This window comes from Camarhynchus parvulus, chromosome 6 (assembly GCF_901933205.1).
Source record: "Camarhynchus parvulus chromosome 6, STF_HiC, whole genome shotgun sequence".
NCBI classification, from domain to species: Eukaryota; Metazoa; Chordata; class Aves; order Passeriformes; family Thraupidae; genus Camarhynchus; species Camarhynchus parvulus.
In genome coordinates, this window is record NC_044576.1 from 32371154 (window position 1) to 32493049 (window position 121896).

Sequence of the window (121896 nt, forward strand, 5' to 3'; positions counted from 1 at the left end):
AAAACTAATCTGCACAATGATAACAGCTGCTGAAGAACACCTCCACCTCCTAATTCCCCAGAATTCACGGACAGATCAGTCCATGTGCTGCTGCTAATGAGGTTTGGAGAGGCTATTTGATAATCTACTGGCTCACAAAGGGACTTTGCCAAGTGGCCAAGCCCTTTCCCATAGGATGTGCACTAGCCCTGGGCCAGCAGAGAGCCAAACACATCATCTACCCAATCACACAAGCTCTGGAAAGAATAAACTGAACCTGAACCTGCTTTTCATCCCTTCCTGCACATCAGGACAGGTCCCTCACAGGTAGCATCTCCAAGATGAAGTCCTGGTGGGATGACCCTGGTCTCAGGGGACCAGATGCTCCATCCAGGACATTCTCCATGGTGCAGACCCCCCACACAGCACACTCCTTTTCCAGACCCTATCCTCTGCTATTCCAAAGGAATGATGAGGAATTTCACCTTAAAACACTTGGCAGGGAGTTGCTGGGTTGTTCTGAGCATCTGAATTAGTCACCCCAGACACCAGCAGGAACCAGAATCTTCTATGGTTCACTGCCATCATCATGGGGTCAGCATGGGAGAAGAAAAATGGACCAGAGCTGCTTTGTAAATATAGAATGAAACATCATTTTTATGTGAAATTTGGTAGATCTTACAGAAACTGAACAGTTTTATTTTTATGACTAATTTGTTCCTGAAGAAATGGTCATTTCTACTTGAGAACCAGTGAGGTGTCTGTCTGCTGCATGCACAAATTCACCTGCTTCCAGATAAACCTGGGAAAAGGTTCTTCCCAACTGGGTGCCCTTTATCTCATAGTGGGTTTCCTTTAAAGTGTAAACTAAAACTTTCTGAGACAAAAAGACCAAGAAGTTTTAGGTAATTCTTCTAAAATGGTCTGTGGACTCTCTCATGTCTCCAGCTGCTCCACTGAAACACGGAGAAGGAAACCTATCAGTCTCACCATGGAACTGCTTTAATGGTGCATAATGAAATGGAATTTGTTACAGGATTTGGGAAAAGAAATTAGAGCTTACCAGGACAGCTGATTTCCTCCTGTGCTAATATAACTCTGCTGACTCCCACGGGACTCCTGCCTGTCATGGACCTTAATTTAAGCCAACTCTTCAGCAATGTCTGTGAGTAAAGACAGAAATTTAATAACTTTGCTGGAGTCTCATGAGTTGATGAGATTTCAGAATTATCTTTGGGCACAATAAATACTAAAATGGAAGCTGAATTGGTTTTCACTTGCTATCATTTGAAAGTGTTCTTGTTATTTTTTTCTATGTGGATTGCTTAATTAGAAATACAGGTGCATTCACTGAGCTGTATTTCACTGCTCAACTTAAAAAGCCATCTTTAAACTACTGATACAAAGCAAAACTAGTATTTGCTGTTTAACTGGTTTTACTAAAAGCCATTTTAAATGAGTAATTTTTAAAATTAATTAATTTTAATTATACAGTGCAAATATTTATCTGTTAAGTGAGGACCAATAAAATGAATATGAGAAAGGAATAAAGGTCTCACTACAAGGGATGAAATGGGCAGCTTCTGTGTCAGTTAGGAATGATTGGCCATTATAAATAAGATTTTCCCTTCCGTTGAATGACATTATTTTTGATATTTTTTGTACAGACTAACCATTAAAGCACTTCATGTATGACTCAGAAAGTAATTTTATTCTATCAAAACTCAGGACTACAATGTACTTTTCCAGGATCAACACCCACACAGCCTCCAGTGCCCTGTGCAGTGGAGGTGAGCAGCGCTGACAGAGCCGTGTCCCAGACATTTCGTGCTGCACTTGGCAGAGCACAACTAGCCCCAAGAGAGGCTGCTCATCAGTGCTGCTGTGCAACACTGGGCAGGGGATGCTCCAGCAGCTTTCCTCGAGCTCTTATGGGTGATGCTGGAGACCAAAAACCATTTTTATCACCCACTTTCTGCACCTGACAATCACATATTATCTGCAGATGTCGTGGCATTACTCCTCTCCAGTGCAGGACTCATGGAAAATGCTGTTGAGTCAATCCTTCAGCTCTCCCAGGTAAAACAGCCACATCTAAACCCTGATTCCGTGCACGTTGGTTACTTAAGCAGATTCCCTGGAGTTTACTGCAGGAGAAAAGCAACCCAGATTTGGTCATTAAATTTAGATTCTTTTCGCTCATCTTATTCACACAGTCAAGAAAGGTATTTGTATCATTTTGCTTTTCAATGGATGGAATAAAATTAGCTGCATAACAAGTGTCCTTGATCATGAATTATATAAAGCAATGCACTTATTTGGAATTCCAAAGATAGAAAAGAATTAAAGACGGTGAATGAGAAAATACACCTGCCAAAAGAAGAAAGGAACCAATTTTCCATGCATAGTACAGATCATATTCCTAAAATGGCTGGAGCAGTCTGAAAATATTATCCTAAGGGACATATCCTGACAGTCCCTCTGACAGATGCACCTTAATTGTGGACTGACTGAGATTTTAGGTACCTGCACTGCGGTCAGTGGGCAAGGCCAGGTGGGTTCATCCAATGGAACTGCTTAACCTTTAATGTAATTAATGGAAACCCTGCAGCACCACAGAGAGAACCCACTCTGCCCCATGTCTGCATTCCCACCTTCCCAACAGCTATATCCAAAATGTAACTGTGCCTCGAGACAGAAATCCAATCCATGGAAATTCAACATAAGGATGGTGATGCTTAAGGTGAGACTAGAGGCTCATCTCAGGGAGACAGCTCTGTTCTGCAGTGGCCAGACCACTGGAAATATTTATTTCCAGTAAATATTTGGAGACAGAGGATTTCTTTGAGCACAGGCTTGGTTTTATGGATTTATGAATCCTTCATTGGATTTCCTTTCCACGAGAAAATGCATTTCTGTCTCTTTGAGGTTATAGGAAGCAATATGAACTTTCAGGTGCCATTCTCCACCTTAGATCCAGATCTCAGAATGAGAATCGTTCATGTTGGAAAAGACCTTTAGGATCATCAAGTCCAACAGTCAACCCAGCACCACCACCATGGTCACCACTAAACCATGTCCTTAAGAGCCATATCCACATGTTTTTTAAATACTTCCATGGATGGTGACTCCACCACTTCCTCTTCCAGGTTTTCTAGGTCTCTTCATCTTCAGCAGTGCTCATCCATCGGATTAGCAACAGCAATTCTCTGCTTTTGGAAACAAGTCTAGGGACAAAAGAGAGGTAGGCATTGAGGGCAGTCAAACTGACCTCACAAGAAAAAGTCCTCTCGAGGAGATGCTCAGCTTGAGAGGTCTCTGTCTTTGGCCCCAGCACTGTGGGTAGGCATCCACAGTCCTCAAGCTGAGAGAAAATCTCCTTCTTACTGAACACCACACACCAGCCAGACAGGTGGAAACCCTCACATTTTGGTGCCCGTGCCCTGTGATCTGTGACCATTTTAAATGTCACCATCAATGGCTGCCAAAAAAACCCAAATTCCAAACAAAGGACCCAGTCCTGGCTCTGTGGTTAAGGATCCGGAGCAATTCCAAATCATGTAAGGAATTATCAAATTAATTTAAGTTCCAGGTCAGACAGTCCTGGGCAGCCAACTGGACTGGGTTCAATCTGAGACCCTGGGCAGAATGGATTCCAGCCAATATTAATAATTGCTTTACTAATTGAGGTTCTTTGTTTAGAATCTACAAATTATAGTTCAGGGTTCGAGGCATCTGTCATTCCCTATCACAAAAAATTAAAGCACCTGGATGACAGTATTACTATTTTACAGCTCTTGTAGAGTGTAACAGTTCTGAGATCTTGAAGTTGGTAACATGCTTATTTCACATAGTTGGTGTTTTCCTTACTTTCTTTGATATTTTGGAAATTATTGGAACAACGAATATCCTCTGGGTGACCACCTTTGACCAAAGGGAATCATTGCTCAGTGATATAACTGATTTTATCTGCATTAAAAAGAAGAAAGAGAACTCCACGCCACCATTTTCCCACTTTATTTGTGCAATAATGTGAAAGCCCAGACCAACTCAGAATTATGCAAAATGCCAGGACATGAAGTGTCTAATTACATTCTGACTTTACTGCTTCCTAACACCCTAAGTCAAAGTAGGTGAACTATGAAGAATATGGAATAATTGCAATCATTATCACATAAAATGCACTGAATATGATTCTATAGTGGTTTTGGGCTAAATCTATCTTTAGCTTAGCCTCATGGTATAAAGTCCCTTTTGTGCTAATAATTCCAAACCCCAGTTCAGGGGAGTGCAACAGAGCTTGATGAAAGCCAAATTTGGGGGTTAGTGGAGTATTTAATTCCTCTGGAGCATGAGAAATTCTTCTGACGAAGAAATCTTGGATATTATTCCACTGATGTTACCTCTGGCAGAGTCTCATGGAAGTGGTGAAACTGGAATCAACCTCTCAAGATCTGGGCCTTGCACAGCTGAATTTCCATGATTATATGTCAAGATAGAGAACTTTAATTGCTTATATCTATGCAACATTTTATGAGATCTGCTACAAGCCTGTAGCTATGAGAGCTGCTACGAGCCTGCAGTTCAATCCATTTGCTCTTAGAATCATCTTCTTAAATAAATTTTTAAGAAAACCCTCAGATCAGCTCAGCTCTTTTATCCTTTATTTATGCTTTGTTTAAAATCACCAGAGTTGATAAGACTGAGCGAGGTTGCTTTGCACCTCTCAGAAGATGTGTGCACATTAAACATATTGGCAATATTTATTTATTCTGCCATCTGTCCCACCAGCCCCGCGTTCTCAACAGTTTGGCCTAGAGAGGGCCAAAAATCACCTGAGCATCATAAACCGAGTCCCCGGCTGTCAGCCTAACACATTGAGCCCACAGCTGCTGTCCTGCTGCCTGATTTAATGAGGTTCCTAAAGTATGTGGACAAGTATTCGGGCTCTTGGTTGCCATGGCGATGGAGCGGGCGCTCGGAGCGGGTGTCAGCAGCATCCCGATCAATGGCAATCAGCTCAAGGCCCATCAGCCCTGCAGATGCGCCCGGCCGGCCCTGCCCTCACGGACACGGCGGAGCTGAGCCCCGATACCCGGCTCTGCCCTCACGGACACGGCGGAGCTCTGACCTGCCCGGCTGGACACGGTGGAGCTGAGCCCCGATAGCCCGGCTGTGCCCTCACGGACACGGCGGAGCTGAGCCCAGCGCAGTCCGGCTCTGCCCTCACGGACAGTAGGAGCTGAGCCCGAGCCGGCGGCGTGTACGGCGGCGGACGACCGATACCGCTCACGGCACGGGGACTCCCGCTCGGCTGTGCCCTCACGGACACGGACACGAGGGAGCTCAGCCCGGCCGGCGGTGCCCTCACGGACACGGCGGAGCTGAGCCCAGCCCGGCCCGGCTGTGCCCTCACGGACACAGCGGAGCTCTGCCCAGCCCGGCCGGGCTCAGGGCACGGACCTGTCCGAGGGGCAGCACTCTGCACGGAGATAAACATGTTTCTGTTTGCTCTGTCTGTTCTCTCACTGTTTTGCAAACACGGTGTTTCGCATCCTCTGAACTTGATCACTTCCCTCAGGTTCCACGAGAAACCTAGAGTCATGAAACCACAGATTATGCTGAGTTGAAAGGAACTCATCAGGACCAGCAAATCCAACTCCTGGCCCTGTGCAGGACACCCCAGCAATCCCCCATGTGCCTGAGAGCATTGTCCAAACTTGGTCAATACTACATTCCCCAGAGGAAAAGGATTCATCCATGGTTGACTCAAACATCTCTGAATTTCCCATCGCTTTTCACAGCATTTGCTACAACAGAGCAGCACCTACATTTCTGAGGCCAAGTGCTTTTTTACTGAGTCAATTCACCTGTTTTTGGAAGACAAACATTGATGCGCAATCTGTGATTCATGTCGAAGTTTCCTTACCCAGAAGGAACTGAAAACCAGAGTAGCAATCCAGTGACAGGGAGAAAACACGTCATGCCAGATAACTCAGGTTGGACTCCCACACATTTCCACCACAGCAGAAAGGGACAGAATTTTCTCCCACATACCTTCAAAGCTAAAATGTTTTAAGTGTATTCTTTTTTCTGTCCAAAAGCATGAAAGGAGTAATTTAGCTATTTAAGCATATCTGGAACACTCAAACCTGAATGAGTGGTTGTCTCAGACACTCATCCTGCCCCAAAACCCCCAACAATTAAACATATTTTAATGATCCAAATCTCAATTTACCACCTTACAGCCTTGTGAGATTATTCTTCACATCCAAAGGAAGCTGGTTTTTGCCCCTTTCCCAGCCCTTCTGACAGGAGCATTCAGACATTATCTTTCAGCCTGGAATATTAAAGCCCAAACAGCACCAGATCAGAGGGATTAGTTGCACATGTTTACATTGCCTTGGCCATTCAACCTCGCTTGTCCTCAGATGGATTTTAACAATAAAGCAAACAACTACACTGTGTAACAACCAAAGTGGGTAATCAAGGCCTCTGAACAAAGGCAGGGAATTAGAGAGTTTGGAGTTTCTGTGAAAGCAGCAAAAGATGTCATCAAAGTTGGTACAAACTGACATTTAAGAAAGTATCACATCAAGTTTCCAAAAAATGCTGTATTTTGTATGGGTAGGTGGAAAAGCACAAGGTCATAACGACAAAAATTCAGTCCCTCTGGGATCATCTTGGAAAACAGGCTACACATTTCAAGCAAAGAAATTCCCCAACAAACCCACTCCTCTCCATATGAAAAAGCATCAACAATCAGACCTATTCTTGACATGGCATTCTGTCACTCATCAAATCCTCTGTGTCCAGAGGGAGAAACAAATTCCAAAGGAATTCACCTGGGGAGCAGGAATTTCCTTCTGTAAGAACTGGTACCATCATTTTTGCTACAGTTGTGAGCAGATGTTTCACAGCTCACGCTGCTTACCGAAACCGAGCTGAGTCCTCAGGAGCTGAGCTGCACCAGCGCTGCAGTGGGGACAGCACGGTCCGTGTCACTCCATGGTTTGTCACTCATCAAGGTCAGCCCCAGTGCCAACACAGCAAACACAGCCCACACCATTTTATTTACAGTTGAGATTTACTTTATGCCATTTACCACAGCTGCAGGTTTCATCAGAGATGTCTTACAGACTGAGTTTCCTCATCAAAATGGTGCCATCTTCAAAGAGATGTTGCTTTCTAAACTTCCATGTCCGATTTTCCTGTGGCAGCTACAGTGGCCAAGGGATGTCTACAACTTGTAGTATTGCCTCAGCTCAAGGAATCTGTGACTTGGTCACAATCCAAGACATGCTGATCTTCAGAACAAAATCCACTGCTCTGCTGGTGCTCGCTGCCAGTCCTCATCAGTCTTACCAGTCGTGGGAAGAGGAGATTAAAGGCAAAGGCACATCCAAAGCCTCTCCAGTGAGGAGTGAAGCATTTCAGCACTGCACCACAATGGCACGTTTCATCTTGGCAAACCTGTCCTTGGCAAGAAGCTACTTCTGCCATGGACATTCCATCTTGTTCTTTTCAGTCAAATTGGGTCTTATGGCCTCTTTGTGATATTTTTGGCTTCCTTTGAGTAACTGGAATGGATAAAGTAAGAAAAGAGAATCTACAGGTCACTTGGAAATGGTGCTGAGGGCTGGTAACATGCAGCCCTGTGACCATGCAGGCTTCAGTAGTCAATCATGAAATCTACATTGCACAGGACCTGGCCCCATCACACAAAGCCAAGACTTTGAAGGTCAATACTAACCTCTCCACCTAACCAGATATCCAGACTATTCTGAATGCCAAACCTATCAAAACTGTGTTTGCTTTACCTGACCCCTTGCGTGGTATTTTCATGATGGTCAATCCTCATTTAAACAAGCAATAAAACTAATGGCACTGACCATTTCCAGTCACTGCAAAGGCAAAACATTTGTTTTACAGAACTCAGAGGAACTTGGCTTGTGGGTCAGAACACACCTGAAGGAAAAGGTAGCACATTCCTGACAAAAACCGAGTCAGCTGCCCAAGGGCAGAAAAACAAACTATTGCTATGTTATCTGAGACATTCACTTTACTACAGGAGCAGACAGACAGATGGAAAAGCACTACGGACTGATCTGCTCATTGATTTCCATACTGCACTATGAGTCTTTCCTTCCACAAGGAACTATCATCAGGCTTCAACTTCTCAGACTGACCAGCCCAGAGCATCCACTGGCAGGAGCTTCCTCTAACAGAGCACTGGGAGGAATGAGTTAATCAAATCCATTCCTGAAAACCTAAAGCTGGTGTCTCCACTAAGGCAGAAAACTGCCTTAAAACTTGATCATGTAATCCTACTCACTTATTTCTGCAGTGATGATTTACACACAAAGCATTTCTCTAAAGCTGAGTGGTCCAGAAAACTATGGTTTGAGATTTTTTTATTGGGTCTTTCTATTTTATGGGATATACAGAAACTTTAAAAAAAAAGTTTTTAAATGTTTGAGATGCAGTTTGTTCTTACCATATACAGACTCCAGATTTGTAGTAGTAAATGAGAGCTCTGTTCCATCTTCTGCACAAAGACACAATACTGACTTCTCTCCCAACTTGGATATTAAAAGTTAACTTCAAATCCCTTCATGAAATGGATGTTTATTCTGGGGGTTTTTATTTGCAGTTTTTGGCATAGTGTGATTTGGTTTATATTTACTTTTCCCCACCATAGCTATAATTTCCCCTTTCAGGATAGTGAAGTGTTCTCTAATTGGCTTTTATTTTGTTTCATATACTCTTTGCACCTCGTAACAGAGCTTTGAAGAGCTCCCACTCTGGTGAGAGAGTTCCTACAGAGGCTGTACTTGCTGTAAAATATGATGACATTAGTTAAGTGGTACGATCCTCCAAGCACATATCCCTGCCATCAGCCTCCAGGAGCCTGCATTACAGGGAAGCAGCGGTCCATAATAAGTCCATATACAACAGGGAGTGATGTGATCAGAGAATGTCCTACTGAAATGCTTGTTCTTATGAAGTCCATGAATATTGCTTTTAAGTGTAAAAAAAAAAGTAATCTGTTCTGGAAAGACACTTATGAACAGAAAGGGGGAAAGAATACTCTCTGATCTCTTGAGCCGAGCTCTCAAGACATCAATGACTATGCACTCATTTATAATCTCCACTAATTTACTGGCTGCCCTAGAGACACACTTTGATCTTTGGGAAGATCTACTGTATCTCTCTGCTTTGCAACAGGCAATAAAAACTGTAACCCTTATAATAAAGTGGTCTAAATAATGTAGTCATAGCATCTAGCCCCCAATTCATCAAGGAAGATGCCACCTTGCACTCCACATTCTTGGCATAAATATTCATCACCAGCATGGGAAGGCTTGGCTGTGCACAAGTTTTGTAGTAGATGTCCTTTCTCTGCAAGTACATGTGCTGTGTGAAAGTCTGTATAATTAATGTCAAGGATCACTGCTACACTTTGAGCTGAGAATGGGAAGTAAATGCAGTTTGCTTCCCAAATCTGGCTGGTTGGTTGGTCAGGCTGCTGGCATTAGAGGCTGTGCTTATTCAGGTTTATTAATCTACAGCGTTGGGTACACATGGCAGCACCTCACATCCCAGCAGCACAGGGAGATGTTCTGCAGGAGGTTCTACAGGGGAAGGAAAGCACATGGAAACCTCAGCCCAGGGGCTGCAGGTGCAGAGCTGTGCTGGCAAAAAGAACCAGGTACCATGGGAGAGGTGAGGAGCAGCACTGCTGCATGTCCAGCACTGAAACGCTCCTGCTCCTCCATGTGCAGCTCTAGAGCTCCAGCAGCAGCACCCTCTCCTTGCCACAGCACTCTGAGACAGGCAAGAGGGCTCTTACTGCTCTCTGTGATTCACTTCAAACATCCTCCTGCAGACCCAGGCTCAGCTCTCTCCTTCCCTCACTTGTCCTCTGCTCTCTCCCCTTTCGTTGGTGTTCAGCCCCGCTCCTGCTTAGAGCACCTCACAGCCATGGAGTGACGCAGTGTTTGGTGCCACAGTGCCACTCACCCTTCCTGTGTGTCACCCCCTTCCCTCCACATCCCTACAGCTTAATTTTTTCATTAAAGTCCAGCAATCACCAGAAACCACTCCTCCTACAGAAAAGCCCCACCATGCACCTGCTCCTCAGTGCAGCATGGAGATATTCCTGTGAAGGAAGCAGAAATATTCCTCTGAAACTTCTGCTCTCACCAGTGGAATGGGGGGTGCTCTGCACTGCTGCAAAAAACAAGTTCAGAAAACCCAACTAAAACTCAGAAAAAGAGCAAGGCCTCAGAGTCAACAGACATTTTTGAATATTTTGGCCTAAATAATGAATAAGGCTCCCAAGCAAACACTTTTAGGATTAGCCAAGATTATGAATGTTTCAAGACTGTAAAACAATAAAAATCACAGTCAAATTTAACAGCATTATTTAGCATATGGTACAGATAGAAGAAGAATAATTAAATAATTCAAAGAGCTGAAAGTTACGCATTATAGCTTCTGAATCTGTAGATCCTTTGTACAATTTCTTCATAATGGCAGAAAGCAAATCCCATGGAGGCATTTTTCTTAATTGTGTATCTAAATTTCATTTTGCTGGAATAAAATGGATTAAATGTTTTCTGCAGTTAGAGGAGCAAGGCATAAAGCAGCACCAAGAATCCCAGATCTCCTGTGCATTCACTTTCTGTCACCCAGGACAACTCTGGAAGAGAGATCCAACACAGAGCAGGATTAATGACAGCTTGGGTTTGTCATGGCAGGATCAGCTTCCCATCCTGGAGTACCTGTCTGGGAATTGTGCTCCTAAATAGCACAGTACATCCAAACAACCTCTTTGGTGGGATGCTTCCAACTATATCTGAGGCTGAAATGGAGAATAAATTGCCCACTTGCAAGCCAGCCAAAATTGAAGGGAAAAGCAGATTTGCTGCTGACTTTGCTGAGGTCCCTTTGTAACAACACAGGTGTCACACAGGAGTGGGTTTGTTTCTTGTGAGGAAGCACCTCCTCAGTGTCAGCAATGAAATAACAGCACCAGAAATAGAGAGAGCAGAAATAACAGCACCAGATGCCTCCAGGCCTGTCCACACTTGTTGATCCATGGATGCAAGAGACAGCACACGCACGGCATGGGAAATGACAGAATACACATCTGGATGCCAAAAAGCATTTACTGCAGCAGTTGCTCTGGGAGCTGTCTTCCCCACTGACTAGCCAGATACACAAAGCTGGAAATATTACCATGGGATAGGCAGATCCAACAGCAGGTTAAAAGTTAGCAAAAGGAGAAGAAACACAGCGGTATTTGGATAAAGAGAATGAAATACACCTCCTGTCCCCAAACAGACACAAGTCCCTGAGGGAGTAAGCCAGAGAGAGCTGAATTTTCACATGCAACCAAAGCCAAGACGAGACAACACAGAGAGAGAGGTCCCAGCACGGAGCCCACTGCTCCCCTGGAGCTTGGCTCCAGGGAATGGGGAGACTGGCACAAGTGAGGTGCACAGGATAACCCCCGTGGTCACACAGGAGAGGAAACAGGAATGCTTTTTCTGGTGGAAAGGGCAGATGCAAAGGCCTGGTGTGCCTTCTCCGTGGGCTTTCTGCTTTCTTTAAAGTGCCTGTAGCCAAAATTAATGACCAAACAGGCAAAGCTAATCACTCATGGTGGTTTCAATATGTGAGCTATTCAAACCCAGTATAATTTTACCTCACATTTATTCTGAACCTTTCATCCCAAGAATGCAAATGTTCTTTGTAAAACTTTAACACAAAAATGGGACCCAAACCTTGAAGTTTATAAGAATTAATGATTAATACTACCCAGAAGCCAGTCCCAACCCAAACACCAACACAGAGTCATTTTCTCAAACAGGAACAGAGATGCCCTGTAGCAGACTGAGGAGAAGGAGGAACCCAGTGGGATCAGTTAACAAGGAGGGAATATGCAGGTGGGCAAGGTGCAGGTGGGCAATATTTAGTGTTCACTGCAAGAGGAATGTGTGTAAGCTCCAGGAGAGGCACTGGAGGTATTTACTATTCCTGCACATCGGTTCAGTGAGATATTGCTGTCACAAAGTGGCACCCACGGCCATTGAGCAGACATCCTGGCCATCACAGGTGGGTCAGTTTTCCCAGCAGCATGGCAATATGGAATGTTTGTATCCTGGAAATAGGAGCACAGGGTTTGGCCAGTGCTCAGCTGGGCCATGGCTGAGAGGAGCAAGACAGAAGGAAAGGGCAGAGGGTGTATTTGAAACAGACAACTGGGGTAGGAAGGGGAGCAAGCACCCTGCAGAGTGTGTGTGGCTCTCTGCTGTCCATGGGATGCAAAAGGAAGAGATTTCCTGCTGCTGTTGGGCAGACTCCCTCTCCCTGTTCCTGGTGGCTGTACCTGCCATGTTTTCCCTCCAGGATGATGGTCTGCCCAGCAGCAGGAGCTGCTCTGGCCATGCAGGGGTTTTGCTGTAGCACTGGGAAAGGGCCACGACCATTTCACTTCATCTGCTCCAGGCAACTGTCTCATTTGCCTGAGCCTGGAGGGGAACAGAACTCAGTGCTATTGTCAAGATGCCATAAAAAAAAAAAAATATTCAATAGCAAAGGCCTCCTCAGTCTGATCAGTCTGACAGACATTAGATGCTCCATGGCTTTTGTTGCCCTCGTAGAAAGCCAGACAAATGATGGTCAAGTAAGTGAAGTACTATGGATTGCACTAATGAAACATGGGAGAACTTTGTCCTGTAATTTGCCGTGGATAAATGAGCTATTTTTCCCATTCATACCACATCTTTGCTAACAGCTCTTTTTGGAAAGGCTAAATCTCTATGACTAAGGGTGAAAGAGCTGAAATTAACTCATGGTATGTAAGATTTATAGAAGTATGTATATAACAATGTGACTTTCCAGTAAGATGCTCAGACTCAAGCATATACTAATACTTTTATTTTTCTAAATAGCCTGATTTGTTAGGGGGAAAACATAGAAGTGTAGAGCAAAGCAAATCCTGTTCATGTTCTGGAGTGAGCACACACATGGAGAGCACAGCTCACTTCTCTTTCCACAGCTCCAGGGCCACTCTGGCCTTACTGTTCTGCCCAAGGCCATTCCTTCCCCCAAAGTATTTCAATGCTGTTGGGATCTCTTTCTCAGCTTTGCAAAAACTACTCAAACACTGTTCAGAGGGGTATTTTAAGAGTTTCAGTTTTTTGGTTTTCACTGTAATAAATTTGTATTTTGCCTGTTAAAAGTTTTCTATTTCTGCCTTGCTGCACTATGTCCCTATTCTGGAATTTCAGACACCTCTGGTGTGAAAATGAAAACTCCACTTTAACTGGGAGAGAAGAATCAAATGCCATTTGCTGGAACAGGTTTCACACCAAAAAGGGAGCATGGAACATGCTTCTTCTTCATAATTACCAAGGAATTTGTGCAGAAGGAATTTGACACGATCAACAAAAATATGAACAAGAAGAAATGTGTGTTAATGAAATATCATGTATTTGGAATTCATACAGAGATCATGAGAGCTTCACAGGAAGAACACACAGCAAACTCCAGCTGCAATCATGCCATAATTTTAGCAGAAATGGCCCCATCACTGAGCAAAATGTCATGGTATAAAGTAATAATGTATTGAATTAAGAAAACTTTTTGGAAAATGATACTAGAGGGTCTTTTCCTAAATGGATGGTCATGTTTAATTAGGTTTAAGAGCAAATATGGCAAGGGATCCTCACACAGCAGAGCAGACTGCTGTTAACTTTGGCTGCTTCCTGAATTTTCAATGAGATCTCTACTATAAAAATCATTTTTCCATTGCAAACATTAAGGAAAAACTGCCTTCCTGATCAAAGAATGCCCCCTTTTGGAACATCCCACTCCCACAGAACACAGGTACTGCATCAGGGTGGTTCTGAACACCACATTCATGGATCAAGTCTTTTTTTCCTGATGGAGGAGCATGCAGTGCAGGTTAAAACCAGAGTTCACTTTATGACCCTCACTCCTGAACTGTTATAAAGGCAGACTAGTGTTAACACTCCTGTGCAGCCTCTGCCAGCCCATGGCTGCACCAAGGCATTCATTTGTGCCATTTGCTTTTCCTGGCCAATTTCACAATTCCTATCTAGCTATATTGACTTTTCAGCATGGCACTGAGCTTCATTTCCAGAGCAGCAGCCAGGAAAAGTTAATGATCCAAAAATGACACTATTTTAAGCACATGGTGGGCCAACCAATCCCTTCCACCCTTGGAGTGAAGGGTTTTGCCTCTCAGCCCTCCAGGGACACGAAGTTTGAAGGCTGCAGCACTAGTAGCAGCTCTGCCCCATTGTGGATCCTTGAATACAGGTGGCAGCCCAAATTTTCCCTTCTCTCTCTCCACTTTCCATTACAGAAGACATGGCAGCTTCCTTCAAGTCCAGGACAAGATATTTCCCTGTGGATCAAGTGCTCAAGAAGAGGGGAGCACAGCAAGGGAAGCGCTGGCAATTGCCTCTGGCCTTTACAGGGGGGAAAGTGACTGACAGATAAGCCAGGACTAAATCTCTGAAGACAAATCTTGGGGCTCTGACCTTTAAACAATACCAAATCCCTCAGAAAAAGAAAATAAAAATCAAGGCTAAACTTCTGAGGAGCTCTTTGAACCATTTCAGATCCAGTAGTCCAGTTTTAGAGCAATTCTTTTCAGCACTATTTTGTTTCTTTTGGGAAAAAAACCACAAACCAAACAGGCACTTCTTTTAGACAGACAGGAATAGGAAAGCAATATGGGCATATTCTAGCAGCTGGAAAAATTATGCCTAGAATTAACCAATATAAGTGGACAGCATAAACCAGGGCTGTTCTTTCTGATTTGGTTTTTTTGGTTTTTTTTTGAAATGCCACAAATAGGGCTTTTATTATAGCCCCACATTCCACCTCAAGCAATGGATGTCCAACTGCATCCTTTAAAAAGCATTGCATTTTAAGAAACACAAGAACACATTAACAATGGAATTAAGTAACTGGCACTATTTGTTACTCCTGATTTTTGAATTCCCATTGGCTTTTCTTATTTTCTCTCCCTCCCCTCCACAGAACAAGATAATTAGACAGAAGCAAATAAGATGTACAGAGCTAGAAAACAGAAGAGCCTGACATGTGTAGTGCATGCTGTCAGCCATATGGCATTCTATATATATTGTTACAGATGAAAATCGTACCACACACTGCGCTGTACATTAACACTGGAACGGTATACAGTAATTCACGGGCAGAAACCGATACTATCTGCTGTGTTGGCTAATAGATTTTTGAAGTTTTCTCCATAGCATTTTATTTTAAATGACAGTGTTTTCTATTAATGGGTGGGCACTGTCAGTTTGTTGACCCCGGTTGGGAAGGACGTCTTTTTGTTCCGATGGCAGCCATCATTTCTGTGAAGTGATGCATGTAAAAAAGCCAGGAAATGCAATTCACCTCACACGCGGCTGTCACTCAATCTGACATCTACATGTTGGAGTATTTTCTCAAAGTTTTCTCCATGTGACCTGCAAGTTAAAGATCAGGGAGGTTACCTTCATCCAGCCCATCCATGTGTCAATCATCCCCACCTAAAAATGAAAGTTACAAATAAACTGCAGCTCTATTTATACTCTGCTGCCTGTCCCATCTTTTCCACGTCAATCTTACCGTCTCTCATTACAGCTACATCATGCTGCCCCCCTTCCTGCTTTGTGTATCCCAGATTAAGTGCCTTTGTTTTTCTGTTGCTGTCCTTCTGAGCATGTAAAGCCCTTAATGCCTTAGCTCTCTTTTTTACCCTGTAAAACGCTGAAAGGAAACTTAGAAACATATTAGTGGTCTTTTAAATCACTGCATCGCTAGAAATCAAACAAAAACTCCCTTTTCCATGCAGAAACACAAGGGAAGTAAATACAACCCTGAAGCTGAAATGTCTCAAAGAGAGTGGGGTTGGATGGGATTTTGGGAAGGAATTGTTCCCTGTGAGGGGGTGAGGCCCTGGCACAGGGTGCCCAGAGCAGCTGTGGCTGTCCCACCCCCGGAAGTGTCCAAAGTTGGTTGGGATTTGGAACAACCTGGGACAGTGGAAGGTGTCCCTGCCATGGCAGGAGGTGGAATGAGAGGAGTTTTAAGGTTCCTTCCCACCCAAACCATTTTGTGATTCTATGATTTCATTCTTTCCATGCCAGCTGTTGGAGCATGCTGAGGGAACTGCCAAAGGCAGAGCCAGGCACCTGGCAATGTTTCCCAAGTCCTTGGTGTATCACTGGCACTGCCCAGTAGAGATGAAGGGTTTTATATGCGCTGAAAGTTGACCTGAACAGAATAACACCAAGGAAAAGAAAATATTACCAAAACTAAAAAATATTACTGCAAATCACCTCTCCCAGTATCCAAGCTCCTTCCTGTATTTAGAAAAATGCTCAATAAAATCCTGACCTCTTCCTTATTAACAGAGGCAACTCTGCTCCCCAGCCCCTGAACACTGAACTGAAGAGTAAGCTGGAAACTGCCCAAGAAATCTTGAATTACTTCAGCTAGAATAAAACTTCATGGGAAGACAAGAGGGCTGTCCTTCAAATCCAATGCCTTGGGATCAAGGTCCTTGTGCTACCCAAGGAGATAAACTTATCTGAAATATCCAGAAAAACACAGAGGGAAGATTTGGGAACAGCTTCCTCTCAATTACCAAGCAGGATCATACAATTTCTTATTTTACTTAGGTTTTGTTGCCAAAAATCTAGTCTGGGTTTTAAGCATTTTATTTGTTTTGCTCTTAAATCCCAGTTCCCATTGGGAGATAAGGTGAATCAGGGCAAGGTAGACAAATTCAGAGCCTCATCTCCATGCAGGCAGCAAATTTCCTCACAACAGGCTTCAAACGTGGTACATGGGGGTTTCAAACCTTGGCCATATGCAGGGAATCCAGAGGTGAAAGAATATTTTCTGCCTGTCTTCAAAGGAGCACATTTCCAAGCACCATCCTTTGGGAAGTGCCTTATCTGGCAGGCAAAAATAGCTATTGCAGTGCAAAGAGCAGAAAATGAAGCAAATTACCTCTATATTTTTGGCTAGAAATGTTATATCAGATAGTCCCTCTCACAGTCCTCCTCTTCTGCTCCATCAGTATTTGAGTACTGCCTACAAAGAGGAACTGGCTTCACAGAAAACATGCATGGCAAAAACCACAGACATGTCTCCATATATCCAAATACATCTCTCCATATCTCAACAGCTGGGTTATTTTTCTTAGTGGTGGGGAATGCAAGTTCCAGACTTCCCAGGCAGAAGAGGGGGTCGAACCCAGGTCTGCTTCATGCTTTCATGCTAGACAAGCATCTGACTCCTGAACATAGGCAGGTTGGGATCACCTCTTCCCTGGTTTCCTCTTTGCTTTCAAAGGTTCCATTTGAAAAGTGGAAGTAAAGCAAAAAAACAAAGGAAAAAAAAAGAAAAAGACTGGTTTGATCAAATGTATTTTCCTGCACAGTTTTAGTCTGGCTGCCAAATTTGGGCTGGGGGAGGAGGTCACCCAGCCAGAAGCACAATATGTTCAGTCTGCTGTGGCTTCCAGTGGATCTGCTCCCTTGGGCCTGCCAGATGGAGCTGCACACCCTCCACTGAAGCCCCTCAGCCATGTGCCAGGACTCATCCGTGGCTGTGCTCGCCTCCAGTTCTGCTCTGAACAACAACCAATGGAAATATTTGGATCCTTTGTCTCAGAGCACCCATAGGGACGTTCTAACCTGCCCTGAACTCCAGAGCAAGAAGTAGTGCCCAGACTTCTCCCTCTCCCTCTAGCTGGGTTTTGGATGAAGCTGAAATCTCTGTGTTCCTGTAGGAGTTCACCAGGATTTCATCCCATCAGTGATGTGGCACAGTTACCTCACAGGTTCCCACTTCTCCAGCTGTGCCAGAATCCTTCCTGCATCCCAGGGACATGGCCACACTGTGCAGCAACAAACACCCAGAGCAGGGCCTGGACATCCTCTGCTCATCCCCACCTGATCCAGGGGCTGATGGCTGGTGGAACATCCCAGGAACCAGCCGTCCTGAGGAGCTTCCAGGATCATGAGAAACTTTCTGGACTAAGGAGGTAAAATGTCCTCTGTGCTTCAGCTTGTCTCTCTGGAGAGCAAATCTCCTTCTCTGGGCTACAAAATGTGAGGAATTCCTTCTGTTTTCTGACACAGCTAAGCAGTGAGGATGGTGTTTTCATAAGATGGTTTGTAGGAACTGGGATTGTATTAAATGACATTTTACAGCTATTTTGACTGCATGGCTGTTTACATTTCAGACTCTCAAACCTACAAGGAACAGACTATATTTACCATTTAATCAAAGAATGGCCTCTGAATATTTTGATTTAGGAGATCCAGCATGCCCCAGCATCATGTTTGCTGCCCACACTCACTGACCACAGCTTGTGCTCCCCTCTGTTCACAGGAGGACTTGGGCACAAATCCCCCTAAGACAGCGAATACCTTCATCATTTTCTTGTGTCTCAGCTGGAGCACAGAGGAATGGACTGGAAACAGGAGGAGTGAAATATTGCAGTGAACTTTTAAACTAAAATAGCAATAGAGAGTTAGATAATTAAATGGGAAACCAGATCCAAATGTCAAATAAGGAGGGGGACATCAAAGAGAAACAGCAATCTCTGATAAAGATCAAGAGAGAAAACTAAAATTTTTATGGTATATGCTGACAAATGGCTGAAGTAAAATATAACAAAGTAACTTGGTTTAGCAATATTTCTACAGATTGTCTGAACTACACGGCTGCAGAGATCAAAGGATAGAGCTGGAAACAAAATACCAAAAGAAATGACACACTACCCTTCTACCTCTTCCCTCTCCCACCGACCTCCCTCCCTTTTAAATTCATATTTCAAACCCAGGACTCAGAGGCTGGAAATTTGTAAGAGTTTCTGGAAAGGTCACTCCATCAACTGGGTGAGTGGGAACTTTTTATTTGAAATTTCTTTGCATTGTGCTGTTATTTTCTGTTCCCAACAGAAAGGTGTTCCGAAGGCAGGTCCGGCCAGCTCCAGCTCGGATCTCCTCTCAGCTGAGCACCAGATTTTCCTGGGATGCTCAGCTCTGCTCTGCCTTTCTGTGTGGGACTCTGTCACATGGCTCCAGCAGATGGGTTTGCTGCAGTTTTTTTCCAACAATACTCCCATTGTTGTTATTGAAACTTCTCCTCCTGCTTGAGCCCAGTCCTTGTTATGTGCAGATTAATCCCCTGGTTCTGATGACTGTGCTTCTCTATCAACACTCGCCATTTGTGGGCATCCTCGAAAAAGAGAATAATTTCTTATTTTTGGTTTGCTTTGTTGACTTGCTTATCACTTCATCATACACTCCAGCTAAATATATTTGTCAATTGAGGCTTTTCGAGCATTTTGTAAATAAAAGAGCCATCTGTAATTTATTTAAAGTTTATTTGCAGTAATCTCAAATGCAGGGACCGTGCCAATTATTTTTTTGTTCCTGTTTTTCAATTACTTAAAATTAAAAATGAAATTTCACAAGGAAAAAAACCCTGTTTTTTCCATTCTACTTGAAAGCCAGCTCTCAAGATAGCTGCTTTTCTGTATTATCAGGAGACTGGGCGATAAAGATTATCTCTGACTACATTCTCCTCCTACAAGAGAACAAAGACTCTTTTAATAAATGAAACTCAGATTCTTCCTGCTCAATGAAAAAGGATTGCACTCAAAAATAAAATGGCCAGGTGAAATCTTGGAGTAGCTGTTACCTGCAGGACTAAACTAGATTGAATGACCCTTTCTGGCTTAAATCTAGGAAAAGATTTGGCAGATGTAGCAGATGGAGCCTGTACCTGCTGCAAAGGTGTGATAGCTAACAGGAAATTGTAAGTCCATTGGAGGGCAAGGCTGGACAGGAGGCACAAATGTTCAGATAAAGTGGTTTAGCTGGTTTAAAGTATCTACTTAGTTTAAACAAAAAATTACTTTTCAGGCACTTCTTGAAAGCTGGAAAAGAAAAAAAACCACCCTCCTGCACCACCAAAAGTGTGCAAAATGCTGCAGAGTAAAATGCAGCTCTCGTTTTCTGTTGGGTCCTGGAGCTTCCCTGGGAGCTGGCAAATACCAATTCCCATCTCCATCCCCACGAGGGCACAGCAGCTACAGGGCAAAGACAGATCACAGGGCCCTGACAGCAGGAAAAGGATGTTTATTGCTCTCCAAAGCACCTCCCCTTCCACAAAAGATGGACTCTATATAACCCTGGCTAGTATTTAAAAATTCAGGAGGAAGGGATTGCTCAGGATTACAAGAATGAATTGCTACACTTTAGATATGTGGGAAAGGACAAGCAATGAGTTGGACTGGTGGAGACTCACCCTAATGTTCACCAAGTCAATCTTTATTAGCAGAGACCACCAGAAATGAAGTGCATCCTGACTCCTTTTGATCCTCCAGCTTGCATGTTTGCCATGAGGAAAGTTCAGCAAAATAAACTGTTGATTTTAGGAAGCTATTTGTCCCCTCTGTGTAATATATGCTGACATTTCCTCCCTTTGAACCATCTTTTGCCATTTATTACACTCATCCACTGAGTCTTTCCTCTGATGTCTTTCTATTTATAACTCTGTGTCTTCTATTTGTTTTTTTTTTTTCATTGCCCCTTAGGATTGTGGAGTCAAAAAACAAATGTGGTGCCAGAAGAGACAACTGCCATTGGATTCTTCCAGGGCTTCCTAATCTGCTTCTGAAACTTCCTGGAATAAATCTCATTGGAGTGGAATGAGCCTGGGTTAATACAAGATAAATGTGAGAGCAAACTTTGGAAACTTCCTGCTTAATCACAAAATAACAGAATTTTGAGGGACTTTTGAGGTCTTGTGGTTCAACCCAAGGCACAAACAGGATCATGACACTCAATGACTTCTGAGGCTGATCCACCTCCTCAGATGGAGACACCACAACCTGTCTGTAAGAGCTATTTCAAAACCTTGCCTACCTTTTGTCCTTTAAAACCCCTCTAGATTTAAGATTATTTAAAACAAAGCTTCAAGTCTTGCATTTAAAAACAGACAAAACTCCTACCAATAAAAAAAAGGAAAAAAAGAACTGGTCTGTGTAAAAACTCTTCATTCATGGCTGTGCACTGGCAGAGATTTCCAAACTCCAAGAGCAAGGAAGAAATTCATTGCTGCTGATGACAAGCAATAAGAATTCTTTGCTAGACAATGAAACTTTTCATTTTAATTCCCTGTGACTTCAAGATGCAAAGGATCAAGTGGTTTTGGTTTCACACTTCACTAGCACAGTTTATTTGGAAACAGAAGAGGTGACAGATAACACTACACAGAGTTCCAGACACTTCTAATGACCAGACAAATCCCAAATAACTGCCTGAGACTCCATGGAAAGTGTCTACCTAGTTCCTACATTGAGCACGGAGTTTAGTACATGCATTGGTGGGAAATTGTTGGGCACTGGTAGTAATTAATGGCAGTAATTAAGTTTCCAGATTATAAAGTGATAATGAAGTGTTGATTGTTGCAGGTGAAGGAATGAGTATGGCACTGTGTCCAATGGGGAGTTTGGTGCCTGAAGCACTAACAGGCACAAGATTTCATAAATAAATGATTTTCTACTCTTCACTTCCATCTAAAACAACTGGAAGAAAAACAACAAACTCAAAACAGATATTGATCTTGGTTCCACCAGCATTACATAAATTTAATACAAAATTACATCATTTCAATACAGTTTAAAGCAGGATGAGTACATTGGAGACTGGTCATAAATCTTGCTTTCTGATTGAATTAATGACCAGTACATGTTCAGCTACAAAATTCCTCATTCAATTCATAATTGATAGCATTGCAATCTCCCCTCAGTTTAAAATATATTTTTATCTTAGGCAGAAGAAAAGATCTTAACACAGCTTTGTTTCCTGTGCTGGCTCTTGTATGGGGATTCCTTTTACCATCCTTCAATCCCCAGGATTATATTTGCAAGAATTACATGAAATTTCAGAGAGGAAAAATACCTGAAAATGAGCAATTCTAAGTAGTTTATGAGGAAAACAGAAGGGAGACAGGCAGGAGAGGAAAACAATAAATTGATTTTTGGTGATTTTAGAAGGGCTGAAGCATTGCCTAGAGCATGATCCATGATCCATAAGTTCTTGCTCAAAGCTCACCTGGGAATTTCCAGGGTGACGGGGTAACCCGAGTGGCACTCGAGTCCTTCTCACAGAACAAGGTACAGCACATGGAACAATGACAACAGCCAATACCTCCAGAGGCAGGAACGTGATCCCTGGGTCCTCTCCAGGGATCTCCCTCCCAGCTGGAAGGGGCTGGAACAGGCTCATCAGAGTGCTTTGGAGCAGAACCTCCAGGGGCTGCTCCGGGGCACGGAGAAGGGATCTGATGGCTGAGTGGGATCAGATGCACCAAAGCTCCAAAGGCACCTCCTGCCTCGGCTGCTGCGTGACCCTGCTGCTGCTGATGTGCTGCCACTTTGGGACTGGTATCTCCTGGTACCTGCACCAGTCAGGGATGCACAGAGAAAGCAAGAAAAAAAATATTTGTGTGGAAAATGTTCAAGTTCAGTTTAGACAAGGCTTTTCCTAATTCTCCCGTTCAGCACTCCCATCTCCCCACGGCAGGTGTCCCCTGCCAGCCGAGTGCAGTGGGACCCACCTGGGCTGGCTGCTCTGCACGGTTTCCTGGGATCCTGTTTCCCAAAGAGGCAGCCTGCCTTTGAGGAGAGCCCTCCTGGCACAGGCCAGGCACACAGGCAGGGAGGGCGGGGGGCTCCCCCACCTCTGACAGAGCCCATTCAAACCCAGATAAAAGGGACTATTCACTCCCATGCTCCAGGTTGTAAGATGATCACCCGCAGGTCTCAGAGCAGAATTTTCCCACAGAGCCAGGCACAGGGCTGGGGAATACCCTGGGAGTTTCCTGCAGTTTGGGAGAATAGCTGTTAGCAAACTGGATGGATCCACAGGCCATGCCAGTACAGACACCAAAGCTGTAGATGAAAGTTGGGAGCAACAACTGATCTAAGTTATTCCGACAAAACAACTCTGTGCAAGAAGCCACAGAGCAGCTGTCACTTGTTAATTACAATAACCCCACTACATCAGGAAATTGGCATATACAGGTACTAGAGTCATAATTAATCTCCAGCAACTGTTTTTAGAAGCAGTTTAGAGCACAGGACTCCAGTGAACTTGTTCAACAGAGGCAAAGAAGCCTTTGCAAACACCTACGAGTGCATGTGCACCATGTCCCTCTTACCCACAATCCAGTGAAAAACAAACATGAAGACATTCAGCTGGAATTACTCAAAACTTCTGAGTCAGGTCTCCAAAAACAGAGGACCAAATCTGAAGATCTTTTGTTTTTCTCTCTGTTACAGGCCTTTGTGATAGACCTTTCTCCACAGCCACAGAGACTTTATTTCCTCTTTTTTATTACATAAAATCTGAGAGTCTCATAAATAAAATAAAAATCTGGAATGTGAGCAATGCAACAGTGCTGTGACTGCCTTTGGAGACATCAAGGCAGGCTGCAGTGCAGTGAAGAGGGCGCCGAGGCAAAATCAATGAACACTTTCCCCATGAAAAGAAAAACCTCAAAAAAAGTAATATAAAATTTAAGTCAAGAATCTAACCCAAAATTACAGAAAACAGTTTTCAAGGAACAAAAAGCAAGAGATATTAAGAGGAAAACTGCAGAGGAATGTGGCCTAGAGTAGGATTATAGGCTTTTGGCTCTGATTCCTACCATGAGTAAGGATTAGCCTTGATTACACAACGGCTCTGCTACTATTAGTGACTTGCTCACTTGCCAGTTGCAATAAAAGCAATGCAAAATATATTTAGTTAATTTTGACACCAGAAAAGCAGCCACAGGGCAGTTATTTAATCATGATTATGGGAGAAAAATCCAATTTTTTGTTATCTTCCAGAAGTAGAGGCAGAGTCTGTTTTTACTCAGATCAATGTCATTATGCACATAGAGTCATTCCCTCCAAAATCTCCTCTGTCTTTACCCCACATAAATAAACCCCACCACCCTCTAACCTCAGTCTCTGAGGTAATGCTTCCTAAGCACATTTGGCCTTAAAAAAGGCACAGTTCAATCTGAACCAAATAATCTTTCAGCAGAATCAACCAAAACCATTTGCACTGTCTTCTCACATGGATTGCCTGAAACTTGAGATTTCCAGAGGTCTACTGGAAGGTGGGAAACTCATCTGCAACATAAACACCCACACAGCAGCAGAGATTTCACCTACAGCAGTCCTTTTGTCCAGGGGCTCACCACATTCTCAGTCAGACAATACGACCACTGAGGGTCATAAAAAGACTGAGCTCCATATTGCACACAGTCTGACAAGCAGATAAATGCCCAAGTTGCTCCCTCAGTAAATTACATTAAGGCCTGATTTTAGGATTAATAGGACTTCATAACTTCCCAGAGATGCTGCAAGTCAATACATAATAAGTTGCAGACTTGCTTTAGAGCATCCCTCCCCTGTATGCCAAAGCAAACAGACACTGGACCTAAGACAGATCCCACTCAGCCCCTTCCCTTTCAAACTGAGTATTCCATGTACTGTTTGTTGACTCCTGCTTCCACTGATGTTCACTGGACCAATGGGGAAAACTAGTAAGGCTCCTGCCCCATCCATCTAGAGCTCAATTCACCTGAGAGATGAGATTTGAATTTCATTATTCAAAGGAGGAGATGGAACATACATCTGTTCATGCAAGAGATTACATTTCCTTGTGTAAGTACAATAGCTGTCTGATCTCAGCTATTCAAAAGGCATTTTAGTGCTCAGCTCACTTCCCTCCTCCTGCTGTCCTCCCATCCCTCCCCAGCTACAGCTCTGACTGTTCTGGAGATCAGCTCTGAGTTCTGCCTGGAGCTCTTGACTTGGTCTTGTCAAAGCTGATGCTCAGCCTGAGGAAAATTCTTGGGCAGTTGGCAAACACGGGTAAGGAACAGGAGTACTTAAGGCTTGGACATCTTCAGGTCCACATAGCCAGGAAGTTAAAATTTTTGGTAACTCCATTTTTGGGTTAGGCAGCAAATTTTACTTAATATTCATGGTACAGTGTGGCAGCCAGCTGAAGGGTGCTTAAGACTATTTGAACTCTTGGAGGGGTGATCCTGACATCTCCATCCTGAGTGCTTCTGTTCTTCTTCAGACTCAGCTTTAGTGGTCCATGCAAGAATCTAAACTAAAGTAAAGCTCCCTTCCCCAATGAGTGTGCTTTCAGCAGCATCACCTTGCTGATCTGAGTGACTCCAAAATCCCTCAAGCACCACTGCAAGTGCTGGGACATCCCAGGTCCATGAGTCCGAGAACGAGGAGAAAGCCTGGACCCTCCCTTTGGCAGCATCTCAGACTTAAACTTAATTCAGTTGCAAAATACATTCTGAACTATTTTATGATATTGTCTTGGTGCCATCAAAGGCAGGTAGGAAGACACACACACACACACACAAAAGTCTCTCTCTGGATCATCCACTCTGCCCATCTCTGTGTATTATTCCAGGTGGAATAAGGTCTTGGTGTCATTCCATACAAAAACTCTCATTCCCAAGGGAACCAATGCAGAACTCTAAATCAGGAAGACAAAGGTGAAAATAATGTTGTGGCTTTTGCTTTTCACTGAATTGCCCTCACTGCAATGGGCATGGCAGACAGAGGGAAAGTCCAGCTCCGTTGCCGACAGGAGGTTTGTTCAAAGAGAGGGATGGTGGGACTTTGGCTGTATCCATTTAAAAGTAGCATATTGTGCTAACTTTATCTGCAGCAACTGCAAAAGTCTGATACAGAGGACGCTTTATCTGCTACTAATCTTTGAACTGATAAATACTTCCATGTTTCAAATCCACATTCTCTGAGGCCTCTTGAAGGAACAGGATCCTGCTGATTAAAGGCAGTGTTAACACCTCCTGTCTCTGGCCTAGATTTTCAGAGGAAGGTTCAGATACTGAATCGAAAGTTCGACTCTTTTAAAAGCTCTTTCCTCCCTCATTACTCGTCTGGCAAAGATGGAAATTTGCTATTTGAATTTTTAGAGAAAACCCATTTGGAAGAGGGTTTGAACTACTGTTGTTAACCTCACTTTTTTGTCTTAGCCTAGAATCCAGAATTTTAAGTAATCACCTTTACGAAAAAGGATTGTAAGTACAGACCCTTCAAGTCCTCTGCTTTACTGAAAAGGATTGTAAGACCCTTCAAGTCCTCTGTTTGTTTTTTTATTTTGTACACTACAAAATACTGATTTCTCAACACCAGAACCAAGCCAAAGAGAGCAGGCAGACTCCTATCTTTTTTCTGATACACTATTACAGATTTATTAATAGTTTATATTGATTTTATTTTTGGGGGTTTTTTTAGTCAGTAAAAAAAATATTTCTTTGACGGTACCAAGACTGATATCTCCCTTGTCTTAAATAATGGAGCTGCTACATGGCTGAACAACTTCTTGCATTGTTTTATTTATGAATTGCCATATGTAGCTATAATTAGGGTGTTTAAAACACATTATGCCACGCTAAGTAAAGTGAGAATTTTTTTTTTTCCTGGATTCTTTTCAGCCGGAAAAGGCTCTTTGGGACATTTGCGATGAACACCCGTGCCCGAAGCCCGCGTGTGGAGGCACAAGCTGCCCTCGCTGCGTGCCCGCGGGCTGAGGGCTGAGGTGAGCGCGGCTCCTCAAGGCTTACAGCAGCACCATCTGCCGGAGAGCCCCTGGCTGCCTGCACACCCAGAGCCCTTCCCGGGACTCGGAAGGGAAGGAGAAGCTCTGACAAGGTCCCAAGCGGTGAAGGAGAAGCTCTGACAAGGTCCCAAGCGGCGACACCGCCCGCGGCCACCCGCGATGCCCGGAGGGACAAAAACCCCCGCGCCTCCATTCCCCGGGGCACCACAATACAATAAAGATACCAAACTATCAGAGAGTCCAGAGGAGGGCAATGAGGATGGAGGCTGGAGAAGATGAAACAGGAAAGCCTTATAAATATGAGTGCCTGGCAAAAGATGTTGAGAATATGGAAACTATAAGCGAGATTGAAATGAAAGCAAGCTTTGAGATACCTGAGTTACTGAACAACTGGAAAACAATGGTGTGGCCAGCTGAAGGTAAAAGGTGTTTCATCACCCTTTTGCTGAAACAACACCCTCTGCCTGCAGACAGGCCCAAGGGTCAGAGCAGACCCTGCTAGCTTGGCAGAGGGGGCCCAAAGAGGAGTTTTTAGGGTTTAAAATGTAACACAGGATGGTAATGTAATGATTCTTATAGGGTGTGTGTAAATGCTATAGGATTTGTATCTTGTACTAGATTGGTTAGTGAGAATTGGAATATTCAGCACAGAAGAAGATTTATTGTATTGTAATGGAAACCTCGGTCTGTTATCTTCTTTTACCCTGTGCCTCTTGTACTCGCTCATCCTCTTTCCCACTCTCTTGCCTTCTCTCTCTTTCCCACTCTCTTTACTTCTCTCGGCCCTGCTCTGAGCTGTGGCTGGCAGCTCCCAGCAGGGCCCTGCACCCAGGCCCTTTGCAATAAATGACAAATTCCACAACCTGGCTTCAGAGATCCCTCATCTCCATCCATCCAAACCATCCTACCCCTGTCTCTCCTACAGGTGGAGAAGGGACTTGGGAGGCCCTGAGGAGCAGCTGAGGGCTGGGGATGTGCTCGGCTGGATCCCTGTGTCCCAGGAGGAAAGGAAAAGCCTGGCTGGTTGTTTCTGTGCAGAGCAGCACCTGAATTGCTTTCCTTCAGTGTGATCAAGCTGTATTAAAAAGTGTTCAGTGGGAATGGAAGAGCTAACACACATGATTGTGGAAACCCAAAGCACTGGGAATATTTCTCTGTCTGCTCTGGGGTGCTCTGACCCCCTGGGCAGCACTGACTTTGACCCTCATCCATGGAAAAAGTTTCCCAGGCTTCAAGATAGAACCACAAAAGTGTGAACTAGATTATAGAGAGCAGTGTAGGTGTATCACTTGGTGAGAAATTTAAGTTTTGGGATTTTTAGTATGTTGTGGATGGAAGCAAGATGGAGGACACAGGGTGTTGTCTTGGGTTTCTTCTTCATGCTTCTTCTTCCTTCTCCTCCATGGGTTTGGGTGGCATTTTGTAATTGGGCAGAAAAGTCTGCACTGTGGGCTCTGTGGGATCAGTTATTGGGTTAAAAGGGAAAATAATCCAGGTATCAGCTCTTAATTGGACATTTTAGTCTTAAAAGCCCTTGTAACCAGAGACTGTTGGCCATTTTGGGCCTTCTAATGAAAAGCTGCCAAACTCACAGCAGTGAGACTGTTTTACTGATAAGAAATAAACACTTAAGTCCCAACATGAACTTCCCTCTCAAGTGCCTTCAATCCAGACCCAAAGAAACCCATAGATGATTACTGAAAGGAGTAGATGGTGTGGAACACCCAGCCCAGCTCAGCATTGGCACCTTGCACATTTGGTTCTTCAGATTCTTGTGCTCTGGTTTTCCTTCTGGTAAACACAGGATCCACTTCTCTCCAAAGTAATACTTGTAAAGCACTACGAGATCACAGATTTGAAACAAAACTCTGGAGAGATCTTGGAAATGTATGACAGGCTTGGGTTCTGCTCTGGCCCCCCTAAACACCCTTTAAAAAAATTTCAGAACAAACACTGAAATTCTGTGCCTGAAATAATGTCTTATTGTGAAGGAGCAAAGGCTATGGGATGTAGATTCCCAAACACTGATCCTTACAGCTTCACTAAATAAAACAATTACTAACAGCCTCTTATTCCAAAAGATCAGTCAAACAATTTAGATGCACTAAGGAATATAGGAGATGTATTAAAAATTCTTACACTATATATGTATAAACATGTGCCAATCTCCTAATTTAAGGGCTTTAGTTCTGTTGAAAATGAACTCGCAATCTTCTAGGACAAACCGTCCTTCACTTCATCTCAAGCCCTGCCATTAAATTCAAAGGCAGGGAGGGTGATCTTTAATGACATTCATCTATTTATATCTCACTTCTTAAATAACTGTAGAAATCTCTTTGCAGTGTGAACAGACTACAGAATATTTGTAAATGCATGCGGGCAATACAATGCACAATTCTGTGCTTTCTAGAAGTGCCATCCTCTCAGGTGGAATTACCAGGATTAATTTAAGGACCATTAAAGGACAAAGCCCTTCTTAAAAATGGAACCAGACCAATTTATCTCTTGGTTGCCAAGAAATGCATTTAGGAAAAAAATCAGCTACTTTGCATTTTGAACATGAGATAATTTAGTAATGTCAACATGCAGCAAAATGGACTCGAGTGTTAAAGTGACTCTGCCAGGGTGTAATTAAGGCTCATGTCTTGAAGGTTATAAAGCAGATATACCTGTGCTCCACTGGGGTTGACTCCACTACACTGGCTAATTATTTTTTTAGGAATAATGGCAAACCATGTCAGACATCTTGCTGCTGATTTAATAACATTAAGCTTCTAGGAGACAACCTCTACCTTTCAGTTAAATCTAAAATAGCAAACAGGGCATTTAAAGAAGGGACAGAAAAATCCTGGCTGCTCCCCTTTCCTCACACAAATACCTCAAAGCACATCACAATCTACAAAACATCAAATAACCAGTTTGAAGAAGTTTAAATGCACATCCAGACAGGAAAACATAATGAAAATTGCACAGATCTTTTACTGAATTTCCCAGGTTTTATTTGAACTATCTTGGAGGCTTTTTGCTTGAGTTTATTATTCATTGTTTAAATTCTTTGGGGAAGTTTTTCCCAATTGCTGTAATCATCTGTGTTAGCTCTTCCATTCCCACTAAACCCTTTCTAATACAGCTTGATCAGACTCAAGGAAAGCAATTCAGCTGCTGCTCTGCACAGAAGCAACACAAGGCAGTAAAAAGTTCCCTTTTATGCATTTCTGAAAATAGTTTTACATTTAACTCCTGAAAGTTATCCATCTGAAAGGTTATCCATTATCTTCTTACAGGAACTTCTGGATTTTTTTCCTGAGGGTCTGGAAAGAATTTAGAAATTATTAGTGTTGCATCCATGTGGGAGTTACAATGATTCTCTCAAATATGCTTTGATGCAACTTTAACACATAATTTCATTTATTTCATGATGTCCAAACATCAACATAAACTGGCTTCCTCATTTCATCCACCCCTCTTCAGCATTAGATTCCTCTGTAAATTTAACATCTTTTTGTTCATGCTGTATCCTCACTGTTAAAAGATTGAATGAGATGCAATAATAATTCTTGGGGTACATTTCTGGAATTGATTGTCACATTAGCAGTTGACTGTTCTAATGTTTCAAGGGTGTTTTTTCAGGTTAAAAAGTAATTACAAAACTGAAGAAAAATTAGCTCTCTCCTGACAATTTGCTTGCTCTACCAGCTTACAATAGACATTTGAAAATCCAAATTTATTATGTGAACTAGTGAACCATAACAAAAAAATTCTACTAGAACAGAAAGGCATGGTTTTCATACTAGCTATAATTTTCCAATAAAAATCTTACAGCACAGTAAAGATTAGATCTGGTTGGAAACAGGAATTTTCCCCATCATCTTCTTTAATTTTTTTTTAAATTAAGATATGAACTCTTCATTCAAACCCCAACCATTCAATTTTCAACAGAGAGGACCTTGATGATGCTGCTGGGAAGGCTGACAAGAGCTGAAATTTTCCATTGGATACAGACAAGATTTTGTCAAAAAGGAAGTGTTATTTAATAGTTCAAAGAATTCCATCTAGTTTAGCTTATCTGTTGTTTTTCAAATTTTTTGGTTTATTTCAGCTCTGTCATTTTTTGACACACCAATACCCAGCCCTGCCTTTGTTCCTTATTCCCTGCCACTCTTGATTTGGGTATATTTGAAATAATTTCTTGTTTATCTTTCCATCTTCAGTTGTTTGCTCTTCAAATTCCCTTCTTAGTCTTGCTTGACTTTTTCCTGTAATGGTTTGTTCTTTCTGTAGGATCCATTTGGGCAGGATTTCCATTTTCTCTGTTTGGCTTGGATAACCCCTTAAACTGCACCAGCAGACCAAAAATCTGTGCTGCTGATTGAGCAATTAAGATTCTTTAGGCACGTTAATGAAAGGACACTGACAAGTGACTGAGCTATATATAATCATGGCCTTTTAGAACACCAGAAAATAAATTCACTAATACCAGGTCTTTTAGACCCCATTAGAGAGCACAGCCTGTGAGGCAGCCTGAGCATTTCATCAGGTCGGCCAGGTCTGTGCTGGCTTTTGATGAGCTCCTCATTGCCATACATGAACTTTCCAGATGAGATTCGCTGCCTGATTATTTCCCTGGGGGATGGGAAGAGAACAGCCCTAATTAGCAATCTACTTTGATATGAAATAAATATTAATTGCCTTTTCTAATCTGAAGGTGTCCACAACCCTTGTCTTTTACTATTAACAAGAACCCCTTTTTAAATTTTTTTTTAAATTCTGAGATGTTTGTTTCCCTTTTACATTTAAACTTAAACTTGCTCAGGCAACATCTTGTAGTTACAGGTTTGGTTTGTGCTATTCTTGCAAAAACACAGGGAGTTTTAATTCAGTTTTCTGATTGCTAGAAAAATCGGTGGGATTATATTTCTGAAATATCAGCCACATATAAACGTTCACTTAAATTCTTTGCACAAACAAGTATAGATAATAACTACAATACCTATTTTTAGAGTATTAAAATACTATTATTATTAAAATATTAAAAGAATACTACATTTATTAAAATATTAAGGGAATATGGACTTACCCCTGTAAAAGTATCTGCTTGGAATTAAGCTAACAAGTGACTCCTGCTAAATGTTTTGGGGATAAAGCACCATATACAAGGAAGTCAAAGAGGTGGCTCTCCACAAAAGCAATTAGAAGTTATCAATGCAGAGAAAAGATTAATAACAAGGTTGGAAAACAAGGCATGGCAGTCCTGAGTGTGAGGAACGGCGGTAGAAGCAGAAAAACAGAGAGAAATGAGAATTCTCCTTTCCAGTCAGTGCTGGATTCTCCTCAAGCAAACCTTCTTTATTCTGCACCACATTTTCCTTTGAAAAAACAGCAAAGCAGTTTTCCTACAAACATCCACAGGAATCATCTTCCTGTAAGAAACCTCAGGAATACAATGTAATTTTTACAGCTTTTCTTCTTCAGTAAGAGAGCAATGGCAACCTGGCAGAAATAAGAGGCAGGCATGAAAGCCTAGCGAGGATTTTTTTCTTATTATCACACCATCGCATCTGAAATAATTCCAGGATTCCAGCCAACATCTTTGACACAAGTATTTGTAATGTTGAGCTGAAATACCAACCCAAAATGCAGCCAAGCACTGTTTGCTAAGACAGAAATCCTCCTGCAGGGTTTCTAGATTTATGTGTCTTCAGGAGATGGTGGGGGCGGGGAAAAGAAATCCTGAAGTTTTTCTGAACTGATACAGCTTCAGGATTAAGGGTGATCTGTAGACAAAACATTTTGCAAGGCTTTTTATCCCTGCCATGGGAGACATTTCACTTGAATGTTCTATTTCTGGAGCAACGGGGGATTTTTAAGTTTGCTAAAACAACTGAACACATTCTTCAAAACAATACACTGGGTCTTTCTTGTGAGAGCAAAGCTAATCAAACACACATCCTGTGCTATTGATGTCAGCCAGCTGCTCGTGGCACTACTGGAGTCTCTGCTTTTAGGCCAACAGGAGTATTATGGACTGTTTCCTCCATCTGTTCTCAAAGCAAATGCCAAGATGGTCAAGGTGTCAGAACATCCCACTGAAAACTACATCAAAGGAGTGACCTGAACTGCTGTGCCAGGACTGGAGTCTTTGCAGAGGCAAAATCTGTAGAAATAAATACGACAGCAAATATAGAAAACATTTATAAGATAATTCAAGAGGAACAGCCCTGGATGGGCTTTGAGGGCTCCAACAGCCCAAAATACCAAAAGGTGTAGTTAAGGAAATATATAATGTGATCCCACATGGCTGCAGCCATCTCTTTGTAACCTGAGACTAAAGATTTCCTTAACACAGAAAGAGAGGAGAAAGCTGGAAGGAAAGGTATTTACAGGATGGGCAAGTGAGGTGACTCAGGCTCTGAGAGGCTGGAAAAAGGGAACAGGAGAGGGATGGGAAAGGAGGGGGTGATTGACATGGACACAGTGCAAGGAACTAAGGAAGGTGTTGGCAAAGAACACACTTCGATGGAAGCAAAACCACTTCCCACAAAACTGAGTGTGGGTTTGGTAAAAATCTCTCTTGGGAGCTGCATCATCTTTCTACAGACTGGAAGGAGTGGGACTTCAATAAGAACAAGTACCTGGCAGACAGAAGCCAGTAAGGGTGCTCAGATATCCTTGGTCTCTGAGCTCCTCTCAGCTGTGGGATCTCAGCTGCCCGGAGGCACCAGAGCAGGAGAGCAGAGGGCTCTGCAGGCAGAGCTCAGCTCAGCTCCCAGTGCTCAGCTTCCACCTCTGGGAAATGGGAGCTGAGCACGTCCTGGCTGAGGTTTGCTCCCTGGGGAGCCCAGCCAGCCCAGGCAAAGCTCTCAGAGCCCATCACACCTTCCTTAAAATCAGATGTTTACTTCAGCTGCCTGCTGAGGCTAAGCCAGCCCTCCCAAGCAGGATTTCACTGCCATGGGAAGAGGCACCTGAAGGACAGGGGGCAGCTAAGGGGAGAAGAGCAGCTGCCTTTGGCAAAAGCAGACACCACCGCATCACCCCCACTCCACCAGAGATGGCAAAACCAGCAAATCCAAATGTGTAGGACTGTCCATCTCTCCCACCTGCCTTCCTTTCCCTCCCTGTGCTATAGGAGCAGGATCCAATCCCTGACACCTCATCAGGGGTAGCAAAATTCAATTTTATCAGTGCTGCCAAAAGACCTGGATGAATTCTGGCCTGCTGTGCCCAAAAAAGAGTTTAAACTCGTTACAAATTCTAGGCAAGCCTCAAAGTTATCAGTGAGATTTCTTTTCTACAGCAACAGTCAGAAAAGCCTGTGGATTCCAAGCTTCCATTTCCATGTAAAGCACCACATCTCCCTGCCTGACCCACCAGGCTATTATGATTTGTGTATTAAAGCCTTGTGTTTTCCACCTATCGAGTGCATAAACAACAGTTTAACCTTTATCCCAAGGCATGTACACCCCTTTACTCCCAGAAAAATGAATTCATGTTTAGCAGTCAAATCAGTATCAACCTGACCTTTAAACACATCAGTGTTTCTTGGAAAAATATTATGGCTGGGATGCCTGCTGTGGTAAACAATATTAGCTGCTCCAACCCATGGCTGAGCCATGCTGTGAGGAGCCTTATCAAAATAAGGGGGTGAAACCCAGCAGGGACTGCAGATCTTCTGACAAACTCCACAGGATATGAAGAACAATGTAAATGTAACAGTACTGGCAGATATATTTCTATATTAACTGTTCCAGAGATAACAGCTAAGGTGAATCATTTCCCACCACCTACAGCACTGAATTATTTCAAATTCTGAAGGGACCATATTTATTTCATTGGTAGGTAGCAATTTACTTAGCTGAAGATCATTATATTTATGTGTCTGTGAAATCCTCACAATAATTATATATGTGAGCTGTCTCAGAAGTGCTATATATATTCTCATTAGTCATGTACTTCCAAGGATATTATCATTTTTTTTTCCTTCAACAACCTTTGCAATCCGAGTGTGAAGTACTGCACTGCACATGAACCTCAATTCTTATAGTTTTCTTAAACTCCAGTTTAATCAAACAGCAGGGTGGCCTATATTCAAATGCAAATGCTAAGCGTGCTATGAAATATCTTCATTCCCTTAAATGACTGCACTGTGGAGCTTATTTAAAACAGACCACACTGTGCAACAAAACAGAGGAGGACATGGGAAAAAAGTCCCCTGTTTGATATTACTTTTGCCAGACTTCTCCAAAAAAGGTCATGAAAATGTTTAGAGCAGGGTAAGGAGATGAAGGCGAGGGGGTTTCTGTCGTTCCAGTCCTGGCTGTGCCAAGCAGTCAATTACACCCCGTGGGTGGAGAGAGCTCCATTTGTTTTCTTCAATGCACTTCACAAGTCTCATGTGAAAAATATTTTGAAAACACAAAACGTTGCAAGGCTCTAAATGCAAATGGCAGCCCATGGAGCCAGAGATTAATAACCCAAGGAGGATCAGTACACACTGACATTAAAACTTGCAGCCCTCAGACCTGCAGGAGAAGATCATGCTGTCCTTCACACCAGCCTGTGACCCTCCTCAGTGTTCCTGCAGGATCACCAGCTCAGTTTTTCCTTCTCCTTTTTAATGCAAAACAGAGATGAGGTGCCAGGCTGGCACCCCTGGAGATGGACGCTGGTGGTTCATGTAAACACTCCACCCTTCTGCAGAAAGCCTGAGCCAAAGAAACCCAAGAGCTTTAAAAATATTAATCCCTCACATCACTACTGGCATTCTGTCCAGGTTCTTATTTATTTGAACACCTTCCACAAGCAATAAGGAAATGGCCTCAGTTGTATTTTCCTTTACCATTCTTGCCAAAATCAGAGAGATTTCAGTTTCTTTCTCCTTTTTGAAAGTAACTGAGTACAAAAAGATTTAGTGTCGAACTTGTTTTGATACACCAGGTGATATCAATTACTCACTAGCCTTAGACCTGCCAAAATGACAAGTTACAGCTACAATCAACAAGCAGCACAGGTAGAAGACTTGCCATTACATCTCATGGATGTAGTGCAGCAACAAATCAGCTGCAGCCACATTAACACTGTGACAGTCCAGCAGCAATGCACTGCAACTACCAAAATCTGCAAAGAAAAGGGCAGAGGCTAAATTCTGTTTCAGGCTGTGCAAGCACAGGTTGAAACAAAGAGAAATAGTTCTCACTCTTTTTGCTGGTTTGGAAAATTGAGCAGTGAGGGACATGCTGAGGAATATCAGTTCCTCCTACCATCAACCCATTTCTGCAGTAAACTTTACTTTTCCCTTTGGCAAGTACCTTTGTGCAAGTGTTTGCCATGAAAATTAAACCACCATACTATTATTAAAAGTTTCAGTTCAGATCACTGAAGAAGTGATTAAAAAAGCAGAAGTACAAAGTTTCCTGGAAAGCACCTGCATAGTAAACAAAAATCAAGCAGTAACTGACTTTGAGGAGCTCACTGCACCTCTCACCCTACATATTTATCTGTATCTATGCTACAAACCCATGACACTCTTGACTTTGCTGAGGCTGTTTCTAAATAGTGCAGTTACACAAAGGATCTACCATTTTTCTTCAGGTGAGCACCTATTTCTACCTATATAAATGCATTTATTTATTTATCTAGACACTCCATGGTTATGGAAGCAAGCATTGAGTAAATGTAAATAAGCATGGCTTGGGAAACAGACTCACTGTGAACCCCCACACAGCAAATTAATCAGCCTAAAAGACTCTCACAGTTTGAAATTGGGCTTCCTAATCTATGATGGCTGCCACATTTAGCTTATGATGATATAAAATAAACATCACACCTTTAAGCTTTTCCCAGGGCTGATAAATCAGCAAGGAGGGGATGACTCTCACGAGAGGATCGTGCCTGTGGTTAGCAGAGTCCCACAGATACACAAGAGATGCAATTATGCTGGAATAGCCAATTCTAGAGCTCTGACACGGCTTATTATTTGACTAGCAAACAAGGAACTTCTTCAACTTAATTGCAGCCTAGCTATTCTAATGCTGATCTTTTTCATCCTTATTTTCCTTTAACTATGGCCTTCATAGAATTTTGTTTTATTTTAATTCTTTGGTTGTTGATGTGCCCATTTCTTGGATCTGTTTCATACCTGCCGCAGATATGCACAGCTTCTGAGTAAGTGTAGTTGCCGATAAGATTCACCCCCATCACAGCTCACTTGTTAGAAATTTGTGATTCAGAGTAAAGGAATTTGCAGTATTAATTTCAGCCATGGACTGTTCGAGGTTCTTAACTGTGGCAGTGCAATGCTTCTGAAATGTATGGAGTTACTGACACTCTTGGTGCAGTGTTTACCTTTGGAAGCATCAGATGATATTGTGCCCTGTACCATAGTGTATGTAAGTGTGATAAGGAATTTATAACTACAGGAGGCAGCTCTAAATATGCATCAGGAATTATCCTCACGATCTGTGCGCGTGAGGGGAGCTGGGCTCTGACAGGGGTGACAATCCGAGGAGCTGCAGGTGCTGACCACCACCTCAGCCACACACCAAGGACACAACCTTGTCCTGCCCGAAGCCATTTCCATCCCCCTGCAAGGTAACCCTTCCGTCACCCTAAACACGAGGAACAAATGATTTTCACTAATTAACAAACCGCCTTGGCACAGGGCCCGGGCCCCGACTGCTCCGGTACCGGCTGCAAGGAGCACGGCAGAGCAACTGCTCTGGCAGGTTTGGGACTTGAAAGGTCAAGTAATTACCAGCCCTTCGGAGGCATAAACTGCCTTTAAAGCCAGCAGAGCAAGCAAAAACTATTAGGAGATTCATCCAACATTTATCTTTTAACTTGTTATCTCTGATACACAAACTCATTCTTATACTGTTTGCATTGCGGTGCATACAATATTAAAATTAAAAGGCTTAGGGACTTCTGAGGGGAAAAAAGAGAGTAAAACTATTTTAGACTCAGAAACATTTCATCAATATGTAGTGTATTTGCATACTGGAATCAGAGAGTCCTGATTATGCATGTTTATTGATTTTGGCTTTGTTTTGATTAATGATAAAACTATGATCCTTCTTGTAAGGTAGTAGGGCTTGAGGGAGCTCAGTGAAATACAAATGTTTTGTATTTTAAGAAATCCTTTTTATGCAAATAAGAGCACATTCACATGCATTTTGCTCAAGCATGGTTGTAACAAAGCTCTCCAAACATTCTCTTTTATACTCTGGATAATTTGGGGAGGCATGTTTAATACAAAAATGCCGCATAACAATTACTTTTTTCTTCATTATGAATGGCTCCCATTATATCACCTTGGACAAAAGAACAAGCTTCAATTCCCACTGAGCCTAATTTATTATCACAGCCAAAGATATTGTTTTGTGTCAGAATGAATGCAATATTTCTAGAAATGGACTGCAAAAATCCTGCTGGGGAAGTTCAGGGGACTAGGGAGAAGTGAAAAACAAAAAACAATCTGGAGCTGGCTGGAAAAGTTTTTGCATTTCTGGAAAAGCAATGTTGGCATGTTTGCCTCCAGTCCAGAAAGGGGGAGAGAGGCTTCCACCAGACAAAGCAGCTGTAGATACTCATTATCAGAATGCAAGGAAAATGTGAGGACAGACTCCCAATGTGTCATGTCCTAAGGACATCAAGAGTTGTGACAGATTCTACTCCTGCCTTAGTTACCAGCATTTAGACCATCCACTAGGCAGTGGACTGAAATGATTCTGAATTTATCCAACCAGACATCTGCACATCAAGATAAATAAAATTATCAGCTGGCCTGTGTTCTGACACATGAATTATCTCACAAATCTCTGTAGAATCTTTGCCTGTATGACAGCTGCCATATTGGCCTCTGATATCTGCTTTGGCAGCAAGGTCAGAATCTGGAGCCTGAACAGAAGAGCAACCTGAGAATAAGCGAGGGAGTGGACGTGAGGAAAATCCTCCTCATTAAGTTATAACTCCCAATCACTCTTTTTTGACAACTTAGTAGTCCAAAGCTGTGTTGTAGGAGAAGGATATGGAACAAAAGTGTCCACATCTGCAAGCAAGGCTGACCCATCTGCTGAGAGACCTTCTGACAGCTTCTTTTTGAAGGACAGTGGGGTTTGTTTGCCCTCTGTGGGCTGTGGGGGCTGGGAACAACAGAACACCAAGAGAACGCCAATGGAACACCAACGGAACACCAATGGAACACCAATGGAACACCAATGGAACACCACCCTTCCCATCATCCTCCACTGGCTCTGAGTATTTGCTTCCACAGCAGTTCAGAGCTGCTCCATGCTGCAGGAAATCTGGTTTAATCCCTCCTCCAGGTGCTCCTGTGTATTTGGAGAGAGAGCCAGTCAAGCTCAGAGGGAAGAGGAGAGGTCAGCTGCCCAGCAAGGAAAGGTCAGGCTGCCTCACCACCATTCCTGCAGCTGAAGGGCTGCATTTCTCATGGAAATTTGGGCTCTTAATGTCTTCACTGGTTAATAACCCCTCTTCTACTTCAAGGACTCTGTTACATGAAACAGATGGAATGTTCACCCTGCTCTTCCAGCTCCAGCTGCTGGGAACTTTTCTCCAGTTTCAGAAGAAATGGCATTGCCCACGGAAAGCCTTTGCTGGCATCACTGACAGAATGCAGCATTCCCAGGCTGCAGGGCTCCACAGGGATCCCCTCTGGAATTGCTCAGGTCAGGAATAAGAGTCAGGACAGACTGGGGAGATCCCTGCTATTTCCTGAACACAGGGCACAGGAACTGCTGCTTCCCTCCCAGGTGCTCTGCCAGAAGGGATCAGCCAAGCCATGAGGGCACACACACATTTCTGCCTCCAAAAAAACGAGTTTCACTTGTTTTTCAACTCACTTGAAAAGGCAAATATGGTTTGAAATTTCAAATTTTATAAGGAATTATTTAACCCAAAGGCTAAAGCTGTTTTATATTTATGACTGAATTTAGCTTGAAGCATAAAGAAAACTCTAGCATAAATTAGCACATATTGAAAACTTGATGCTAGAGAAATAAAAAGTTGCTTTAAATCCAAGTAGTAAACCAAAAAACAAATTTTCTGAATTTGCTGGATACTGCTAGTGATTAAACAAGTAATTGTAATCAGATTATAGGCTCTCTGAGACAAAATAAATTAAATAACTATTGAAAAACCTTTGAACTTTGTAAGCATCAAACCCCACAAGATATCTCTATTTATGCTGGAATCAAGTTGTTGCATTTCTCTGACACAATTTGAGAGCTCACTGATATCAGTATAAATCTGATAATTCAACTCCCAACTGTAGCTCTTCCACTGATATAACACATATTAAAATCAAGCTGTTCAACACATCTGCCCTCCTATGGAACCAAGCTGCATTGCAGGTCACAAAAGAGTCTGAAGATCAAATGTTAATTCTCGTCTCAATGATAGCACATTTAATTCAGAATGAAAATTAACATCCCACATGCACTGAAAATCTTCATAGCAATGATGTAAGGCTGGAAGTGTGGAGATTAACACCAGGAACAAAGATAGGATTAGGCATTTTTGATGGAAAATATTGTACTTCTGCATCAACAGTCTTCCCTTCCAGTCCTCTTTCTTTTTTAAGTCTTTAAACCTGGTGCTTAACTCGACCCATGAAATATTCTGCAATATGTTGGTCAGGCTGGTTTTTAATTTCAACTCAACTGAAGAAGCATTGTTTAAAAGAATCACTGTATCCCAGGGGAATCAGGAAATTACACTTTATTTATTGGGTTTGCCTTTCCCATAAGTAGACAGAGCCATATAGCATCTGATTTCCCTGTGAGGGGAGACACAGCTTGAAAAAGAGCCCTGCCAATGAGGCACTGGGCATTGATTAATTAAGCAATAAGATGAGGAGGGTCACTTAGGGTCATTAATGCATGTGTACAATGCCATTGGAGTGTCTGGTTAATACCATAGGGCTTGAGCCCACAACAGTTTACATCTGGGCACAGGACTTGGCACTTGTGCTGCTCTGTTTGCACATTAACATTGCCATTTGTAGGTGCTGGAATGCACTGGGCAGCCTAAATACAACCTTCTTTTTCGGGGGTGGTGGGGTGAGAGAGGGACAGGAGACCTTCATTTTAAATCTGTTTTCATAAATTGTTTCAGTTACAAAATCTGTCATTCCACAGACTATTGAAAAGGATCACAGACATACATACTCATTGCTATTAGAGTAGTGCTCTGTGAGCACTATTTCTACATATCCCACAGCAAGGAATTAAAAGAAAAGGAACAAAAATTCCTAAGACTCTTCTGATTTTCTGAACTGATTCAGGCAACCTGGAAAACCTCCACCTTCTACCTGGTCTGCCAGAGCTGCTGCATTTTGTTTGCACAGTTAAACACTGGCCTTGTGAGAAAGCACAGGGCTTTCCCTGGTTCAGGGGGCTGGCACTCACCTGTGAGCAGGCACTCCTGAATTCCTGACTTCCAGTCCTTGCAGTCCCAGAGGTCTCCTCTGAGCACTTCTTTCCTTCTGTTTGAATTAAACTTACCTGTTTCAAACTACATTTTTTTTTCTGTACACCACATTTCAAAAATGACAATTTGAAATGCTTCACTTTCAGGTGAATATACTGAAGAATAACAAGCTTGACCAGACAAGAGGTAACATGATCTTCATAAAAGCAGCTGAACAAATCAAAAATTGGGTGTTCTACTGGTTCACTCACACCTACTATGGCTAAACACCCAATTTAAGGTCAGTTGTGATTGCCTCCCTGTTGAATGGACTTCCCTTTAATTAGATATTCCATAGACAATGTTTTAACATCTAGTTATTTTATTACTTTGTTGAGGAAGCAGGAATAAACCAAGAAATTTGGGATGAGGCAGCTCTGTATAGTTCTTTCCCACTCCAGAACGGAATGGGGGTCTGTCCTTGCCATCTACTGCTCCTTAGATAAGGTATCAGCAGCAGGAGAGTATTAAGGAAAATTAATAATAGCAATATAATAATAATAATAATAATAATAATAATAATAATAAAAATGTGTGTACTGTGGCTTGAAAATAGAGATGCCTAAGAAGTTTCTAATTAATTTCAGAAATTTCATTTCTTGCCAACCAGTGTGGCTAGTGTATTAACATAAACACTTCCATTAGATACAGGCCTGTCTGTACTCTTGGTTCAACATCAGCACCACCACAGTAATACCAATATTTTCCTCAGTTATGGAACTGTTATACCTGTAAAAGAGTATTTAAAGACGCTTACATCTGTAAAAGAGTATTTAAAGAAGCTTAATATCGTCCACACATGAACAATATCAGTGTAAATAAATAGGCATCATCTTTGGGTTTAGGCAGAGCTGGGACAGAATTGTCACTGTGCAATTGTGCAGCACGGGGAAGGAAATGGACTCATCTCCAGTGCCACATCCCCATCAAGTTTCTTCTAACCTAACCTTGAGAGTACAAGCTAAGGAAAAACATTTCAGCGACATGGAGTGATTAGATTATGAACACAGTGATTAGATTAGCAGCAGATGACTTGGAAGTCAAACTGCTGCATCCCCACTGAATTACCAGCTCCAGCAGCAGCAGAACTCCCCCTTCCAGCGCTCCCCACAGTCCCAGTTTTAAGAACTTCTTTAAGTCTTTAGATACCAAGTAAACAAAAGACAAAATTTCCATTTTGCCTTCTATTGTACCAAAGCCAGTGCGCTCTCATAGAACACCAGGGTCTCTAACGACTGTAAACAGCATTTCATTGGTCACAACACCTCACAAGTGACACAGCTATAAAAGGGGACATCCAGCTTACCAGGCGCATCACGGGCTGAGCAACAGCAGCTTTGAGGGAGACCACGTCCTCACATTTCCTTATCAGCAAGCAGGATAGAAAGAAAGCAAAGAAAACCAAGCAGAGTTTAAAGCAGTGAACATAACACTGCAGACACAGGCACAAGGCTGTCACCCAGCACAGCTCCAGCGGCCACCTGAGAACCAAGGGGCTTCAGCTGGGCATGGAAACAGCTGCAAAAGCAAAGTGGCAAAGGTGTTACTCTTCAGCTCAGCTCTGTTAATCACAAAATCACAGAATGTCCTGAGCTGGAAGGTCCCACAGGGATCATCAGTCCAGCTCCTAGCCCTGCACAGACACCCCAACAATCCCACCCTGTCCCTGGGAGTGCTGTCCAAACCCTCCTGGAGCTGTGGCAGTCCTGGGGCTGTGCCCATTCCCTGGGGAGCCAGTTCAGCCCTCTGATTTAACTTTTAAAACTGATTATGTTTCAGTTCTGTGAATTTAAGTAACACACCAAAAACACTTAACACAAAAAAGATTTCCTAAAAATGCTGCATAGGCAGTCCCTACATTGATGCAGGCTCAGGAAAAGAGGGCACCAATACTCCTTGGAAAGGACTGGAGGATGAAGGCTGCTGTTCGTGTAAAGAGGGTGTTTGGGTTTAGTTTTTTAAATATAACAATGCACAAAAAAAGTCCATCCTTATCAGCAGCACTTAGAACAGTATTTGGCTGATTTAACCCACAGTATGATCACTCTGCTGAGCCCACCTACACCCATCTGATCCCAAAGAACTCCCAGCCAACAGCACTGTCCTGCACTGACCAGAAAACTTGAGGGGAGTTATCAGCCTTATTTCAATTTCTTCCATTCCCAAAGAAACAAACAAAAGAAAATGCGTGTTCAAAAATTTTTTAACTCAACAGGACCTTCCTCACAGAGACATTACCATCACAAGAGTAAACAATCTGATGGTTTCTATCCAAAGCACACGAATTTATCTGAGGAATTCATTACTCATTTCCAAATTCAGTGCATTGTGTCTCCTGTTATTTACCCAAGAAACACTGGCAGAGCATGAGATGTGTGGGAATCACCTGTTTTACTCAACCCACCACAGTGTATTTCAGTTCATAAGGGATTAACGATCTCTTCAGTTTCTCCTCTGCAATCTTTATTACAATATAGTTGAAAATATGTATTAATCCACACGTACTTTTTTTTTTCTTTTTTTAAAGCCACATTTTAACCAAAAACGGGAAGAAAGAGAAAGAAAAAGAGGGGGAAAAAACGGAATCTGGAGTGTTTCTATTGGTGTCTTAAGGCATAACAAACTCCAGCAATTTATTTCACCACATCCAGTTGTAATGCTAAACCACAGATAAACATTACTAATGGAACAAGAATGTGTTCCTTCCTTCTGATGGAGGTCCAAGATTGCCCTTTGGAGTTTGCCAAACAGCATGGGGCACTTCATTCACCATGTGATTGGCACACACTTCAGTTCTGAATCAGTCTGGGGATGGAACTGTTGGCTAAGGCTCTGGAAATTCTGACTCTGAAGCTGTCAGGCAGGCTGTCTTTACTTTGAGAAAATGCGATTCTTTTTAATAGCACTATGTTACTTGGCTTTTTATTTGGTTTTACATTGTTCATTGATGTTTTGGATTTTGATGTATTGTGTAGCACCCCAAGAACACTAACAGGGGGAACTCCATTAAAAAAATGAGTTTATTATTTCAACATGTGCTAATAAACATGCTACACGTTTGGGGAATCTAATCCCATCCATTTTGATGGCACACAAAAAGGCCTGCAGCCACTGCATGCTGATAGCAAAAAATGCATCTGTTCACTGGAAGGCAGAAATGTCATTTTTTAACTGAGCTCATGTTCAAGGCAGCTCTTACAATGCAGGGAATTCTAGGGGTCAAGGGTTTATTTTTCGATTTATCCTGTAAAAAAAGAAATTATCTCATAACCTTACGATTGATTTTTTTAGTCAACATTATTTTGCATAGCAACAAGCTTATTTGTAGGATATTTTAAGACACATAGCTTAGCTTATTATTTTATTGATATTAATGGAAATGATCCAGAAGAGGAAAACACATCATCTGGAGGTCTGACTCTAGGTGTGATTCAACTGCCTGCCACATCCTAACATCAGTGAACATTCTGGGAGCAGAGTGCTTGGAGGATTGGGTTTGAATTATCTTCCTTGGGGACATGTAACTATAAAATCAATTTTTAAGATCCGGTCCACCCCAAACTCAAACTCCATGCAGCCTTTCACCTCAGCTCAAGTTTTTTTCCCCCTTACAGCAATGAATGAAATTTTTGAGTGCACAAATGTTGTTCACAACACTCCTTCTTTTTTCACTTCTACAACTGCTGTGCTATAACCAAACAGGACACTTATCTTGCACAGCAATCTAATGCACAGCTTCTTTTTTATCTCCTTTCTCTAATGGCTGGTCACTTGCCTTCTCAGCCGTGAAACCTTTCCGAAATGTTTCTCTCTTGCCTGAACACACAGGGGTTTGGCTCCCTGCTGGGTAATCCCTCAAGGATCCAGGTCCATTATGTTCCTGTGTCAGTACAGGTGCGGTCAGCTGCCTGAGGTACAGCCCTGACATTGATTCAAAAGCTGAAGGAGCTTTTGTATCAAGATGAGGGTCAACCAGTATCAGGTAACACAAGCACAATCCCTATCTGTGTTCTCCTAGCAGATGTATGTCTAAAAATATGCACAATCTTGGTTTTCCTTATAATGCTCCTCTTCTTTAAAGGTTTTCTAGGAATGTCTGTTTTCAGGGTAATGTAAGGTAATGAACTCTCAAGGTACTGCCACGTGCACTTCACTCAAATGTTTATTTCTCCACCGTTGTTTTGAGTAGTGAACAGCTCACATTTGCTTGGTGGGTGTTCTAGAGATGTTCTGCTGATTAAGATGTCTTGGATGGCTTCAGGGCTTTCTCATCCTCAGTAGGAGGTTTGCTGGAGCTTTCTTTGTGGTCGCTGTGGCTCTGGCAGTGGTGTTTGGGGTAGCGCCTGTGAGACTGCTCCTCCTCTCCAGGGCTCTGACCCGACACAAACGTGCTCTGGTACACGGTGACGAAGCCCTCGCGGCTGCTCCGGCCCGGCGCGCGAGACCACTCGAAGAAGTTATGGGAGTTCTGTCTCTGCTTCTCTGGATCCAACTTCCTCACGCCCATGCCCTACGGGGAAAAAAAGGAAACTAAAATTCATGCAACCATATGACTTCCAGTCACAGCTTCACAGATGAATCTTGTAACAGTCACTACCCCACTGGGAAGTGAACGAAGCTGTTACCACAGTGATTGCAAAAACTCATGGTCGACCTTTAGCAAGTTAAAAATAATATTGTCAGACTCGCCTGTATGAACATTTTTGGTTGCATATATAATGGGAAATCTGCTGACCTTCCACCTCTCAGAGCTAATAAACCACTTTTACATTGCATTTCTGTAGCACACCAGCTACTCAAGGCTATTTAGCTACACTCAGCTAAATTAATCTTCAGAGGCACCCAAAGAAATAGGTTAATAATTCTAGGTTTGGACTGCAATAAAGAAATTGAGACAGACCATGAAATCTGAATCTTCAGTGCTATCCCTTGTGTGTCCAAACACAGAGAGACAGAGCTTGATTTTCACACTCCACAGCTCACAGGAAATTTAGCTGGAATTACGGTTGATCAGTATCTCTAAAACAATGAGACACTGCCCAAAGTGCACAGAAATTGAGGTTACTCAGTGAATAATGAATTCCAAAAAGTCTAGGCCTGACAGAGCCCAAAATCAGACAAACTCCCTATATCACAATTCACTGCCTCCTCCTTTACTCATTATCCTGTGAACTGCACTATTTCTTTTGGTGCCTGGAATAATACCAACAATGTAAGGGGAATGGAAGTGTTGCCCACAAAGAAAAGCCCCCCAAAAATTTAATTCTAGTCGAAATTGTGGCTTCTGCAGCATACATTTAAACAGGTGTATTGTAAAGAATTCAAAAAATGCATTCTTGAGATATATTGTGGGTATCCTATGGATTTTGTTTAAATTTATGATAAAGATGAGTCTGAACAAAATATTTGGGACCGCAAATTAGAAGTTGCTGAGATATCTAAAAAAATTCTTTGCAAGGCAAATCACTTAGAGCAGACTAATAGGACGTTCAACTGGGTACAAAACCAAAACAGGAATATTAGAAAATGTCAGAGCCCCAAATCACGGCTTTTTGCTTCCCTTTGAATCCTACCATTCTCAATGACTGTATGTGCTGCTGCACATCTGTGACAGTCCCAGAGATGTTCCAGCCCTCTACTAATAAAAAGTAGAGGGCTGCTATTTGCATTTTTCTCTTCTCACAATTTTAGCATCTATTTTCTCTCTTTTTTAGCATCTAGTTTTCCTTTTTTTTTTTTTTTTTTTTTTTTTTGCAGGGGACAGAAAAGATGCTGTGTTTAATCTCTGGCAGACCAATAGATCTGAAGTTGCCTGATTTGCCTCAGTGCTGGGTACTTACCAGGTCAAAATACTCGACTGCATTGCATATGTCATGTCTGTTGTCATGAGAAGAGAATGGGAAATTGTTGTTTCCTGCTTTCTGCAAAAAAAAATTATAGCAAAAAAGAAAAAGAATTTTAAACTCTGTTTGGAGTCTATTAGTCTTTGTTCTTATATTGTGAGATTACAGCTGCCTTTGTTCTAGCACAGAAGTAATATTCTTATGTTAAATATTCACCTGCAGATGATTTTATAGAGGTAATGTGGACTTTTAATTCTTTTTTAATAAAATGACCAGGAGGATTTGCTGAATATATACATGATTAATATAAAAGTGCAAATTTTCAAATAAGAAATTATACATTCTGTCTGCAAAGCAGCAAAATGCTAGATATATGTCAGGATTGCCTTGCTTGATTTAGTAGTAGGCCTAGAGCTAATTAAAATAAACTACAAAAGGGACCTCAAAACTGAATTAGTCTGTGATTTATGAACTGAATGTCAGGGACACTGCTTGTTGCAGGGGAAGCTGAAGAGGTATTAATTGCTTAACTAATTTATAATCTCATTCTTTAACATGATGTTCATCCAGTCTCTAAATGAAACCAGAGTTTCAGAAGAAAAAAAAGACAACTGCATTAAGTGCTATTTTACATATCTGACTTTTTAAATGCTATCAATGCAATATCCCCACTGTGATATTCCACTCCAAACAGAAAAGGAAATTTTAATGTAACACAGTCTGAAAGAAGTGTTTCAAGAATAGGGGAACCTGAATGAGTTCTAAGGATCAATGTGACTTGAGGCCTGATTCAATAAGAAGATTCACCAGACACAAAATTTGTCTGCACGGGGTCAGCTCCATGGTCAGATCTCAGGACAATTGGTTTATTAGGCAGATTCTCTTCCTTTTTTTAGGTATATTTACCAGTTGATAAAACCTACCCTTTTCAGGCAGTGGCTAAGGCCAGATGTTCCATAGAAAGGTGGATGTAATATTAACACAGTGTATACTCATGTTACAGTATAATCTCCTTTTCATAGTCCCAAGCTTCCCTTTTAAATATTCCTTCCAAGCCCTTCATTTCTGCCCTTCACTATAGCAAAACCAGTGAAATGAACCCACTGTAATTGCTGTGCTTATAGAAAATGAAAGTAGAAAATGTTCTGTGCCCAAAGCAGGTGGGGAAAGCAAAGCTCAGTGTGATGATAAAATAAGGACATGAAAAGGTGCTTACAACACTGCAACTTTTTAAATACTTGTGATTTTTAAAAATAGTCTATTTCCTTTCATCACAAAATTCTTCACAAATGCCATTTTTAATCAAGCCTTAAAAATCTTTGAAATGAGGAGCTTCTAACTTTTTAATGATCAAAAAGAACACTCCTTTGTGTGAATATACTGAATTTCCAACATTCACTGCCAAACAGCTGATCAAATTTCCATTAAAACTTCTTACAGGGCTTTACACACAGACTGTGGGCTGAGATTGATCATAATGTATTCGGTGTCTCAATAATAAAAGAGAAAATCAGCAGTAATACAGCAGGACTTGGAGCAACTAAAATTATGAGTGAGTAACAGGGAAATATGTTTCTTCCGCAGCACAGGCAGCAATCACTCCATCCCCCGAGGCACAAAGTCTGCCAGCCCGCTGTGACTGCTCCGCTAACGACCCCGAGTGCTGCTTTTACTCACAACTTAGCGAGTGACAGCTTGCAAAAGAGCTCCGAAAATCGGCTGTGCTGCACAGGAACTCACCTGCACCCGAGCTCTGTATTGCAGCGGCATTCTGTGTTCCTGGCCCACAGCGGCTACGGAGTTCAGGACATGCTTTAGTGAAGCGCTTGTTACTGATTCCAGCTCGCCCAGCTCCAGTCCATCGTGAGTGAACTACAAAATAATGAAGATTATGAGCCTTTAAAATAAAAGCCAACTGAATTTAAAAAAACAAACAAAAAACAAAACCAACAAAACCCAAATAACAAATAAATCTGATCAGAAATGTGGGCAAAATGGTATTTCCCCGTTTATTTTTTATTACTTGGATTGCAGCAGCACCTAGTGGCGCCTGGAAAAATGAGGAGCCTCCCACACAACACAAACCCTACCAAAAAGACGTTCAAACGTACATAAAACAACCAGACAAGAATTTTAGGAACAAGACAAGGATGTCCAGGAACTTTCTGAAAACAGTTTACACAGCAACAACCACCAAGGAAAACAACGACCTTCTAACCCCCCTCCCCCCGTGCTACTCCTGCTGTAGCACAAGTTTGAAAGCACAAAACTTTTGGGAACAGCTCAACCCAACATCAGGCCAAAGGGCTCAGAAAGTGAGGAGCAGCCGCAGCCTGTGCCAGCAGTGTCACAGTGCCCTGGGATGCCAAGATGCCCCAGCCCAGCGTTTCTGATGGGATCACAGTGTTCTCCCTGGAGATGAGAACCGAGGCAAACCTTGGCTGGAGCTCTCCAGAAGAGAAGGAAAATCAACCAGGGCTAACTATCAAATAAGAGACCTCAAGCATTGCTGGAAAACTTTTTCTGTATGTGTGGGGGGGAATGAAAAATCCAGCCAGGGTTGGGTAATAAGCCAGAACTTTAGCGCACTCAATACGTAGGACACTCTCCTCGTAAACCTCAGGAATGGGAAGACTCATTCCTGACTCAAGGACAACGTCACCCTTAGCACGGTGCTTTTTCTGAGAGTTTAAGGATCAAGAAGCCCTGTGGGGGACACGGGGGCCCCTGCTCGGCCCTTACCCAGTCGCTACTGTGCCCCCCGCTGTGCTCTGACCCGTCCTTAGCCATGGCTCGATGTCACTGCCACTGCGGTCACTCTGCCAGCGCCACCGCGGTTCCCTGGAGACGCGCTCAGGGGCGGCCGCGCTGTGGAACGTCCTCCCCTGTGACCTCAGAGCCCTCCCGGAGATCCACACAACCGAGAGCAGCGCTGCTGCTGCTCCTGTGCTGCAGGGGAGAGGGAAATAACAGCTTCTGGGAGGATTGAATGTGGGAAACAAATCAGTTCTGCACAATCGCTTCAGTGACACTTTACAGCCTGAATAGGGATGGGTGGGGAAAGGAGAGCTGGTTTTGAGGAAAACCCAAAGGATGTTAGAGAAAGAATTTTTAAGATGTAACTTCCTGCTCTTTTGAAAATGGCTTTCCACATACACACGTCTTAATTGAACACACGCCCAATATTTACAGAAAACCTGGCTGCGTCCTAAGGATTTTTTTTTTAGTTTAAGCCCTGGCTTGGAAACATCCCAACTATTTAACTGCAGCACACTTGGCCACTGTAGCACAAACCAAGACTTTGCCTCCTCGGCCTTGACAGACTGGAAGGAAGATGACACTTGTGTTCTTTTTGTCTTCAAACTAACAGAGACTAGGTTTAGATTGGATATTAGGAAGGAATTGTTCCCTGGGAGGGTGAGGAGGTCCTGGCACAGGGTGCCCACAGAAGCTGCAGCCCATGGCTGGGGTAGAACTGGATGATTTTTAAGTTCCCTTCCAACCCAAACCATTCTGTGATTCCATGATCTATATCTGTGTGTGTGTGTGTGTGTGTGTGTGTGTGTGTGTGTATTAAAAGATACATGTGGCTATAGATACAGATACAGATGTAATTTATGAGGCAATCGGCATTTGTACTCCCTGACCAGTCATGAAGTGTACTGCCTCTTGCGGTTTAGAGAATGAGGAATACCATCTACACGGAAAATAATAAATATTAAAAATCCCATTGGCACTATTTAGGAATTACTTGCTTACTTAAGCCATCAGAGCTTAGCTTTTGTTGAACTCAGTGTACAGAGGGCAGGACACTGCAATTTTCAATGCTCTCCCATGCTTAGGTACCACACTACCAAGTTTTCGCTTGTTTCATTAAGGTCCCGGTTATCCAGGAAAGTCAAACAAGCCTGGAGAAAGGGAGGTACGGGGGGACCTTCTGGCTCAGCCGTGTATGGCCTCAAACTGTGCCAAGGGAGATCTAGATTGGAGATTCGGGAAAATTTATTCATGGAAAGGGTGGCCAAGAATTGGAGGGGGCTGCCAAGGGCGGTGCTTAAGGAACGACTGGACGTGACACTCCGTACTTCGGTGTAATTGACAAAGTAGGGATCGCTCACAGATTAGCCATGTATTTTTCCGACCTCAGAGCCTCTCTGACCCCGCTGGGAGCACCACACCCGCCCCTCACGGAGCCACCGCCGCCTCCCGCCCCTCACGGCACCGCCCTCAGATCCCGCCCTTCCCGCGCCTTCTCGAAAAGTCTCGCGAGAGGCGGCGGTTCCCGCCCGGACGCCCCCGGGAAGCGGCTCCGCTCCCGCGGCCCCTTCCCGGCTCCATTCCCCTCCATTCCCAGTTCCATCCCCGCTCCATTCCCGGACCATTCCCCGCCCATGGAGGAGCCCTGCGGCGCGGGCGCCGCTGCCCCGCTGAGGGGAGACGCCGAGGAGCCCAAGCAGGTGAGCGGCGCTGGGGGCGGCCGTGCTGGGTGAGGTAGAGGGCTGACGGGGGGGTCGAGCGGTGCCTACAGACACATCCCCTAGTGGTGTTTGAATTGAAGCGGTGTTTTTGATCCTCTTTCCAGTTTGTCAGGGCCGGAGTGCTGTAGGGAACACGCTAATTATGATTGAGCGTTAATTGCGAGCAGTGTTGCTGTTGTTATGCCTAAGTGCATTGTATTTACGTAAGTGGTGTCCTGTGGAGCTGTTTTTCCCGCGACATGTGTTAGTTCAAAGCTCTTCTCACACGGCTGACAGCTGCGTGTTTGAAAAGAAATAGGCAAACGCGAAGCTTATTTAATTTATTATTATTTAATAAAAATAAGGTAGAAGCCTGTTTAGCTTTAATGTTGGTGTTAAGGAACACTTGGTGTTAATAACCACCTAGTTTCACAAACCTCAGTGGGAGGAGTGGTGTTCCTTTTAACCTTTCTGACGAACTGTGTGTTGTGTGGGCTGCTGACCTTAGTGGCACTTTATTCTCGTACCCCCGTGTGCCCAGGTGGGCAAGAAGGCCACTGTCACCTGCTTGGATCAGCCACAGTGTGGCCACAGGACCAGGACAGGGGTTGCCCCCCTGTGTGTCCCACTGCTGAGGTCCAGCCTTACATTCTGGGCTTGGTTCTGGGGCTTTATGTCAGGAAAGGCACTGAGGGGCTGGAGTGTGTGCAGGGAAGGGAATGGAGCTGGGAAGGGGCTGGAGAATCCCTGAGGGAGCCGGGAAGGGGCTGCAGAATCCCTGAGGAGCTGGGAAGGGGCTGGAGAATCCCTGAGGAGCTGGGAAGGGAATGGAGAATCCCTGAGGGAGCTGGGAAGGGAATGGAGAATCCCTGAGGAGCTGGGCAGGGGCTGGAGAATCCCTGAGGAGCTGGGAAGGGAATGGAGAATCCCTGAGGGAGCTGGGAAGGGGCTCACCTGGAGCAAAGGAGGCTCAGGGGCCCTTGTGGCTCTGCACAGCTCCTGCCAGGAGGGCACAGCCGGGGGGGGGGTCGGGCTCTGCTCCAGGGAACAGGGACAGGAGCAGAGGGAACGGCCTCAGGCTGGGCCAGAGGAGCCTCACGTTGGACACCAGGAAGAATTCCTTCATGGAAATGATTGTCAAGCGTTGGAACAGGCTGTCTGAGTCCCCATCCCTGAAGGTGTCCAAGCAAAGACTGGATGCCTTGCTCAGTGCTCTGGTCTGGGTGACAGTGTGGTGATCCATCACAGATTGGACTTGATAATCTTGGAGGTCTTTCCCAACCGAAATGATTCTGTGATAATTCCTAAGTGAAGCTTATGCTTGACATGAATTGGAATTGAGATAACTGGAAAACTGTATGTGCTGGGGAAAGGTGACTATAGGACTGGATTTTGCTCACTTAGCCTTAAAAATAACTTATCACAGTTTTAATAGTTTTAATTGCCAACACTTAAGTAGAAGGCTAATTTCTCTCTGGAAACCAGGGCTCGGTGCTGTTCCTTGGAGGCAATGAGGTGAAGAGCTGTGCTGTGGTGAAATACTCCTCAGCCCCTCCTCAGGCAGCCTTTGCCCGTCTGCAGGAGAAAACAGACCTGAAGCTGCCTCCTGCCAACTGGTTACGGGAAAGTGCCAAGCTTGGACCTGCAGGGACAACCATTCTGGGCAACAGCAAAAAAAGTAAACCCTTCTCAAGGTAAATAACAGCAGCCCCTATTTTTTTCCAGGCCTTTAAGAATAATTCTGATTGTGAATGTGGATCCTGTATCATTTAAAGTAGAAAGTAGAGGTTTTACCATAGCAACTCCATATTGCTTTGTCTTAACCATTCTCCCTCTACTTTTTCATCTTGAGTTGTTGCCTCTATGGTCTGATCTTGTCTCATTAATAAATGATTGATGATGTTGATTATTTACATAACATACAGAGATGGTTTTGTTTATTTGTTCACGTGCATGTTGACACCTTGCCTCAGACAGTCAAACTGACTTTTTGTTCCTCCCTGGTTGGCCCAGATCAAACTGAACTGGTTCAGCCAGCCCTTCTGCCTTTGATAACAGGTGAAATAGAACATGTGGTTGGTTCCCCTTGGAAACAAATTTATAGCTCTTCTGGATCTTTACAAACTGGACCTGACTAATACAAATGAAATTTCGTATTTATATCAGGATTTCATATTTCTGTCACACCATAGGTGAAATGAGGGTCACACCCAAAAAGCAGTGTTACCTTTCAGTGTAGATGTTTGCTGAATTGTTGAATGAGTTGAGTTGAGAGTGTTCATAAACAGGAGGCTCAAATCCTGTGCTGAACAAGCAAATTCACACCAAGTCAGTCAGTCAGTGAAATCTAACAGTTTGTTCAAGGTCTGTGTTTATATCCTCATTATCTCTTTCAGGAGCTGTACTTTTCAGGGCAGAGTAACATATTTTTCAGGGCTTTATGAATTTTTCATGTTTATTTTAGATACTCTGATTGTCAAATAGAGGCTGGCAGTTCAATCTCTTTCTCTAGTGTCAGTATTAAAAAGCTGATAACAAAAGTATAACTTGCACATCATGTATGTTTTGGATTTTAGTGGTACCTGGATTTGTTTTAAAGAATGATCTGTACATTCAAATATTCCAGCTTAAGTACCTTGTAATTTCCTTAACGAGGGTGGAAGAAGAGACAATGTGTCTGTTACAACATGTAGGGCAGTTCTGGAAAATGTGAATAAGAGGTAAAATTCAATTACAGCTACTAAAATTAAAGTATTTAATATGCTTAATGCTTTACAGAGAAACTCCTTGAAGAACTCTTCTTATTTTCAGTGTTAGAAGGAATCCTTAATTTTCCTCTGATTTTGCTTGATTTTCACAAAACTTTAAGTGTTACAGAATGTCCTGGAATTAGATCTAAGCACTTTCAAAGATATATTTGAAAAACTTGAAGAATATGAAGATGAAGTTACTTTGTTAATTTTAGGTCTCATTACCCTAGGGGATGTTTAGCTGGGTAATTTTTTTTTTTTATGAAGCCATTCAAACATGTAATAGATATAAAAGCCAGGTCTGTAATGTCACACTGGAACTGTCTTAACTTGTAATGTTTTTTTTAATAGCTTTGGGATGGCCTATGACTTCATTGACTCAGTTGGAAATGATGTGGATGTTGTATCTGATTCAGAGGTATGGACACATCCTAAATTCTCTCATTCAAATACTTACATTGCATAAACTTTTATATTAAGATACTGTGATGGCTTCTGGCATCTTTGTGTCCTTTGGGAAAAAGGAATGATCCCTTAATGAATCACAGATCGCCAAGTAAGGGAGTTGTGATCACTGAATAAGAAATGTAGAGAGAAAAGTCATATTTCTTCTGGAGTTCTACAGATAATCTGCAGCTAAAGTGTGCAGTTTAGTGAATCAGTCTTGCAAGGTAGTTGTCTTGTGTCTTTGAAATCAGTTATTTTGATGCAAACTGTTACTCTCAAGATGTTGTTTTTTCCTATTCTTATCTAGAAGAGAGAGCTCCCCTCCAACTTCTTCTTTCATTTGATTTTTGTCAGTTTGTCAGCTCTTTTGGTGCTGGTAATATCTATAGAATTCAGATGAGGCTGCTCAGAAGAGGAAACATGCTCATGTTAATATTTGTCAGATTTGTATTCAGATTTAGATCTCTGTCTGGATTGCTTTGGACACCTGGCAAAGAATTGGCATTCGTGCTGTGAAAATAAAGGTTTACAAACCAAATCATGCCCTTGGATATTTTTGTCATTTTTGTTGGTACCTGGTCATGGTGATCCAATCAGACAACGTGTTTAAGCCATGTGTGTTCTTCCTACTGGTGATTTGGGCTCTTTATCATTGTCATTTGTGTTCTCTGCCCTCAGCAAATGCATTTTCTTGTGGGATGGCTTTCAAATCCCTGCCACTGTCAGGTTTAATTTGACCATGTGGGTTGGGGTGGCATTAATTTTCTTCCCAGTGGCTGGTAAGGGCCTGCTTTGGGATTGTCCTGAGCACAGGTTGATAATACAGAGATGTTTTTCCTGTTGCTGAGCAGGGCTTACATAGAGCCAAGACTTTTCCTGCTTCCCATCCAGCTCTGCTTGCAGGGGGTTGGGAGTGCATGGAAAACTGGGAAGGGACACAGCCAGGACAGGGGACCCTGACTGACCAAAGGGGGCTGGGGGAAGAAGAAGGAAGGAAGGGGGGATGTTTGGAGTGGTGGAGTTAAGGCTTGGAGTTTCCCCAAGTCACTGTGACACATGATGGAGCCCTAGTTTCCTGACAGTTGTCTTCCCATGCAGCATAATTATATTAAATACTCTCTCTTTTCACTTTCCTTCTGCAAGAACATCAAAAAACTCCTGAAGATCCCTTACAGCAAGTCCCACGTGAGCATGGCAGTGCACAGGATTGGGAGGACACTCCTGCTGGATGAATTGGATATCCAGGAACTCTTCATGAGATCATCTCAAGTGAGCCATCTCGTTTTTAATAACTGTGGCACGTGGGCAAAATGCATTATTTCAGGAATAGAGTAGCAAGAAAATGTCTGGAAAGCCCTAAGAATCATATGTGGGTGCCAAGGGTGTTCTGTTCTCCACCAGTTTACCCACAAACACTGATGTCCTGTGTTCATGGCATTGTAGGGTTAATATTCTATGTCTCACTTCTGTGTAATTACTTCAGTATTACTATAGCATTTGATTGATTTTATAAGCAATATGTATTTCTTCCTATGTAGCCTCTTATCTATCTGATTTTCTAATTAAGTCAAATTATCAGTAAGAACATAACTTTCCTAGCAGCTGTATTCTCAATAAATGACCAGTTCAGGACTTCAGCTCTGAAGTTATTTTCTTGGTTTCTTCTTGTGGAGGAGTATTTCTAAGTTTATAAGGCACTTGGTTTACTTTGCAGATGCTTCTTCACATTATTTTTATCTTTCTTCTGTTGCTTAGACAGGGGACTGGACATGGCTGAAAGAGTTTTATCAAAGGCTGATTGATCAGAAATGGCAAAGAAAAAAGAAGAGTAAAGAACATTGGTACCAGAAGGCAATACTTTCTAAGTTTTTATATTACAGGTAACCTTTTGTCTTTTTGTCTGCATGAAACTTGAATTCTGCACCACTTCTGCTTGGTTTTTGGTCTTGGAGTAAATGTTAAAATTCCATTATGGTCTGATTTATTTACTGCTTTTTCCTCAAACGAGGGAATTGAGGGGTGAGGTCAGGAAATAACATGAAATGTTTTCACAGAATTTGAAGTATTTTACTTTAAAATTGAAATACTAAAGGATAAAATAAACAGCATGACATAATTAACTGCATATCAGCCAAGTCATTTGTTGGCAAGGGTGCATCAAACATAACAACTCTAAAAATGGATCTGTTTGCATCTTGTCAACTGAACTTGTAAATGTTTCCTTGTCAGCATTAATGGAGATGGAGCTGCTCAGCCTGTTCCTTCCACTTCCAAGCAGCACCAGGAGGGTCCTGTTGCAGGTGAGAGTGATGAAGCAGGAAGGGCCTCCTGGCCAGCTCCTTTTGAAATGCCTTCCTCGCTCTCTGAAGATCCAGGTGCCTCTAACCAGGTTGGTGTGAAGAATGTTTTACATGGCACCACAGATGGGGAAAGGTTCTCAGAAGTGCTGCTGCAGCTCCCTTTGCTGAAAGAGCTGAGCTAAGGCATGAGGAGAACTTGGCAGGAGGTGCAGTTCCAGATTTGCCAGTGATTCAGAGCTCCAAAATTCAGATATTTGTTCTGTCACTGTAATGCGAAATTGCTATTTATCCCAGCATCTTTGAGAAACAAATCCTTTGGCTAAGAGTATTCATCAGTGCCTTTACCTAAGAGTAGGAAAATGCTCAAAATCAGAAGATGTGTTTGGAAGCTTAAAGTTCTGGTCTTTCTTTTTTTAATCTACCATTAAATCCATTTTCTGGTGGCCCTGAATTTGTTAGGGGAAGAGGAAAGTGAAAATTTCTGAAAAGGGAAAACAGTTAAGCAGTACTTAAAAATACTTGCCATGAGATTACACAAGTGAAAGGGGAGATGTTTACAGCAATTATGCAACAAGCTATGATTAGTATCAGGCCCTAATTCAGGGTTTCTATTCTGGCTAAACTTATTTATGAAAACTGTTCATTCCTGTGGTTTTTGCGAGTAATATAAAACAGAACTGATTAAATTTTGGAGAGGTTGAAAGGTCTGCTGTCTTCAGTCTGCATTCATATAATAATGATGCTACAGTTGTGCTTGCACAATGTTACCAACTGATCTGCCAAATTTAGGGGGTGTCTAACCTACATTGGCCATAAAATTGTAACTGCATGTGTTGTGTGAAGTGGAGAAATGCTTCAGTGCTTGAAAGCTTTTAGAAAAAGGATTCCTTCTCTCTTCCACTCTCTTGAGGAACCATTGCCCCATTCAGACTGTTTATGATAAAGAAGCTGTTGTGCATTTGCACAGTGCCAGTTTCTTTAGTTCATAAATAAACCAGCAGGATAGAAGTTTTGCTTCTGGACACTGATAATGTTGTGTTGACCCTGGGTTAATAAGGAGCTCTTGTAAATACTTCCTGGTTTCTTCCCAGAGCCTCTGAGAATATTACAAAACACAACATTTTGGCACTAACTGTAGAAAAGAAGTATTCTAGTCACTGCCTAGAGGCCTTTTGCAGTTTTATGCAGATTTATTTAAAGATGTTGGAGATAAAAGTTTTTCCCTTACGTGCTTTTGTTGTTCATATCTTTTTAAATGGCCGACTTGACCTCAGCAGCAGAATCACTCCTTATCCTTGTGCTCTCCACAGGGAAATGTGCCTCTTGAACCCTCATATCTAGTGGGGCACGTGGCCTCAGCCCCCAGAGAACAAAACCTGTCTCCTTTGTTCAATGATGGGGAGAACAGTCAGGTATGCTTTATGTGAAAGCTGAACCCCCAGGTTAAACCAGCACCTCCAAACCAGGCCTGAACTGGAGCCAAGGCCAAACCTCAGTCCCTGTAGCAGTAGCTTTTGTGGCATCTGCAATTTTAAGTTCCTGTGAACGCGCCGAGTTTGTCATGTGCTGGCTTTTATTTGCTGCTTTGGCTTCTTGCTGTCTCATAATTCCACAGAATGTCATGGAGAACAAGTGTTATGCCACTGATTTACTGGCCAATTCTGTTTTCTCTTAACGAAGGGACTTAAAAATGACTTTGTTCGTAATATCTTGTGGACCTTTGAAGATATCCACATGTTGGTGGGATCAAATATGCCAATATTTGGAGGTGGGAGGTACCCTGCTGTGAGCCTGCGTCTCAGGTGAGCTTAGAAGTTCATAGATATTATTTATACCAGCCTTGACTGATTTGTTACTCTGCTTCCTAGTTAGCTATCTGCACTTTTTTTCTCTTTTTATAAAAGAGAGCAATAATACTTCTCTTCCTGGGAGTCTGAATTTTAGTAGCTGCTTGTTGGTCATAAGCAGTTAAAATGTTACTGAGCAGTGAGACAGAACTATTCCAGTCCCAATTTAATGTCAATCCCTTCATTACCACTCATCCTGTCCCTACCTTTACATAGGCAAAGAATGAGCAAAAACTCTAAGCTGATTTGGTGTATTTGTCATCTTTTAAAGACACATTTAAGAATTAACAGTACCTTGCTCTGCAAGGAATTCTGGAAGGCCTGAGAGTAGGTTTGTGCTATAATTAGTTGCAGCTAAAAATGCTATTCCTTTAGAACTTCTGAGGTACTTATTATCTTGGTAATAGTGTGATATCTGAAGCCTGTTTAAATGTGGGCAAAAACTGCATACTGCTGATGGAATGTGAGCATATTCCATTGGAGAGATCAGCACATCTGTTTCGTTATAACTCATTAATACAGCAATTCAGAAATCATTGTTTTAGTGTCCATCCACTCTCAGGGGACTTAAACCTAGATTCCATTAGTGAACATCCCTAATATTTCCTGAATATGTTCCTAATTTCCTAATGTTTCCTGAAGGATAAACAAAGGTTTAAATAACACTAGAAATATTTTATTTTAGGGATAACAACAAGCCAATAAATGTGCTAACAGGGATTGACTATTGGTTGGACAACTTAATATGCAACGTACCAGAGCTTGTGATGTGCTTTCATGTCAATGGAATTGTTCAGGTAAGTCTGGCTCTTGGCATTATGCCTTAAAATAATAATTAATTCTTCATCTTCTAAAATTGCCTCAGTTATCACAGATCCTTCACAGTGTTCTGAGCAAAGATGACAAAAATACTGTGGTGCAGAATGAGAAGCATCTTAGACAGCTTGCAGCAATCATCTAAAAATAGTGTATTCTTTCTTCCCCTCCCTTTCATGCATGCAAGATTCTTTCTTCCCCTGGTGTTTGAGTGAAGGCAAAAATAAAAAATATAACTGCAGAAATCAGTTTCTTACATCTTGAAATCTGCAGTGTTCCCTTGCCAAGACAGATGCAAGCTTCTGAATGTTTCTGCTGTTTTACTGTGGACCAGCTGTGTTTCTGTTCCACCTGGTAGCCTGGAGTTCTTTCCTAGGCTGACTAGGTTTGGTTGAAGTAGCAGATATTGTACCTTCTCCCCCTTATTTTTCCTCATCTTTTGTTCTCCATTTGCCATGTTTGTGACAGAAATGGATCCTTCTTAAAGCTTTGTTTGAGTAGTATAGTTAAGATGTGCTTGCTTAAAGTAAATCATAGAAATTAATTCAATTTATCATAATAGCAGCCTTTCTTTCAGCTGCTGATGGAGATACTGATATATTAATTTTGGTGTCACAAACCCCTCCAACCTAAGCTCAAGTCTTAATTTCTGTTCTTTGCAGAAATATGAAATGATCAAGACTGAAGATATTCCCAATTTGGAAAACTCCAATTTTTCTACCAAAGTGATAAAAGATATTGCTCAAAATATCTTATCTTTTCTGAAATCAAATTGCACCAAAGAAGGACACACCTATTGGCTGTTTAAAGGTAAGGAGGTTTAGATCAGTTTGAAAAGATTTGATAGTAATGTGATGTTGATTAATGAAAAATTTTCCTTTTCAGCAAGTGGGAGTGACATAGTAAAGCTCTATGACCTCACCACGCTTTGTGAAGAGACTGAAGACAAATACCAAAACCCTTTTACAATGCCAGTGGCAATTCTGCTGTACAAGTGAGTTTTTATCATTTTTATTGCAGTACTTCATTCTTGGTGCAGTTCTAGTCAGAACACAGACCAAAAATCATGATCAAATGACAATCATACACAAACTCACTAAATCTTAATCCCACTAGATCAAAACAGACTTCTTCCTTTTCACCATTTCTCCATGTAAACTTCTTTACTGATAAAGTCTTGTAGACTCATCATACAGTTTGGAAGATCAATAGCTGTAGAATATTGTTTAAAACTTCTTTATTTTTCTAGCACAACCAAATTATCCAGGGACTTCACTGTTTTGTTCAACTTTCTCTTTAGAGTTGCTTGCAATATGATGTTGAAGAAAAACCAGAACAAGAAACACTATGGCACAATCAGAACATTGCTCCTGAATTGTCTGAAGTTGTTGGACAATGGCAGACATCCTCAAGTGAGAATTCAAAGTTTTCTTGCACTTTTGTGTAAATATGCTGTAATCATAATAAACCTGGTAATAAATAGTGTGCTACTTCTTCCTCTCAAAGGAGAGAATTTAAATTTATAAACAAACTTAAAAATTGATTTTATTTTTAAAGAATCCCCATGCTATTTTTTAAAATTAGTATTTTTTGCTGCCCCTCATTACAGCACAAGTCTTCTGTCTGTCCTGCTCTAAAAAGGAACTTCTCATTACATGCAGTCTGTTGTTCTTGCTGCCAGAGAGCCCTCTGGGAGCAGATCCTGGATAAAAAATGTAAAACGTGAATATATGAACATTTTTACTCTGAAAGTGGCTGAAAACTGGGTCAGGCCAACCAGAGAAGTTGTAGTCTTTATATTTTCAGATACTCAAAGTCCAGCTGGACACAGTTCTGAGCAACCTGCCTTGATATGTGGGTTGGGCTAGAGAGTCTCTAAATGATTTAAGCTGTTTTCAACTGAAAATGAATCCCAAAAATGTGATGTGAAAAATCTGAGTCATATTTAGAAGGGAGAGGAGACATGGGACAAGAGGAGACATGGCACACATTAAACTAATAAGAATGTGGATTCCTTCTAGAGTTGTGAAAGGTTTTCAAACTCCCAGTGGAATCTCTTCAGCTAATTTTTTTTTGCTTGCGTAAGACCCTTGTGTTGTCTCCTGTGATCTGCAAGCTGTCAGAACAGGCAGTACTTGTTCTCTACCAATTGGTTTTTAGTCTCTTCTAAACTTGATCAGCTTGGATCCTTTTCCCTTCCAGGGAATTTGCTCAGGCTCTATTTACAGGTTATCAAACACCTCTTTGCATGTCCTCTGTCCTCCTTATTCTAAGATCATTGATATTCTTGCCTCTCAAAAGAAAAATTGAACTTGAGAATGAATAATATTTTTCTCTTCTTTGCAAAGATCATTGCTTCAGCAAACTACATGTTATCAGAGCTTTTTCAGCTGGATGAACCTAAAAAAGAAGACAGTGCAGACTTCCCTATAAATGGCAATTCTGATGAAAGTTACAGTGAGGAAGAGGAAGAGATGCCAGACAGTGATGAAAATGGTTCCTACAGCAACAGTTCTGATCCCCCAGATGACAATAAAGCAGTGGCAATCATCAAATCTGTTGGGGAGTTGTCAGTACCAGAAAAGTACAAGTCTGTGCATCGAATACGTGTAAGTGGCACTGGGGGGTATTTAAGGGATTTCCTGGATGATTCAGTTCATGGGTAGTGAAATTCAGTTCCTTGGTAGTTTTGCCTTCAGGTTAACTGAAGTGGGCAAAGAAACGGTTCATGAACTGCTCATAAAATCTGAGGTGTTTGAATTTTATGGTAAAAGCTTCATGTAGATTTTTTTTCCCTTTCCATATTGCACTTTGTTTTGATGTTACCTCTCATTTGCATCTTCTGGCCAGTCATTTTGTATTTCCTGGGTTGACCATTTCTTCTGTTCCCTCCCTGGTGCCCCACTGAAGCCCAGCTGTGCATTCCCTGTCTGCCACGGCACCGAGGAGCGCTGCAGGCTGGTGCTCAACCACGTCCTGGAGGTGAGTTCACTGCCAGCTTCCTGAGGATGCTTCACCTCCCACCCAATCCTTCATCTACTGTTTGCTAAATATTGCTCTCAAGGTGAATGAAAGGATTTCTCCCTTTTGCAGGGTTTGAAGTCTGTTGACAGCAGTGTTAAAAAAGAAGGTGACCTTCCTGCAGCTGACCCCAGCACTCCAATCCCGTTGAAATATGAGGATGAATCCACCAGTGGTGGTCCCGAGTCTCTGGAAAAACAGATGGCCTTATTTCTAGACAAAAGTAAGTTGTATTGTTGTGCAAATAAGACCTTTCCAGTGCCAACACAAACTGCTGCTACTTTATTTTGATTGTCAAAACAGTGTGCTTAAATCTCTAATTACAGCATTGCCTAAGGAAAAGTGCACTGAAAATTGGAGAACAGTCTGTTCCTTTTTAAATATGAAAAGAGGAGCTCATTTGAGTTATTTGCATAGCAAAGAATCTTTCATTAGTCAACACATGATTTTACTGGACCCTACTTAGATGTGGCTTTCAGATGACTTCCATAAAGGCTTGGTATTTTGAGGTTTGGTATGTGCAGCACCTTAAGTTTTGTGGGTTGATTTAAAAATAGCCTTAATTTCTTTATGTGTGTGTGGCCTGGATGTTTTCTGGAAGAATTTCTCCCTTCTGGCAGGTTTTGTTCCTACATTAGGTACTTGAATTGCATATAAAATGTTAACTAGGTTTTTGGTTTTTTTCCTGTACCTCTACAGTTGTGAAAAGAAGCAGCAAATAAGAGATGTTTTGTTTGCTTAAATGCTCAAACTCCTGAAGTTTCAGAATACAGTCTCTGTTTTATTTTGTTCTGGAGTGACATAAAAAGTTCCAGGAAAGACTTTTTGTTTGAAAGTAGTGGAGTTCTCTGCAGGGCAAGGAGCCCTGTAAGCATAGCCCAGAAAAAAAATTAGCTTGCCTACTTTGGCAGTTCTTTATTCCTTTCTCCTCCTTTCTGCCTTTGAAAAACCTCTGAATAAGAAGCCAGTTCAATTTTTGGTTATTCACACTCACACAGATTCCTGGATCTGTGTTGAGTCCATCCCTGAAGCAGCAGCAGCAGAGCTACTTGCTCATTTCTGTTTCCCAGTTCCTGGGTTTGTTTTCTGTGATGTGAATGATGTGTTTTCTCTGCCACATGTACGTATTTACATACATATGGAAAGGATAAGTGCTGTAAATCCTGGGATTTCTAACTTCAAGAGAACTACCTGTGAACAGTGGATGGATACAGGGTATGTGACCTGTTCTTTCTGACTCCATAACCACTGCAGAATCAAAGAAAAGCTTCATAACTTTATGCAGAGGATATCCTTAAGTAAGTGTGAGAAAGTGCTTGGTTTTCCTTGTGGGAAGGACCAGGTTATCCAGGTTCTTGTGTGCTGGAGGCTAAACCCACACATAGAAGCTTTCTCACTGAGACTGTTCATACAGAAACTGAGCATTTATCTTAAGGATGTGGTAGAGGACATGACAAATTCTGCCTGTGACTTTCTTGTGGTTTTTTCTATTGCTCCCTGAGGGAGTAGTGTTGGCCTCTGCTCCTGTGTTCCACAAGCTGTCTGAGGTCAGAGAGGTCACCTGCCCTGTCACTGTCCCACTGCATTCCAGCATGCTGCTGCCAGGTGCAGTGCATGGAGCAGTGCCACATGTTGGGTGTGTTTTGCAGATGAGCTGGCAGAGCTCTGCCTGTGCAGGCCTGTAATCAGGCAGTTCCCATCCTGCCTGTGCTGATGGAGTCGTGTCCAGCCTCTGGGATATGTCAGAGGGGAGGGTCACTGATGGGGTTCTGTTCCTCTCACAGTGGGCTCCTTCCAGAAGGGGAAGCATTCCAGTCAGTCAGGAATGATTCCTGGATCGTGGCAATATAAAATGAAACTCCAGCTCATCCTGAAATCATCAAGAGCTTACTATGTCCTGTCTGATGCTGCTATGATCCTGCAGAAGTACGGGCGAGCGCTGCGCTACATCAAGCTGGCCTTGCAGTGCCATGGTAAGTTCCTTGAGTGATTTGTCACCTGTGCCAGTGCCTGGAGAGACCTGCCACCACATCAGACACTGCTGTGCATGGTTTTCCCTGTGGTGTGCAGCGACAAGTGTGACAAGCTCGTGTTTAACTGGACTCAGTGTCCCGCTCAGTATTCAGGGCAGAAGTCTCTGAAGTGAGGATAACTTTTGTCACTGATCGATAGAAAGATGATCCCATTTTGACAGGTTGGGAACTTGAGGGCATATTGGAGCTCCAGAGCAGTTGAATTTGGGAGAGTCTGTCTGGTGCCAAGGCCAAGACAGTGTTCTGTGCTCCAAGTGATGCTGTTGCAAGCTGGTGTTTATTCCCTCATGGTTCCCATGTTATTTAAATATATCTTCGAGAAATACTAAACCTCTTCAGCAGAGGAATTGGATGCTAAAATAGAATACATCTTGAAGTATTACTGAGGAAAAGGAAAAAAGTAAAATCAGGCTGTTTAGACTAATACTGCCATAATGAGTGTAACCAACTGGGAAATGCCAGTAGCTTAGTACCAAAGTGCTATTTCCCTGCCATAAGGGAAGGCTCCTGTCTTAGGGCAGGAGGAGGTTTATAAAGAAACCCACTTGATCTTAGCACAAAGCATCAATAGACCTCTCAGTAATTCACAGGACTCTGCAGCTTTCAGTCTTTTATAGTCTTTTATAAACTCTACCTTTTGGAAATTAACTTTTCAGGCTGTATTTCCCTTGAGTCAATCTGCAAAAGTCAGTTTTCCCTTGGTCAAATCTGAGGTTAGCATTTGTAATTACCAGAGTGACTGCTCATCTTGGACAGCATAGGGGCTCTTTTTAAACCATCAGCTGTGTAGAGCAACTGTGACTTTAAAATAGGTTATTTCTTCTGAGGATAACACATTGTCACACTTATTCTCTGTCTGCAGACAGGTAACATAAAACCCAATTATCTTGTCAGTCTGTGTCAAGCCTTTTGATGTGTGATTCTTCTCTTTCCCCCTCCCTTATCCATGTTGTTTTTTTCCCCACCAGATACCTACTGCTGTCTGTGTGGCAGCATGCTGCCCGAGGTGCTGGTGTTCCTGTGTCAGTGCTTAACCCTTTGTGGAGATATCCAGTTAATGCTGGCTCAGAATGCAAACAACAGAGCAGCTTACCTTGAAGAATATAATTACCAGACTAAAGAAGATCAGGAGATATTACACAGCCTTCACAGAGAATCCAGGTGCCAAGGTATGATCCTGACTGACACAGGAGAAGTGCCAGACTTTGGATACGTGATAGACATAAATAATTCCACTGGGTTTCCCCAAAACCATGCACTAGGAGAGCCTGTGGCAGAGGGGTTATTGCACTTCACTTCTGCTTTCTTCAGAGAAGGCTCATCCTGCCTGTCATACAGAAGGGGCTTGTCAAGGTATTGTATGACATGGCCTGAAGCTGTGAAACAACTAGAGGCAGTAACTGCTTCAGTGATAAACAGAATCCACCTGACATGAGTCTTGTTCTTTCCCTGGGCATTTTCCCCTAGACTTAAATTAGAGAAATACTGTTTGACTCAAAGACTTTGCATTTTGTTTTCCAGCGTTTGCCTGGGCTACAGATTTATCCACAGATTTGGAATACCAGCTTTCTGTCAGCTGTAAATGCTATGAAGCAGCTTATGAAATCCTACTCTTCAGTAACTTAAAAAGCCAAAACCCAGAGCAGCACATCCAGGTGCTCAAGAGGATGGGCAATATCAGGAATGAGATTGGAGTGTTCTACATGAACCAGGCAGCTGCAGTGCAGACTGAGAGAGTGGGCAAGTATCCTTCTTCCATTCCTGACCATTTCATGGAGCTACAGCAGTGATCAAGTTCACTAATTGTATGAAAAATCTATTTCTGATTGTAAAGAGGGCATTTAAGTGACTTTGTAGTTTTTTGATGTCCACTGTGATTATTTGTTGACAGTAGGTCACTGTGGCCTGTAAACTGTAGTTAATTGAGCCTAAACTGAATAATGGAATGTACAGTTTGTAGAAATTCCTTTAAAATGTGTAGAATGATCTCAAAAAGCCATCAGGGAAAACTTCAAACTCTGAGGAATTTGAGTCTCTAAGCCTTGTGCTTCACCCTAGTGAGTAAAAACGTCTCGACGACAGAGCAGCAGCTCTGGAAGAAAAGTTTCTCCTGCTTTGAAGAAGGAATTCAGAATTTTGAGTCCATTGATGATGCCACCAATGCTGCCCTTCTGCTGTGCAACACGGGGAGGCTGATGAGGATCTGTGCCCAGGCCCACTGTGCAGCTGAAGGGGACTTCAAGAGGGAGTTTTCCCCAGAAGAGGCCCTTTATTACAATAAGGTAACCCCAGACCCCAAAATTCCACCTACTGTGAGGTATTTGTGAATACTTTGGTAAATATGTTTAAATCTGGGTGGAATAATCTGGGATGGCTGTCCTGCCTCCATACTACCCTAATCCTTCCTGTGGGGCTTTAGTGGTGTTGAACACAAATGCAGTGCCACACACAAGGGAGAAGAACTGCATGGTCAGAATTAAAGTGATCATCAAATGGGAAATACTGAAGAAGGCTCAAGGAGATATTTTGAGTAAAGGGAAGTTGAATTGTAGTTGTTAGAAATGCAGGCAGTAACTGTGTGCATGATTTTGTCATTTGTAGGCTATTGACTACTACCTGAAGGCACTGAGGTCTCTGGGGAAGAGGGATGTGCATCCAGCTGTTTGGGATTCTGTGAACTGGGAGCTGTCTACAACCTATTTCACCATGGCAACTCTGCAGCAGGATTATGCTCCCTTATCCAGAAAGGCTCAGGAGCAGGTAACAGAGGGCATTCATTGTGTCTGAAAAAATGCATTGTTGGCATCCTGGAAAACTGAACAGGGAGCAAAGTTGGTACTGGAATTGTAGAATCATACAATGGTTTGGGTTGGAAAAGACCTTAAAACCCATCTTGTTCCACCCCTGCTGTGGACAGGGACACCTTCCACTATCCCAGGCTGCTCCAAGCCCCATCCAGCCTGACCTTGGATGCTCCCTGGGATCCAGGAGCAGCCACAGCTGCTCTGGGCACCTGTGCCAGGGCCTGCCCACCCTCACAGGGAACAATTCCTTCCCAATATCCCATCTAAGTCTTCTTCCTTCAGCTTAAGGCTGGTTCCCCTTTGTCCTACACTACATTCCCTCTTCAGGGATTTTTATTTTCCTTACATTTGCATTTATTTGTGTTGTAGATAGAGAAGGAAGTCAGTGAAGCCATGATGAAGTCCTTGAAGTACTGTGATATTGATACAGTGTCTGAACGACAGCCCCTGTGCCAGTACCGAGCTGCCACCATCCACCACAGGCTGGCTTCCATGTACCACAGCTGCCTCAGGAACCAGGTATTGCTCCAGGCTCTTTGATTTTCTAAATTCCATCCTTAACATGCTCACTATGTGTGGAGCTGATATTTATCCTTCTACCTGTAGCTGGGATATATTTATTTCAATTACTTAACCAAAGAAACGAGTGCTGTTTCCCAACCCTTTCCAAGTAAAGCCTTGCAGTGGCTCTCATGACCATCCAGAGGGGGATTTACTGTGTGCCCTGCTGTGAGTGCAGGTTGGTGATGAGCACCTGAGGAAGCAGCACCGTGTCCTGGCTGATCTCCACTACAGCAAAGCCGTGCGGCTCTTCCAGCTCCTCAAGGATGCCCCCTGCGAGTTGCTGCGTGTGCAGCTGGAGAGAGTGGCCTTTGCAGAGTTCCAGATGGCCAGTAAGTGCAGCTCTGCCTTTAAACAGCTTTCCAAACCACCACTGCCTACTTAGTTTCATTTTTAGATAACTAAATTTATATGAGAGCAGGAGCAGTCTGCTGCTCAGAATAGAATTTTCCTCAAGAGAGGAGACAAGGCACTTTTATCTTGCTGCTTTTCAGCTGACTAGGGCAGTAAGGGCTTTCTTCCTAACTCTTGAAGTCTTTGGATGGAAGAAAAATACACTCTGTAACATCAGCCTTTTGTACTTCATTTTTTTAGGTCAGAACAGCAGTGCTGGGAAATTAAAGACACTGTCTGGGGCCCTTGATATAATGACCAAAACCAAGGGTGCATTTCAGCTCATCAGGAAGGAGCTTGTGGCAGAAACTGAACAGGTAAAGGAACTTCAAGTGGTGTGTTCCTGCTCCCTTTTGGCTCGTGCCTTCACAAATGAAGGGGCATTTGGCAATTAAAATATTCCATGGTTACTTTTCCATAGAGCCAGTGGCTTAAAGAATGTGGACAGAGTTAGATGTATTGCAGTTCTCCCTTAACCTGGAAGTGGATAAAAAAAAAATTCCTCTAGAAATGATCCAGAGATGGATTCAAACATATTTCTGTACAGAAAAACCTATTTCTGTACAGATGTGGACTGCCTGACTCTGCAAATGAACTTCTTTTTGTTCAACTCTGCCATCCCTTAAGTCTTCTCTAAGAACATCAGAATCTGTGTATAATAAAAAAAAGCTCTCTCTCTCTGGTATATTTAAATATTAAAACGTGCAGGGCTGTCTGTAGCCAGTGTGAATTATGTTCCTGATGCCTCAGACAAGAATTCCTTGCAGGATGTGCTGATGTGTGTGTCCCTTGCTGGCAGTTTGGGTAACACATGTAAAAGTCAGCTCACCTGCAAGAGGGTTTTTTAAACCATTCCCCGTGTATTTAAGAGGTGAAATTCAGTGAAATAGTTTTGGGTTATTTGTCTCCTGTAGATCAGCAAGGATAGAAGTCCTGCTGAGAGCGTGTCAGTGAACGATTCCTCTGCAGGCCTTAACAAAGAGGAAGTCTTGAAACTGCTCGGGATTTTTGAGTCCAGGATGTCTTTCCTTCTCCTCCAATCCATTAAATTGTTAACTTCAAGCAAAAAGAAGATTGGGTGAGTTGAAATTTGGTGTCCTTTATCCTGAGTGTAGTGAGATTGGTGTGTGACTGAGCAGAGTTCCTGGGGGAGCAGCTGCTGGGTGCTGCTGGTCTCTTGATGCATCTTGCTGATAAAATGTCAGTGGAGTTTGGCAAGCAGAACACCTGAGCAGAAACTCAGGCACATCAGTAATGCTGCAAGGAGAGGGATGGATATGGGGACATGTGCACTGGTGTCAGAGAATTTACTAACTCCTAATGGAGTCTTCTGTCCTGCTGCTGGCATTCAGGACAAACCTGAGTTCTTTTTGTGCTGACTTTGAAGAGATGTTGAGATTTGGTGTGGCAGCAAATTCCTTCCCCCACTCCTTCTGCTGCTTTGATCTGAATGTGTGTGGTGCTCCTTTTGGGACCCAGAAAATACCTTTTACTCCCCCTGCAGCAAGTGTGTGACTGCAGGAGCTGCTCCTAATGTTACATAAAGTGAAGTTCTGAAAATGTGGCATTAGTTTTAGAGGATTCTTTTAGGCTTGGAAGTTGGGTTAATAGTTTTGGGGATTGAAGCCCTGCTGATGGAAGAGCTGTTTTGCTAAAAGTAAACTGTGAAATGAGTTCATTGAGCCCAGGAAGTTGTCTGCTGATAGTGGGAGACTGGTAAATAAAAAAACATGAGAAGAGAACACAGCCTGGGTGTGTTTTTAGCTGTTTTTCAGGCAATGTTAGGAGCTTTCACCTCTTAAAAAAGAGCTTCCACAAGGTGGCAATCTGAATATGTGAAACACAGAGGATTTTTACAGGATAATTCATATGTTACCAAGCAGATGTCACAGCTAACTGAGTAAATGGGTTTAGTTCTGTTGTCTCATAACAGGAGCAACTCCTCATTTGTTGTTTTGGAGGGTTTTTGCCCCACATTTACCTTGGCATCATTGTGAGGTTTTGCACTGAAGATTCCACACAGGGAACTTGTTACAGTTTGAATGCTGTGCAAGGGGAACTCTTAAAATCTCCTCAGCTCCTTGAAACTTTGAGGCCAAGCTTGAAACTACCTTTGATTTAACCTTTCTTGTACCTTCTGTACATCCTGTGTGCATTTCCTCCCTTCTGCTCTGGAGAGGGGAAGTTCTGCCCTCTGCTTTAGTAATGGGGTGAAAAGGGGGGAAATTGGAGTTCAAATGCTGCTTCAGGGTCTTGGGTGCACTTTGGCAAAAACCAGGAAACGTGCAGTAAAATTAGTGTTTGATAGCCAAACTTGCAGCCTGGCAGCCAAAATGGATGAAATCAGTTGTACCCTCCCAAAGTGGAATCATGAGCAGAACAGAACTTGGCTGTGCAAATTGGAGGGGAAAAGTAATTGAAAGTAATTCTTTGTTCTGGGAATACTTGTAACTTATCCCAGAAATACTTTGCATTTCAGTGGCTTTTTATTGACTACCTGTTCTGTTTAATAAATGAACCTGATTCCTGCCAAGTGTGTTATGAATTTAATTTGCTTCAACATTTCTCAGTCATTCCTGAAGCACTTGCAATTAACCTGACTGCTGCTTGTACATTTTATAGTCTGTTATATTTTATGTTCCTGCATGCAGTATAAACAGAATGCTCTGACTTCAGTGCAGGGAATGGTGGGGGCAGAGGATGTCCCCAGTTATCCAGCTGGGATACTCAGTATCCAGTATCCCAGTATACAGTTGGTCTCAGAGTCTCTAGCTGCTCACAGTGACCCTGAGATGTGTTAGAAAGTCTATTTTCCCAGCCTGGTGTTCGAAGAAGGAGTCAGAGCTCTTCAGTTCTCAGTCTCAAGGTTGTTTATTGTTCCATATCTATAAAATTCTTTCTCTGGCCTGCCGAGGTCCGAGACAGGGCATTCAGCAGGACAGACAGAGGCACTCTGCCTGCCCCAGGGCAGTGTTATGTCTTTATACTAAAAACTATGTGTACAATATTTACAATTACTTCCCAATACCTATCACCTATGTTAGACAGTGAGCTTCTACTCTAAACCAATCTAAAAGTGCCAACATCACAGCAGAAGATGGAGGCCGAGAACAAGAAGGAGGAAGGCTGGACACGCCCCCTGATCCCTCCATCTTGCCCCCTGAACCCCCATTCTAAAACCCCAAAAATCTATTTTTCACCCTGTGATAATTTCACTATCATTCTACTTAAACTGTCGTGGCTTGCAGATCTTCATGTAAGGTTGGTAACTTGCTCCACGGGTCATAATCAAAGGCACAGGCACCTTGGGCTCTGTGCCAGGGTCTCTGAGCCCCCTGGCAGGGGTCCTGGCAATCCAGGACAGCCGGAGGGATGTCCTGAATTCCGACAAGTTGGGATTCTCACCAACATTATTGAATAATGCTGTTGATAACGTGCAGAAGGCAGAGCTGTGGTCAGTTACAAGCTGGGATTCTGTGCTCTCTTTGCAGGGGCAGCAGTGAGGAGGAAGCAGCTCTGAGGACCAACAAGCAGGTTTATTCCCTGCTGCTCCGTGCCACTGCCAACAAGGGGCTGTCGCTGCTGGAGCGCAGCGAGCTCCTGCTGAGCCTGCTGGAGCAGCTGGAAGGCAGCCCTGGCCTGCAGTGAGGGCTGCCCTGCAGGGCTGCAGCACCAGTGCCTTGCTGGGAGCACTGGGGTGTTCCCATGGAGTGTTTGTTCACTGAGGGTGAGCTCTCACCCCTGTTGTTCCCTTGGAACTTGGGAAAGCACAGGGATTCCTTTTTAGCCCCACAAAGCTCTCCTTGTTCGGCTCGCGGCGTTTCTTTGTTTGAAATGCCAGCTTGGGGTTCTGGAGATAAAAATGGAACTTCTGCAATGTGGGGAAATTCCTGGTTTTTCTCTTGGCAGTGAAATCTGTGTTTTGCATAAAGATGTAACCTCACAGCTGTAACTTCACAGCTGCTCTGGTTTGGTATTTATTGAAATGTGTTTTGTAAGCAAGGCTGCACTGGAGCACTTCCACTGCTAAAGGCAGCCCAAGCTGTACCAGGAGATTTCTGGATGCACTTCTTAATCCCAGGGAGGATCCTGCACAAAAACCTGTGCCTTTCTAGCTTTGATGTGACTCTTGCAATTTATCAGCCATCTCTGGGATTTTGTTTTGGAAAGTGAATGGTTTCAGCTATGTTGGAATTGATCAAGAATAGTATTATCTTTTTTCAAACTTGAAACTGTGAATAAATGAGAGGATATTTTTAAATAAAAATTTATTTATTAAATATAAACACATCAGTCTGCCTTATTTTTCTTGGTTGTGACCCTCCTCAGAGCAGCAAACTGCTCAACAGAATCAAAACTATTTGAAAGACAAATTTTTAATTTTTTTGAAAAAAATCTGTAAGCTCCAATCAAGCACTGAGTGGGGTCTTACCTCAGCATGTGAGGACTCTGGGTTTTTTGCTAATATGTATTATTTGAAGATAAAATTATCCAGAACATAACATCTGATGTCCTGCTATTCTTCTACAAATAGATGTGGTTCTTTATTGCATAATAACAGTGTAAACCACTTTTCAGAAAGGTGGAAATGCCTTTTCCATGTATTCATATGGAATTAGACGAGCTTTTTAAGGTCCCTTCCAACCCAAACCATCCTGGGATTCTGTGATTTTCCAGCAGTTTTTACCCTCCGAGATTCTGTTTCATCCTGAGACAGGAAAATGTTTCATAGGCCAAACCCCTGTCCTGCTGTGCCCAGTGTGACTGATGACCCCACACTCTGGAATTACTCATTACAGGAATTACAGGAACAGAACTTGGCTTCCCTCTTGTTCCAGTTGTGGAGCCTCTCACATGGATGGAAATTCAGGGCCCATCCTCAGACTTCACCTGAACTGTGCAGCAAATGAGGCTTTCTCTGTTATTTCAGGAACCTCAGCACTGTGCTAACAACCACAAATGACTTTCAGGAGGATTATAAATGAGTATATTATGATTCAAATCTCCTGTGAAGCTCTTGGCATTAGCTGGAGGGAGCATTAGTGCTAAATAGGATTATTTTTTCCCTTCCAGAGATAAACAATTAAAGCATAAACCACATCCAGAACAGACAACTCTTAACACCATTATTAACTCTGATAAGCCAGTTTATTTCCCTGTTAATAAATCCTTCATTACAGGAACAGAAACCAAAAGCTAATTTTGAAGACCCTGTTAGGGTAACAAGGGTCAACAGCTGACCTGAACTGACAACAGCCCCACACAGAGCAACTTCACTGCAAGAATTCTGTTCCACAAAGAATCTACAATTAACAGTTTTATACAAATACTGGAAAAGCAGAACAACAAGCAAACAAGTTTACAAAAGAAAATACTTCATTGGAATATGGGGGTTTTTCCTACACAAGAAGATGTGCAAGAAAAACTGATTATACTGAGAAATCCAACCTGAGCTGTGTGCTGGGGGATACCTGAGGTGAGGTGTGGGGCTGATTGCAGTTTCTCAATGTTCACAGCTGCTTTTCAAGGATAAAATATTCACAGTGCACACAGGAGGAAAGGGAAGAGCTGGATGCTTTAAGGATGCTGGACAGATCCCAGATTTCTTAAGATATTTCAGTGCAACCTTCTCACAGCCATCCCTGACCAGGACAGTGCTTCATAATCCCAAAACCCATGGGTCTGCAGATTGGAAAAGCCCTCCTGGAGTGCCTTGCTGGGCAGGCTGGGCTGTCAGTAGGAGCAGTTGTGTGGCTGCAGGGCTGTGTGGATGGCAGCAGCCAGGTCCTGGGCTGTGGGGCTCCCTGCAGTGCAGCTCACGGTGACGCCGGCATCTCGCAGGGCCTCTGCTGTGCTGGGGCCGATGGCAGCAAACTGCAGGGACAACACTGCACTGTTAGGGCTCAGCTCTCCCAGCTCAGGCTGAAGATTTGCAGCATTAAAAGGCACCCATCAATGGAGCTGCTTAGCAGTGACTCAAGAAGATGAGTATTTATCTCACCATTGCAAACACTGAAAGCTCCGAGTCCCACGGAACAGGGAAAAGTGAGAGGAATTTTAATCAGCTGCAGCCTGGTGCAAGCAACAACTCCTCACACCATGGCATCACCCAGGGAAAATGAAGTCTATCACAGTGGAAATGGGGGAATTGGTCGGGGAAAACATTCCAGGTGAAAACAATTTCTTTTTTAAAATCCACCCAAGGCCAGGTTGGATGGGGTTGGAGCAAGCTGTGTAGTGGAAGGTGTCCCTGCCTATAGCAAGGGGGTGCAACGAGATGGCTTTAAGGTCCCTTCCAACCCAACCCATTCTGGGATTCTACAATAATATCTTTAGTATAATTCTATATAATATCATTTGTATTTGTTATAAACTGGGGTTTTCTTCAGAGAAATAAGCACAAACCAAAGATGAGGTTTGCAGTGTTTGTTACAGCCTTTCTGTCTCATTTGCCCACCCCAAATTTCCTGCCTCTCATATTGCACCATTTGTAAGAGAACATACCTTGACTTGGTTGATCAAATCCCCTGAAAGCTTCTGGATATGCTGGAGGCAGAATTTGACACCAGAGGGGCTGAAGAACACAATGCTGGCAGGGATCCCCTGGGTGAAAGAAGCAGAGGTTGACACAGCTCACTCCAGCAGTGTGCCAGCAGTGCCTTGGCACATGGGCACAGCACACATGGAATGCCTTTAACCCAGGGGGCAGGGATGGATGGGATATTGGGAATTAGGAATTGCTCCCTGGCAGGGTGGGCAGGCCCTGGCACAGGTGCCCAGAGCAGCTGAGGCTGCCCCTGGATCCCTGGCACTGCCCAAGGCCAGGCTGGACAGGGCTTGGAGCACCCTGGGACAGTGGGAGGTGTCCCTGCCATGGCAGGGGGTGGCACTGGGTGAGAGTTAAGTTCCCTTCCCACCCAAACCATTCCATGATTCTGTAATTCTATGATAGAGGCTCCTAATGTGGAAAAACCAGAAGGCCAGCCTTGAAAAATGAAAAGCAGTGATTACTTTTATACAAACTATGTAGGGCAGATTACTCCTGGATTCTGTGATACACAGCAAAGATGCCCAGTGATATTTCAGTTACACTACTTCAAAAACAGGAATATTCTGGGAGGCATTGTCACCTGCCTCAGAAAATCCCAAACTACCTCAGTGTCCAGTACCTGCTGGGAGAAGTAACTGCTCAAAGATTCCTGCAGATCAGGGTGCTGGGCTGTTTGATAAACAGTGAGGCTTTCCAGGGGTATGCCTGCAATCAGGACATGCAGTCATAATTAATTCATTAATTTCTATTATTTCAGTTCAGCACTCACAACATCCTAACTGCACTGAAGTGTAACTATTTTAGGCTAAAAAGACACATGAAAGTTCTGTGAAGGATTTGCAGGTCCCAGAGCTGTGGGCAGCCAGCCAAGCTCCCAGTGTTTACTCCTGTCCTCTCCTCAGCAAGTTCCACTTCTACTTCTTCCAATTTGGTTCACAAGCTTTAGATACAACTTTTCTCATCACTGACTAATTAAAATGGGTCTCCAGGGGAAGTTCAACCTTTTTCTCTAAGCACTGTAGGAAGTACTTCTCTTTTCAGGGCTCCACAAGGAAACAGGAGAGCTGAGGAATTGGGCTTCTCTCCTGTAAACACACAAACAAGAACTTTAATTAACTCAGGCCTTTAATAAAGAGTAAATGTGACTTAATACATTTTAAAGGTATCAAATGCTGATTTATCAAATGCCTCATCACAGACACAGCACTGAGGTAACTGAAAATATCTGCAGCCCCAATTCACAGGACAGGCTACTTAGCAGGAACATTAAAAATGTTCCATAACTAGAATATGAATATTGGCTAAAAAGATAACTTCCTTTGTACAAGGGCAAGGGGAACAGAAATGCACTTTATCTCCTCCTCAGCACAACCTGCCTCGATCTGATATTTAAAATCTGTCCCACTCAATAAATGACAGAGCTCTCGATAAAAGAATATTCAGGCAGACAAAGAAAAGGACAATACTGTGCTGGAAAGTTTTGGTTTATCTGCAATTCCATTTTCTTAATTCTCCAAGGAAAAAGGATTCTGGTTGCACTGCTGGGGTGGGAGTGGATATCCTCACTTGCTTTTGTCAAATTAGGAATTTAACAGCAGACTTGCTTTGCACAGCTTTTGCCTTTTCTATAAATAAGAAACACAGAGAAAGTTTCAAGATTAAATTCTACACAGATTGATACAGCTTTGGATTCAGCTTTCCAGAGAAATGAAATTATTTTATTACTATTTCAGATTACACTTTTAAGAGACAATTACTAGAGAATAAATGTTTTTAAGTGCTGGAAGGAGACTGTTGGTTTATGCAAGCAGACATTCTTCAGGGATAAAAAAAAGGGCAGCAGGGTGAAAATCAAATGGAAAGACCCCTGTAGGAGTCAACCCAGAAACACCTGAGTGTTGTGACTGCACACTGAGGTTTTATTAGAAACCAGATATTCTTAAATTAAAATTAAAAATTAGAGGAAGAATGACCTTGGCTCAGAATGTAAAAAAGATTTTAAAATTAAATAAAATTTGAATGTACCAGCATCAATTCTCCTGCAAGTCATGGCAGTTATTTAAAATGTCAGTGTGATACCTGTAAACAAACACCAATTCTTCTGGTACAGAAAAATTCCTTGGTGGGCCTGAACCACACAACAAGGACTGGGATCTCCTGTTCCTGCAGCCAAATATTTGCCTTGAGAAGAGTAAAACCAGAATGTCTTGGAGTAAATTCCTTTATTTCCCATCCCTTAAATTGAATTGGGTAACAAAGCACAAAAGGTAGTGACAAAAAAAATCTCATTATTTCAGCTTTTATTTTTATTCTGGCAATAACCTCTCATGATACAAGAAATTCAGAGCTATTCTTTTAATTTACTTCTTTACGCACAAACAGAAATGAATTTATACATAACAGGGAACATGAGATAATTTAATCTCTACTTCCAAGGTTGTTATAAAGCACTTGATCAGCTGAGAGCATTTAAATATGCAGAGCCCAATAAATTCTGGAGGATATTTCTATGTCTCAACAACAAACAGGCTCCAGTGACTGAAATTCACTGCTTGGGTAATTTTTTTCACCTTCATACAACACAATAAACAGGTTATTTCTCTTTCTGCTCGAAAAAATCCTTGGCAAATATTAATTTATTGCCAGAAGTAGATTTTCCAGCACTAAAAATCAGCTGAAACCTTTCTTTGCTTTAATACATTTGCTATTAGAAGAGAGGAGATGGGTTATTCTTCACTCATGAAATATTCGTGTTGCATTTTTAATTTTCAGAATTTATTATTTGATCTTGTGTTGGCTACTCCCATTTTTACCATTAAATATTCCCTAGAGCTGAAGTATTTTATTTGCCAGTGAATTAGAGAGCACTGTGCCCAGCAAAAACATTCCTTTCCAGCTCCCATCCCATTTTTCTTTTCCCTATAAATCTCTGCTACTGGGCAGACTTTGCTCAGCAGTCTCACATCTGTACAAAAACTCTTTTTTTACTGATCCATCCTACTGAGCCATCCATTCAAAAAAAAACAGCTCCTAAGTCTAAAAGTCTTCCTTATTGCTACTGGAAATATTAACAACTTAGAGTAATACCAGAAGAAGTCAGCAAATAGACTTTTAAAATTCCCCAATAATCTGAAAATAGCCTGAGAAGAGTTACAGATTTGACCATTAACAAAAGTTAAATAAAACTTAAAGCATCACTTTAATTTCTTCAAAACCACTCAGTTTTGGTGCTGAAAACCAGATCCCTCTGATACCACAGGGTAATTCTGGGGAGAGTCACCAGCAATTAAATCTTCTCATTTAGCAGCAATTTCCAGTCATTACAGCTCTGATCTTCCAGTAAAAATAAACTTTTTCCTAGTGGCTCATATAGTATTTATTAATTAACCAGAGGGTCTAAGATTACATGTAAATTAATATCTTGTATATGTATTTTGAAGTATTTTTGTCTCACTGTGCACTTAATTCTACCTTAAGGAAATTCTGAAATTATGAAAAGGACATTACTGTAACTTAACTCCAACATTTTAGCCACTTACTTGAACAAATATATTCAGCTAATTTCTCAGCATTTCCAGCCTTTTCTCCTTGTGGAACAAGACCAATTTCTTCCACTAGAACCAAAAGCAGCAAAGAAAAAACCATGGAAAACAATGAGAACAATTCAGATTTCCTGCCACAGAACCCTGGGATGGAAAGGGAGGCACACAAATAATTTGTGCACAAATAAATTGTGCAAGGTTAGAATTCCTTTCATCCAATTTCACTTCCAAAAGCAATGACAAAACCACATTCAAATTAAGAACAAAGGGGTTTTTTTTCCTGTTTTGACCCAATTTTTCAAGCAGTAACCATCAGATTACAACAAAAGTAGCAGAAATCCAGAGGCTGGATTAGATCCATGGATATCCTTGGCTGGAGCATGGATAATTCTAATTTTTACATTATTACCTCTCTTCCAAATTAACCAGTTTAAAACTTAAATTTCTTTCTCAGCACCATTGAACAGCAGCTCCTCCTCCAAAAATTATACTTACAAATCAGATTTAGCCAATTTTTCTTTTTTTAAACCCCAGCTTACCTAAAGAAGCTGTAGCTTTTCCTACCACATATGTTGGTTTGATATTCCACATTTGTTTAAGAGATTTTGACCAGGCTGAAAAACATTAAATTATACTAAATTAAATGAAATTTAAGCACATGGCAACAGAATGTGAGTGATAAATGACTATTTGGGCTTCTGTTTAATCCATAAATACAGCAAAATTATAATAATAGCTAAAATTCTACTACACATTCAGCAAATCTGGATGTACAAATCATAAAGGATCAAAAATAGATACCCCAAGTTTTTTACTGTCTTGTTTTAACCAGAGCAGCACAGGACACTGAGTCTTGTCTGGGACTACTGGGGGTGAAAAAAGAAATACAAACTACAACAGTAAAAATAAAAACCAGAAGTAAAAACCCAAGGATTTATTGCCTTTGAGAGGAACTCAAATAGGAACTACAGACTCATTTTTATTATTAAAATATTTCTTTTCCAAAAGTCCTAATCAAGGTTAGGGATGGAATTTAGAGATTACTTTTGACCTAAAATCTAAATATATTGTCCTCTGCTGCTGCAAATGCTACAAATAGCTGAGGGTCTCAGTGCATTTACTGCCTACTCAAGGGTGTAACCTTACTCACAGGACATTGATTTGTCCACAGCCCAAAAATGGAGCAGGTAAAGTAGAAACTCCATGCCAGAATCACCCAAGATAAGAATTTGGAAGAGTTTACAAGGATTTGGCATTTCATTGCGATGGATATTTCTATTTAGCAGGATTCTTCCTCACTCCTCACCTCCTGGCTTTGATGCCTCAGCACTTCTTCTAATAATTAATTCACTTGAGAAATTTCTTATTCAAGACAGAGAACTCCCTTTTTCTGCAGCATTTCATATGAATTATAGAGGCACAGAAGTGATGGCCAGTTTTTCTGAGATGATCTTCTCTTTAAGAGAGGAAAGCAGTCAGCAAGCAAACCAGGCACTGCAGCAAAATATTCCTTCTGCATGAGAGAACCAGAGCTGGCAAAGCTCTCACTAATTAGTAATTTGCACCAAAAGATCCTTTCCTTCATTTTTCAGGGTGGAAAACACAACCCTTAAAAGCTCAGTGCTGCATGAGCCCTTTATGATTCTAAAAGAATGATGAAATTCAGGTTTTTTTTAAAAATCATGCTCCAAATATTTACTGGTGGATGAAATAAAATTCATTATAATCCAGACTTCACAAGATGTTGTAAGAAAAAGACCAAGGAATATCAATATGTACTTACCCTCTTTTTTACTCTTCTCTTTTAAACATATCTTGATGGCTTCTAATGCTCTTGGGCTGGTAAAAACTAGGCCTCCATAGCACTCTGGATGGGAAAGCTAATTAGAAACAGTAAATTTAAGAAGTCAAAAAAAATTATAAATTAATTTTAAAAATCAGCTGATCAATTATTTATAACCTTGTGGCAAACAGAACAGCTTCAATAATTGCCTGAAATGCCCCAACACTTGTGACAATTTACAATTTAAATATGAATTCTATCTGAACAATTTAATTCTTTAACAAGCAAGGGCAAGCTCCTTGATGCTGTACATGAAATTTACTGTACAACCAGAGAATTATTTGTACCACACAGAGAATGGTAAAATGGGATCATGGAAACCAAATCCTGTTGGAAATAAGACAACTGAAGGAATTTCAAACTTACCTTCTCAAATAAGCTGTCAAGAGAGGTGAATTCAAATGACAAAACTGGGATCAACGTTGCTTCCAAGTTGTATGATCCTAATTCCTATCAAGAAAAGGTTTGCAGCTCTTGAAATGAATTCCAAACAGCATTTTTGCTTTTTCAAAGGGCTGACTAAGTCAGCACAAGCATTTCTCTTTGCTAAAGCAAAATAAAAAGGCATTTTATTTCCTTTCCCTGGTAAATCTATTTGAATTTGTTAATTATTTAATATTACAAGATTTAATTAAACAATCAGCTGTGGGACCTTCTGAGGTACAGGAGACACCAGCACAAAACTCTGAAGTCCCCAAGTGCCCACCCAGTCCTGCAAATATCCCTGTGCATCTCTGTAATTCTGTCAGTAGGCTTCTTCTGAAGAAATAATCCTCCTTTATCAGGAATCCTTCCTCTTATCAGTGAGATTTACTCACATGACCAAGGGCAGGAGCAGAAGGGACCCCAGCAACAGGTAACCTCTATTTCACATCACTTTCCCAGTAAAAACACAAAGAATTTCTGTAATCTTTATTCTGTCCAAATGAACATAATCAATACTAATTAATTCAAATGAAGCTGGTTTAATATCAGTACTTTGACAAGAGCTTTACAATGAATTCAGTACAAATGTCCCATAATTAATACAATTTTTTGCAGGAAGGGCTATTTTCCAAGATACTTTTTATCTCAGCATAATTTCAGGTATGCACTCCTAAGTTTGATTAAGCCCCTATTTGAAACAGTTTGCATTCACATTTAATAAAGAAGTGACACTATTTTTTTTTAGTTTTCTCAACATTTACTCACTTTAATATAAGGATCTGGTCCTGAATCTTTGTCTTTGGGATCCTTCAGCAGCAGAACCTTCATTGTTCACCAAGGAAGCAGAGCAGAACCCTGAAATACAAGAATGGAATTTATCTTAATTAGATCTAGAGGAGTTTTTGACTCTAACAGTGACTTTAGCAGCTCCAAGAAGTGGGTTGCTAGCAGTTGTACTGCTCCTTACACAGTGAGTAAACAGTTATTTGTGCATTCTCCAGGCAGGAACACCCACCCTGATAAGGGCAGAAAATAATATGCTGCCTTTAGATAACACTGCTCAAAGGAGAGGCTCTGCTAAACTAATCAAGGGGAACACATTTTAAAGGATATTCTGTAAAAGCAGTAACAGGTCCTACAATGCCACCACGTTCTGCTATTGAATCAGCTCCTATCTACAAAAAATTATTTATTCTATTAATTTCCATGCACCCTCTGCTCATCAAAATGAGTATGCAAAGATTGATTTTATTTAATATATGTGTGTCTATATGCACACATTTATACATCTATAATAATATAGATAATATTCATGTGCCTTCTCTGATAGTCTAGGAAAGAAGGCAGGACTGAAAACATCTGTTCTGCCATAAAAATGGAAGAAAAAAGATGAGACTTCTCAGTTCCTTACAAGCTTTGTGCTAAACTCAAAGTTACAAAACGTAAACAAACACGCAAATAATACAAACAGAAATCCACCCTCTAAGTGCATATTTACCCCAATTACCAGTGTGGTATTTTCCTGCCAGATCAGACATATAGGAAAATTCATCTTCCTCTAAATTCTTTCCCTGGATATCAGTATTCAAACGTTGGCAATGACCTAATTGCTCCCAGAGCAAACACAGCTTAAAAAAAACCAAAACCAAACCAAAACAAAAACCTAAACCAAACAAAAAACCCAAACGAACAAAAACCCCCAAACCGAACCAAAATAAAAAATCCCACAGATGTGTTTGAGGCTTTAAAGGGAACATGAAAGTTTGAGCCTACTTGTAGCACGTTTATAAAGCTGGAATTAAATCCTTGGAGTTACATCCCAAGGCTCTGTGCCTTCCATTCCTCCTGGCTGGCAACAGCGAGTGCCCAATGCTCTTCTTTCCATGTCCTCATTAACAGCTCATTTCTTCATTAATTAGACACAAAGCGTTAAATGGAACACGTTTCATGTAACTTGATCATTAATAAGCATTTCTTCAGTGTTTAGGGCATTTGAACGCGTTTTCCCGACTGGCATTTTTTTTATAAAGCCCAGAATCACGTTGTGCTTACTGCGCTCTCCCTGTCACCCTTCTCTGCGGTTCGTCTGGAATTATCCAGGGAATTTGGGTCGGGGGAAGCCGGGACACGATTTTTAGAGCGAGCAGCCTGATTCCTGCTTTAATCGGCAATTTTTACTAACACTGGTTTTTACTTACAGTAATTTTTGCTAATGTCGGGAGATGATCAGACACTGTTCCTTTTAAAGCACAGGATCCCTGAGGCTGGGGAAGCCTCCGGGGTCACGGAGCCCGAGCAGTGCCCGATCCCCGCCGCGTCCCCAGCCCTGAGAGCCACATCCAGCCCTTCCCGCCGGGATGGGGACTCCAAACCGCCCTGGGCAGGCAGATTTATCCCCTGACAGCCATTCCCGTGAAGGAATTCCCTTCGCAAGGAAGTGACACCACAGCACCGAGAGGAAATCCGGGTTCGCGGGGACAGGGGCGGTGTGGGCCGCGCCTCCCCCTTCAGGCTCCGCGGCTGCTCCGCGCTCAGCGGGCGCTGCCTGCCGCTCTCTATCGCGACATTCGGCGACATCCCGCGGCCACACCGCCCTTCCGTGCCATGGCCACGCCGGCCAAGCGCCGGGCCCGGGTCCCCGCCGGGGAGCAGGGCTCCCACAGCGGCTCCGGCAGCTCCGAGGGCTCCGACAGCGGCTCCGAGAGCTCGGGGTGCTCGGACTCGGACGAGCCCATCGCTGAGGTGAGCGGGACCGGCCCCGCGGGGCTCCCGCACGGGTGGGATTGGCAGGGATGTTCGGGAAGGGATTGTCAGGGGGTGTTCTGGAATGGATTGTTGTCAGGGGATATTCGGGAAGGGACTGTCAGGGAATGTTCAGGAAGGGCTTGAGAAGGGATTGTTGTCAGGGGATGTTCGGGAAGGACTTGGGAAGGGTGTCAGGGGATGTTTCGGGTATCGCCACATTTCACAGAGAAAAGCAAGGCACAATTCTTCCCGAGAATATTTCTGGGTTTCACGTTCTCTGAACATCAGAGAAAGGAAAAACAGTTCTTATCATATGCTGTGCCTGTGTTTGTGCAAAAGTAGAATGCAATATGGAGATTGTTTACCCAAAGTGATGGTGTTTTGTTCCCTTGGCCTGTCAGGGCCTGGTGTGTGTGTGTGTGTGTCGGGACTGAGGGTGACAATTGCAAGATTCAGAGCAGTTGTGTGCAGAGTTGAGTGCTTGGCAGATTCAGTTTAGATGTAATGTAATATAGTGTAATATAGTATAGAATAATATAGTATAATAAAGTAATTAATTAGCCTTCTGATAAGATGGAGTCAGATACATCATTCCTCTCCCCTCGTCGGGGGTTCCCTGAAAATACTGTATTGGGGAAGGGCTTGGGAAGGGATTGTTGTCAGGGATGTTTGGGAAGGGATTATTGTGAGGGGATATTTGGGAAGGGATTGTTGTCAGGGGATATTTGGGAAGGGATTATTGTGAGGGGATATTTGGGAAGGAATTATTGTCAGGGATGTTCAGGAAGGGACTCTCAGGGATGTTTGGGAAGGGTTTGTGCCCCCGCCAGGCCCAGCCGGCACTGGGTGCGTGCCTGTGGGAGCGCAGGGAATGCATCCCTGTAGGCCAGCGATCCAAAGTGTGTTCGCTGCATTGATGTTGAAAGTTTTTAATTTTTTAACTCTTTTTCAAGTGTTGGGGTCCCCGAGGTTTCAGCTGTACAGCCCCCTGGCCCTTGGTGTGTCCGCTCAGGTTTGGGGCTGGAGGCAGCTGCTTGGAAATGGCGCTGTCAGCATGGAGGATTAGCTCTTTCATTAGTTTCTGCTATGTTTTATTATTGTAAAAATATATTTGCTTCCTTTTATTGTAGAATCCCAGAATAGTTTGGTTTGGAAAGGACATTAAAGCCCATCCAGTTTCACCCCCTACCATGGCAGGGACACCTTCCACTATCCCAGGGTTTTCCAAGCCCTGTCCAGCCTGGCCTTGGACACTTTAGGGATCCAGGGGCAGCCTGTGCCAGTGCCTCCTGAATTTTGCTGCCTCCAAAGGAATTCTGTGCCTGTTTTCTACCCTGCAAACAGGTCTTTAACACTCTTCTTCCAGTGGACAGCAAAGACCATGACCTCTGTGTGAGATTGGAGAGAGTTCTGAGGCTGAATGGTGGCAAAAGTGAGGCTGAATTGTTGAGGTTATTCAGGAGGTGTAGTTGAAACTGGCAGTTAAAAGTTGAATGATCTTGAACAGTGGAATAGGTGGGCAGAGTAACCTTGGCAGGAGTGACTTTTAATTTTGAATACCAATAAAAATGTTAGCAGACACACAGCATTTGTTCTGGAAGGAGAAGCAGCAGTTCCCTGTGGCTGCTGCAGTGCCTGGGTCTCATCACTTGCAGAGTTCCACAGTGGAGTTGATGATGCCAGGAGGATTTGGGGAAATAGCAGAAGTGTGGGTTTGGGTGTAATTATTTAAATGTCTGCAGCAACCTGCAGCTAAGGTGTTAGACCCCAGTGCTGAAGTTGCCAGGGTTTAACTGCCTGGGTCAGACCTCTCTCTGGGAAGAGTCTGTGGCTACAACAGCTGTAATTGTGTGAACCAGATGGCAGGAGCAAAGCATTAAAGGCTTGTTCATGACACAATTGGTGGGTCAGTTTTAAAAAGTTACTTTTCACAAATGTTCTCTAAAGGTCACAGAAGAAATGATAACCAATTGCTGAGACTACTGCAAGGTGGAAATAAGTTCTGTTTCTGCTGTTTCAAGTTTCTTACAGTTTAGCTTTGTTCTGATATAACCTCTTGCCAAGTGTGTGTGATATTCTCTGTTTTACTCCACAGGAAGTGAATGTTGAATTTGAAGCACATTCCATATCAGACAATGACTATAATGGGATAAAGAAGTTACTACAGCAGGTACTGTGGCTACTTGTCAGCTTGGTTCATATGTCCATTGATAAATGATATCTAAGGAGTTGTGCAAAGGCATCAGTTCACATTCTCTGTATGGATTTATAGCTTTTATATATTACTTTGCTTCCTTTTATTAGATAATCCCAGAGTAGTTTGGGTTGGAAGGGACCTTAAAGCCCATCCAGTGCCACCCCCTGCCATGGGCAGGGACACCTTCCACTGTCCCAGATTGCTCCAGCCTGCCCTTGGACACTTCCAGGGATGGAATAGCCAAGCTTTCATATCATACCAAACTCCAGAGGGTACCAATGTGAAAATATCAGCATGTGGAAGGTGCAGGAGCAAGCACCTCCAGCAGCTGATTGTTAGTTTTTGCAGTATTACAATGAAGGAAGATAAATAAAAATCTCACTTTATTTTCTATTAAGTGGTCCAGGAGATACCCTCAGTGCCTGAAATTTAATACTTGTTTTCTGTCTTCCAGTTGTTTCTAAAAGCTCCTGTTAATACTGCTGAATTAACTGATATATTAATACAACAGAACCATATTGGGAGTATTATCAAGGTAAGACAGATATTATATTTGTAATTGAAGTACAATGCTTTCTTTGTTAAAATGACATTATTTCTGTATTTCAGCAGGGGATCCTGTGTCTGTTATTTGTGTGCTTTCTTGCTTTTTCTGCTTTAAGAATAATTTTTCTATGGGAACTGAAATTTTCCATGCCTGTTTTCAAGCAGAGAAGGAATTTGATGTGTTGTTACTGCTGGTTTCTTTTTACATATGGAAGGCTTTTCCCTCCCTGAATTTCAGTGTAGTAATGCTGAAAATGCAATGGAGAGGTTTGTTACCATCTCCATAAGAAATGGGAGCTTTGACTTTCCTACAAAGACACAGCTCTTTGTCCCTCTCCCTATCAAAGCTTTATTTCTGGTTGTCAAGACATTCCAGGTTTACTGCATTAGAAACTGAAGGAGATTGGTTTTGTTCAAGATATTGCCATTCCCTGGGCTGAGATGCTGCTTATTAAATGTGAGCTATCAACCTTCAGTGCCTTTCAGAGGACTCTGCTGTGGCAGATGCATGACCTGGCCCTCTCTAAAGCTGGCTCTGAGCACACTGAGGTGTTCAGTGGTGCAGCAGAATGTGCAGTGTGTGTTTGCACAGATTCCTCAGTGGTTTTCGTCTGCTGATACCAGCTGGAAAGAAAAACATCTTTTGCTACAGAGTGGAAATAGAATGTCAGTATGAGTTGTTGCTTTTCCTTTCATCCAACAGCAAGCAGAAGTGCAGGAAGACAGTTCTGATGATGAAGATGAAGATGATGATGAAGTATTTGGTTTTATAAGCTGCTTGAACTTAACAGAAAGGAAGGTTGGTATTCCTCAGTAACATCTGGTTATAAATATTATATATCAGTAATGAATGAGATTGCATCCTGTGTAACAAGCCTGGACAGCTGGACCTGGATTTGAATTCCACTCTGGAGGACTGGGGTGATAAAACTTGAAGTGACTTAGCTTTTTGGGGTGATAAAACTTGAAGTGGCTTAGATTTTTGAGGTTATAAAACTTGAAGTGGCTTAACTTTTTGGGTCAAACGTGAAGCAGAAAATGGAACGGAGAGTTAAAAGTGGGCCTAGTAATTCCAGCACAAATGAGGTGTCAGTCTCTTGTATTTCCTCCCCTTGATCTTCTGCAGTTTGGAGTTTTGCTGTGGTGCTGCAGTTCCTTGCTCCCAGCACTTCAGAAGCTTTGTTTGCCCTCAGCTTTAGGGCTGGAGAATGATTTCACAGCAATCGTGCAGTGCTTTAGAGGCTGCTGAGGGAAATTGTCACCAGGCCTGTAGGAAGTTCCCTCCAAGGTGACATTCAGGGTTTTCTTGTGTAAACAGTTGTTGTGTCAGGTAAAGGAAATGCACCTTTTGCTTGCAGGGCACCCAGTGTGCTGAGCAAATCAAAGAGCTGCTTCTGAGTCGTTGTGAGCAGAGCTGTGAGCAGCGGGTGGTGGAGCAGCTCTGTAAACTCCTCAACGACAGCACAAAGCCTGTGGGGCTCATCCTCAGTGAAAGGTTCATCAATGTCCCCCCACAGATTGCTCTGCCCATGCACCAGCAGCTCCAGTAAGTTTGCTTATTTCTTTTTTTTTCTTGCATGATGCTGAATGGTATTTTTCATCATATTTTTCAGAACTCTTATGTATATAGTGCTAAGACAATTGATGCTATAGATAGGAGTAAAGCATGAACAAAAAAAAATTATATATGATCTTTAGTTAATTTTTAAAATATTTTTTATATCTTAATAAAGGTCCAGAACTTTCTCAAATTCTATAGAGGACATAATTTGAGAACGTGTGCTGTTCTACAGAAATAGCCGTGTCCATGTTGCAGTTCATCCTTGTATTGCAGATTATTTTCACACTGATCTAGGAAAATTTAAAAATGAGGAATCTTTTAGCAGCTTGGGTGTTGCTGTGTTAATGTCTGGCTCAGGAATGGGAGATTTGGACTGAGGGAAAGGATTAAAAGGTGAATCAGTTTTGACCCATGTAAATATGCAGTGTTTTGATTAGTTTCAGGTAATGAAAAAGCTGGTGAAGTGCTGGTTGATCTCTGCTAATTCATGGATTATATCAAAAGCTGTGTGAAAGTAAATAAATTAATCCACTGAAACACAGCATTACATTATTTTAGTGCCATGCTGAGAACTGGGAACAAGGAAGTTTTGTTGGATAAGGAACCAGTAATAGAACGGAGATCATCTCTTTTTAATTCTTTCATTTTTGCCTTCTTTCCTCTCATGTGAGATGAGATTAGAAGTCAGATTGAGGTCACCACAAATACAGCACTTGTCACAGCTCAAATTCAGATCTCAGCCTCTTTGTCTTAAGGTTTTGGAGTGACAACATGTTGAACACAAGGGTGAGCAAGAGTATTTTCTGTCTTTTCAGTTACAGTCCTCAAGGAAGTGATAATGTGATGCATTTTTAAGGAGAGTTGCACTTAGAATCATTGCACAGACACTCTACCATGAGCAGGATTCTGGGGAAAAAGGGTTATCCTGTGAGCTGAGGAAAAACATCCATATTTTTATAGTTTAAAGTACAAATAATGTGTTTAAGTACCAGGAGTGCATCTGAAAAATTGATTTTCTGAGGTAGTCAGAAAAGAATAGGCTGCAATTTGAATATCCTTTCTATACCACTACATTCTAAGGTTTGGTTATGTGCTTGTTTAGGATTTCAGTTGTGTAAACATTTATTCCTCTTTAGGAAGGAGCTGACTGAGGCACAGAGGACAAACAAACCCTGTGGAAAGTGCCACTATTACCTCCTTATCAGCAAGACCTTTACAGAAGCCACAAAGAGCAATTCTAAGAGGAAGGAAGGGAGGAATCAGCCAAAGGAGGAATTAATGTTTGCAAATGCAGAGGAAGAATTCTTTCATGAGGTAACATGATTATTTAATTTAAAATACTTCTTTTTCTTCATATCATCAACAAGAGATGTTTCACCTCAAATTCAAGGGGAGCTTTTATCAAGATGATCACAACTATTTTGAAATTAAATTAAGGGTGTTTTGGAGTAGTGTTGAGAGAGGAGCAAACTCTTTGTGTGTATTGATTTATCTGTTCCCTCCTGAGTACCTGTTACTTGCAAAAAATGCTCAGAATAAAAACTTATGGAGGTCCTAAGAGGTGGCTCTTGCTTCCCTTTTCTGTCTCTATTCTACTCAGGGCAAGTATATTAATAAAAAGTGGTGAAACACTGAGATGAAAATATTACTTCCCATTTCCTAAGGCAACAGAATTCTGCTGGTCCCAAGCCAGATCAGGTGAGGGCAAAATGCAGGAAATTAAATTTAAGATGTGCTTTGAAATGCAAAGAATTTGTCATGGTTTCTTTTTTTTTTCTTTTTTTTGTTCCCAAAGCTTTAAAACCACTATTATACAATATCATTACTTTGTCAAGAGGCTGTTATTTTTCATTTCTGGCAGTGCCTGCAGGGCAAAGGACTTGCACATGCATGGGGTGGTTAATGGCAAAGGTTCCTGTGTGTAATCATTCTGACAGAGGCTCTGATAGGGCTGTAATTTTATTTTTTGGGAATGAGAGAAATGTAAGTGGGGGAATTCATTGGTAGCTGTAGGGAATTGTGTTGTAGCCTCTGTGCAGTAGCAAGTTGTGAATTTTGTTTTTGTGTTCCTGCCACAGCAGCTGAAAAAGCTGAAGCTGAACTCTGTAAAATGTTATTGAAAAGCTGCTGGGGAGAAGCCTGTGAAGCTCATGTGTCCATGGGTGTTGTGTTGTTGAAGGCTCATTTTGTATTTATTTATCTCAGCTTTGTTATGTATTAAAGGCTAATTGGGTGCTTTCATCTAAACTCCAGTCATTCTCAGCTCAAAGGGATAGACTCAAACTGAGCATGTTTTTCTTTCTAACAGTCTTTCCAGTGTTTAAAAAAAATAATTTTAAACATTATGTAGGGTATTAAATTCAGTGTCTCTCTGTACTTAATACTGTGTGTGTGTTAAATTAGTGCTGAATGTCTGTCCTCCCTGATCACACATAATGTTAATTAGATTGTCATAAAATAGCATTAAATGTGGTGAGGCACTTGGAGCCATATCAAACTGAGAGCAGCCTTTTCCTGCACTTGGCACTGCCCTGGGCTTCATTCTGCTCCTTAAAGTTATAACCAGAAAATCTATTATAACCAGACTTGCAATTGATTAAAGGTGCTCAAATTGTTCTTGAGCAAAGCCACTCAGTTAGTGTGGTAATTCATCCAAAATGAGATTTAAAGCCTTGATCTATTGTTAGTGGAGAGCAAACCTAAAGGGAGAGTGGATCTTAATTTTCCTTCAAAGGGAAGGAATCGGGTAAGTTCTACTTGATGGTTCAGCTCAGAGTTCTTCATCTGACTTGTGTGAGAACTGGAAACATTCATTAGGTTGTTTTTCTGATCCATCAGGAATTTTGTCTAGGAAAGCTGATGAAAAGGGACTTTCTGTATGGGGTCCCTGAAAAGAAATAATGCACATTCTAGACACCTGCCTGTTTGGAGAGGCATAAATAGATCTTCAAGTTGCTTCAGCCATCTGGAACCTTTTCAAGAGCTTTCTGAAATTCTCCTCAGCATTCATTTGGTGCCCATCCCCTTAATGTTTTATTTCTACTCATATTCTTACAGATTTCTTAATTTTTAGGACTCTGAGCAGTTTCAAGAGTAGGCCCTGAAAGCAGCAGAGCCTCAGAACATTGGTATTATTTTCCCCCCCCTCCCCCTTAGGTTGTTTCTCTGATCCCAAACTACAATGGTAGCAATCATTATAGAATTTAATATGAAAGATATCAATTCTGTGAAAATAAAATGTTTGTTTAAAATACTTCAAATAGTGGAGTTTTTGGTTGTTCTTTTTGGTAGACACTTCAAGAGGGAAAAAAACTTCTTAAGCATGGGCATAATAGATTCATTATTTTCACTTTGTTTGGATGATGAATTATCTTCATGCTAATTAAACATTTTAATCTGAATGCTTTTGTTTCTGTTGTTTAGAAAGCCCTTCTGAAATTCAACTACTCTGTGCAAGAGGAAAGTGACACCTGTCTGGGTGGCAGATGGTCCTTTGATGATGTGCCCATGAAGCCTCTGAGGACAGTTATTGTAGTTCCAGCTGATGGAATCCATGGAATTATGGATAAACTCAAAGATTATCTCTCCTTCTGAGCTCCCCTACAAACACCAGGTTTTTACAGAGCAGCCATGCAGGACTGTGACCTCAGAATATTTGCAGAACTGCTGTTGAGTCAACGGTTTTATACAACTAAAAATATCCACCAAATGAATATTTTTAAATACTGCATCTTATTTTACTTTGATATCATCACGAAGCAGTCAATAAAAACCCAGTGTCAAAAAAAAGCCTGAATATCTGTTCAATGTGTTTTTAACCAAAGCTAAATCATGTGGTTTTGTTCCAAAATAATTCATGCATCTCCTTTTGTTGACAAAAGTGCTTTTTCTTTGTTTCTTCTGTTAAATGTATTTATGTCAAAAGTTTGAAATAATTACATAGGTTAAGGGTGGGGATGTGGTTTGGATATATTGCTTTTATTTACTGTTGTCCAGTATGTGATGGTTCAGTCTAAATTCACTGAATAACACATCTCTGCTCAGTGTGAGCTTGGGGAAATTCCTCATTTTCTTTGCTGTCACTGGCAGTTTTCTCTTCCTCCTTTGTGGCTGAAACAGGTGCCAAGTGATTGATCACTTCCTGCAGAATATCCTTGCTTTCACTTGGAGGAAGATTGCTGAAATAATACTGAGGTACCAGCTCTGCAAATCTGGGGAGGAAATCACACAAAAAATTATTCATTTTTAATTGATTTTTCAAATATTTGAACGGTTATTTCCAGGCATATCTAAAAGAACTACAGAGTTGATATTTAAGCCCAAAACTCTGCAAGAATCCAAGATTCTCTGCAAGATGTAGCAGGAGCTTGTGCTTTTGGTAGCACTGAAAATCCTCAGCCTGCACTTGAGCTGCAATGCAGTTCCCAGTGCTGCAGGCTGCATTAAATAGGACTTTCCCTGCTTTAGAGCAGAGTGGTTCAATAACATTATGAAAAAAGCTCTCCTATGAACATGGCAAATAGAAAAGATTGGAGAGTGAAATGTATATTCTTTGTGTAAAGAGAATTTTGCAGAAGGGAGGATTCTGGTCTCTCCCTGAATCCATAAACAGGCCATGATTTAGCTGGCTGGGTACAGAAAATATGTTAAGAAAAGGATTTACTGGAAAATAGGTTTTCAGGGAGCAAAGACCTTTCCAGCTGGATTCATGTGTGAGTACACTGCTCTGTTAACTCTGTTTGAATTTTTTTTCTGTATATTTTACCTTGTAAGAAACTTTTGCAGCTCGTAATGTGGGCTTTTTCAATTGATTACAGTTACAGTGACAATTATTGACAATAATGAGGGCCTGAGATCACACATCTTCCCTTTTTATTTTTATTATCCTCCCAAAGTGATGATTTTGTGGCTTAAGGAGTGAAGGAGGGTTGCATCACAGTTCACTTACAGATGAGGGGAGATCTCTGAGACAACTCTGATGGAATTGCCCTCTGAGATGCTGAACTCATGGAATAAAACCCACTCTGGAATCCTCCTGGTGTTGCAATAGGATGAGAAGGGGTGGAGCTGGGCCACTTGTTTGTGTGTTAACATTAAATAGTTCCCTGAGCCATCCACATCACGAGCAATCTAAAAAAAACCAATGGGGGGAGTTATCCATGACTGAATTGATCAGTGCCTTTTAGATTTAAAACACAAATTAAACTTCCCTTCAGATATTTTCAACTGGAGCCTCTTCCCAAGTTTGTGTGGGAAAGCTAGGGAGTGGATACCATGAAATGAGATTTAGAGAAAATGTTCATTTGTGTATTTCAAAGGAAGCTGCAACAAATAAGTACAAAACTATCTGAGTTTGGCTTTGCAGGTCTGTGTGAAAACATACAAACATGTATTCTTTAGCACATGCACTTTTCATAGACTTTTAAATACAGTGTGTCAGGCCATAAAATGTGCAGTTGGGAGAGGTAATTTTTGTGTGGAGACTGTGCACAGGGATGTGAAGGAAAGCCTGGGGATTCAAGTGGGAATAAATCAGTCTAGTTTACATTTACAATTACAGTTAGAGTGCCTTCCTGAGATGAGGCAAGCTGTCTGTTACGCACACCTAAATATATCCAAGTCATTTCTCTATTTCCAGGCAATTTTCACCTTCAAAAAGGAGACAATTCCTGAGAGAATATTGCAATTTCAAGAGGTTTTTTTGAGATGTAGGAGTTCTTTTGAGTGAAAGGCATATTGGCAGTTTTTTTCTTGCTATGGAGAGTGTGAACTCCATGCAGTGAGAGATGAACCCCAGAGAAAAGGCTGAAATGAGAAGAAGTGTTTGATACACTGGGAAAAAATGTCTTTTATGGTAATCAAGAGATTTCACTAATGAACTTAAGTTTTCTGAAAGCATTCTACATAATTTAACAGTGCAGGAAGATGAAACCACAGTGTTTTTCCTTACTTGCATGAAGTAACCAGATAAAAGAGCTTTCTTAATGCTTAGCAGATTTGCTTCTGATCCAAAGTCTGGTTCTGAGATGGGAAGTTCAATGTGCTTCATGATCTCCACCAGCTCGGCTCTGATCATCTCTGCCATGCTCAGAGCAGAGCAGCTCAGGAAATACTCACAGCACCATTGCTCCCTGCTGAGGTCTGTGGGGAAAAAACAACGTTTTGGCTCAAAGCAGAATCTCACTGATGCAGAGGTGCTGCTCTGTGCAATAAATGCTCTTGCACTGCTGCAGATGATGTCCAAAATTCTGGTAATGAGCCATACAAACAGCTTAGGCTCAGCCCACAAAGTAAGTGGGCAATACTTGATACCCTCAATTAATTTTATAGAATTGCAGCTATTTCTTCCTGAATCTAATCCCTTCTTTGCTCTGTTATGAGTAAAGCTTCCCAGAGAATGAGTAGCAATTCCATTTTTCAGGCCTTGTGGATTTAGGCGGGATATGGAGATGAATCCACTCTGGTAAAGGACTGGTTCTCCTGGAGCTCCCCTCAGCATTCCACATGACTGAACAGGAGACAATCCTGCTTCCCTGTCCCAAGTTTTTACTCTGTGAGTGCAAGTTTATCCCTCTGCTGTCTGAGCCCTGGACTCGGGCTAAATGAACTGGAGCAGGGGAAAATGCAGTGAAGAGTTTCTGCTGCTCTGCAGTCTCCTGGCTTTTATTTGTGTTCTGCAAATGTGGACTTTACTGCTTTCCATTTGTCCCTTAAATTTTCCTTTCAATTCACAGCTATCCTGTTCAGTTCACAACTTTTTTAGCTGTGTTTTGGGCTGTTGGGGGAATTGAGGCCCTCCTCAACAGCTTTTATTCATCCTAAACTTGGAATCTGTGCTTCTACAGGAGGAACCATCATTCTGGTTTTGAACAGTGCCACTTCAAAGGACAGTAGGAATACTGGTTATGGATCCTTGTTGGGTAAGAGATGCTGTCCTAGGACGTTTAAAATTAATTAGTAAATTAATATTCATCAGCAATAGCTACTCCCATAGGTTTCTCCCTGCATACCAGCAATTCTAGAAAGATTCACCAGATTTTTGGGTTTGTTTTTTTCCACACTGGTGCCAGTGTGCTTATTTTGGCTCGGGCACACTTGCCTGGCTGTGTGGGGCTGGCAGTGGCTGCCCTGAAGGCGTTGAAGACGTTGATGAGGGTGAAGTGATCTCCTGCAGGGTGGGAGAAGCGGCGCCAGCGGCTCCGAGCGATCTCCTCTGTGCCAGGAGGGGCATGCAGGAAGCAGCTGGGAGCTGAGGGAAAAAACAAGCCAGTGGTGAAAACACAGAGGTGCATGCACAAAACCCCACTGGTATTTTTGAGTTTTTCCTCCCTCAGTTGCATTTAAGCCCCAGTATTGGAACAGTGCTGAAGATCTGAACATGCTGCATTCACTAAGGTTTTATTTTGTGGGTGTCTTTCCAGTCTTGTTTTGTGGGAATCAGAAAAACAGAAACTCCCACAGACACTGAAGGGTTTGATCTGCAGCCTTGGAAGGAAGCTTGGATTGATGTAAAATACAATACACAGATATTAAGCAGAAAAATCATAAACTCATATTTCTGTAGTTGTAAGTAAGAATATGCCTGAAGTAAGTGAGGAACTGCACTGATAAGATGGTGAAGGGTTTCTAATGCAGGGGTGGGGTTGTATGGAATAAGCTGAGAGTTCAGAAGTGAGAACAGAAGCAGATGTGTGCCTGTGAGGCAGAAGCCCATTGGACAAAAGTATCCTCAGTGCAGCAGAAGTGAGTAAAGGTGATGGGTCAGAAAAGCAAAATAAACCCTGTGGCAACTGTCCATTGGGTTAGAAAGTTCTAGATTGCCTTGTAACAAAGAACTTGTGACTGCTTCTGAGCTATGGCAGAATGCTTGCTCCTCTGAAATCTCAGGGCCTCTGAGACTGATGTTTGTCTGAGCAATGAATCGTTCTTAGCCTGAAAATAGTCCCATCCCTTCATTTCTAGCTGTGACAATGATATTGTTTAGTTAATATGTACTGCAAACACAAAAGAGCAGCTTTCTCCCAGGCTGATGCCAAAAAAGCTTCCTAATGTCACAACCTAATTCAGCCAGAATCCAACAAATGGTTTCTTTATTATAAAAAGACATCTTTTGATTTAATGCCTTAATTTGCCCCTCTATGTTGAAATTTGTGCTTTCCAGTGCATTTTACTTTTGTGTCTTTTGAGCTTTTCTAAAACTGAATTGTGCCTCTGCTCAAACATTTACATTTGTTATATGTACTTTAGAAAAACATCACAAGTTAAAAATCAACCCAGTTTGGGCACAGAAAGTTGTCCTACAAGGAGAACAACTCATGCAGCCTGACAGCCTGTGTTTCAAGTGTTTGCTGCCCAAGACTCCAAGGTTATATCAGTTTTAGAAAATATCTGAAGTAGAGAGACAAGATCACAAAGTAATTTTTTGTGGGTAAACAGTTCAATTTTTTATAATTAGAACTTCCTTTATTTTGCTGCACTGATCAGTCACAAATGTAGATTAGAATAAGAAAGTTTGATTTTGAAGGGATGTTTCTGACAAAAGGGAGAAAGCCAATGGGCAGCTGAAGCCTGGAAATGGAATTCTCTGTGGGAATTCTTTACTTAGCTTTCATTGTATCCTTACAGTTAAAACTTGAACAGTCAAATATATTCATTTACTTGAAGTAAGCAGGATGAGAATAACAAAAGTTTGCTTTTGTGGTTAGACTTGGAAGGAGTCTGGATTGGGCAGGTGGCACAAGGTCTGCAGTGAGAGCTGAGCCAGGAGTACCTGTGACCATGGCTGCGATGGTGAGCATCTCATCCACACACTCAAATTCACAGGAAGCCAGCAGGGACTTGGACAGCTGAGGATCCAGGGGGAATTCTGACATTATAATCCCAAATTCAGAGAGGTTTCCATCATTGTCCAGTGCTGCCAGATAATCCAGATCTTCCAAAGCCTGCATCAGGCTTTCAGGAGCTAAGGAAAAGGGAAGAGAATTCCAGTTCTTGAGAGTGCTACACAGGAATGAATGTCTGAACTCTCATTGTAATATTTCAGCTGTGGGAAAATGAACCTTCTGCTTATTGACAGTGCTTAAGAACAAAAAGTAATGGATGAATGAAAGGCTGAGAAAATTCTGGAGGAAGAAGATAAGAGGTGGTAACAATCATAGAGCTGTAAACCACTTTGTTGATACTTTTAATGTCCGAACAATTTTTGTCAAAAGCCCAGACACAATCCTCAATACCCTTAGACTCTGTCAAAACTCCTTCCATTATTGGCAGATTTTAGGTGGGTTTTTTATGTTTATTCTTTTTTTAAGAGGGGTGGTTACATGTGAGGGGTGCTGAGATGCAGAACAGGTCCAGGAACGATCTTTTTTAACCAGAGGAGATGTTCTAATATTTGCAGATGTTATAACTGTTATTCTTGCAGGTATTTGGAGTTCTCTTGGCTGCTTTTTAAAATTTTTTACTTTTTTTGCATAGATTCTCATAACACCAGAAGAAAAATGGGAATGTAGTAAAAGAAAATGTCTCCCTAGCAATTGGCTGTACTTTCTCACTCCACAAAATTCAGTGTTCAGTTTTCCCTCAGTGTGGGTTATAACTCCCTTACAACCTCCATATGTAGAAGTGAGAACAGTGAGGCAGCAAAAATAATGAGGGAATATAGGAAAATGTCCTGAGAGGACAGGATTAAGCAAATCAACACTTAAAATTAGGAATTGAGCAGGTCTGTAGGAAACCTGATGGTGATAAAAGGAGGTCAAGCAAGCATAGAAGAGCTTTATGTGGTTGAGAGAGGGACCCTCAAGTTTAAGTTGCCAGGCCTACACTCCAAAAAATTATTTTCAGAGCACTAAAAACATGGTGGAAATTTGGGAACTCCTGAAGTGTGAAGGTTCTTTAAGGTTCTTTCCTCCCAGCTCTTTTGCAAGGTAGATTTCTATTCCAGGTTATATTGAATGGTCAATACCTTTCATGGGTAGCAGTTCATTTACATTCACAACTGCTCTCCAACCACTGCAGCAACTTTCTCCTTACTCCAGCCTGAGGATCTGGTTGATAATTTCTCAGTTTTATGGATAACAAGTTAAATTTGAAGCTGGTGGCAGAAATTCCACTGCAGCAGGACTTGGCCTCACCCCCAGCCCTGGGAAGCTGCACTGGCCATTTGTCAGCTGCTGTCAGTCTGCACATGAATGAGGAAAAAATCCCTAAATAAAATATCCAGGCCACAAGCACAGCTGCCCACACAGGCAGGGGGTGCATTTGCACTTGGAACTTCATTAGTAGGTAACTACAAATAATTTCTTGCATTCATTAAGAGTGGGAATGTGTATGGCACCACCAAGACTAAGAGGCTGTAAGTAGCTGCTAGGTCACATTTTGCCACACTTTCCCCACACATTTTGCAAGAAAATCTTGAGATCAGGTTTTGACTTCATTGGCAGTGAATTGTTTATTGCCATCTCTCTGGAATTAACCACTTAAGAGTCAAGGAAAAAGTAAAATGGGACGCAAACCTGTTGCTTCTACCCTCAAGGAAAAAGTAAAATGGGAAGCAAACAAGCACCTGTTGCTTTTACCCTCATTCTGTTATGTCTGAAGGGGAAAAATAGTTTATTAATTCCCCTTACATAAGCTTTTCCAGAACTTCTCCAGCATCTCAATCTGCTAATGTGACTTTGGTTAAGTTTAAAACACCCAGTTTTCAGACAAATTCTCTCAGGAACCTGCAAATTCCTTATGAAACTGCTTCATTTCAGTCTTAAGAGTTCTTCCCTCTGCCTGAAAAATTCTATCTAGAGAGCACATTTATTATAAAAAATATGGAGTTTAGTGGGATAAACAATGAGCCCTTGCAAAAATTGAAGCATCTGAGAAGAAAATACTTAGGAGTTTTAAAGAAATGAGAAGTAGCAGCTGCTGATGAATATGAGTCAGTGACAGGAAATAAAAATCAGTGATTGAAAATCAGAGATAGTAAAAGGGTCATTCAGATGTGTAGTAATTACTAGGAGATCATGGAAAGCTATTTTCCAGAACTCAACAAAGTAGTTTGTGCTAGAGCTCACAAAATACATGGTTATATGGCAGCCAATTTCAACCCCCTAATGGCATCAGTAATTTGCATTTTTATGCCCTAGAGTTAGTTGTCTTGAGATTTATAAGCACAAATTACTTCCCTGTCTTGCTATGAGTGTTCTGGAAAAAAAAAAAAAGAAAAAAAAAAGATTACTGGAGTTTTACTGCTCTAGAAAGGACAAGACAGTAAAGGTGGATTAGAGCAGGTGAAGGAACAGTAAAAAAGCAAAAATAAAAAACCAGAGTAGGGCTTTTTAGGGCTTCTTGCCAGCACCAGCCACTGCTGCCTTGAGGTGTGAACCACGAGGATTTGTGACTCCACTGCTGCTTTCACAGCAGCAAAGCTCAAAAAACCTCTCAAGATGTGTCCTGTGCTTTCAACAAGAAGCTGTCACATCCCTGGAATTTGAAAAGGTATTTACTAATCTGAGATTTTCTTTCCCTGCTCTGTGTTCTTTGGCTGCTCCAGACTGGGTTGCTCTGGACTCATTTCAGGAAATCTGACCAGTTTTATGTAAATACAGATCCTGCTTTTGATCCTTCTTAGGCTTAGGAAAGCAAATATATAACTTAATGCTATTGTTAGCACTGGAATCGTTTATCTGAGAGTTTCAAGCTACTTAAAATTATATTCTTGGTTTCAAATTTCTGTAACTTTGATGTGAGCAGAGTAAATTCTGTCTCTAAAGGCAGCTACACCTGTAGTCCTCAGCACCACATCCCAGATGGCTGAAATGCAAGTGCCCAAGGTGTGAGCAAATAAATTCCAAAGTATTATTCCTGTTGCATTGGGAAGCAGGTGATTTAGGGATTTGGTCTGTAAAAAATGGATATTAGAGATAGGAATGAAACTTAAAAGTTGTGATTTTTAACAGTCCATTTAACTGCTCTCTTGTGCTTCTCTGGAGATCCACAGCTCCTGTGTTCTGGTCTCCTACTCTGCAAATGCTGAGGATGTAAAATACCTTTTTTTGATAGATCTTTTCCTTCCAGAGGAACAACTTTAAAAAAAGAGCTGCCATGGATGTCAGGTGAAGGGATGTTGTATTTAAGGAGTTGATGCTCTGCCTGGCACACCCCAGGTTTTGCAGGTTCTCTTGGGCTGAACAGCAGAAAGAACTGCCAAAGTAATTACTGCAGGGAGAGCAGTGCTGGGGAAGGGTGTTTGCTGCTCCTGCCTTCTAACACTGCTCCTTGGACAGAAAACTGAAAACATCGAGGAGTCTATGCCAAGTTTTCCTCAAACTATGCAAAGATTTTTCTTCCGGAAGCACAAGTTTCTCTGTCCTGGTTCTCTTTTTTTCCCCTGTACCTTCTGAGTCAGGATTTTTATGTGTCTGTTTTGCTCTGAAGGCACCAGTTATAACTATTACTTTGAAGTGATAGTTGATCATTAAAAATTACCTTCCCAAACTCATCCTTTGCAGTATTTCCATTCCCCCTCATGCTGCTTCATCACTCCTCCAGTCTGGCTGGTGATGATCCCTGCTGTGCTTTTCTGCCAGCAGGGACAGCCTGGACAGGGCCTGTCCTGCCCTGTCCTGACAGAATTTACTGAATAATGTCTGCATACACCATTTAGTTGATGAAATCCAGAATTTAATACATCAAAGAATTAGCAAGTAAATTTAAGATAATAAATCTGCCCTGAAGTGATCTCCGTTGAGCAGAGCTTACGTGGTGCATTGAGTTTCTGTCTTTGACAGTCCCCAGTGAAAATATGTCAACAATTTATTTTTCTGAAACAATTTGAAATGATGTAAATCTATACAACTCTTGTTATTCTGGATTTTCTAGAAATATATTCTCCAGGGGGTTGTGAAAGCATAGCTGTCAAATGTCATGGTCATGACCATTGACATATCCTTTAATCTGAAAATTGTTTAGGGAAATTCTGACTGAATGAAGAATCTGCAAATGCTTTCCCCTTGATCCCACAGAGAAATTTTACATGGCTTCATCTTTCTAATGATTCACTTAGTTTAAATAAGGATTTTCCAGTGATTTACAAAAGTACTCAACGTTGCTGCAATCTACGGGACTGGAATTCTTTTGTCCCCTTATAAACCCCAGCAAAGATCTACCTGATTTACTGATCAGAATGTAAACACATGCCTGTTCTAGGGCATAGGAATCCTGATTTACTGATCAGAATGTAAACACATCCCTGTTCTAGGGCATAGGAACCTGATTTACTGATCAGAATGTAAACACATGCCTGTTCTAGGGGCATAGGAATCCTGATTTACTGATCAGAATGTAAACACATCCCTGTTCTAGGGGCACAGGAATCCTGATTTACTGATCAGAATGTAAACACATGCCTGTTCTAGGGGCACAGGAATCCTGATTTACTGATCAGAATGTAAACACATCCCTGTTCTAGGGGCACAGGAATCCTGATTTACTGATCAGAATGTAATCACATCCCTGTTCTAGGGGCACAGGAATCCCTCTGATGCACTTTGGAGCTGCAGTGCCAGGTTCATTTTCCTCTGGCTCATGAATTCCAGAAAGGGGAACGAGCTCTGCTGCATTTGCTGCTCTCGATTATGGCATGAATTAAATGCAGCAGCTCTAAGCCTGACATGTTTGTTGCTTTCATAACGCAGTAATGAGTCAGACCTAATCCAGGCTTTTATTTCTCCTCAAAGAGCAGTGGGAAAAAAAAATCCCTTGTGCACATTGTTGCTGAGCAGAAATAAAATGTTTTACTGATGTATTTTTTGTCTCTTATCTGCTGCACGTTCTCCATGTGCAGGAGACAGATTGAGAAGTACTTCTTGCTATGAATTCCAGTGTCCTTCTGATTTGTTTGTTCACCAGCTCATGCCTGTGTCTTACTCTGTCATCTCAGTGAAAACTTGATATTTTTTTAGGATAAATTCACCTAGAATTTACAGAATCACCAGGTTGGAAGAGACCTTCAAGATCATCAAGTCCAAGCCAGCCCCAACACCTCAACTAAACCCTGGTACCCAGTGCCACATCCAGGCTTTGTTAAACACACCACCTCTCAGAACCCCTAAAGCCTCCCTGTGTTTCAGCTGCAAAGACAAAGTGAGAATGTTTGTTGGACAGAAACAGAGCAGAGGAAGCCTGTGGCACACAGGGGATGCTGCAATGATTTTCCTCCTTTTACTCCAAGGGAACTCAGCTCCAAGGAGGTGGAGAGGAATGGAACAGCCAAACCCATGGCAGGGATGGAACTGGGTGATCTTTAAGGTCCCTTCCAGCCCAAACCATCCTTGGGTTTGTGTGCTTGAACGCCTGATGTGTTTTGAGTTCTGTGAGTTGGTCTAACACGAGAACTGACTCCCCTGACAAATTTATCCCTTGGGTGCTCCAGTTTCTTTCAGAGAATTTCACAGCAGGCACTCCAAACTCTGTGTTCTGACTCGGGGAGTTTTGCACTCATCTCTGGAGGGTTCTGTAGGGATCAGTCCAAGTGCTGGTAGGAAAAAAGTTCACTGCCTGCTCCAAAGTGGAAAGAAAATCAATGTGTGATGTGTCCTGGTTAAAGGAAAAGCTGTGCTGGATCATCAAAGTTGTGTCTCAAATGTTTAATTGTGTAATGCAGGAAGCAGCCAAGGAAATTGTGCAGAATTTCTCTTCTCCTTTCAGAGCACCCCTGCAGTGTTTGTGGGATTTTTCCTTTGTTCAGCCAGTTTGTTCACTGTACTTAGTGGACAATAATTTAGTAATTCCTAAAACTGTTCAGTACTTGCACCTGGCACTCTTGATTTAGTCAGCAAAAGCTTTATCATATGTGATGTCCATCCAAGTAAAGCCAATTCTTTCACTCATCAAATACCTTCACAAGTTTTTACACATCAGGACAATGTTTTCTTCAGCTGCATTATCCAAAAATACAGCCAAAACTTAGAATTCCTGTATCTGTGAAACTAGCATTTCATTCTCTCTGAATGCTGTCCCCTTTAAATCCAAAAATGCCAAATGCTTTCCCTCATATAATTCTACTAATTCCTTCTACAGTTCAAGACCAACTTTCTTCATACCCAGGAAAAGCATTCATATGTTTTAGTATATTTTTTTAATAGTAAAATATATTTTAAATTTGAGTGGGAGCAAACTACTCCATAGGCATTTTCCATGCAGATTTTGTGGGTTCAGCACAGGAGATGACACAAGGCCAAAATGCTCCAATTCTCATTGGTTTTGAATTAATTACCATCAGACTGGTCAAGGTTTTTCCTATTTCTTTTAGGCATGTTTCTGCTAAACATACACACAAAGGAAAATTAGATTAATTTTTCCTAAAAATTCCACTTAACCATCTATTGCAACATCTAACAGTGAGAATTAACACTTTATTACTGATTAATCATAGTGAACAACATAAAAGAGATCATTCCAATTTTGTGTAAGTGCACAAGGAAAGGCAGAATAATATAAAAAAATTTCCTGTTTGCACTGGAAAATTTTCAAGAATGAAGGCAGCAATCCTCAAACCAATGAAATCAGGGCTATTTCTCCCACTTTAATAGGTTTCAAAGCAACAGCAGAATCTGCAGTGGCACTTGGGGTTTGTGATAAGCCAGAACAGAGGAAAACATCCTTTCATAGAAAAAAACCTAAATTATGAAGTCAAGGGAAAAAAAAAAGGCAACTTCCTTCATTCTTTTCCCTCAAAATGCAGTGTTTTCCCTGGCTAGTATTGAAAGTGTATTTGGGTTTATTTTATAAGGAATATTGTCCTTAAGGAACAGCCCATTGTAAATTTGAGGTGGGAGATGCTGCAGGATAAGGAGGAAGCTCATTTCCTCCACACACATCCCCCAGGTAACAACAGTGCTTTATCTGGCTTGTAAACTTTTGATTAAAGGAATATATTTCATTGGATATCTGTACAATACCTTGTACAACAGGGCACAAATTTTCTTTGTGGGTTATAGGAAAATAATATGTAACCTAGATGAGAAGATACTTGGAATATTGATTTTTTTTAGCATTCCAATTCCATTCAGATACTTTATGGTCTTTTTTTCTAAGTGCTACTGAGCTGAGAACTGCTGTAGCAGGTAAGTGGGAAAAGCAGGGTGATATTATTACAAGTATTTAAATAAAAAACAATCCTGTGAGTGACAGGGTAAAATTAACCTGGAAAGAACTTCTAAAATAATGATAAAAAAATGATAAATTGGTGAATCCTCTTACCTGGGCTGCTAATGAAGTCACAGTGTGCAAAGCCTGCTATGTCCATCCTCTTCAGGAACAGGACCAAGCTGGTGAGGTTGGATTCCTGAACTTTAGCTGGAATTTCTGCCTTCATTTCCTTGTGTGTAAATTCTTCAGGGTACAAGCAGAAGATTTTCCCTGGAAGAAAATTCAAGAAAATTACCTTTTTAAAAATGCTTCCTCCTCACATTGCCACATTGATTGCATTAATTAATTTGAGCTAATGGATTGAAATTTTGAGCTAATATTTCTACCTGATGGAGACATGCCCAGAATTTGTTTATGCACCTCTGCTTGACTTTGGCTGATAGGCTGGGTTAGAACAGAGTCTGCTCTGATTCTAGGATTGTACACCTTCAAATGAAAGAGATACCAAGCATCAGACAAGTACACAAGGGCTGCAAAAATATGAATGGTCTGTACTGAATTTCTCTCTAGGTCATTTTACAGAAAGGGTAGTAACAGTTTTCATTTCTTTTTGTTTCAGCAGCTTGGGAAGGAGAGCACTCAGCACCCTGACAAACTGACAGATGTTTTGCAGTCACTCTAAGTGTGCTCTGAGATAAATGTCTTTTTTTACCCCTGAAGAAATGTACCTTACTGAAGCAGAAAATGCTATCATCAAGAAAAGCATCAGAAAATATTATTTATTTCTTGCAGTGACAGAATCCCAACATTTTCTGACAGCATTTTGCTCCCTAACTCCAGATTTTTGTCTTAATACTGAAATTACAGGAGATGAGGGCTGTATTAGAGATATATGATGCCACGTTTTATAGTTATTTTAATTATGCTTTATTTGGATTAAGCTGAGGAGCTGATTCACTCCCTGCTCTGGCCACACGCCTGTGGTGTCCAGCAAGACAAAACTGCCAGGATAAGGCAGCTCTCTACTCCTGCCTTATGAGTCAACTCCATCTGCTTTAAGCAGATTAAAAAAAGATTAAAATAATTAAAAAAATATCCTTCAGTGCAGGGCACAAATTTCTTTTCCTGCAGGTGAATTGCTGATTTATCCCAGCTGCAAGGATCAGGAGGGATTTTCCTCTGCACTGAAATTTTCCTGTTCCCCCCATGCTCAGCTGACTTTGGCTGAGTGGGAATTTGAACTGGTGAGGGAGGAATATCACAGGACTGAACAAAAGAATTGAATTAAAGGTAAAAATTGCATCACTGACAGAGGTGATTTGGTAGACATCAGGACTGTTGGATCTGGTTTGTTCCCATTGATTTGTATTTTAAATTCACAAAATTTGTTGCATTGTACTTTGGGCTTCAGGTCACCATGACAGTGAAATTCATTTCTGCCATTCAAAAAAATTTCAGTTGCAGGAATAAGTTTAAGAAATAAGCATGGTCTAATTGAAAACTGCTTTTGGGCTCTTCTTCCTGGCACAAAAAACTGTAACTTCTTTAAACTTGCCTTGAGACTGAGTTAGTTCATAATTCCCAGTTAAAAACCTTTTAAATGACAGATTTTTGCAATGCAAATGAAAGGTACTGGTAGTTCCCAAGCTTTTCCCTGAACTACTTGCAAGGCCAATCAGGATTAATGATCCCTGCTCCAGAATGTTAGGAACACTTAACTCCAATTTTGGTTATTCCACCTTGTACTACAGAAAGGAAATATATTACATTGTTTCTTTTGCCTGTTACAGGAATTTTTATTTTAATCAGGACAGTCACAAAACCTGTAGTAGTGCAGCTCTCCAGTTCATGTTCCTCCTACACAGTTACTCATCCCTTAGGACATCAGTTTTGTAGAAATAAAACAAATGAGATTTTTTTTTTTGCAGCTGCACTAATCCTTCCCAGGGTGGAAAACAAAAAAAAAAAGAGCCCAAACTTAGAATGAACTGGAAAATCAATTTATTTCGTTAATTTATCTAATTATTTCTAATGCAATTAGATAAATTGCAGCATTTGGATGGGAGCACATGTCCAGGAGGAGCACAAGCAGCTTGAAAAAATAGAGATTCCCTGCGTGGGCAATTACTAGGTCATTAAATAAGGGATGAGAATAATCTCCTAAACCAGGAGATCTGCCAACAGGTGCCTAAGAAGTGATTGTATTTTGCTTTATGTATAAAATACTGAAGAGAGATTCATGACTGATAGGCCAGAACTCAGGTGAGATTTATTTTGCAAACAACCTGTCATGGTTTGGTGCCCAAATGAGTGGAAGTTTCAACAGGAAGTGTTCATCTGGCTTTAGAAACATCAAAAATCCAAATTCTGATTGAATTTGGGAAATAACTGTGATTTCTTGCTTGGTTTTCACATGAGATGTCCATGAAAATTATTTAAATTCTATTAAATTGCATGTTAAAAATATCATAGAAGCTGTGCTGTGAAAGAAGAGAAAACCACATGATCCTCTAGAGACTATCTGCATTCATCTGAGCTGCACAATTCCCTCTCCCCTGCCCTGAAAAGCCCTTTTGCAGAGTTTATTTTGGACAAAGTGCTTCTGGTTCCCTTCACTGACCTTTCTTGTCTCCACACCAACATCGATGACAAAAGTCACGTTTTTAGTCCAGATCAGAGGTTCTCCAGAGCTGGTGGTGAGTAGCACTTTCCTCCTGTATTTTTTGCAGCATTTCTGTTTGTTTTGAATTAGTTTGGGAGTCAGGTCTTGTTTTGTGGGGTACAAAGGGATGGGGATGAGTTCTCCAAGATCTGGGTTTAAATTGGGTTGTTCCTGTCTGATCATCTGAAAAGCTTTTTCAATTTCCTGGAATCAAGAGAAATATATTTTTTTCCTTATAAAACTGTCATATTCTTAGTCCAATTGCAACACACAACATGATCAAAATATGTAGAAACTTCCCTACTTTCCCTTAATTATTATATTTGAGAAGATGTAATTATTGTAAGGGTTTGAATTTTTTCCCCCCAATGATTAATAAACCCTATAAAGATTTAATAAAGTCAATAAAATGTCCCTAACTTGTGTTGATGGAACATCACCTTTAAAAGAGTTCACAGATCCAGAGGTTGGATATGAATCTTTTTGTTGTTGTTCTAGTGTTTTGTTGCTGGAGGGGGTTAATAAGAAACCATTTATGTTCTGCATGATTTTTTGAAAGGCATACAAAAATAATTCATGGCCTTCCTCAGTCTGAAAGGGAATTTTTTTAAAAGCATTTTTATTAGCAAAGGTTTTGCAAAATTGAAAAGCCAGACTGAGTTTCTCTTTGAGAGTGACAGCACATTTCCAGCAGTTATAGGTTGAAAGTGCTCCATAAAAATTGTTATAAAGATACAAGAGTGACATCTAAGAGCAAGGCTGGCAGCAGGGCAGCTCATAAATCTTGATGTTCTTGGTTAATTCATATTTTTGTTTAGTTTAAAAGACAGTTGAGTGCTTGGGAACAGTGAACCATTACCACTATGAAACTTTAAATCACAGTTAAACAAAAATTCATGGGATGTTCTGGTTCGTAATGAGTGTTCTGTTCATTGTGAGAGAGAAAAATGAGTGATCTCTTCTTGGCAAGAAAGAAATTCTTATTCTAGTTTTGTGGGGAATTTACCTGTCAAAAAACCCCTTTAAGCAGAAATGAAACTTTTGAAATGGAAACAGAGTGTGTTTTTTTCTCTAACATTATCTACTGTAAATATGGGGACTAACACAGAGAATTCATCACTTTATCATTTGTAAAATTGGTGTCTATAACGTTTAAAAGTGATTATTGACATTATTAAAAGTGTTTCATATCCATCCCCCTTTCAACAGCGAAAAGCAACAAACACTACCTGGGTAGTTTGTGGTAAATTATCTTTGCTGTGAAAAGTCATTATTTCCTGGGGAGTTTGTTGTTCTAAAGCAGATTTAATGACACACACTGGAAGATTGGGGATCATTATCAGGAAAATAATAATAATAATAATAATCACAAATACTGAAGTATTGATTTGGTTGTCAGGTTACTTTGACAGCTATAAAGGACCTGCTGGTGCAGTGAATTTAGGGAACCACTGCTGTCTACAGAGATTCAAGGTGTCACTATTTAGAATGGCCAAGCCTCTGCAGATTCATGGATTTTCTGTCACACCTCTGGAGTGACATTTTCCTCCTGCTGCTGTGCACATAAATGGTTGGGAAGAAGAATCCAGATGGAAAAATCTCCTTTGGGAGGTTGCAGGTAAAAACCACCCCTGTGCTGTAGGGCATTGTTGGAGGCTGGACCTGTGTCCGTGTGTCCATTCCCACCCAACAGGGATAGCACAAACTGTGGGATGCCCGATGCCAGGACAGGTTATTAAATCCCTGCCCCTGTGGCCTGTGTCCCTGTGTGCTGCTTCTACAGCTTTTTGTATCACACAAAAGGATGGTGACCTTTCTTTAAACCTACAGAAAAAAATATATACTTTCTACACAGTATTTATATGTTATATAGATATTTTATGTGTATAAAACACAGTGTTATGTATGCCATGACTTCTTTCAAGGGAAACCCTGAAATTACAAAACCTGGTGGCACATCTGCTGTCTTAGCTACTAAGACAGCAGTTTTTTTATTTGACTTATAAATACCTTAGCAAGGCATTTATAGGTCAGATTAAAAAAACACATTTCCTGATTAAATTCAGAAAGAGAACAGGTTTGATTCCTAGAGAGGCTACCTAGGACAGAGGCTAGACAGAGTTAAAGGAATAAAGCAGCTATTTATTAAAGGCCTTCACTGGATACACCCTGGGCAGTACAAGAGCCTGGCCAAGGCTCCACCCAAGATGGACAATGAGTCACGAGTTTTCACACTTTTATAAGTTTTGGTCCATTTCCATAGTGGGGTTAATGTTGAAATGTTGTTGCTTTCAGAATATCTGACTGGAATGGACAGCCAGGAGTTTAATCTAAGATTCTTTGTGCAGTATTTCTGCATAAATATAGGAGACTATATTGATTCTATTTCTGATGTAGACAGACCCAAGATGGATGGCATGTCACGATTTTTCACACTTTTATAAGTTCTGTTCCATTTCCATACTGGGGTTAATTGTCCAATTACAGCTCCAGGTTATGAAGTCTCATCCTCCCAAATTGCTCTCCCCAGTTTGCTGTTTGCACTTTTTGGGCCTGGAAAAGGATTGTTCTGTGTGACTGAGCTGTAAGGAGAACTGCTAACACCTTATATGACGTTCAGAGTTATTTCCTAATGCAGTCCGATTGTGGAAAATACGAAAGCTAAAACTTAAGGCATCAGTTGAACAACTCACTTGCTCAGATGCCAGGAAGATGACGATGTCCCCCTTCTCCCTGGCGTGGTGGATCTCCCGGAGCAGCCTGAGGGCAGGCAGGAAGGGGTCCCCGTGGGGGCTGCAGGAGAACACGGCCTGGGCGCGGTGCCTGCCCCGCACGCGCAGCACGGGGACGCTGCCGCAGAAGCCTGCAAGGTGCTGCACATGTGGGGGGCAGTCAGCAGCACCAGCCTCAGCTCTGCTCTGGCTGCCAACACCCCCTTCAGGAGGCCAAGCAGGGCATCTGTGGCCACAGTCCTTTGGTGCACATCGTCCAAGACGATGACGCTGTAGCAGCTCAAGAGGGGCGTGGACATAATTTCCCTCTGCAGCATCTCATCTGTGCAGTACCTGCAACACACACACACACAACACTCTACCAATAGAGTACCAAAAAAGTACCAAAAGTCTTGGATTATTATTGTAAGAAATTCATTCAGTGTCTTGGAGGCAGCTTGGTTCTTTCTGTTCCAACAGGAAAGGTTTGATAAGAACAGGGAGTATTTTTAGTCTCAGTTACATGTTCAAATCGTTCCTTTAGCAGCTACAAACCTGATGTGATTCAATGACACTCAGAGACACAGTGGTGGAAAGGATGCTCCAGGAAAAGCAGAAATCCTCCTGCCCTGAAATCATCTGTTCATCTTCCATCACATGCCATAAACAATTCCTGAGCTAGGAACAAATCCCTTTGGATGAGGAAAAGAAGGTGCACTTGAGGCAGAGTCAGAACCAAGATGAGCAATTAATTTATACCATAAGGCCCTTCTCACTTCTACCCCTGCTGCTGACAGGTTTTTGGAGGATATTATTTTTGTTGTGTTGCTCAGCAGGACTTGGAATTCTTGAAGCAGATTTTGATGTGTGAGAGGAAGGGATTCATCTCCCTCTCAACAGGAGCAGCTGCAGGAAGTTCTCCACAGACAAAGGAAGGACAGGCACAAGGAAGAGTGGTGGAAATTGATTTTCAGAAGTGGTGAGTATCCTCTTCTTCACTGGAACCCAGGAGCTGAGAAAAAAGCTTGTGGTCTAGATATGATACCTTGTGCCTCCCATATTAAGGAACCAGAGAAAATAACTCATAACTTTCTGAGAGGCTCAAAAGCTGAATCCCTGTGTTCCTGCTGTCTCCTTCCTGTACTTGCTACATTAAGTGCATTTCTTATCTCCCAAAAATCCTCCTGAATGCTATTTTCCTCTTCTTGATGGATATACCCTCTTCTAGCCATGTTTTTTGATTGCTTTTGAATTTTTAACTTTACTTCGGGAAAAATTATCCCCTGTTCTCTTCTGGTAATGAACACTCCTGAACTGGAAAATAGAAAATTAAAAAAGCAGAGGAAAAGAAAAAGAGATTACTGAGGTGCTTCATGACGTTTTGCATGGACAATAACATTGCCCACTTAAATCTCTGCTATGATTTACCCCAAAATGCCTCCTTAAAACCTTTTAGTGCTTATTGATTAATCACAAAATCTCTGCAGAAGAGAGGAGAGAGCTCATTCATTGCAGTCAAAAACTCCCATGTGAGGGGAGGAGCGGGGCAGGCTCTGATCTGTGCTCAGGGGTGGCCAGGACTGAGGGAATGAATGGCTGGAGGGGTTCAGGTTGGATTTAGGGAAAGTTTCTTCCTCAGAGTGTGCTGAGAATGGGCACGGCCCCAAGGCTGCCAGAGCTCCAGGAGTTTGGACAACACTTCCAGGGATGCCCAGAGTGGGATTGCTGGGGTGTCTGTCCTGCACTGGATGATTCCTGTGGGGTCCCTTCTACCTCAGTGCACCATTTAAAAATATTCTACAACTTTCCAAAGCAGCTTTGATGTTTATTTACAAGATCTGCAGCGTTGCCAGCTGCCAGCTTCCCCAGCCACACCTTGTCCCGAAGGCCTCCAAAGGCACTGTGAAAAATGCCTATTTTATGATTGGCTTTTTGCAAATATTCAAATGAATATTATATGTGTTGTGTTAGAAAGTGATGCTGTATTAATTCTCTTATGTAGTGTGTTAAATATAGTTTTAGGTTATAACAAAATGTTAAAGCAGAAACTATGCTATGTAGGATACTTTATTTTCTAAAGAAAGGACTCTGAGATAGCAGCCACAGGACACCTGAATTTTTCAGAGAAAGGGAATTTATTGCCCCATTATCTGGAGAAACAGAATTCTTCCTGTCTTGCTCAGGCAGGTGACGCTGTCAGGATTCAGAGGAAGAAGTTGACACTGCCCAGACAAAATCCTGTGTTTGAATGGAATTTATGCATCATGGATGAGGTGTATGAATATGCAACAGGCTATTGCTTTTATGGGTTAATCCTCTGTTAACGTGGGTCCTTTTTGGGGTTTATGCTGCCCAGAAAAAGGTACCTGGACATCCATAACTCTTTGTTTTTATTGTCTCATATTGTCCTAATTCACATAGTCCAAATTATCATTACTCTAATTATATTACTATTTTTATAACCATTTGATTACTATTAAACTTTTAAAATTTTAAAAACGCGGGATTGGCACCAACCTGAGGATGGTCTCGGGGCCACAGCAGCTCTCGAAGGGCACGCAGTATCCCACCTCATGGCCCACGCCGAGCTCCATCTGATCGGCCACACGCAGGGCCAGCGCCACGGCGGCCCGGGGCAGCACCTGCGTGCACACCACGGCCCCGCGGGGCTGCAGGGCCAGGCAGTGCTCGGCACACCACTGAGGGACCTGCGGGGACAGCAGGACACCAGGGTGAGAGCTGGGTGGGCTCTTGGAAACCCCCGCGGGGCCCGGCAGTGCTCGGCACGCCGCTGAGGGACCTGAAGGGACAGCACAGCACTGAGGGACCTGCGGGGACAGCACAGCACCAGGGCAAGGGCTGGGCGGCATCAGCACGCTCAGCTCCTTTGGAAACCAAAGCTGTGAGCTGAGCGAATCAACGTTATCAAAAGTGCTTCCTGGATTTAATTTTTTTTTCCCCTGTCATTTTTTTTTTTTTGTAAAGACGAACGGCTGAGGGAGCTGGGGGTGTTCAGCCTGGAGAAAAGGAGACTCAGGAGTGCCCTCATCACTCTCTGCAACTCCTGAAAGGTGCCTGTGCTCAGCTGGGGCTGGGCTCTTTCTCCAGCAGCACTGACACAACCAGAGCACACAGCCTCAAGGGAAATACAGGTTGGATATTAGGAAAAATAGAGTGATAAAGTTCTGGAATGGCTGCCCGGGGAGGTGGTGCAGTCCCCATCCCTGGGTGTGTTTAACAAAGCCTGGATGTGGCACTGGGTGCCAGGGTTGAGTTGAGCTGTTGGGACTGGGCTGGACTCGATTCTGAAGGTCTCTTCCAACCTGGTCATTCTCTGATTCTGTGAATTCTGTGAAAGAGCCTAATAAAGGAAATTAAAATTAATATACTGCAAACCCAATGATAACATTTTCCGATCCTTTATATTGGGATAACCCAATGGATTTATCCCATTATCCCAAGACTGATAAGTATTTTCTGGACTAAACACATGTTTATTTTAAAGAGGGTGAGGTGTACAAACTGTGGGGTTTGTATTTGATTAGATTATAATGGAAATCACTGTAATTTATTATTAGTCTAATTTTCCATATGGTAATTCCTGTTAGGAGCTCATCCCAGCTGGACTCAGGTTGGTTGGAATTTGCTGCAGACGGGGCCTCTGGGGAGGAGGTGACAGCAGGGTCACTGCAAGCACATGCTGATGGATCCAGCTGATGCCTTGTGAGGGCTGACCAAGAACACAGGCTGGACAGAGCTAAAGAATAAAGCAGGGATTTATTAAGAGACCTCAAATAGATCCACCTTGGGCAGCACAACCCAAAATAGCCACAAAATGGACAACTGGTCACGGGGTCTCTCACTTTTATAACTTCTGCTCCATTTGCATCTTGCAGTTCATTGTCCCATTCCAGCTTTAGCCCATGCAGTCCCACCCTGCTTGTTTTTCTCTCTCCAGCTCACGGTGTTTGTGCTCTTGGGCCTGAGATTTGGGTCATTTGTCCTTGATCCCCAGCTAGAGAAGGAATTGTTTTGTCTCCCTGCTCTGTTCAGAGAACTCACCATCCCCTCATATGAAGCCCAGACAGATAGAATCTGAAAAATGTGAAAGCTAAACCTGAGGCATCACAGCGAGGTCAGTGCAGTTCTGTTCAGGGCTGGCTCAGCAGCAAACCTGCCCCTGCTGGATCATATCCATGGAAAACATATCCCAGGATTTCAAACTGACAAATGCTGCAGCCAATACCTGAAACTTCAGATGAATTACTCTGCAAACACATAACTGAAACTGAACTGCTCCAGGAACTTACACAGCAGCTCCTTAATTTATATATTTACTAGCAGCAACACTGGAGAATATCCATGTGCTGTTGTTATGAGAAATTAAAATTGCATTAAAAATATTATTTTGATGGATGTATTAGGTTTCAAATCCTTAATTGAATCAACATCTAAACCTAGGTTCATCAGTCACATATAATTTATTTCTGTATAGTTACATGCATTTCTAGAAATCTTTAAAAACCAACCCGCAATGTGCTACATCTTATTGAAGGTTCCATAAAATTTGCCTTGTTAAAGGACATTTTAAAAGCTAACATTTCTTAGCAAGTTGTTTACTATTACACAAGTTTTTTTGTGTGTAAATTACAGGCAATAACAAGGGGTAAAAACTTGGCACTCCAAAAATTATTTGTGTGTGAATCATTTTTATGGGAACATAGGAATTTTCAGGGAGAGGTGTGATGTGTCTAGTTTAAAATGTGATTTCTAGAAGTGTCCAGCATTGAAGTCTGTAGCATATATGAGATGCCCTGGAACAGCAATTATCCTGCAGCTCTACCTGCAAGAAATTTTTCTCCTGATTCCAGTCATAAACAACAGTATTTTGGCTGATAGCACTTACTTGAAAATTCTTTTCTACTTGCTGTGAAAACAGACCTGGGTTGTTATATATTGTTAAAGCAGAATTTCATAGTCCTGACTGATACTTGTGTGCTTAGTCTCAGCTGAGATTGTGGCTTCAGTGGTTTCTTTTAACAGGAGCTTTGTAAAGTAATTTTGTGCTGTTGGAGAGAACATTTGCTCCTGGCTGAAGTGGGGGAAAGACCATTAATTCTCCCTGAGAATCAGCCCTGCTGATTCCAATCCTTCATTCCCTGGGAATGTTTTGTCATTTTATCTTATGACAAATCCCCTGTATTTCTTTCCTGATACAGCATTAACCAGAACAAAAACACAGAGTAACTTCAAATTTTTTTGAGTGCTTGAAGAAAGTTATTAAAATGTTTAATATATTTTAAATCTGTACTTGACTCCATTAATCTTTATTCACCTTCTGCATTTCACTTTCCCTTTCTGGCCTTAATGCTTGGATTACAATAGTTACAGTGACTCTGAAATTCATACCTCATTAAATGTTCCAAAAATACATTAAAAAACCCCAACCAAGTCTGTTGTACTGACCTGGGAGCTCTTGCCAGTCTTAGCATCTCCTGACACAATCACAATTTGATTATGAAGCAAAGTTTCCATGAAAGTACTTTTTTCTTGCCATATTGGAAGCTCTTCTCTCTCTTTCATCAGTCTGTAATAACGGGAGGAGTAAGGCAAGCCATCAAAAGGATTAAGCTCTAAATCTTCTCCACAGACAAGAATTTCCTCTTCATCCCCGTTGCTGCCGTCGAGTAATTCTGAAAAGCAGTGGTTCTCTAGAGAAGAGGTTAAAAACTCCATTTTTCTTACATATATTATTTCCAGCAGAAGCACATTAGTGATGGAAAGAGTCCTTTGTGTGCTGATTGATCATTTTGGCCCCCTAAACCTGAGCAAATCCATTTTTCCTCGCTCCAGGATTAGTATTTCACAGCTCTTGGGTTTAAAAGTCCAGGCTCAGTGTCCAGCTGCCTTTGTGATCTGCTTGTCTCACTCTGGGTGGTTTAACAACCCCAGTGAGCCTGGAGAAAATATATTAAAAAAAAAAAAATCACCCAAAAAAATCTTCCAAATGGCAGCAATGGAACCAGAAAGAGAAGCTGAGCAGATTTTGCAGTTCAGCATTGAGTCCAGCCTGTGAGTCCCAGTGTTTGCTCTTGTCCAGGCTGGGGAATAATAGGGCAGAGCAGCTGAGCCTGACCTTTGTGGCTGCTGGGGGAGGCTCTGGAGCTCTGGCTGGGATTTCAGGGCTGGCATGTGGGAGATAATCCCAGCACAAAGGCTGCACCCCTGGGTGCTGCAGCAACAGGCAGGGCTCTGCCTTTGTGCTCTCTGCAGGGCTCCAGTGAGTCACAGTGGCAAAAACTCTTTTTATTGCACTCCGTGGATGAGCCTGGAGGGCTTGGGAGACTTTAACAGCTTTTGCTGCAGTTAAAATACAATTAATACATGAAAAAATCCCAGTTCTAATTCTTCAAGGGCACCAGAAGTGGCCTTGGAAGGTGGTGGAAGAAAAAAACGTTATTGATGTAAAGTAACTCCAACTCTGAGGACTCAAAAGTAGCAAAATAGCTTCCCAATCTTGGCTGAGCTGTACTGTAAGACAAATACGAAATAACACTTTTTATTTTAGCTCCAGAGGGCAGTTATCACCAGGATGCTGATAATGTCCAGTTTTCATGCTCAGTTAGGCTGTTCTGCTGCATTTGGATTCCACTTTTCCTCTGACCTTCATGGGTCCCTCTAATCCACCCTGTTTGTCTGATTTTGTGTTCCATCCCTCCCTGCTTGTTGTTACAAACTCCCTACCTTTGGGATCTCTGCCTCTCCCAAATGGGCCCCAAATTACTCAAAATAAGGCAGAAATGTCAGGAGGGGATTGGAAGTTCAATCCCACGAAGGGTTTGTTTGGTAAAAGTCATCTAAAAATAACATTAAGGATTTTTTCAGTGTAAAATTAATATTAAAACATCTTGAAGCAAACATGTGAATTGTTATTATTCTGCATTTTCCTTGGTTTTCACATATTTAGCAGCAGTAGCACTCGGATTTCCTCATTTGCTGTACAGGCTCATCTCCTAAACACTGAGAATTGGACAGCAATATTCCTGGTTCACTGAACAAATTTGAATTGTCATACCACAGCAATTTTTTTTTGTTCTCCCTTTTTGGTATGTGTAATACAAGAAAGCAGATTAAAATGTTACCAAATCAAGAAGAACATTTTACTATTTGAAAATGAAATATTGTGAAACTAGTTTTCTTTTCGTGATCATGCTTTAACAGACCAGGTTGTTGACTGATTGACTTTTTTAATCTCTTCTAAAATAGAGCCTGTAAAACTTTATTTTTCTTTTCAGCCAGGCCTTCAAGGACTTACAAGATGTGTGCTTTAACATGATACAGAGGGATTTAATTAATTCTAATAAATAACAAAACACTCTCTGCAGATGAGTGCTTTTAGTAAATTAGGGTATAAGCTGCTTTCAAAGATATCAATGAGAACTTTGCTATTGATATAAATTATATGTTGTTGTGCAAGTGCTGATGATAATGCACTCTAGGAAAGGAATAAATACCACATAACATATTCTGGATATTTAATAAAGACTCCTTAATACACAGCTACTCTTTGCAGCTTTGCTATTAAACCTTTCAGGAGAGGAGGATTTTCTTTGTGTAATTTAAAAGAATTTGATCTGTGCTATCAGTGGCATTACAGAGATCTTTCTTCCCCATTTTTCCTCCCCAATTTCAGCAGAAATACTTTGTAATAGCAGTGGGAATTTAAGGGTGTCACTTCTTTTTTCTTACCCCAAGAATGTTGTTTAAATTGAGGGGTTTAGATTAAATTTACTTTATAATGTAGTGAATAAAGCCTGTGAAATGTGAAGGTGAGACATCCTGCCTGTTAACATCAGAATTACAGTTTATTGTTGTTAAATGAGAACCAGCAGATGCTGTCAAGAGCAGTTCCTCCTTCCATCCTATTTCCCAGCCCAGACTCTTTGATGCCAAATCCCTCCAGTGGGATGTGGAACAGCATCTTTGCAGCTGGAAGTGGAGGGGCTGCTCCTAACCTTGAATTATTTTAGTCCTGAAGGCTTTGATAATTTTCCCTTTTAACACAACCCCCCATCAAAAGATGTGTGCTGGTGTATTTTGATATTTCCTCTCTCTCTTTGTGTGGCTGATCCGTGACCCGTTGCCTCCCCTGCACTCCAGATCTGGAGCTGGCAATTAACCTGAACTTTGTTTTTCCTAATGAGGGCTGTGTTTTACCTGCCCAGACACCTGAGTTTATTCCCTAGGACTGGATTATCATGCTGAGCCTCTGTTTTTCCATGACCTGGGACTGCTGGATTGCAGGGGTGTGAGCCCAGGCTGGAGCTGGACCTGCAGCTCATCATGCACAGCCCAAGGCAGGGCATGCAAGGGGGAAAGCTGGGTGAGAGCTGCATTTTGGCACAGGAAATCCTCATGGAAGATGTTTCCTGATCTAAAAGTAGTGCAGGGCATGGGACGGGGGTCTTCTTGTGCATAACAAAGCTGATCCAGTCACCTGTGTGAGCAAAGCAGCTGCAGTGACTGCAGGGGCAGAACCTGAGGGGAGGATGTCTCTGTGATTTATGGAGTCCTGCTGCTGAAAATGACACTTTAATAGTCTCAGCAGGAGTTCTTGTTGTTGTTTTCGTTGCTTTTTATGCTGCTATGAATATGAAAGCTTGGTGCCTGGCCAAGAGACAGCAAATAAAAGTGAAAAAAACCCCTCGCATTTGAAGACTGTTACTTCTCTCTTGGCCTACAGACAGCAGCCTTTAACCTTGCTTATACTGTAACTAAATTACAGTTTATTGAGCAAAGTGTAAAACTAAAGCAGAGAATTTTCACCAGTGAGAGACACACCAGCAGCACAGATGTCTCACACTTCTGTTGTGTTTTAATTCCCACTTAAGGTCCTGCTGTCTGGTAAAATATTTTGTATTAGTGCTCTTAAAAGTACTGACAGCCAGTGATGGATTGATGCAGAACAAAGTGTTTCAAGTCAGGATATAAAAAAAATTCTAATTTTACCTCAGTGGTTGCCCGGTATTGGATGGAAATGCTATGAGAATTGAGCTGAAATTGTGCATATTTATCCAGTATACTTGGCTGGGTGTTATTCAATCCCAGGTCAGGCCCAGGAAAGGACTGGGCTGGACTGGTTTGATGTGGAGCACTGTCTGAATGCCCTGAGTGTTCATAATCAGAAACAAAAGACAGCTCAAACCAAGTTTTCTTTGTGTATTACCATATTCCTCACCAGCATTTGCTTAATAAAACCATTGGTTATCTCATTATCTGCTGGAAAGCTGGGTTAGGACAGCACCCACAGAACTGTCAGCCCCACAGCAGATCTGGGCTTTTATTCTCCATTTGAATAATGACATCAAAAACAAATTCCTAGCTCTGTGTGCCTTTTGCAAGTACATTTTTTCCTGAGCTGTTTCAGAAAATGGCTTTAAGGACGATTTAAGCACCAAGACAGATTAAGACAGATGATAGGAGGCCTAAATGAGATTTTATTCTAATTTATTGTTGCTTTTTTTTAATGTAATGGGATATCTTAATCTGTTTTCTCTTCTCTTTCTGTTGTTTAGAAAAGCAAGACCAGCTTTGTGTTTTTAGTTCATAAGTACAATATTCATGTGTGCTAGAGAGCAAACACTTTCCAGAGCTGCAGGAAGGGGAAGAAATAAAGATAATTCCTTGGGAAGAGAATAAAAAACATTTTAAATTTGGATTCAAATGAGATGAAGAGTCAGCTAGGATGGTATTAATACATTTTTTTCAACATGACAACAATGAGGGATGAGGAGTTTGGGTGGGGGCCAAAATGTCTGATGGGGCAGCAACAAAAACTGTGTTTTTGTTTAGTGCAGGGAATAGAGAGACATTGGGCTGTCTGAGAGAGCTGCTTTAAACACTGATGAGAAATATTCTCTGCAAGGTTCCTGGTACAAGTTAGGAACTGTATTTGTGAAAGTACTGGTGGTGTGGTGATGTTTTTCTGTGAAGGCAGAAATATTTTCACAGCCTGGAATATGACTCCTTAGTGTGGATTTTGAGGAAATAAAGGGGCACTGAACAGGTGAATTTGTGGATTTTGGGGAAAGAGGGAGGTGAAAGAGGAGAGCAGCAGGGCTCAGCTGTTGTTTGGAGAATTCGTGGCTTCAGTTTTCTGTACAGCTCCTGGCAGCAGCCATGGAACTTTGAGAGGGCTCATTGCTGCTCTGATGGATGCTGGAGTGAGATGCCTCTGCACTCTATAATTATTTTTCTGTGTTCTAAGGTCTTCCAAATGTCTCTTTAGGCTTTGATTGATGTGACTGCTTTTTATATTTGCCCAATAAAATATATTACACATGGTCCCCAAGTGTTTTTATGGCACAGGTGTCTGCCTTCCTCTGCACTGAGGTTTACTCCTTTCTCTGTGGGTATGGATTCCCGATGCTTTAGATCCTGCAGAATGGAAAAACATGCAGAAAGGTAATTTATTTTATTTATTATTATATATAATTTTTTTTTGGCCTTCTTTGTTGTAAGTACAAATGCTATTGATTTCTCTCACGTTCTAAAGATTTTTATTTCTTAAAGAATCACAAAATATACTGAGCTGGAAGAGACCCGCAAGGTTCACTGAGCAGTGGTTTTTTTATCCATGCTAACTTTTAAGGAACTTGTAACTTAATAACTTACCTAATGGAGCATGAGATGTGAAAATGTTACACATTACAGATGTTTCTGATAAACAGATCCTGCACAAGACAGTGCTGCAAATAAAAACGGGGGGGAGAAGGAGGAGAACTTTGCCTTTAGGAAGGAGGAGAATTTTGTCTTTAGGAAGGAGGAGAATTTTGTCTTTAGGAGGATGAAGACTTTGCCTTTAGGAAGGGTGAAAATTTTGACTGTGGAAGGATGAGCACTTTGCCTTTAGGAAGGAGGAGAATTTTGTCTTTAGGAGGATGAGGACTTTGCCTTTAGGAAGGGTGAAAATTTTGCCTTTGGAAGGATGAGAACTTTTCCTTTAGGAAGGAGGAGAATTTTGTCTTTAGGAGGATGAGGACCTTTCCTGCTGGGGTTGGCCATTTTTGCCTTTACTGTTTGAAGTGAGCTGCTGATGCCAGGGCTGTTCTCTGTCACAGAGACCTGGCACAGCTCAGTGTGCTCTGAAATAACAGAGCACACTGTTTTGGTTTGTTTGGCCACTGGAGATGTCTCATGTGACACTGCCCTGGCTCAGTGTCCCTCTGTGCGTTTGGGCACTGTCACCATTGGGTTTCACCTGTTGTCACAGTGTCACCATCAATACAACGCCCAGCAAATCCCACCCTGAGCCTTTGGACACCTTTTTTATTACAATACTCCAACCCTGGCCAGGTCAGTGGGAGTTTTGTTGCAGACAGAAGTGAAGTCAGTCTCCATTTTTTGGCTTTTACCCTCAAGGCAGAAAATCAGGGGAGCCAATGTGAGCTGGCAGGGCTGTGCTGTGCCAGTTCCAGCCCTGCCTGTTGGGAAATGTGCAGATAATAGGATGAGAATCTGCTCCAATACAGATGCAGAACTAATTTTTAATTAGTTCTAATTGTCAGGGTTTTTCTAAAATTTAACAGGAATTTTTGCATCTATAAAAATCCAACCAGATTTTAAAATCTGGTTTAAATCAACCCAGATTTTCTTTCAGAAGTGTTGTTGATATGTCTGTGCCATATTAAACAATTATGGAAATGCAGCTTATTTCATCAAGGGAGTGTAATCCTTAGTGTGGGGTCAAGTTTTGGTAGAGTTTTCAGCTGCAAGCAAAAAAGTAAATGGTAGGTAAGAAGTCATCTCTTGAACTTAAATTTCTGCTCACCTCTAAAAGAAGGCAAAAATAATTTCACACATTAAGAAAAATTCCTGCTTTTTTTTTTTTTCTTAATTCTCATGAACTGTGTTGTTTCTTCTGAATCCACTTCTCCTTTTATTTCACCTTCACTTTCAGAGTCTCCTGGAAGATAATTTTGATTTTGCTTTTTCTGTGCTAAAGCAAACTGCAGCACTAGAAGCTTTTGGAATGTGTTAGGAAGGGCTTTGTGGTCATGTGAACAAAACCTGGCTATGAATGAAACCTGAAACCTTTTAATAACAAATACAGTGATTTAAAACATTTTAGAGCCACTGAAATGGGGGAGTGAAAGGAAGATAATATCTTTACCTTCTGTAGGTGTATTTTGTTTTACACTTTGGATTATAATTGGATGGGATAAATGAGATTGTTTATTTTTAATGACTGCACAGGTTTTCATGAGCTTTGAATAAGGTGTTGAATATCCAAATTCACCTACTCTGCTTTTCAATTACTTCCAGTCATGGCCTTTATTGAATAAATCATTAAGAAGAACCTTGTACAAGTGGGACCATAAATCACATTTTATTTCTAGGAAGTTAAAGGAGGGGGTTTTGTTTGTTTCTTTTTCTGTAGATAAAATATATAAATTAATAAGCACTCTGTTGTGCTTTTCTGC

General features: G+C 41.8%; 5 protein-coding genes across 8 annotated transcripts; 2 read left to right on the forward strand and 3 right to left on the reverse strand.

Annotated features, from left to right (window-relative positions):
• Positions 1 to 45270: 45270 nt before the first annotated feature.
• On the reverse strand, positions 45271 to 48854 carry TEX36 (testis expressed 36). Its single transcript, XM_030951681.1, has 3 exons — positions 48800 to 48854; positions 47057 to 47137; positions 45271 to 45726 (listed from the first exon to the last, which is right to left on the reverse strand). Exons 1-3 carry the CDS (start codon positions 48827 to 48829, stop codon positions 45454 to 45456), a joined length of 384 nt encoding a protein of 127 aa, XP_030807541.1. The 5' UTR covers positions 48830 to 48854; the 3' UTR covers positions 45271 to 45453.
• A 2477-nt stretch (positions 48855 to 51331) lies between these two features.
• Positions 51332 to 72732, forward strand: EDRF1 (erythroid differentiation regulatory factor 1). Of its 3 annotated transcripts, none has more exons than XM_030951648.1 (25): positions 51332 to 51516; positions 53098 to 53210; positions 54618 to 54684; positions 55857 to 55982; positions 56469 to 56593; positions 56943 to 57102; positions 58324 to 58425; positions 58694 to 58815; positions 59546 to 59657; positions 60339 to 60486; positions 60562 to 60670; positions 60977 to 61088; positions 62025 to 62285; positions 62587 to 62658; positions 62770 to 62920; positions 64482 to 64670; positions 65699 to 65899; positions 66252 to 66470; positions 66789 to 67012; positions 67332 to 67490; positions 67904 to 68053; positions 68274 to 68427; positions 68690 to 68805; positions 69403 to 69566; positions 71980 to 72732. In XM_030951648.1, the coding sequence occupies exons 1-25, from the start codon at positions 51451 to 51453 to the stop codon at positions 72134 to 72136; spliced, it is 3579 nt and encodes a 1192-aa protein (XP_030807508.1). In that variant the 5' UTR covers positions 51332 to 51450; the 3' UTR covers positions 72137 to 72732. The 3 variants fall into 3 exon arrangements, with proteins under 3 accessions (XP_030807508.1, XP_030807509.1, XP_030807507.1); XM_030951647.1 differs by having other exon boundaries at positions 51451 to 51516; positions 53002 to 53210; XM_030951649.1 differs by lacking the exon at positions 58324 to 58425 and having other exon boundaries at positions 53002 to 53210.
• An 895-nt stretch (positions 72733 to 73627) lies between these two features.
• Positions 73628 to 83306, reverse strand: UROS (uroporphyrinogen III synthase). 2 transcript variants are annotated; one of them, XM_030951609.1, is made up of 10 exons: positions 83048 to 83306; positions 81615 to 81704; positions 80790 to 80873; positions 80364 to 80460; positions 79120 to 79194; positions 78578 to 78652; positions 76040 to 76123; positions 75658 to 75743; positions 74993 to 75091; positions 73628 to 74362 (listed from the first exon to the last, which is right to left on the reverse strand). In XM_030951609.1, exons 2-10 carry the CDS (start codon positions 81675 to 81677, stop codon positions 74222 to 74224), a joined length of 804 nt encoding a protein of 267 aa, XP_030807469.1. In that variant the 5' UTR covers positions 81678 to 81704; positions 83048 to 83306; the 3' UTR covers positions 73628 to 74221. The 2 variants fall into 2 exon arrangements, with proteins under 2 accessions (XP_030807469.1, XP_030807472.1); XM_030951612.1 differs by lacking the exon at positions 83048 to 83306 and adding an exon at positions 82902 to 83006.
• Positions 83300 to 91687, forward strand: BCCIP (BRCA2 and CDKN1A interacting protein). The gene is made up of 7 exons (XM_030951608.1): positions 83300 to 83591; positions 85690 to 85764; positions 86246 to 86326; positions 87041 to 87136; positions 87696 to 87883; positions 89035 to 89212; positions 91322 to 91687. The coding sequence occupies exons 1-7, from the start codon at positions 83454 to 83456 to the stop codon at positions 91490 to 91492; spliced, it is 927 nt and encodes a 308-aa protein (XP_030807468.1). The 5' UTR covers positions 83300 to 83453; the 3' UTR covers positions 91493 to 91687.
• Positions 91688 to 91916: 229 nt separating this feature from the next.
• DHX32 (DEAH-box helicase 32 (putative)) lies at positions 91917 to 115150 on the reverse strand. The gene is given in 12 exon segments (XM_030951423.1): positions 91917 to 92109; positions 92847 to 93028; positions 93849 to 94039; positions 94998 to 95147; positions 96669 to 96860; positions 104153 to 104311; positions 104428 to 104527; positions 106662 to 106907; positions 109397 to 109569; positions 109572 to 109768; positions 111932 to 112122; positions 114881 to 115150. Coding segments are annotated over 12 exon segments (2244 nt in total).
• Between the last annotated feature and the right edge of the window lie 6746 nt (positions 115151 to 121896).

What these genes read in the sequence shown, in the direction of transcription:
- UROS (XM_030951609.1), bottom strand. Translation starts at nt 81,677, where the DNA reads ATGAAGGTTCTGCTGCTGAAGGATCCCAAAGACAAAGATTCAGGACCA. An exon ending in TTGACAGCTTATTTGAGAAG is followed by an intron (nt 80,461 to 80,789) that starts GTAAGTTTGAAA and finishes GTTTCTAATTAG; the next exon opens with CTTTCCCATCCAGAGTGCTA. An exon ending in ATTTGATCAACCAAGTCAAG is followed by an intron (nt 74,363 to 74,992) that starts GTATGTTCTCTT and finishes TTGTCCCTGCAG; the next exon opens with TTTGCTGCCATCGGCCCCAG.
- EDRF1 (XM_030951647.1), top strand. Translation starts at nt 51,451, where the DNA reads ATGGAGGAGCCCTGCGGCGCGGGCGCCGCTGCCCCGCTGAGGGGAGAC. An exon ending in AAAAGTAAACCCTTCTCAAG is followed by an intron (nt 53,211 to 54,617) that starts GTAAATAACAGC and finishes TTTTTTTAATAG; the next exon opens with CTTTGGGATGGCCTATGACT. An exon ending in GTGGCAATTCTGCTGTACAA is followed by an intron (nt 60,671 to 60,976) that starts GTGAGTTTTTAT and finishes CTTTCTCTTTAG; the next exon opens with AGTTGCTTGCAATATGATGT.
- TEX36 (XM_030951681.1), bottom strand. Translation starts at nt 48,829, where the DNA reads ATGCCGCTGCAATACAGAGCTCGGGTGCAG. An exon ending in AATACAGAGCTCGGGTGCAG is followed by an intron (nt 47,138 to 48,799) that starts GTGAGTTCCTGT and finishes TTTTTTTTGCAG; the next exon opens with AAAGCAGGAAACAACAATTT. An exon ending in CAGTCGAGTATTTTGACCTG is followed by an intron (nt 45,727 to 47,056) that starts GTAAGTACCCAG and finishes TTTTCCCCGTAG; the next exon opens with GGCATGGGCGTGAGGAAGTT.
- BCCIP (XM_030951608.1), top strand. Translation starts at nt 83,454, where the DNA reads ATGGCCACGCCGGCCAAGCGCCGGGCCCGGGTCCCCGCCGGGGAGCAG. An exon ending in CGGACGAGCCCATCGCTGAG is followed by an intron (nt 83,592 to 85,689) that starts GTGAGCGGGACC and finishes TTTACTCCACAG; the next exon opens with GAAGTGAATGTTGAATTTGA. An exon ending in CCCATGCACCAGCAGCTCCA is followed by an intron (nt 87,884 to 89,034) that starts GTAAGTTTGCTT and finishes ATTCCTCTTTAG; the next exon opens with GAAGGAGCTGACTGAGGCAC.